Source organism: Tachysurus vachellii, chromosome 16 (assembly GCF_030014155.1).
Source record: "Tachysurus vachellii isolate PV-2020 chromosome 16, HZAU_Pvac_v1, whole genome shotgun sequence".
In the NCBI taxonomy this organism is placed as follows: Eukaryota; Metazoa; Chordata; class Actinopteri; order Siluriformes; family Bagridae; genus Tachysurus; species Tachysurus vachellii.
This window is the reverse complement of record NC_083475.1, coordinates 12,779,193-12,923,371: the sequence shown is the minus strand read 5'-3', so window position 1 is coordinate 12,923,371 and position 144,179 is coordinate 12,779,193. Positions and strand designations below refer to the sequence as shown.

The window sequence follows — 144,179 nt, the reverse complement described above, 5'->3', positions numbered from 1 at the left end:
GTCCTATATGAGAAAGACAGAAATTTTTTTTTTTTTTTTTTTTTAATGTATCAGTCCAAAAAACACTAGAATAAACTTTAGATTTTACATAATTGAGTGTTTTGATTTTGAAATGCCAGCACTTACTACCTTTTATCTTTCGCAGCACTTAGCAGTAACAAAATACAACGTATTTAAGAATATTTCATTTTTTTGTGTCAGCATTGGCATATTATTGGGGAAAAAAGATATAATGTTAATTTCTGACTGTAGGTTTTCCATGGGAAAATAATCCATGTTTAATGGATTGATATAAGAAAAAGACAGAAGTCAGATTAGATTACTTCGTAGTACAATTTTAATTAGGTCATTAGGAAGCAGTAACAGAATACATTTTTTCAATGTAACCTTTCAACCATGTTAGTAATCACTGACTGTAATGGATAACATTGGCAACGGGAAGGAATTGTAATATAATGCCATGATGTCTTGTCGGGTTAAAGAAGCACATATAGTGATACTCTTAAGAGATACTTTGTCTGCATCCTTAAGCAGTGTACCTATTGTGTCCTGCCCCACCTCATTTTGACCACCTTCACCCTTCTTTCTTGCTCATTACATTGTGTCTTGATTTGTACACTTGTGTTTTCCAGAACCTGGTAATGTTCTTAGGTCTGCTCGTGGCCTGGGTGATCCCGGATGTGCCCAAGAACATCAGCGAGCAGATTAAGAGGGAAAAGACCTTGCTTGTAGATGTCTTCATGAAGGAGGAGAAGGAGAAGCTTCAGCTCATCCATAGCCTTTTCTCAAAAGAATCAGGCTCATTGCTGCTGCAGGAGACAAGGAAGCAGGTGCAGACAGTCTGTGAGCCCCAGGCTCCCTTGCCCAACCTCACCCAGGCTGAGGATTCCACCATTGCTTCCCGCCCACGTACTCGTGCACGCGCTGCCAGCTTTAGCCAATTTACCCGCCAGGCCTCCATGTCACCCCAAAATGATGGGGGCTCACAGACAGCAGTGTGAACAGGGAAAGCAAGAGTCGGCAAAAGGGGTTAGCCGGCCATGAGATCTTCAGCGTGCCCATACTCAGGATGGAGGACTAGCAGTTGACAGAGGGTACGGCTAAGCTTTCCACTGAGTTCTTGAGGTGATTTAGAACCCTCTATACAGCGGTTCTTACTGGATCTAATGCAAGAGAGGTCATTATATATCTATCTCTGTACTGTATGTCTGAGCATATGTCCACAGGCGGCGTGTTTTGATTGCTTTTAAAGCTGTGATGTATCCAAACAGTCCGCAGAGGCGATCTCATCCTGGCCTCTATTCCAAGGCTTCATAGGCCCGCTAGCCATACTGTAGGACCTCATCCCATGCACAGCACAACTAGTTGAGAGCATGGACACTGGAATGGAAGACCAAGAATCTCATCCATGGGGCCTCTTGCACATTTTCCCCCATCTGTTCTTAAGCTAAGAGGAAGATATTTTTGACAGGAGTCAAAAGCTAACATTCACATCTGGTCCATGCTTACTGAACAATTTGTGAAACTGCACAAACCCAAGCTGCTTTGCAAATTTTATCAAATGTAGCGTATCACAGCAAATAATTATTCCCTTTCATTTTCTCAGGTAATACCATCACTGTAGGCTTTATTTGTTTATCTGAATAATGTTGCATTTCTTTGTTTATTAGACACCTTGAAACTTGTTTGTTAATAAGGGATAAGGAACATGAACTACATTATTGCACATATTGTATTGTACAAAAAACAATACATAAAACTTGGTGGGTGTCAAACTTGTTACAGAACTCTTTCTTTTAAGATGGACGGCTTCACAAATAAAATTGTTTAATTTTTTCATAATTAAGCTAAATGATAAGGCATTCTCTGAGGTACGTGTTAGCAGGTAAGGTTTTTTGTGCTTAGGGTCAACTAATAAGCCATTTCACTTTTACAACTTATTATTTATGAGTATTGTTTTCTTTTGCTTTTTTTTTTTAAATCAACTTCGGTTTGTCTCACTTGGAAAAGACCAGTCAATAGTGATTATGCACTGAGAAGTCAGATTCATGAGCCAAGATAGTGTCAACCATTGAAAGGCCATTCTATATTAAAGTTTAATTATTTATCGAAGCTCTTCTAAGATATTACACAGCATATGAAATTTCCTTTTGATACAATATTCAAAGCATGCAGTGTAGCACTTCCTCTGTGTTTATGACTATCATAAAGTTTTCTGCTTTTTGGTTAAACCTATAATTCTTCCTCAAGGTTGACCATCATTGGGCAAGGGGCAGATTAGCACATAGTAGGAGGCTGGGAAAGGAAACGCAACATCTGGCTGTCACATGCACTTTTCCTCAAATGACTCATTCTAGGTTGGCAGTGCACTATGTTCTGTTCCTTTATGGCAATGCACAGTGCCTGTGTGATTGTATTACTGAGTGCAGAATTATAACGCCAGGTGCCCATAGTAGGGCAAGACATCATTTTCTGCATTCATAAATTCATTTAAAATTTAAGCTAAATTAATTTTTAAATCACTTCACACAAAGACCTATGTATTTGAGTTCTATTCTATGACTGTTATACAGTAGATTCAAATTTCAATACACCAGTATAGTGGTTGAAGAAACAATCCAATTAAATCCAACATGTATTAATTTTGTACACTTTTATACTAGTTATCTGTGCTATCTAAGCTTATAGTAGCAGTATGTTTGCACGAAAGTAATTATTGTATGGAACATACAACATATAATAGGCTCATATCATACCTGTGGCATTTACGTACCATACCTTCCTGCTAAAAGCCCTGGACTCGTCTCAAGTATATTTTGTTGATGACGCATTTAATCTTTCTGCAAACTCGTGATTATATGAGAATGTGATTTGGTGAAAGGACCGGCTTCACCCTATAATTATAATCTTTTCTCTCTGATAACGGCAGTCTGGTGAGTGAATAATTTAATAAAGCTCCAGTCAATGTATCATTTGGCTGGCAAATGACTTAGACGTCAAGACGGGTGTTGTCTGGGTGTAGATGTACTGTGCAGCTAAGCAGAAACATGATAGATTAATGTTTCATTAATAAATAAATGAAGCCTTTAGATGACCTTGGCCAGTCTAGCTTCTTGTATAACCATAAAAATGAATTCTTCCAAAGATATGATGTAAAGTGTTTTTCTAAAAAAATTTACATTGGCAAAAATGTAAAGTTGTAGCTGTTGGGAGGAGATTAGTGACAGTGCTCTGCCTCTAGCATTTCTTAAACAGGGCTTGACAAGGTGAAGCGAAAGTCAGGAAAATCAAAGAGCATTATTTTGTCACTGTAGCTTTTATTTTTGCCACATATACATTACAACACTGTGAAATTATTTCTTTACATATACCAGCTTTGGAGGTTGGGGTCACTTATGATACAGCACCCCTAGAGCCAAAAAAATTAAGGGCCATTGTGAGGGGCCCAACAGTGGCAGCTTGGTAATGCTGGGGCTTGAATCCCAACCTTCTGAAGAGCAACCCACACCACTTGCCCTACCACTGAATATATCTATGAAAACATTCTGTATATGAACATGCAATTGTGTGCTTGTGTGTATGTGTGTTTGTTTTTTATGATACACATTTTATTACTGCTCTCTTCCTGAATGTGAATGTATAAGTTTTTATACCTCAGAGCTAGAGGCATTTTACAAGCCTACAGCGTAAGGTATACATGTGGACTTTCACAGCGCCGGCACAAAGGGGCAACAATTGTATCCCTTTCCCAGAATTTCCTCTAGGGCAACTCCTCTTTAACTGAAGATGGTTCATTCTTAAGTTTCACATGGTTTCAAGTGTTGCAGACATCTTAGAATTCTTCCATTTTGTGTGTGTACATTTCCCAACTCCTCCATTTTGTATGTGTGGGCACATATTCATAGGTAAGCCCTGCCCATAGCACGTTCTCTAGTTATGTCCACAAGTCTGATTTGTACATTACTTTCATCCTTTGCTAGCTATCCATCTATCAGGAAGCATTTTTCATACACTGGATGGATGATATGGAGTGCTTGTGCAATATTAAAAAAGAAGAAGAGCAGATGGATCATGTGAGGTGGTTTGCGTGATAAAGTAACCTATGCAGGTAGACAAGTACAGCTTGCCAATTATGTTATAATCCTTTTTCCAGCAACACAGCAACAGTAGGCTGTTAGCTACACGCTGATTCAAAATTATTTCATACATGATTTTATATTATTCTAGCATTTTACAAGGCATTAGACTATTTTTATATAGTTGATAAAATAGAATAGAGTAGAATATGGAATAGAATAGAATATCGGCAACATTGTTTAATATGAATTTAGGTGCTCTCTTGCATGTATCACAGAAAAAGAAAGAAAGAGAGAGACACTTGAGTATGGTATTTTCCTGCCCTCAGGGGCCAGACATGCTGCAACATGACTCCCGAGAATCTCCTTTATTTAATGCTAGACCTGCAGTGTTGGGGCCCTCTTTCTGTCTTTCTTTCTTTCTTTTTTCTTTCTTTCACACTAGACATGCATATCAGTCTAAGGTTCCTTTAGTAGACACAAATTTAAATAAACATTTTTGCACGATCAACTTCACACTTAAGCCCACGGCATCATGGGGAAATATGATCAGCTGATACTCTACTAGATGTCACGTGAGAATTCAGCTCTCGATTATCTTAGCAATTTATTGTCACACAACTACTCTCACAATGCAAGCAGCCCTGGTCTATACTATTATTAGTTTTAACAAAAGCATTTACACATTTTAAATTTTCTTTTAGCTACAATGCAAAAATGTCATGATAGCACAATATACAACCTCAGTATTTAACATGCCACTCAAAACTAGTCTTCCAGTGTTCTTTACATTCATATCATAATATTAGTTGTTTTTTTGTTAGTTTTTTTTCTGAGGCTTATAGGTTAATTAACATATAATAACCTTTGTTACAGTCTCATAAGAATATGGGTGAGTTTTTCACTGGGTGTACCAGGTTCCAAGCCCAACTCCTGCATCAACACTCTCTTCTGAAAGTCCTGTAAAGGGGACGTTACATGTTAACTAGTGAATAAAGTGAATAGTGCTATAAAAAGCACCCAGCAGTCAATTACCAATTGTGGTGTTGTTCAGCATTTTAAAATGCTTGGTCTATTCTAATTTCTGAAACAATTTAGTTACTTTTGTGTTTTAGCATGCTGTCTTAATTGTTCTGGATAGTAATATCTGTACATTGGTTTAGCTCCAGTGCAAATAATCTTTCACTCATATATATATATATATATATATATATATATATATATATATATATATATATATATATATATATATATAAAAGCACAGTAAGACTTTCTTTTTATTCTTTAAAAAAAATCATTTATTTATATTTTTTACTTATTATTTGTAATTTAATGGTATTTGATGCATGCTTAAGTTGTTTTTTCATAGGCCATAAAACTGCCATGTGTAATTTCTGTTTTGATTGAGGGCACTGTTTACTTTTAGATGTTGTTTAAGTCAGCATAAGAATTTATTTGTGACCACATGAGCAATGCTACTTTTTTGTGGTTAGTGTTTGTCTAAATCAGTGGCTTGGCACATGTTGTATGTAACATCTGGTATAGTTGGGTCAGCCTTTCCCTGACTCCCACATCTGTGTGGTTAATCAATTTATTGTGTGTGTGAGTGTGTGTGATCAAGGGGATACCTCACCCTGAATTCACGCAGCCTGTGCAATCTGCCTTGGAGAGACTCACGCTCAGATGCTAGGCCTGCCACATGACTTTTCCATTGCTCCTCCTTCTCCTTCAGAGGACATACACAACCCTGTCACACATTACAGTCCCACACTCCAAGATAATATGGCAAGCACATGAGAAATACCCAGTTCATAAAATGATCTCACCAAGCTTTGTATAAGCATGTTGCAAATATGAGACTTACATCAGTTTCACTTGTTGCCTTGACAAACAAGATGGTTTATGCATTAGTAAGCTTTGGCATCTTTGTATGAGTGATAGCTGCTCCCAAGCCTTTGGGCTACCCCTGAATGCTAAAGAGTACCTAATTCTGAAAAATCACTTCCTGTGTGGCTCAGAGACAGGCCTTACTGTTCGTGTTAGCGTGATTTAGGTGATTCAGAGTGATGGGCTGGGTGTGTAACCTCTATTGTTCCATGCTTAAAATATCTCTTATGTGGACTATCCTATTTCCGCTGTGGTAAGTGTATAGCTCCTGGAGGAACAGAGCTATGCATATAGAACCAGTACACTTTTTAGCATATGGAATACATCAAGACATGGCGCCTCTGTTGATTCTGAGTTTTTAAAGCAAATTTCAGCATCTCATTCTTCTCAGTAGATTCACACCCAGGTCTCTGGGGAGAAGGGGGGGAGTATGGGGATATGAGGGGATTTTGTTTGAGGGAAGGAATGGGGGTCTGTAAAATGTATTTATTTGGATGGGCAATGGCAGTGATGGATCGTATTAGGATGGAGTAGAGTACACATTAGAATGTGCAACTGGTTTCTGACATCCATTTGTAATTTTAGGCGCAAATCAAACCTGCTTAACTTGAAATGTGAATAATAGAAGAAGTGCTAAGTTATGTCATGTGATTGGAAATAGTGTCTCACACCTACAAATGAAAACAAGAGTAGAAGGGTATAGCACAGGTTTCACATAAGTGCTGACCAAAAGGAAACAACAACAACAAGCTGTCCTTTGGTGACCTCACACAATCCCATTAGACCGTCACTGTGCTGGCAGACAACAGCGTGCAGCTGGAAAGCGTCTTTCCTTATACACAGATACACATACCATCTCTTCTGAGTCTACTCTCAAGCGTCTTGCTTATTATACAACTCAGCCTTGAGTTTCTGCCAACTAACTCACCATACCCTCACACCATCTGCTGTGTATGGGAAGGGTTGTGTGGTTATATTGTAGCACTTTTCTCTAATTCTCCTCAAAATGATTTGTTTTGCTAAGTTGAGGTCTTTGCATATGCAACTGTATTACACCAATAAAGTAATCAAGCGCAATTAGGTTTGCAAGTTAGTCTGCTGAGGAAGGCTTGTTTCGCTTGGCAAGACAACAGTGTAAGTTATCAGACGTGGATATAAATAGAGGTATCTCAGCAGACAAATATAGCTTTGATGGCCACGCTGGCGCCCAGAGCATCATACCCTCCTCTGCTTCTCCAGCCCACGATTCCTTTCCTGCTCCTTCTGCTCTCGGTCTAACCTCTGGCTGATCTTCAGGACCCACCACACACACATTTAGCAGGCCATATTAATAAAAATCAGAGTCATGGTCAAAAAGTTAGTGAAAATGTTTTTGGGACTGAATGTAGAGGAATATTTACCCTTTCCTCTTGTTTCTGCTGCCACCCGCTCTCACAAAACATGCTCTCCTTTGGAGTCTTGTCTGGAGTCTTGTCTTGTTCCTGGTTGTTTAGGAAAGCATAGTCCTCTTCTCTGCATATGTCTCTCATACACTGTGAAAAGAACAGCCTGTCATAGCTTCATATTATTAGCTCATAACAATCAAAATCTATAAAAAAAATAAAATAAAGGACTATAAGCAGGTTTAATTCTTTCAGAGCTGTATATTTACAGGTTAAACTACCAGAATTATTATAAAGCTTATGTTTGGTGGCTTAGGATATACCTCTACATGATGACATTTTGATAGTTTCTATTTTATGTAGTTTTGGAAACAATAGGCTTTTCCTGGACTAGAATGAAAGTTTTTGTATTCTAAATTCTGATGATTCCATTTCAGTTCTACTGAAACACTTCACACACACACTTCTACATTTACAATCTAATCTGCAAATGGAAAAATATTGCTACCACATTTTAAAGAAGTATAAGTGCACAATAGAAAATTCACAGCACTATATGATATCACTGCAAGTATTGGCATCATCTACAACAGTCTCATCTGAGGTAAAATTCACTAATGGCATTTTAACACATGCAGCAGATTCACCTCTTCACTCTTCCAACCTCCCACTAACATCAAAGCTGAAATAATGACTTATTACTTTAGTAAGTTCTATTCTGTTTACTTAGTTTCGTTTTATTAATGTCTGTATTGAGGAAACTCTGTGTGCAGAGATCTGAGCAGAGTGTGTAAGCATTCTTCTGTACTGTATGTTGATGAGGGTGTACTGTATGTACAGTGTTTAGAAAGTGTCCTCAATACAAACAACATCAATCAAATACATTTAGGTAAAATATATTTATGTTACCTTAAAAAAGAGATGGCAAATTTGGCAAAAATTCTATTTCAATTAATGTTTTTCCATTTTTGTTTGTTTTCCAGAATTTGGTCACAGCAATGTAGTCTGACAGTATCGCCGTGTGCGTAATTAAGAGTCTGAAAATTATGCCACTTACCTTAGACATAGGAATTGCTGCAAACCTCTTCGTGTGAGCCATTCTTCAGAAAATGTGGAGTAAAAGTAAAACTTGTAAAGAAAACTTCCTTTACATATTTTAATTATTCTGTCTCAGTTTAAAGTCTCAGCTTAAATTTAAGTTCTGGTTACATTAAGCATGTAAAACACTCAGCAAACATGCTTTAGAATTGAATACACGAGTAATCCATTCCAGTGTAATTTTCAATTCCTTTAAATTACAGTTCAATTCCATCCTGCATACACAGTGACATGCTAGATAAGGTAAGTAAAGAAAGAAAATAGATAAGCTATTTTTTTAGGAATTATAAAGAGGCATAAGACTCAACACAAAATATAACCAACTACTGTATATAAAATATACACAAAGTATAAAGTCTTGATAGCATTGCATATCAGTCTATCAGCTCACTCACCTTAGAAAGAGGTATCCTGATTATGAGTGCTTGTGAGATCTCCTCTAGGTATCCTGCTGAACTTATGTGGAGGTTAACCTATTTCAATCAGTAATATGTACCCTGACGAAACTGAGCAGACATTACAGCTATTTCAGCACAGGCATGCTAGAACTGCCACTAGTATGCTAATAAAATCCAACATTTCATCAATCTTAATTAATTGTTTCTGTCACAGTTTTCTGTACTCTATGTACAGAATGTGTTGTTTTGCACTGATACAAATCCACACTCTCTATCTAAATACCTGTGACTATGTCATAAACCATTTAAATAATATATATTGAATAATATTTGGTAAGTCTTTAAGAAGTACTTACTTACTTCTGTAAGACCCAAAAAATCTTCTAAAGGAACATCTTTATACATGTACTTAAATATTCTTAAATAAACCCTGTATGTCTGAGGTTTAAATTGCCTCAAAAGCAAAGAAATTTTAATGTTTTAAATGTTTCTGGTGGTCCATAAAGGACGTTTATTGGAATCTGTTGTTTCTAAAAGTTCCTAATAACTTATATCCTATTAACGTATTTATTTCTTATTTCACTCTGATGGAAATCTGTAATGACAACATGTTTGATGACAATTTATCTCAATCCAATTCCCTTAGAGATTTTTGGGCAGTGATAACTGTAAGTTTAATTTTGGCCAAACTATTGATTTAAGAACTGTTACAAATAAACTGCAAGGTTATTACAACCCTTATTTGTGTTACAGAGATGTTTTCTCCCTGCAAGCTTTGCTGCACGGTTTGCTGTATTTCTTTCTGTAATTCCTATATTTCTTTCTGGTTTCAGGAATATCCTGCAGAGCATGTTTAGCTAAAATCTATTATCCCAACCGGAAGACCAACCTGCTATGCTTCCTTTTATTCTTTTTTTTTTACTTTAGTATTTATTCACATGGATTGGCCTTTTTGGCTCATGACCTGAATGTGGTAACCCAAAATAATTTGTAATCCACTGTGGGAAAGTCATCCTCTATTTTGTGGTATCGAAAAAGTCACAAGCTCCACATGGTTGTGTGATTTACTGAATTCGCTCCCATCACATGATCATTGTACTTGTTTGTATTCCTCAGCAAATATAGATCAGATCACATGTCATAAAAACAACTTTATTCATAGAAGGTATTTGTGGAAACGGGTTAATTGGCATTGCATTTAAGTGGTTGGCCTTTTTTTCTCATAATGATACTTCAAGTAGCATAGATCAAGATGAAGCATATTTACCAAAAAACTGAAGAGAGGGGAAAAAAACAGGTCAGTAAGAGTGAATTAAATGGAAACTACTTCACTAAACAAGGAACATCCAACATACAGTACATGTCTGCCTATTGTTAAAATAGAGCTCTGTTATTGGTCACAGTTAAAACACAGAAAGAAATGAACATTTTAGCAGGTGGTCCAGAAATGGAACATTATGGCACATTCTACTTTAGAAAGCTGTACGTATTCATCAATAAAAAGAGAGTACTTGTCCTTGGATTATTGCATTTGCAATGGTTCCATGATCATGGTCATATTAATTAGTTAAATCTGCATGAATTGTATACAGTATGCATTACATCAGCAGGGCCTTTTACATACAGTACAGTACATGTCGGAATGTCGTGCTGAATGACTTAAAAACAATCCAAACAACAGCAAAGTCAAGAGTGTATTTAGCTGCATGCCCTCCAGACTCCAGTTTTAGATTCAACTTAACAAGAAAGAGAATATGTTGAAATAAGTGTGTAGGCTCAGTCTCAGCTTCCAGGGGAAATAAGAGCAAAGTGTGTTCCTATATTTCATGTACTTTCTTCCTATAGTTCCAGATAGAAGTAGGCATCCTGCTGGAATACCGAATGAAGCACTGGATATGTCCTGTTCTGTTTTATATACCTAAAATCTGAATGTTGATGAAATGTCTCATAAACTCATGCCCCGACTTTCACTCAAAGCAGGCAGAGTTTGTCAGTCATAATTTGACAGGCAAAGAGATTTATTTGGTTCGATCTTTTGCCCTCTTAAGATTTCTTTGTATTTTTTAATTCACCATTACCATGTAATTAAGTACAATACAGTAATTGTTATTATTTTATAGCAACTCACATTTTGATATTTAAGTTTTGCACTTTCAGCTGATGAAGACACAGCAAAGCTCCATAAAAACCTTTAAAATATTAAAAGCTCCAAAAAGATTATAGCAGATATATTTTCTGTTGATTTATAGGGTACAGGGTCTTTTCCATGACCCTGTGGCCCTATGGGATGTTTAGGCACTGTTAGTCACCTGAGGTACCAAGATGGATCTATTTAAGCAAAGATGACCCCTGAGCAGTAAAGCACCAGCCAAAATTTTATTATCTTATTCTCTCTCTCTCTCTCTCTCTCTCTCTCTCTCTCTCTCTCTCTCTATATATCTATCTATATAAAGATATATATATATATATATATCTATATATATATATACATATGTATATATATACATATGTATATATAGATATAATAGATCTATTATATATATTATATATATCTATATATATATATGTATATATATACATATATATATATATATATATATATATATATATATATATATATATATATATATATATATATATATATATATAATAGATAATAACCTCTAATAATAGAAAATAATAAAATAATACAAAAACCTATGAGAAACATTGATGTGTGAATAGCTTGACTGGAACACTACCACTATTATCCTGGAATGCACACATGAAACTAGTGGAATTTTTAGGAAGATAACATGGTGGCGACCTGCCTTGCAAAATAGAAAGGGAGAAAGGGGAATATTACACAAAGGTAACATCTGGAAGTCTTAAATTCTAGGAGGTACATTACCTAGATATAGGAACCATTTGTTGTGAAATGGACCTTTTCTTATAAAGCTATTTTATTTATGTGTGACTTTAAAAAAAAAAACATGCCTGGGATTCAAACAGTTTGTTTGATAAATGGTTCCACAGTACACAACTTGTTCACATTGGATCAAGTTTTTACCAGTTCATTAAATAGACATTTGGGATTGTATATGCTTATATGAGGTATACTGAACCTATGAGTGAAAAGTCATAGGTTAGGACAGGGAAGTAATAAGTAATGGAAGCTATACATTACTATACCCAGTTCCAAAGAGAAATGTTTTGCTTACCAGATGTCCTTGCAAAATGAAAGATAGACATGTCTTTAATACATTTTTTATATAACGACTATGTAACAGCACAGCACAGTGTTAACAAGAAACAGCTGTTGGGAATATCAACATTTGCCTTTGAGGTGGTGGCGGTGGTGGTAAGGTACTAAGAACAAAATCCTACTAGTATCAAGAGATTATCTTCCACATATTTAAAAAGTCACATACGAAAAAGGGAGAAAAATCAGCTATATTTCTTTCATATCATTCCTTTCAAGTGCCCCTCGAGATAATCCTTAAAATAATCCCAAGAACGGCAAACCCTCTTAACAGTACTCAGATCCGAGTATGTATACTATCTCAGTACAGCTTTACTCCTCCATAAGAGTACATTTTGTGATTAACAACAGACAGTTAATGGTGAATTGCTGGCTTGCTCCATTTGCTCTGACATAGAGTGTTTGGAAAATAAACCATTGGAAGTAGATCTAATTGAACTTAAGAAGAATCAATTCTACTATTTAGTGAGCTGGGTCAAAGGCTTAGTCTCTGGTAATCTGGACAGGGTCTTTGAGAAGGTAAGTTGTCTATGTATGCCCATTATTCCTCCATTTCGTAAAGAGTTTCATTTCAGAAATTCAGATTCAGCACTCTATAACTTAATGAAATCTCAATACCTCTTTTCCATCCTTCCGTCTTAATGCAGTTAATGCTTAGGCCCAAAAAAGTTTTTTAATATTAAGGAGACTAAGGAAACCCCACCCCAAAAATGAGGAATGTGAAAGTTTGAACAATGATTTGATTATTGCGACTTCATCCTGATATATGAAAAAATATTGGACTCCACTTCTTGAGTTCATTGCTATACTGCGAAGTTCATTGCTGACCATGGGTACAATGTCTCTGATATTTGCTGTTAACTATTTTTTCTGTACATAGGTTTACATGACCAGTATACCGATATGCATTGCATTCTGTGCACAAGAAGAGGAGTTATACAAAAATATATATTTCTTAATTATTCCATGCATTTTCCAAGACATATTTACCTCATATGCACTGTGGTAGATTTCTCCAAAGTAAATAAGATCATCTGAACTATGACTTCTTTTTCCCAGATATACTGAAAACACAGTATCAGTAGTACAGTCTTCAGCAATACTGTTGTTGAGTGATAAGGATGTGATTGGTAAATGATTGTTGTTTTTTTAACTAAAACTACACTACAGTTTAGACTTCAATTGCAGCTGATCCCAGGATTTAGGTCCAAACAAGTGATATGTCCTTTGACTGTTGGTGAAGATGTTAAGCAAGGCACATAGTTTCACCCTGTAATGCTCTTTTAGATTCGTGGTAATGTCTTAAATCATCTTAAGTCCATCCAGGTGTTTTGGGTTTTTTTTTACAATATGCTTAGATAACAACTTAAATAAATAACACAAATATATTTATACATCATATAGACATGTATAGACTACATGCATTTCATATAACTTAAATAATAATTTATATCATATTTACATCCTCCCAGGATAAAACAGAAAGACAGTGGATTAGTTGCACAATACAGGGTTTTCTTTATTATTACGTCCTGCGGTGTTTGCGTGAAAGTGCACAAACACATGAGGTGTTTATCCTTATCCAGCGCCAGTTCATCACGTTGTTGTACTTGGTGAGTGCACGTACATACGTCTGTGAGGTTTTGCACTGTGAGTTCCAGTGCTTGTCATCTATGCCTCGGCAGCCACTCTTAATTGGCTTGCTGTTCTGGCAGGTTGTCTCATAAAAGTATTGCTTCATAGTCGACCGTTTTATCTCAACCTCCGTAAGCACCGAGACCTCATAGCCATGGATGTCCACCGCTGTGGTCTTGTCTGTCACCCAATGGCTCATGCTGTCACAGACAGAGAACTCACCACGATAGCTCTTGTGCTCAGCATAACGCTTCTGCCGTGTCTTATTGCTGCTCTGAGTGTCATGGGCACCCTCAAAGTCATCCATGAGGTACAGTGGTGGAGGCTGCAGAGGTGGCCGCTCACTCAGTAACACTCGTGGTGAGTTGTAGCGCTTGTGTTGCCTGAACAACTCATCAGCCATAGCCCTCTTAGACTGATAAGCAGATGGGCTGACATGCTGGGGGTATTCTGTATCTGTAGGTACATTAAGGGAAGTGTGCAGAGGTGTATCCTGGTTCCCCTCATCGTGCTTCTGCCGGCCGCGGCTTATGTCAGCCTGCAGCAGCTTGACAATGAGCGTGTTGATGGGGTCCTGTGTGGGCCGCTGCTTGTTCATGGCAGTGATAGAGACACAGTAAAGGTACGTGAGAAATATCACGTAAAGAAAGATGGACATCACTAGATTCACCTGTAAGACCTGAGAGAAAGAAAGAAAAGTCTTTAGGAACACAACAATTTAAAAAATTAAAATATAAGATTGTATTTATGAAGTGCCAATAAGTAAATAATAGTTGAATTCATGATGTTTTTAAAGCTAAATCACAGTAAATGAATCAATCAGTCTTGACACATTGTTTGTGTATAAGTCACACCTCCAATGCTTGCAGCACTTGTATAGTGATGCATGAAAATCAGTAATGAAGAATGTAGAAAATTGACATGTAATGACATGTACTAACATTGCATAAGGAGTCTGATTTATTGCAGCATTTTACATACATTTGGCCCTCTGAAAGCTCTACACATAAAAAACTCAAACTAGAGTGAATCTAAAGAAATGCACAAAAATACACCCACTAAAAACAGCATTTACATAAATAAACAAAGAATATGGCAAGCTAGATATTAGGTGGTTTGCCAGCCCCACAGCTCAGGTTTAGAGGTTGACAGTAGGTGGATTGTTTTGGTAAGCCTTTAGGTTTAGGTTTATGCTGATTCTGTGATAGAGTGTGCAATGCTTGGATTCTAATGATGTTCTTTTTGGAGCTTTAAAAGTCAAAAATATAAAACAGCTACAAACAGATTTCAGATTCCACCAGTTCTCACACTGAACCCTAGCTTGCCCTACATGACAAGTATGATGGAACTTGCTCTACATTTTTCAGCTTCCCACTCATAGTGCTCACTGAACTTTAACAAACACACAGTGGCCATCTGCTACAATATCACCAAAATCACCACAGCTCTACTAATACGTAGAATCTTAGAGTAGGCCTTAGTGATCTGGGAACATCAGTGAGAGGAAGTATGTTCTTTGATAATGCACCAGAGAGAAAGCATTGTGGAAAATTGCATTTGTACCTTATGAATATAGTTCACAGGCCCTTTTTTGCCCTCTGTTACAATACCATGGTGACCTTCTGTGGCTGCAACTAATCAGCATCCTATAAGTTTCTGTTCCATTCCGGCCTCCAGGATGATGCACAGAGAGACCTGGATTTCTGAGATTACAATATGGCTTAAGGACTGACTTATCATTAAATCTATCAAGTTGGATATCTTTATCTGCAAAGCCGATTCCCTCCCTCAATTTTGCAAATAGCAAATATCCATGCCTGTGACATTTCATCAATAACCCTGTGTTTCCCAGCTCTCTCAGGCTCATTTCATATTGTTGGAGTTAAATCAACTTGACCTACCACAATCTCATTTCCAGTTATGATTGACAGAACCCTATATCTGCTAAAACACCATGAGAATATGTCTGTATTATTAATAAAATTAGACTCTGATAAAATGGTCCTGGCTGCAAAGACATACTATCATCTATCGCAAAACAAATACATAATCTCTTGGCCCACTTATTGCAGAATGAATGCCTCCAGCTCCACATACTGTCTCTACATCAACAGAAGGTCCCATGTCGCATCCTGAGATTGACATCCCCTGAAGTTGCACAGATCCTAAGGAAGTTTTTAGTAAAAACAAGCTACCAAACCCTCTCAAGTGAACTCAGGACTGAGTTACTAAAGAGTGCAACTCCACAGTGTACTGGATTTAACTTCTTTCAAAGATGTGTAAGGTTATGGATGATTACAGCCAGGAAGCCCTTCAACAAGGCCCCATTTGACAGACCACCCACTTCTGTCAGTCTTTATGAAAAAGTTCTATCGAAATTCACAAATAAGAGATGTCTGAATACCATAGCTTTAAAGTATAAATACTCTGTTTCCTCAGGTTCCATAAGCTTAAGAGTAGGTTAGAGACTTGAAATTATTTGTTAGAGCAGATAAATGTCTCTGATCCAATAAATGGGAAACTGCCTTCTTCACTACTAGGCAGCACTATAAATACAGACTAATTGTGCATGGCTTGGTCAAAGCCCATTTGCTTCTTTAGCACCTTCGTCAGTCATTTTCTGTGACATGTTAAACAAACAGGTAATCATGAAAATTGACATCTTAATACCTGCAGCCTTAGGGCCCCTGTTAAAACATTATGACTCTTCTGTTATCTTTTTTGTTTAGGAAGACCATCTGAAGCAGGATTAGGAGATATCACAACACCAAAATCTTACCACAGAAATTAATTATGATACAGCGGATCAGGATGTGCCTGAAGAATGGAGACACTGGCTGGTGGGAGATCCACACCTGTGTGCTGTAGACAACAACCTAGAAGGTCAAAGTACTGTACCACTTCTCTAGGAGATTGTTAGTATGAACACACAGAGTTGGCTTCAGGGTATCCAGGTACATCAGATATCATGCAAATGTTACAAGAACAATACTGGTGGCCAACCTTAGGAAAAGCTGTTACATTCATGCACGCCATTTATTGTCTGTGTTATATGTCTGTTTTTCTTACACCAATTAGGAGCAGCGCTCCTAATTTCATTGTATGCAGGAAAATACAATGACAATAAAGGCATTCTTCTTCTTCTTCCATTTGTCCATAAACTTTGTAAATGTAAACTTTGTAAAATTCCTTCCAGTGGAATTATTAACCACTATTATGGTGGTCATAGGCTTTACTTCAGGCTTTAACATCACTACCCATGATCTTTCCAGTCATTACATCAGGTTGTTGATGGCTGTTGTTTGTTTGATTTCTTTTTTTTTATCTTCTTTTTTGTAATAATTTACTATAAGGTCCATAAATAAATAATATATTAATACTTAACTAATGCTTTTACAATGAATGTGTAATAAAATAAAATAAAATAAAATATAAAATTAAATATATCCTGTGCTTGGGTTTAGTGTAAATCGGAGGTGTTAAAAAAAAAAGGCTTTAACTTGGCAGAATTTATGGCAATCATTTGGGCTAACCCATACATTTGGAAACACACTCCAAATCATTTTAATGCATCATGGTGTTAAATAATAGAGTGAGTTGTCAAGATGTTAACACTTAGCTTTACCATTATTATTATGAGGCTGATACTGTATACAATTTATTACATACCTGATACTGTAAGAATTATTGGATGGAATAATTCATCATTATGAAAGCATTAGTTATGTATTAATATAAGTCTCAATTTAGTATGACTTCTATTGACATGCTTATTTACATAATTCCACTGTAGTTAAGAGGACTGATTATAAGTTAAGACAGAGGAATCAGTAGGACTGATTTTGACTTAATTTTGCTGCCATTTTCTCATTATTTTTTATACATGCTCACTATTCACATCAACAACTTAAAATTTGTTTTGTTGAGTCTCTAACCTTGTTCAAGCCATTATGAAGGCAGCACAGATTCACACCTAGTTCTATGCTACAGAAGGATTTTTTTACCATAATGACGAACATATGGTCTTTTGAATATAACTTCTGTTAATTGACTGAGGATGATGCTAAACTCAAGACCCAGGTCCAGTGTCTGAGCTCAACTAATGATGATGGTGAGACACTAAGACAGAAATGTTGAAGGAAGGCAGTGGTTGCAGCTGGTACATCAAAGGGTCTTTTGGTATAAACAGGGCTTGGCAGATTGTTGAGTAATAAGACCAAATACACTTGGGTCCCCCAGTCCTTTGAGTACCTTGTGTGTTATGATGTATGATTATCTGACTCACTACCCATACCGTTACTTCTAACTTTACCATGTGAACAATTGAAATGAGGCATATATCAAAGAATGGGTTTTCAGAGATACTACTACCTGTGATGTTTGTTTTGTGTGTTAGATAATAATTTTTCTGGGGCTGTTAAACAGGAAACAAAACCATTTTAAGAGTGTGCATCCTGCATTAATTGGAATGTTTTAGTTTTGAGATATTGAATTCCAACTAAAAGGAGGAGATCAAGTAAAAGTGTTAATTTTAGGTTAGAAGAAAAATTATAGTCTGAATAAGACAAAATGTCCATGCTTGTGTGTTTATGCCAATAAAATATCTCTTTTTGTCAAGGTCACCTTACAATCAATAGATCAAGTAATGCCATGTGAGTTTTTTAGGGTGGTTTCACATTTTCAATGTACTCCAACTGGCTAAATTAGTAAACTATGTCAGTTTAGATTAGAGCACACAGAGTACACAGAGCAAAAGATCTTGCCGAAATAAAACTCAATCACTTTGATCATCCACATCAGTAAAGTCAACCTCACAGTAATCCATCTGTGTGGCCCAAAACAAATAACATTTTTGCAATGCATTTGTTGAGACCATGGACCTATAAAAAGATATTTACAAATTTGCAGTAAAGGGCTAAATGCAGAACGTATTGCAATTAGCAAAAAGAAAACACACACTTTAGCATTCACTATACAATTATAGTTGGTGCAGTAAACCTTAATTTACAGGAGATTTAATAGACACAATACAAGAATATTGTAAAGTTGATTGAGTTTCAGGTTTGCCCTATAGTTTGGCTTAGTTCTACACATATTTTACAAATGGAACATACAGCCAACAGCTGTTTTTGATGTAAAAACAATTACAATTATTTTATTCGGTTCAATAATTTATTCATTTTAACCAGATGTTCATCCACAACAAAACACTAATAAACAGCCTATAGTGAGCATGCACACCCCGAACATTGCTTGAACCAGAACATTTACACCATTTAACTTGAGCTTGTTCTGATGCACACTCAGATGAACAAGTTTGGGTACAAAAAACAGTTTCTAAAGTTAAACCTTGCACAAAAAGTTCCAGTCTTTATATTGTACAAAAAACTGTTTTAAATGGTAAAGGTTTCTATTGTCCTCCATCCATTCCACAAAACTGGACAATATATTTACATGGCCTCTGTAAAAAATCATTTGTGTGATTAGGTTCACAGTCATCTTTAGACGTTTTTTTTTTTGTGGGCTTGTAAGGTTTTAAACCACCAAAGTCACTAACAAAGTCACTAACAAACCACATCGGTCTGTGTTCATTTTCCCCTGGCCCATTTAAAGACAAGCACATTACTTATAATAATCTAATGCAAAATACTTGGATTAAAACCTTATTCTTAGATATGTTGTTATTAATTTCTTGACCAACATTTGCTACCAGAGTAAATTCTATAAATGATAAGTAATGTTTTACTGTTATCAGAATTTAAAGACTGCCACATTATCACAATGCATAGTGATTCTCCCTCTCACCTGTCATCCTGTTGCATACAGTAAGCAGAGCAAATGTAGGCCATGAAAGAGCACAGATCTGCTCAAATGACAGCCTGATTTATACATGTATTAAGTAGGGGGAAGGAACTATTCCAGTAAGACAATGAGGAAGAAGCAGGAAGTTTTGTTTTATTTTAGAACATGAGCAATCAGGTGTGTTTCCTGACCCAGACACTGCTTTTAGTCAAACTAGTCACAAAAATCTTGTGTGTGTACAGTATATAGATAGATACAGTATATAGATAGATACACTAACTGTTGTCTCAGTGAGCTGATGTAAAGTAAATCATCTTTGCAACCAAGTTTTTAGTTTGCTTTCCATATCATACGTAACTGATTTCTGCCTGAGGGTTTCATATCAGCTGTAAAGTGGGCATGACAGTCACACTCAAGACGCACATTTTTAGTTTATAAAGGCCCATAACAAATCCTCTCCTATTTCTAATACAATCAGGTTTGCTTATCCTTTGACAGGTTTAGTACGTTCATAGCCATTAAGAGCTTATAGGTCTGCAAAAGTAGGCCAAAAGCCAGGCTGGGAAATGTTTGCTTTGCTACTCTTCTTCCTTGTCATTAATCATAATGTGCATACTGAATGAGGCACAGGCAATTGGTTGTATTTACCTGGTGCTTCACTGAGTCCATTACTCTAGGCAGTGTACTTGCATGATATCTGTTTGCCAAACCACAACAGAGTGTTATGAGCCTCCTTATCGGAACATGAGTACAGTAATTATCACCAAGGTACTGTTGGGAAAGCTCAAACCCATTCTGTCCTATTTTACATAAGGATGGATTTGAATGTGAAATTCTGCATACATTTTAGAACGATCAACATGGTATAAGCTTCCATGCAACCGTGATTAAATAAAGCAAACAATGATCACCAGGAATAATGTTCCGGTCATAAGATGTTCTGCATTTTAGCTTGCTTGCCTACCAGAAAATCCACATTGAGTTCCATGCCTTTCACCCTGTGTTTGAACTTTGCCTTGATGCTTTTAAATTTTGATGAGCCGTAAGGTATTTCAAAACTGCCAACAATGTTTCTTTGATGAAAGAACTTGGTATTATGCAACAAACTGCATACACCAGACAAATACAGTCGCCCTCGTAGTCACATGTGTCAGGGGTGAATGGCAGCAGGAGTAGCTGCAGGAGTGGACTGATCATCAGTGGATCAAAAGAATGTTGTTCTTAAAGCTGCCTGGCATCTGAACTGGGAGTAGCAAGGGAAAAGTCCAAGCTGCCCAGTCGAATACTCTGTAGTTCTTCAAAAACACAAGGGAACTGTTGTTAAATAGCTCCTAGGCATACTGCTTAATGACACCAAGAAGTGTTCCAGCTCATGTAATATCAATAGCTACAGGGAGTCAAAAAATGTTTAGTCATGCACAATTGCCGCTCACAAAAATGTCCTTGACAATGGATTTGATCCAAGCAAAGAAAACTTACTAATGTTGACTTACATAACACAAATCTTGTGATACTTTATAAAAGCGTGTGCTGCCTGTCTTTTTAGTACAAACCAGCCAAACCTTAAAAGTCATTACATTACATTACATATTACATTTTTGTCATTTTAGATAATCAATCAATGTTTTTGATGTTTTTTTTAAAAATAAATTTAGCATTGCACAAAGAATAATATTAATTAAAGAAATGCAATTGCCTAAGAATATGCACAAATATGCAAATTTAAAACGCTTATATAACTTTCACTACCCTTAATGTATTACATGATTATTAAAAGTCAAGAGGCCAAGTATGAAGAAGAAGCACCAGTTCACCTGCACTGGGAAACTACTATAAACACTATAATACTATAAATACTATAAACTATTAAGATAGCATTTGTCAAATACATTACATATGAAAGTCTTCATCCATGTCATCATATTCTCAGCAATTTAATTAAGAATAGCATATATTATAATAACAAAAGACCCATGATTTTCTTTATGGCAAAATTTGCTCTGTAGATTAAATGTCCTATATACCACATAGTTTTCTAATTTACAATGCAGTTAAGCCTATTTTGTGAAAAACTGTATAAAGCATATATGCATCACTCCAACCCATTTTTTACTGGCTTGTTTTATATAAATTCTGTTTTGAATGAACCTACCTTTAAACATATAACATATAACAAACATCAATTATGAATTTCCATACTATTGTGTGTTGATTGCTTTGGGTTGTGCTTGGGTGTCGTGGCTGCAGAGGCAGTTTTTCTACCAGCGGAAGGTGTTAAGATGTAATGTAATGTACTGACATGGCCTCAAGTCTGCAGAATCGCTGAATTAACACCCAGAGTTCTAACTAAAGTCCAGCTGGACATAAATGGACATAGTAAGGTTTAACTGAGTGCAGAGATTTTGCTGAGTGGGGGGTTTTCACTGCCTACGCACGTCCCCTAAGACTTACCACTTACCACTAAGGCTTACCACTATGTGAGCTTTAAACTCCCAGCGGATTGCATTGGGATTAGCCACGGCCTCTTAAACCACACAGTATTATCTGAGCTCTTCATCTTAGTGCATGCTGTTACTGCACAGTTTAGCACTCTGAATGTGTAGAACAGTTTAGTGTAGTTTCACCCAGGATGGAAACAGAATGGTTGTGTAGAAAACACTCAACACTTTTCAGATAATATGAATCATATCTCTCTCTCTCTCTCTCTCTCTCGCTCCTCTGTCATTCACTCTTTTGGATATATGATGCATAATGTTATACTATGTATACAGTCATCCAAACTCCAACAATCCTTGAGACTACAGTCCAGGTCTGAACTGACGAGTGATTAACTGGGTCCAGGTGCTCAACTACCTTCCTTTATTGTGTGCACCCCTGAGGCAAGTACTTTGCGTGTGCAGATGGTTTTCAAGTATAAGGAATTTTAACAATAGAAGGGAATTTGCTTTATTTCATACAAACAGAGACTAGCAACAACATGTAAACTACAGGTGCCAGACTCCAGTCCTGTCCGTCCATGACAGAACTGAATAGTTTAAGGTTCAACTTCATTTATTACACCAGATACGACTGAGCTCATCACCGAGGCCTTCATTAAAACTATGGTGTGCTATAGAAGGAATCAGAAATCTCCATGACTCCTGCACTTAATTGCACTCTGAATCTAATCTTTAAAGCCCATCTACTAGTTGTAGAGAGTCTAATACTTTCATTGTCCCTAAATGTGGTCAAGTACCATGTATGTTCACAGTAAAAGGGCATGTGACTGACACTGGGAAGATTAACCACAGGTCTTGGCAAACGCATGAGGATATCTTGTGACGATAGCTTACTCCACTCTAACTGCTGTGATGCCATAAGCTTTCTTCAAGTTCCTATATCTTTGTCTCCCTGAAAATCTCATTCTCAGAGGGAAATATTTTACACCCTTTGAAGTCCCATTAAGACATAAGAAGGTCTGTCAGGTCCTCTCTGTGATAACAGAACATGCTGTTAAGGAATTAGCAGAAACTTTGAATTGTGACAGAATACAATGGTCCATGTCAATCTAATATGAACAATCAACTCCAATCTGTCTTGCTGTCTTTCATAAATAACAAAAGAGAATTTTCCACAACATAGTACCATAAATTTTGCCACCAGAAAGCTGGTACTGTGCTTTTCCCATCCACCACCAACTCACAATCCAAAGCATCAGCTCAAAATATCATGATTCCTACTTACACAAGTTTGCCACCAACAAGACCTTATTGTAATTGCCGTGTATCATACATATTTTTAATAGTGAAAAAAGTTAATCTGTGCAATTCTTTCATTTTGGATTTAACAGTGGTGAAGACACACCACACAGCAATGAAGCTTATCATAATTATCACTATGACCACTTCAGTTGGTGAGAACTATGAGCAACAGCTAAAAGCCACTGTCTCCTGTCAGCCCAGTTACTTTTTTATGCGCAATGGAAAAACACCTTAACAGTAATAGATCTGCTGTCTAACCACACAGGATTTACAAAGAAGAGCATCTAAACCATAATGCTTTCCAAATATCCAGATGTTCCCATAAAGCAGGACCCCCCAAATCTGGATCTATAAGTAGTACCATACAACATCTGGAGAAAGGCAAAAGACAGGAAAGAATGCTTTGTGCACACTTCTTGGTTTACACTCAGAAACCTGTGGAATGCTTTCAGCATACAGACTTGACCCCACAGTCTGTGAAATCACATTAGAATCAAATAGATGGAGAAATCTGCCTCTATATACACACAAAATACACATCTACCCCAGAGCAATGTGTTCATTATAGAATTAGAAGTTTGGTACACTAGCTAGAGAGTAAATAATTCCCAGGTATTTCTCAAAAGTGTGATCAACAAAGAATTAGTGACATGCACCTGACAAACTGCATGTCTCATCCTGAAGATTATGGACAACAGGCAGAGGAAAGTTTGCAAGACTCCTGCCTTGAAGCTAATGGACTGTGTGTTTGGAGCACACTTTGAGTGCCTGGTCTTAACAGCAGAGCTCATCACCACCTATTAACGCAGAGCTCAACGCATGTGTGATCGCTGTACACTTCCTGCCTGTGCTTGAAATCTTATATATAATTATTGTCCTTATGAAAATGTCCTTATCTTATATATGAAATAAATCCCTGTTTTTTTATTTCACAATTGCTTTTTTTGAAGCACATATGTTTACTGAACACATGTACAGTTGTCTCATAAACAAGTGGTTTTATTTTTTCATTAAAAACACATTCCATCTTGGTGCCAAAAGGGCAGAACATAGACATAGAGTGCTCAGTCTGAGAGTGATTAGTGTTCATATTTGTTGAGGATACCTTTTAAAGGCAAATGAAGGCTGGGATTAAGCTCAGAGCGCCCTCCATTCTACAGTGCTGATACTGCTCTGCCAACCAAAATAACCAAAATAAAATGAAAAGCGTACAGCAGAAGAAGGCAGGAGCAGCAAAATCAGTGACATATTTTAAAAATGATTTAAAATAATTTCAATTTAATTCTATACAATGTGTGACATTTAGTGTCTTTAAAACACTTTTTATAATAAAATGATTTTTATAATGAGTAAGTATATTTGTCATAACAAATTTGGTATACTCTTTATTTATCTTATATGATTAATAATGTTTATGCCAAATCAAAATTAACCAAAAGAGGGCCTTAGATGTGATAGATGAAACATTTGACGGTTGTGCAAACACACTTTAAGCACCTACAATACATAAATATTTCTGACATGTCTGAAATATTTACTCTTCTGTTTTTATCATTTACGATTAGACAATATTTGTCTAGCAGCCACATGAGAGCAAATATTTATACACTACTGACAACTTTACAGCATTTCTCGTTTGTTGAATTTAGGTTTTACTGTTTTGATTGTCTTGTGACCAGCCATGTAGAGGTCTACAAAAATAGAGGATCCAGTACACTTTCAGTGCAGTACTTTGGTTTTCAGAACAAAAAATGCCTTCGGTAACAGTATATTAATAAAACATTGAACTTTTCTAATATTTATTCATATTTCAAGTCTGTTACCTTTTTTACATACTGTAAGGTGCTGATGATTAGAGTTTATCTGTGCCAGTCATTTACCAACAAGCCAGTCATTTACTTAACCATCAACATTATAGTCAGAAAGTGCATCTGTGAACTGTCTTTGCCTGTGAACCAAAACTGCAGTCACAAATTTATATTTTAATTTAAATTATTGGCATTAAAAATCAAATAAGTTGAGGGTTAAATACGATGCCTAGTTACACCAACTAGAACATACCTGCAGTGGATTTCAGGCAGTCACATGAACTCAAAATGTTCTGGTCACCAGCAGCAAACGTTAACAACTCAGATACTACTAACCCATGATTTAACATAATCTACTATTGGTAAAGCAAGCCCTATCCTTAAACCTAACATTTGATATGAGAATTATGGGGTGTCAGGTTTGTGTGGAATTTCAGAATGAAACAAGTTCAGTGTTTTCACTTGATAATTGATGGGTTGGTACTGGAGGGGAAAAATGTCATTTTAAATTGTTATTATTACTACTCTCCCAAACACGTGTTCATGGTGACACTCACACCTATCTCATTCACTAACATCTATACCAGATTAAGAGTTTTTGTGATTTTTTTTCTTAAATGTTTTTCAATATTTTGTATTCCATCCATGGGACAGTGTTCCTAGCACAGGTCCTGTTCCATATACATATATATATATATATATATATATATATATATATATATATATATATATATATATATATATATATATATATAAGTATAAGTATAAATAGTAAAGTATAATAATGTTTGTGTATTTTAATAAGAAACAAGATATATACAATGATTAAATTTAAACAGTTAAAAACTGTCAAAGATTAACATTGGTCATGCAACAAGGTTAATAATTCAGATACTCTGACAATGTAAGACTCCATTATTAACATTTTCTTGACCAGTTTCTATTGTTATCTTTCTATTGCTCCCTTTTTTATCAACATGTATGTTTTTGTATGTTCATATTCAATGCAGATCCCTTAGTGTGCATCTATATAAGGTTATATTGGCCTCATTTTAAAACAGAACCACGATTCATTTGGATCAGGGCCTTGACCCCAGTTTTTATGACAAACCATGGCTTGATTATGGGTGTAGTGTTCGTATACTCTATACTTCTAAAGTGGAACAAACTAAATAAATAGTTCATTAGATCTGCAAATAAGGTAGGCACAAAAAAGCTGTGATAAAAATTAATTGCAATTTCATTCACGATTATATAAAAGCATTCATTTTGTGTTTTGATTAATTAATCCTGAAGAATTGTGTGCAAAATACTTTGATCATTTGAACATAGGCTAACTTGATTGTTGTTTTGGTCCAGTAGTATGGAATTGTTCTGACTAACCTTGCATATTTTCTAGCATTATCTGATGCTGACTGTCCCTAGTAATCAGATAATGCAGACTAATTTACCTTGTGCACTGTAAATAGCTGTAAGCAGTATTAATACAAAGACAATTTAACATTGTGGTTTATAACCCCAACAACTGCTGCATACATTTTGTTTTGCAAAACAGCTTTTCGAAAATATGACACAAGTCCCAGACACACAAAGGCACACACACACACACACACACAATAGAAAAGACAGTTTAGCCTGAAGCTATTCCAAGGTAAGTTTGTGTTTGTTGCACCGTTTCCTGTGTTATGATATGCTGTACGCTTTATGATGTAAATGAAAAAACATTTGCTTATATCACTGAACTGATCTTATAGTGATGAATTTAAACACAGAAGTCATAGGTGATTATGATCATGTATGTCTGCATGTCTGCTCATGTAGTTTCTGGGTTTCTTTAGACTCTTATGTAAATGTTTTTTTCAACATTAATATGAAAAAAGTTTTTTTTTTTTTTTTTTTTTTTTTTAAGAAAACAAACTTATTCTAGAGATGTCACCTTGTACAAATGCCCAAAATTCCCCAAAGCACTTTAAGTAAAGACTGTCTAGATGGCTTCTCATTTTATTTGATATTCAGTGATCTACAGTAACTGTTCCATATATGGTCAAAGATGTGAATTTCCCACAGTATGAATATGGAGACCAAAAAAGCCTGGGGTCACTACTGGGTATAGCTGTTTCGGTATGGCCATGTTTGAGTATGATTTGACCTTTGATAGTCTACATGCAAGTTTCTGGCCAGATCTCAGTTCACATTCTATAGTGACAGGCCAGCTGTGGCCAAGAACTTTCACTGTGCTCAGATCACGCATCAGTACATAACCAGGTCCCATCAGGTCTGGGAGAGTAAAGTAGCACAGGGCAAATACACAATATATAGACATAAGGCATCATAAATCCTTGGCAGTGGTGGTTGAAAGAGCGCAGAATTATCCTTACGTATGTACTGATGCTTCTTGGAGATTAACATGTTACAAGATTTTGTCATTTGTTACAAATGAGACAGTAGACTTACTTAAAAAATAATTAGACCAGACCAAACAAAATCAGTTGCTTTATTTAATAGTTAAAGGTCAGAATTATAAAGGTCTGTACTTCTGAAAAATCTAAATCAATTTTCTGGGTGCTCAATTCAGATTATTCAAATTGCCTTTTTTTCCTGCCTCTGAGGTCGCCAGGCTTTTCCTGAGTAGAAATCTTTAAGACTGAGCTTTCCAATAGTGTCTATACCTTAAAGATATGTGGACTAAAAAGAAAATATCATTTATTAAACTGCAAATGTATTACACTGTAACAAAAAAACTAGAGAAGATTTCAAAAATAAAAACTTAAAAGGCTTTGAAAATAAAATAACTATGTCGGAATTAGAAGAACTACACATCAAACAAGGGTTATGAATAGTCCTATTGGTATCACTGCTAATTTGGATTGCATATTAATAACAATATGGTTTCTACCATCATTATTCACCAGTTTGCAAAATAGCACTTGATCCAGTGCAAAATATAGTTTTGCTTTAAAAAAATATATCAGGCAGTCACAGTTCATTTGCACACAATTTAACCATGAGATACTACATTATGATCATAAAATCATAATGTGTGCATGGGTTGAAAATATGCCCATACAGGTTGAAGAATCAGCTGAAATAGTCCTCAATCCAATACTGATATTGCTGAAGACTTAACACCTCACTACTTCTGCTTAACTCAATTTTAAATACAGCTTTATCTGATCATTAATCTGCTACTGCATGCAACCTGTATTGCATTTATGATTCATTTGTGTAGATCTTTATTTGAGTCATTTCACAGAACAGAAAATATTAAATCAGATTTATCCAGCCTTGAGTTTATTGTTTAAATCATGATTGGTACTCTGTATGACTGATTGGCTGATATAAAGGACTGGATAAGAAAGAACGTATTGATATACAGTTTGTTGACACATCTGATACAATCTTAACTTATATACTGTAACATATAATCTCCAGCCTTCAACTTCAAACTGGCTGTCTTTCACTTTCTGTCTTCTTCAACTCAGTATAGAAATCATGTTGTCACTGTGATTAAATTCTCACATTATTCATAAAAGCAAGACCTTTTCGCTTTAGTCGAATAAATTATACATACATTTGTCACATCTTGACATCACTAGTGCTCTTTTCACATCTTGACATGCCAGTGTTCTACAGATCTTCTGCTTGAAGGTGGAACATATTGCAATATGTGCATAATTTAGCTGCTAGATTTCTTACCCACATCAGAACCTGGGAACACATAACCCCTATTATACACAAAATGTTTGGTTTGCTACAGACTATAAATTTTGCATAACCTATACAACATTTTATGTCAAGCTAAGTCAAGTCAAGGGTGTTTATTGAAGCATTTCTCCTGCTTTTAAGATTCTTCTTTGTTTAGAACATATGCCCACACTTCTTACACACCATACAGATAACATAACCTAATTCTATCTTTCTAGTTTGAATTTCCTCTCACCAAATTACTTAATCACAAATATTATTATTGTTGTTGTTGCCACTGTTCTTATTATCGCTACAAGTTATATCCTCTAAGCAATAGCTTTTTTAAACATATTTACATACACACAACTCCAAAATTAGAATGTATAAATGGCTTGAATAAGAAAATTATCAAAATCAGCTTACACACACACAGAGAGACAGACACACACATACAAACACACATACACACACTCCTACAAACACAGTGTAGAGGATAGTTAGGAAGGCAAAGATTTTTCTAAACACCATGGTTAAAATTTGCAGTACCAAGTCCCCAAATCTACAATTACATTCTCCATCCAGTCCAACAAACTGTTTGCAAGGTGTGCCAGAAAAATCCTTTCCTTTCATCTAACCACAAACATAAGCACCTGAGGTTTGCTAGACTCTACTGGAATGTGACTAGAACCATTTATATGGTCCAATGAGACAAAAATAGAACTTTCTGGCAACCAATACTTAAGAAGGGTTTGGCATAAAAGATATACAGAAAGTTATACAGAAAAGAACCTAATCTCCACTGTTAAGTATGAAACTCTGGCTGCCTCTCCCTAAGAGATACAGCTGGGATGTTGCTAGACCCAGCTGTAGTAGGCCAGTTATTCAAAACATATGACAAATCCACACAAAAATGGTTCAATGATCACAGAATCTAGCTTTTGACATGTCCACACCAGACCCCTGAGTAAAGGAGTATTTATTAATTAGCAATACATTAATTTTGTTATTTTTACCAAAGTTATTATAATAGTAAACAGAATCTCTTTCTAAAATACTTGTAATTTAAGGAGTATATATTATATATACACACACACACACACACACACACACACACACACACACACACACACATATATATATATATATATATATATATATATATATATATATATATATATATATATATATATATATATATATATATATTCATGTCTATACTGAACAAGATATTCACAAGAACTGCAGGAACATCTTAGCTCACACACGTCTGTGAGTGTTTATAGCCGTGTTAATTTAATGGTATGCGGAAAAACCCTGCTGGTGATGTTTCCTATTTCATTACTGCTCACTGTAGCACCTGCAAACCATCTACAATTCTCTAAGGATCCTGCAGGTACATTCCTAGTAGAAAACACAGATTAATCTTAAAGTACAATAAAAATGTTATACATTCTTACAGAGTTTGATTAACTACTGTATGCATTTGGTTATATGTGTTGTATAAGTACATATAGTATCTAATTAAAGCTATTGTTGAGTCAACATCAAATGAAGAAAACATTTGATTTGAAGTAAACATGTTAGCTTTTCTTGCATGTACACAAAATGTCACTTATTTAGAAAAACTATAGGTATAAGTCGGTAATATTTATCATTTGCTAAACATTTTCCATTAGTCTGAAACTATTGGTTCAATAAATAAAGTATCAATTACAAAGTCTCACCCTGTCCTCTGTGCTGAATTTCTTCAGTTAATTCTAGAGCAGATGCTTTTTGTGTCAGGTATATTACCTCTATTTGACAGATTCCTCAGTATGGCAAGCCTATACAAGACCGCAGAGAGTGAAAGCCATTAACTCTCTTTCAGTGTATGTGTTAGTGTGGGCATGTGTGTGTGCTATATAACTGCACACAAAACACGAAAACAAAAATTCAATAAAAAATTATTGTAAGGAGATTATCCAGACAACACCTATTACATATTTGAGGGAATTATCTTTTTAGGAATGCTCTGCCACTGTTTCAGAATAAAGCAGAGAGAAAAGTCAGCTTAGCTCCTCAGGCAATGACAGATAATTATCCAAGAAAACACACCGTAAAAACTGCAAGTGTGGAATTAACACCTACTGCGCTGAATGAACTCATTTACTGCACGTGCGCTTACATGAAAACTATAGGCGTTCATTCACTCCTGGGGAATGTACTGTACAATATACTGTATATATTGTTTATTTGTTTATTTATTTATTTATTTATCTATTGCACATTTTGTTGTTGTGACTCACTGCTCCGTTAAATTCCAGGGGGACCACATGCTTTGCATAAACATGCCTGAAATGTATTTCCCATGCATGTCAAACCCACATTTTAAATAGTTTGACTAACTGCATTGCGCATGTGGGTATTTCAAAAGTGTATGTCGAGGGTGGAAAACTACATTCAGTACAGCACATACTATTCTGACACACAATGCATAACTAATCTCTTAAATACGACCTACTGATGTTCGCGTACTATTTGCACACTGTATTTACGGTGTTTGGATGCGGTTTGGGGCGCAGCCGTACTTTCGGCCCAGTAACTCTATAGTTTTCCACCCAGATTACTGCATATCAGGGAAGGGAAGAAATGAATTTGCCCGTACTGGTTTTCAGTTACCCCTTAGGCTGTACATTGCATTTCACCTTTTTTTTTCAGCTGCCACATATTAGTAGTATTATTGCAATATACACATACTGCAAACTTTCTCCTCTAAAGACCGGACGCTGCGGTGTTTTACGCAAAGGTCCGTAGAACAATGTAAAAATCTTATTAACGCCAGAATGTACAACAGATTTGTGCGTATCACGATGTTATATATTGAAGGAAATAAGAGTTGTAACTGGCAGTTTTTGTCCTGCGCCAGTCGAGTCAAAGCGCGGTCCATGATCACAGTCTGAACCCTGCTGTCACATAGGCTGTTAAAATGACTAACTTTACAAAAACAAATCTGAATCACACATACCGTAATAAAGGTAACCATAGCATCGGTAGGGTAATATTCAGCAGTCCCGACATTAAGGTGACGTTTATAAAGGATCCTTTTTGGAAACTTCCCAAATTGTTCAGACGCACTGTGTCTACTAACACGCTCAGTGTTCAGTGATATTCCTTTCTCTCTGACTCACTCTATCTCTCACTCACTCTCACTGTGTCTGTCTATCTCTTACTTCCTTTCCCTGCCATCTCTCTCTCTCTCTCTCTCTCTCTCTCTCACACACACACACACACACACACACACACGCACACATTTATCAGACATACACTAGCAGTAGAAACTTTTTGAGCACTTTGTATACATATTTATGGTTATATGTGTGAAAAAATAGGGAGGGGGTTAACTTTAATGACCTAGTAACGAGAAAATAGGCAAAGCAACAGGTAATGTTTGTGACTTTTACTGATTTCTATATTAGTGCATATATATATATATATATATATATATATATATATATATATATATATATATACACACACACACACACACACACACACACACACACACACACACATATATATATATATATTTGCTTTGACTGTTTAGTATCAACTCATTGTTCATTATTCATTCATTTTTACTAACTGCTTTATTCTGGTCATGGATGATCCAGAGCATATCCTGGGAACAGTACAGTAGGTATGAGGTAGGATTACACCCTGCATGGAAGGACAGTCAATCACAGGGCACCATGCACAGACACTTTCATTCACTCATTCACACCTAGAGCAATTTAGAGTGGCTGAGCCAACAACCGGCATGTTTTTTCCCCAGACAAAAAACATAGGGAGAACATCTGAAACTCCTCACAGACAGTAACTGGAGCTCAGGATCGACCCAGAGATCTTGGACTGCAAGACACACTACCTGGTTCCGCAAACAAGTGCACTTGCCTTTCATAAAGCATTCATTTACAGCCCCATGACAGTCTGAATGTGTTGAGTCCCTAACTTCAAAGATCCAGGTACAGTATTTGATGAAACATTTCTTTATTTCAAAGTTAGTTTAGTTTAAAACATTTTGACTGACAGTGTACATACTGACAGGAAGCAGGGTAAGTGGCACATGTAGTGCTAACATTTAGGTTAAGTATGAACCTAAATGGTAAGAAACTGGTACACATGATTTGATCAAGGTGGAGCATACAGTATACAGAGGGGATCAATACTAATCCCTGGACCACTCCTTCAGTAACAGAAGCTAGGGTGTTTTTTATGTAATACAATGCTGTCTACATGAAAGACATGATGTAGAACAACAAAGTCATATATAAATGCATTGAGGGATGATATACAGTATGATGTGTATGCTATATATATATATATATATATATAGATGTAGTTTTAAATGAAAAACTTTTTTTAAAACTACATCTATATATATATATATATATATATATATATATATATATATATATATATATATATATATATATATGTAGTTTTAAAAAAGGTTTTCATTTAATAATCCAGTAGTATAATTAAATGAAAAACTTTTTTTAAAACTACATCCTTCTCTTATTTGTTGACAACTTTAAAGCCTATCATAATAACGCTGAAAAGGAATTTAATAGTCCATAGTAATTTGAGTTGACATCTACCATAAAAGACATGTCAAAAAGAATGTGTTCAAAACAAAAAGCATGACTCACATCAGGCTCCCATAACCTACTCATTATTTTGGTATGTTGGTAAAAATGCTGAAATAAAAAATAATTAAATATTATTAGACTTAGCTTCTGAAGGCATATAATGCTGCTTCTGCTAGCTATTCAAGCATTCTGAACACATGTCCAACTGTCAAATCAAACTTTGACTCTCTGGCATAATACATTCTGTAAAAGTTTTATGCATTATATTTCATTTGTAGATGCGTCACTGTGGTTTTTTTAAAAAAAAGTTATATAGATTCCTTATTTATTTTGATTTAAAGTTCAATTCATTTGCAGCATCCAAACTCCAGCAAGGTAGTGAACATCTGGAAACATGGTTTACTTTTTTATGCTGTTTGCTTTTCAGGAACAATAATAACCCTTCAGAATAATTTTCCTTTTTCCAGTAAAGAGGAAGCAGAATGAAAACTGTCAGAGCTAAATATACAAAAGCACACCACTTGATCTGAATGTGATGAAAAATAAAGAAGGTTTGAGGTATCACTTTGTTGAACTTCTAACCGTGAGTAAAATAAACTCACAGAGGTACTGAAGAGGCTATGATTTCACATGACATACAGTACATATTCCTGCTGAAATAATAGTGGTTTTACTCTTCCAAACAGCAGAGCCAGACCCCACAGGCAGGTATTTTCTCAGCATACACTGAGCACTAATCACTGCAACTCCTCAGTTAATTGCTAATATAATAAGAAGCTTCAAAAACTATTGAAAATACAAATAATGTGAATGAAAAATAAAGGGCTGCAAATAAATCAATTCTGTGTGTATCACAATAAATTAAAATTTTGATTCTGAATCTTAATAAAAGAAATGAAACTAGTCAATGACTCATGAAACACCATAAACCTGTGAGTGCTTTCTGGATGTTCTTGTGCATGTATGCCAAATACATAATCATTACCATGTGCACTGAAAAATTACCACCAATAATAACCACTCAGAAGAGTTTCACTGGCACCCTTAAAAGACAACCTTAAACAAGGAGGTTACATAACAGTAAATTTTATTATTTTAATTTGGCAGCATTATTCATTGAATGAAATAGAGAGGATGTGGTCAGACCACTTGAAAAGCTTCTGGTTAACGAGCAAATAATAATAGACGGCTATTGAAACTGAGTGAGTGCAGCTGTGGATAAATAGTCACACATGCAACAACAGATTTTCTGTCGCAGAATTGATATTTCTATTGAATATATTCTTGTCAAGACCACAGGCAAAGCTATTCTGTCCATGCTGTAATGCTTTGTGTGGAGATTTCTTACATCACCATGTTGAAATATTGAAAAGCCTAATAGCCAGGTCTGCTTCACGGTGGAATGAAACCTGTCTGGCAGTGTTTGTACAAGTTTCCAATACTTCTTTTGCATCTCTGGGAGGTTCCATGTCTGTTTACCTTTGCACTTTTAAAACCTTGATCTTTAAGTGAAAGCTCACAGTAGCTGTTTTCTTTATTCAACCAGTATGTATGTACTTAAATTATTGTTAAAGAGGAATGCTGGACACACCTATGTGACAAGGCTATGCTGGCAGACATTCAGGATTAAGAGCAATTATCCTACAGCAACACAAGAAAAAAAGACATAATTCAAACATAGTACAAACATGTCTAAAAGTTAAAGCTTCTACAATGACATATTTCAAGTAAAAGCATCAAAGAAAGCAGGAAAAAGAAAGGGGAAGGGCTTGTGGTTTTTGTGAATGATAAATTGTGCAATCCAGGAAACAATATCTTAAATCGCATGTGGTCCAAATGTGGTGAGCTACTTGCTGTTGGTTCATGGCCATATTACGTGCCAAGAGAGTTTACACAGGCCAAGATAATGCCATTCATATGCCAGAACGCCCCACCCTTGACTGATGAACTACAGAAAGGGAGACAATTAATTCTAAACAGCAACTTTCTTATCATTTTAATAAACATGTTTAGCTTTCATGATTTCACCTTTACTAATGTTACAAAAAATGTGAAACCCTGGACATGTTGAATGCTATTGCTAAGGACACAGGTAGCAGCATCACAGTCCTGAATTTAGGGATATCTGATCACACACTATTTCCAAGATAAACTATACAGAAGTTATCCATTACCACCAGGATGAAGTGGACAAGGAAGGCTAAGAAATTTGCTCAGGTTCCCTTAGAGAAATCTTGGCACAATGTGTGGACTTTGAAGGATCTAGTCTCTGCTTCACTCTGCAGGTGATCTGAGTTCACTGAGATGCACCCAGTTTCATTTAAAACAACAATTTTCATTACAAAATATGTTATTGATAACAACAACTTGAGTGAAAAGTAGAGTTTTTGATATATTTACGTGCTTGGCATGGACTCTACACATTTGTGCAAAACCTCCTGATCCATTTTAGATCAAATCTATTAGAGTGTCATCTGAACTCAAGCATCATTAGAAGAGATTAGGATTGAGGAAAATCTAAACTTTTATTCAAAGCATTTGTTTATTTCAAATTTTATTTTATTTTGTACTTTTGGACCCAACTGTTTGACTGTTACTGTCTGACTGTAACGGCTGTAGCTATAGACTATAAGAGTAGACAATAAATAATTATTTACATAAAAGATTTATATTTTTAATGGCTTTGTTTATTTTTGTAACAATTTAATGGTGTAACATCTAACTCACTGTACATACAAGGACACTCCACATGTAATGTAATAAAATTTAAAAAAATAAATAAATAAATTCATTAATTGACTAAATCTATAAGAATTACAACAAATTATGAAAACTTGTATAAAATAAAATAAATTTTGAGATGGGGAAAATTATATTTAAGATCCCTGAGCTGAAGTGAGTCACACTGACAATCCTGTAGTAGTATTTCACAGGGAGATTTGTGTTAGGGGTGTTGGCTAGGAATTGCCAGGGAATTTGTAGACATACATCAAGTCAGATAAGTCACCTCAGATAAGCTAAACGCCATTACTCCCCAACTATGGAGTGACAGACAGGAGCCAATCAGCTAATCAAGACAGAAACCACTTGTGTAAACAAGTGGCAGTGACATTCCACCATGTGGAGAACAAAATACACAGAAATCACAGATAGAGTAAAAAAATAAATCACACCAACAACAATCAGATGTAATAGTTGTGCTCTCTATACTATATTTCATCTAAGTAGCTAGGAAATGTGTAGCATTTCTACATGATCACCCATGATCTAGCACAAAACAGCACATTGTGAGAGTACAGCAGGGAAATCCTTTTCCTTTTAGTCATAGCAAATATTTTAGCTAGCTACCAAATGTTAGGTGATTAGCTTATTCTGTTTGATGTGTGCTGTTTATGATCTCACAGAACCAACACCTTTACTGACTCCATTGAATCAGGCAGATTGAATCAGGCAGACTGGCCAGTCCTAGTCAAAATACTCAGCAGCTTTGAAAGTAACAATGATGTGCATAATTTAATGATATTATCCTTGCACTTCTGTAATAGTGAGCAATTCTGTACCACATACCAAACTGAATGCTACCATAATAAACAACATGACATTCTTATATAATTAGCACAATAGAATTTTTTTAACAAACAGGTTGACATTAAAAAAATGAATAAATAAAAACTTTTTTAAAAATCCTGCACCATCTGTGGTGCAACAGATCCTAATGGTACAGTTGTCTCATTGTACTCTTGAATAGCCTTGTGACAGGCAGACTTACCTAATTTACCCAACAACAGTATTTCTGTTTTATTATTTAAAATAAGCATGTTTCAGTTCATCCAGTCTTTCATATTGCTTCTTAGGCTTTTATTTATTTGTAGCTGTAGTGCTCAATCAGGTCAACAATACTTTTTGAGAATTTCATGGCTAGGAGGCTGGATAAAAAAGAATAAATTGCGGCCTAAAAACAGGATATTAAGCTGCACACTATTATACTTTTGTAGTCACTGAAGAATCTTATTCGGTTTCCAAACTGGCAACAGTCAAATAAACAGTCAAATACAATCTACAGTTCCAACAAGAACAGGGAGCAAATAGCAACCCAGATGACTGTAGACCTGGATGTCCTTCTGAATATAAGACAAAGGCATTCATGTAACAAGAAGGCGTTTAAATATGTTCAAGAAAACCTGACAAAACAGCTATTGATATCACTAAAAAGGAAAAATATCACGAGTGCATGCATCAGCAGAGTTGAAATAGAAAATGAAGACAGATAAGGAATATTGCACTGGGTTCTGTGGGTTAGTAATCTGACATTAATATGGATGGAGAGATAGATGTTGTAATTTTTTATTTAGATGATTTTCTATATTTATAAATTAGTCTATAAATTCACCAATTTAGTTCACTGTTCCCCATTTTACCTATAGGCCACTCAGAGAAGTTCCTTTTCTCTGAAGTGTATGTTCTGGACATGATCTGAAAAAGGCTGGCACTATCAAAATTGTGTTCTAACTTCTGGAATACCTTTCTGCAACTGCTTGATAGTTTTGGGTTTTCCTGTTAAGATTGATGTTATAGAGGTCACCACAGGGTTAAAACCCTAAATGATCTGTACCTTTTGGTTCTGTACCTTTTCTATCAACCCAGAAACCTAACAAAGGTCTGGTGAACTTTGCACCTTTTCAGTTTCACTAAGGGATTGTTATCAAAAGCTTCTTGAGAACTGCTTATACTTGATGGACTTTCATTCATTCATTCATCTTCTACCGCTTATCCGAACTACCTCAGGTCACGGGGAGCCTGTGCCTATCTCAGGTGTCATCGGGCATCAAGGCAGGATACACCCTGGACAGAGTGCCAACCCATCGCAGGGCACACACACACTCAACTTGATGGACATATTCCTCAAAATGTTTTCATTGTACATGATGAAACATTGGTTCATAATTACAAAAAATGTCATATTCAAACAGACTAGAAACGGCATTAAATAGGCTTTGTGGCATGACCAAATATTCATAGTCACCAGACATTACAATGAAGGCTGTTTATCAATTCAATTCAATTCAATTTATTTGTATTGCGCTTTTAACAATTCACATTGTCTTAAAGCAGCTTTACAGAAGTATAGAAACAGAATAGAAAAAAGCAATATATAATAATAAGAAAAATAAATAAATACATACATACATACATACATACATACATACATTTAAAGTTTAAAATTAATAAAAAAATATTCATTTCAAATTTAAAATATATATCTAACCTTAATGAGCAAGCCGGAGGAGACGGCAGCAAGGAAGAACTCCCGGAGATGTTATGAGAAAGAAACCTTGAGAGTAACCAAGCACAGAAGGGAACCCATCCTCATCACCTCTGTTGAGGTGGATGAGGTTGTATGTGCTTCTAAGATCCAACTTAGAGAAAATCTGTTCATCTGTCTGTCCAGTCATTCCAATCCTTGATAAGGCTACCATCTTTTTTCCCCCACAAAGAGTTTGGCCACTGCAGCTGAGGGTGGATGGTTGACATCTTGTGCTAGACATTGCACAATTGTGCTAGACATTGTGCTAGAGCCTCTTTAATATAATCCTCCATAACTCTTGTTTAATGGTGAGTGAAAAAATAGTGATCTCTAGAGGCAACCTCCTGATCCAGCCAGGAGGTTGATGACACAGGTGTGTTGTGTAGGCAGTTTCAAAGCTTTTACCTTGCTTAACATATTGGCCAGGTCAAGATGTGGGTCAGGGAGTTGCACTTTTACCTTGGGTCTTTCTATCCGTATGACAGGATAAAGAGAGAAATTTTTATAAACCTGGTAAAATGTGACATGGATGATTCACACAGGTTCATCAGAGTCATTTATGTTACTGTAGCAGTAGGATTGTTTTAAATGTAGAAGAGTAGAAGGTATAGAGTTCGTGCTTTAAAGGGTGTTATCAGTGCAGATGGCTATTTTCAGAAATTTGTTGAGTGTGAATGACTTATCATGGTATGCTAGATCATTTTGAAGAATGTCCTTTAAGTTTTGGTGAAAAATGGTCTTCATTCCATCCAACTTCCTTGTGATTAAAAGTAGTGGTTTCCCAGGTATGCTAAGTAGCTAAGTAGAGCAAGAGCTTGATGGATTTTTTCAACAAACATGCAAACATAACACATTGTGTGAGGAAAAACTAAAAACAATTATTATATTATTCAAAGAACAGGTTCAAAAAGAGTGGCTGATAGAAAGGCAAATGCAGTGATATTGGGAATAAATGACAGTCCATGTGCTTTTTTCCAGACAAGGAAATGGAAAAGACAAACAACAAAAAATTCACAATATAGTGCCCTCTGATGGTGTGGTGGTGAATTGTCCATGTTGTGTATGACAGATTTGTGGGTGTTGTAGATTTGAATATGAATAAAGAGGACATGTGAGGTTTTTGGATTATGTATCAGAAATGGTTGTCATCAGTATTTAAGCATCTTTGGGAATTTGTTTATGTGCATTTTTTGCCCAAGGTCTCAGGTATACCTCAATAGCAAAACCAATTATCATCCAATTCACATCTCCATCCAATAACAAACAATTAATTGTTATAGACAGTGTATATTTGAGCTTGAACAATCTGGAAAAAAAGGTGTGTCACAGGACTGTTAAGGGTAAAAATTCATTTCAACTTAAAGATTATAGTCAATGCTAAACAATGACCTCTGTATTACCATGGGTGACATTTAGCCAACAGATTCCATTGCAATTCACTATAGCACATTCCAGGGATTCCTTCTTGACAGCTGCCATTTCACATAATATATAACCCTAACCTATTGCCTTCACCACTAGCCACTCTAGGTGTTAATAACAGGTCAAAAACAGCTAACTGAATAATTGAAGTCTGTCATGCCTGAAACTTGTAATAGGACATACTCATGATTTTTGGCAAGCAACACCTCATTGTCTCCTGTCTTGTCATGGTGCCACAAGAGGTCCCCATTAGCAGAATACCGTAGTTCAATTCCAGATTCATATGAACTTTCACTTGCTTGTCATAACTACTGTGTTAGCTTACTGCTTTTTCACCTTTGGGTAGTTTTCCATCCTTCAAATTTAATTTCCCAACCTTTGCATTGTATTTGGGTTCACTGGTTACTGTACCTTGAATAGCTTTGTCTTCTATTCTATGTCCACATTATTATTTTACCTTCTTGCCTGGTAATTAACCCCATTTGTACTAGGTTTGTTTATGCATGTGAATTGTCTCTTGTGTTCTGTTTAGTTTGTTATGTAAGAAATTTCTCCTTACACAGATCCAGCATATTACTTCAGGCATCATTTCTTTGTGTCACAGCTTATATATTTGATATATAAATAATATAAATTCACCCTTATATATTTTGCACAGACTGATTCCTAATCTTGTACTTGACAGGGAGAGGTAGGAATATACCACACCCTTATGTGCTGAAAGCAATTCAGAGATATTTACCTCTGAAACATAGTTTCTCAGTTACTTCAAAGCAGTACTTAATCACCCCCCTCAAGGCAGGCATTTAGGGTCACAATTTCATGACAGGACACTCAGTCTGCTATAAAATTACCCCTAGATCCTGGTAGTGGGTGGAGTGAAATGTGGACTATATGTGGAAATGTGGATCTATAATGTGCTGCAAAAACAAAAACAAATATAGCTGCAAGCAGCGATGACGGGCCTTCGCACGTTTTTTTATCGCTATACGGTGCCTTCCAGAAAACAATGCACAGTGGGCAAGTGCATTAAGTGGGTAAATATCAGTAGACTATTTTATGTTGTTACTGACCCATTTGGGGACTGTAGGTAAATGAAACCCCACATTTTAGACAAACGGGGGCGCTAGTGAGCCACTTAAGAGACACACCTTTGTCTGACCTTTTTGTCCACACTTAACAGCCAACAAATGTGATGTATGTGTCAAATTTCAAGTTAATCTAAGCATGCCAAAAGTCTTAAATATGCCTGAAATAAAAGTAAATTTTGACACGATGCCATGGCAACAGTGTTTGAGATATCAAAAATCCGTTCGCAATTTCGCATCTGCAATATCTCTGCGTCATGGTGGCCAAGTCTGGTCTCAATTGCATGAATCTCCTAGGAGGAGTATTTAAAAGTTTACCGCATGAAGCTGACAAAAAATCCACCTTTGTGACTGACCCACTTCCTGGGGCCTGTTGGTGGCGCTATACCTGGGACTCACAATAAGCACATAGATGCGATCGGAATCCTTGGCCGAACATACACACCGCGTGTCATCACAATAAGACATTTTTTGCTTTAGATATTAGACACTTTCTGTTTCTCTGAATTCGCCATAACTTTGTCGCTTCGCCATGGCAGCACCGTTCGAGATATCAAAAATCCCTTCGCAATTTAGCAAGTGCAATGTCTCGGCATCATGTTCACCACGTTTGATGTCAATCGCATGAATTCCCTAGGAGGTGTATTTAAAAGTCCATTGCATGCAACTGTGAAAAAATCCACCTTTGTGACTGACACACTTCCTGGTGCCTGTTGGTGGCGCTATGTCTGAGATTCACAACAGGCACATCGATGCGATCGGAATCCTTGGCCGAACATAAACACCGCGTGTCTTCCCAATAAGACATTTTTTGCTTTAGATATTAGACACTTCCTGTTTCTCTGAATTCGCCATAACTTAGTCGCCTCGCCATGGCAGCACCGTTCGAGATATCAAAAATCCCTTCGCAATTTAGCAAGTGCAATGTCTCGGCATCATGTTGACCACTTTTGGTGTCAATCGCATGAATGTCCTAGGAGGAGTATTTAAAAGTTCACCACATGCAACTGTTGTGACTGACACACTTCCTGGCGCCTGTTGGTGGCGCTATGTCCGAGATTCACAATAGGCACATCGATGTGATCGGAATCCTTGGCCGAACATACACACCGCGTGTCATCCCAATAAGACATTTTTTGCTTTAGATATTAGACACTTCCTGTTTCTCTGAATTCGCCATAACTTTGTCGCCTCGCCATGGCAGCACCGTTCGAGATATCAAAAATCCCTTCGCAATTTAGCAAGTGCAATGTCTCGGCATCATGTTCACAACGTTTGATGTCAATCGCATGAATTCCCTAGGAGGAGTATTTAAAAGTTCACCACATGCACTTATAAAACAGTCCAAAATGGCCGATTTCCTGTTGGGCGGAGCTCATAGTTTAGAGCGCGAAAGTTGTTCGGGTCGATGAGATCTATATGCGTACCAACTCTCGTACATGTGCGTACATAATTGCCCGATCTGTGCACCAATGTTTGTTTTTGCATTACAGGGGGCGCTACAGAGCCCCCCTGCCACGACCGTATTCCAACCTTTGTCCAATCCTAGTGTCGCGCGACTCTGACGTGTGTGCCAAATTTCAAGAGTTTTCGAGCATGTTAAGGGACCCCAATTGGCCAATGTGTGGGAAAAAAAAAAAAAAAAAAACAATAATACTCCCGAGGAAAAACAATAGGGCTTCGCACCATTCGGTGCTCAGGCCCTAAAAAAGTAAGGTCTGTATTATAGGGAATTTCCTAGAATTACACATTCAGCTCTTCTTACCATGTTTGGGTCTAAATCTGATGAGTACAAATTTCAGCATCTTAATTAAACACCACATTTTTGTTTGGTTAAAATATTTACCAAACTTGGACTTCAAAAAGTCCGATTAAAATAAGGGAAGGGGATGGACTGAAGATGGCTATTGTGATCATTAAGAGAAACAATGACTACAGAGTCATACCATATAGGCTAGCCCTTAACAAGCTCATGTAAATGTGGATTTATTAGACATGAGAGATAAAAATTTTAGTTTATGCCACAAGTTTTTAGGAATATTTACAGGATGTGCTACACAATTAAGAACTGATGAGTTATTAGTCATTGGGGAAAGTAGAGAGTGAATTTCACATTTCCTTTTTGCTGTGTATTCTCTCCTCCTAAGTATAGGATAAAGATTAATGCTTTAGTGGGGTGGCTCTACCCCTAATTCCTCAATGGTCTACAAAGATATTTAAGATGTGCCTAATGCCTAACTGTTCATTCATGGTTTGTGTGGTTTTACCCATATGCTTTAAGATAATACCAAATAAATTGGTTCTAAATGGCATTAACTGCATTCAAAACCATAATGAATTGTGTTATTAGTCCATACAATATTGTACAGACATTGCATTGTTATAGTGTTCTAAACTTTTCTCTTTCACATTTGTGACTATATGCTGATAATGTGTCCTTACCTGACTATGACTATTTGAAATCGTATGTCAGCAAATAAATGCTGATAAATGTAAGCAAATCTTCTATTGTTTGCTTCTATTCTTTTTTGTTTGCAGTTTTGATGAGACTGTGACACTGACATTTACCTACACAGTGCAGTTACTGGTTTCACCTGCTTTCACAATGACCCTTTTGTTTAGTGCAATGTTAGGCTCAGTTCGGCTTTCCTAAAGACCTGTGTGTTCCAAATCTGTAACAATGTACTCCCTCCCACCTGTTTTTCCCTGATCGATGTGCAAGAAGTCTCCCACCTGGGCAACTAGGCCTCAGGGTCTGACGAGGCAATGATCCTGGCCCCTTGTCTTGGTGTACTGTGGCTGCAGGGAAAGGTGGGCATCAGGCATCAGAGGAAAAGAAAGAAAGGGGAAGAGGAACAGCAAAAAAAGAGAGAAGAAGGTGGAGGCTTGCTGTCTTTCCTGGCCAGATCAAGTTTCTACCCGTTTACACAGGTCACTGAACAGCTTTTTACTTTTATCTATGCCTAGTAACTCACATAAACACTCTCTCTCTCTATCTCTCTCTCTCTCTCTCTCTCTCTCTCTTTCTCTCTCTCTCTCTCTCTCTCTCTCACACACACACACACAGACACACACACAAATGCATATACGTAATTGACAAATAAACATGTCATAGCCTTGTGCAGCTCTTGTTTACACTGCAAATTAGGCTGTGATAGCTAGCTTGAAATAATAGCCTGGTTGGTTGGCCTGTTTTTATTTGTAATACACATGGGCTGATATTTGTCACATTCATATTTACATAGTATTTATATGCACCACTTAGTAGAAACATACAATAGTGTATAGGCCCTCTTACCACAACTCCTATTCCTGTACATTCTTTCACAGTGGTGGGCCCTGAACTATCCCTATTTGCCCCAATGCTGCTATTTGCTTTTACATTTCACACACTCATCAAAAATTACATCAAAAAATCAATCACTCAATAAATACATCAAAGAGCCAAAGGATCATTATTGTAGATGAAGAGGAGAAAAACACAACTATAAAGCAGAACACAGCTTAATTTGAAGAAACTCTTGCAACTCTCTGTATATTTTATACACATAAAAAAGATTTGAAAAGTAGGCAAATTAACTCTAGTGTTAATGACAAACACTGTTCCCTTAGTTTTTATTTTATTTTTTATTTTATTGCACCATTTTTTAGGTTTGCTTTTTCCAGTGCTACCACCCTTCACATAAGCTCAGCAAGTCAGCCACTGGTGAGGCCAGGGAGTCCACAATAGTATCGTTCACTGTCATGAGTCTGAAGCTCTTTACAGTACCAAAGGCATAAAAGCTAAACCACTTCTCACCTGAGACCCAACCATTCCAAGAGAGGCAGGGATATGAAGTCACAACCTTCTAATCTCTGGTGCAGAAGCTCAACCACTGCTGAAATAGTTTGTTTATTTTCCTCTTTTCCTGTCTGTTTCTCTTTGAATCATTCTGGTTCACTCTGCTCATACCTATCATTCACCCTCTTTCCTTTTTGTGGCAATGCTTGCAGTCATTTAGCTTTACCTACTGTATTCACTTTTAAAGTGCTTGTGTTCAATCTGGCCTGAGTGCTGTGTGTCACACAAACACTGAGGAGCAGTGGGAGCTCCAGCACTGGGTCTGGACTACAGGGGGGCTGTGATGCGCCCACCGTTGCAAACAGGGCTCCTCTTGTGCTCTTTAGGAGTCAGACAGAGCAAAGCACTGACCTGGAAAGCAAGCCTGAGAGTGCAGCGTAACTCAAGGCTCGGGGTTCAGCTTACCTGCCTGGGCACCAGCAACAGTGGAGTGGAGTGCAATCTCCCCCAGGTTAGATTGCCCATTGAGATAAGAGCCAAATACCATATGGGAGTTGTTAAGCAATACTGCTACAACACAAGACAGAGATAACGCACCGTCTAGAGCTTGTGTGGCGGAATCTTAGCTTGGATTGTTATGCTGTACTAAATTTATCTAAAAAGCAGGAAGGGGATTTCTGTAAGCATTTGAATACATGGATAGTAGGACCTTGACTTGGTAAAGAAATACGCCAAATCTCCATATATGGGGAAAAAACTTTCCTTTAAAAATCCTCATATCATGCATGTGGCTCTGTTTGTTGTGAACATGCAATAAGAACAATAAGAATAATTACCCAAATTACAATTTGAAGACCTGTGACCTTTTCTGCTGTGCATGAGCAATATGCCGTGGTAAAAAGTAAAAGCCGAAATACAGAGCTGAGAATGCCAAATTAAGCAAGGCAAGATCTGCATGCGTAATCCCAGTCAAGCTGTACTGTGCCTTTTTTGTTTCAGTTGATGTCACCAAGTCAGTGAATACTTTGTTAGTTTTACTAATGATTGAAAATATGTGGGATGGGATCTTCTCATAATGAGTTAATTGAAGATTACACTAGTTCTCTTTGCATATGAATGACTCAGTGAACATTCTCTGCATAGAAAAATGTGGGTGTAAAGGGTTTACAAACAAAATTGTGCATAAATGATCTGATTTTGGATTACACACTGTATAGCAACTGGTAGAAAGCAGAAAAATCAAATATTAGAAAGATCAGGATCAAGGCATGAGTACATTTAGTTCAGCATAAGTTAACTGATGCTTGTCAGCCTATATCAATTAATGATTGATATAATGATTAAAGTTATTATATGTTAATTAATAACTTAATTTCCAACTACTTGCTTTTTATTAATTTCACATGTTAGAGCTAAGAAACATACCCACCATTAGCCATAAAAGGCAAACAGAGATTTAGCTCTATTCAAGCTTAACTAGGAGTGAGTCACACCTTCCAAGACCCACAAACAGTGACAGTGCACCTGCCCCCTGTTACCTTCCTTAGCAAGTGTTTGTGGTTGTTTGTCTATATACTTGATGTGTGTGTGGGCAGGTACCTGGACACGACAGGAAAGTAAGAGATATGTAATGTGAGTCTAGGATCAAGGTTATCTTATAACCGGCTCTATGGTCAGAGTGATCTTGGAGCTACTCAAACTACTATGCAGAGCCCTTTTTAAGGCTTCAAGTTTCACCCCACATCAAAGTTAAGGATTATTATTCACAATGTCAAATGAGCATTTGGCAAGCATCAGGATTTCAATCCATGTTCTTCTTCTGCCTCACGGCACTGCAATGTCCACTGGGTATCCAACTTAAACTAGTTGTTCCTTAATCAAGACATAATGGTGTTTAACACTGTGCTTTTAAGTTATGTCAGATGTGTTAAAAGCGGTTGGTCTCCTCCTGCATTTGGAAATTTCACTAGACATCAGTTTGTGCCAAGCACTTTATTGTAATCCGATGAAGCAGTATTGACCCAAGGGTGAGCGAGTTATAACCCCAGCCAAGATATATGGGGATGTGATTTGAAAGCAAACCTATTCTGGATTGAAGAGAAAAAAGGATTGTTTTGTCATGTAACAGGTGGAAACAGCTGGATTCAGCCAACTTCACAATATAAAGTAGTTTTGATACAGAAATTTAGAAACTACAGAAAATACAGAAAGAAACTTCATTGCTATTTACTGGTAGCTACATCTTAAAATATGTAAAAATGTATTATCAAAAAATACAGCTGTAGCAGCTGATCAGAAAATAAAGTTAAAAGTTAAACAGAAAGTTTACAAATGTTAACTGTTTAAACTGTTTCTGCCTTGTTTTGTTCGAATATGTGCACATTACTTTTGCGACTTAATTCATATGAAAATATATGTGTTCAAGTAGTTTTATCATAATCAAAAGAGTAGGTTTATCCATGTTCATTCTCAAAATATTCCATGAGATCTAGAATGGCTATAGCTTAATAGATTATATCTATGTATGTTTTTATACATCTAAACATGAAGTCAGACAACGGGCTAAGAATATATAAAAAACAATTCTGTATCTCTTCTATCTCTATCTCTCTGCAAAAACACAGACTGTTTTAGTGATTACATTATGTACCAAATAATCTATCTTTGAGGGGCATTTTCATTTGTTCCTAACACCTTTATATGTAATACTTGGATTAGCTGAGATGTATTGCTTATAATTATCGTTTTCGTCTTCATCAAATGTTAATTTTAAGATGTGTGAAAGTGTGTGTTATGAATTTTACAGGGTTGTTTTTAAGCTGTCTTTTTCCTTTTATAGCAGGTTACAAAAGCCTAAGGATCATTAATAATTCCAGATTTTTCCATTTTTGGTCAGTATGTACTTTCCACCCACAGATATCTGCTAATCCAGGACTAAATGTAACTGTTAAAAAAAGCCTTTGCGCTAAAGAGCTGGCAAGAGGCTCATGAGGACAGATCGGTATTCATAGTTTCCTTTCATCTTTTTATTAAGCACAAATTACAAGTTTGTGGTCAGCAAAATGGAAAACTGCATCATCATCTTTTGTTTTCAGTCCTTTAACCAATTTAAAACGGATACCATTCTGTTCCCTAATAAAAAGTTGCATGTAGCATGGCAATGAGACATATTTTCTTTCTTTCTTTCTTTCTTTCTTTCTTTCTTTCTTTCGTTGTTTTTATTGTATGCTGTGTAGAATTTTGCCTCTGTTTATAATGCTACTTTTGATCAATACACTTACTGAGTACTTTATTAGTATTAATAAATACACTTGAGGCAGATGAGCTACAACAACATGAATGGTTATATCCAGCAGGAAAATACACAATGTTACAAAGCAAAAGTTATCTCATAACCATCCCAGTGAGTTCATTATTCTTCAGTGACCTTCTCAGTCACCAGTTCTAAATCCAATTGAATATCTTTGGGATGTGGTAGAACAGGAGATACCTAAGTAATGTTGTGCAATATAAATATTCTAAATTATATATGAAGTTTAAAATGGTGAATGTCAGCACTCCACACAAATGTCCACAATAATGTCACAAGAAAGTTATTTGAACAGGTTAGGCTTGAGTTTTGCACATTTAGTATGAGTGGTAGTGAATGCCTTCAGGATGTATGAGATGAAGTAAACAAGTGTGATGTATTGCTTGTGTTCTCTGGTGAACATGTTTCAGAAATCTATTAGTCCAAGCCAACCAAATTTGCTGCTGACATTGATTAGTATCTTCATAATAGCCCTGCAGACAGACACACACGCATGCACGCACGCACGCACACGCACACGCACACACACACACACACACATGCACATACACAAGTACATTCAATGTATCAAGTTCAATCTCAGTGTCTCTTCCTTTTTGTTGGCGAACTTCAGTGTTCGGTTCTTCTAAGAAGAGATTCATATAAAATTATGATTATAGACATCATTCATCATCCATTTCTAATTACCTTTGTCTTTCTTCTACTTTCAGCAGAGGTCCTCAGTTTTATACACAAAGAGCTAGTGTAGCTGCAAGCTTTTATTTTAACCAAGGAGGAACCTGATAATGATTGAAAGCAAAGATGAAAATCAAGTGGAATCATGTGTCGCTTCTGATTTGTTGAAATGAAAACCTACAAGTAAACCAGCCCTTTGTGAATAAGATTAAAGACTCTAGACTGCCATAGCCTGTTGATGTACCACATTGCTGACAATTATACATGAGTTACAACATATGTCTGTATATAAAATGTGTAAACACAAAAAGATTGGTGGCACAGCTGTGCACTGGTTAGTGCTGCCACTTCACAGCTCCAAGTTTAATGGTTCAAACCTTAGCTAGTGTTACTGTCTGTCTGCTTCCTGTCAGCTTTTTTCAAGTTTCCTTCCAATGCCCTAAAACATACAGTTAGGAGGGTTAGCTGTGCTAAATTACCTGTAAGTGCGAGTGAATATGTGAAGATAGTGTTCTGCAATAGACTGCCGTCTCATTTGGGGTGAGTTCTCTTTCTTTGTGGCCAGTGTTACCTGAATTGATTTCGGATCAACAGCAACCATGGGCAGGTAAATTTAACTTTCAGAATATGAATGCGTGAATAAATTGTTTACCCATGTTCATACTCAGTGATGTGTTTTGGCCTTCCAGAAATCTAAACATAATTGGTCGATTCTACTGCCAATCTCGGATTATATCACCTCATCAACAGCTAATCTATTTCATCAGACAAGGTGGGGCAGCACAGAAAACCACCCTGAGGGAGAAAACAATCCTGACACCAGGGAACATGAGAGCAGACCTTGATTGGCAGCTTTGGTTCCCAGCCGTGATTATTACAGCTTCTCTCCAGAAGTTGTGTTATGCTCTGTAACATTAAAAACATAGGAAGTCCCATGGGAAGAAGGGGTAGGGGAAGCACATGAGCAAAAGAAACACAAGTACATGAATTTAGCTGTGAAACAATCAAGAAAGAAATCTATCAATGTTATTTTTTATGTGTTTCTAAATTGTAAGCATTTTGGCTATAGCCAAAGTGAATGAGAACATTGTGTTCCAAAACACGCAAACAAACAAACAGATCTACAGTATTTAAATATATTCAAATTATATAAATGTAAATTATATATTGTCTGTACATTTTATATAGCGTAAACTCACATGAGCCAAAGTGTCAAATTGCTTTGTAGATTTGGAAAGCATCAGTTAATTTTACATTAACATTATATTACATTTAATCTGTTATGGAAATTATGTTATGGTAATGACATTAATTACATCAATTAATGAAAGATTTCAATTAGATCACAATTATATAATTCATATATGGCATATATACATAGGTGTGTCCTTAATGGTTAAAGCTGTCCAAGAGCTGACTTCAAATATTGATATTAGGGTTGCATATCCAGGTTAAAGCTGGTTTGATATTGTACAAGAGTATTTGGATTTTGGGAGTGTGCATACATCTACTTTGTCATGATCTTATCAAAACTGGAGCCAACCATGAAGAACAGTCAAAACAGGATTTCAAATAAGATGTTATAATTTGATTTTCCTAATTATGATAATGTTCCAATTAATGTGCAAGTAATTTCCAAATAATGGATGAAGTTAATTACAGTGCTCAAATAGCCTTGCCTATTAACAGATTTTTTTCTTTTTTTAACAGATTTTTTGTTTTCTACCCTGAAACCTCTCAATGGAGTGACCTAGCCTTGACACTGTGCTGGAAATGGGTTTGCCTTTAGAAAACCCAGAGGGTTGGGCTATTATTGACTAGCACCAAAGCATACATAGTGTTATTAATTATTCTTAATGCTCTAGTGCTTTAGTCATACTGTCAAGTCATTCTGGTTTTGATTTATGAACCAAAGCTTTCTTTTTTTGCATTTCAGTTTAAAATGTAAACTTTATTTATGTGATAATGGCATTGATTGGAAATCTTAAATTGTTAACAGCTACTGTATAATTTACCGTAATCCTTTTAAACGTTTGATATGCTATTAATATGCTTTAATATACATGTAGTGTAACTGCAACCATGTTCCTTTAGTTCCTCTACAATTTTATCTACAAATAAAAAGAATTCCAAGTGCTTATTTTAATTATTCACAACATTATTCACAATCATCCATCCATCCATCCATCCATCCATCCATCCATTTTCTACCGCTTATCCGGGGCCGGGTCGCGGGGGCAGCAGTCTAAGCAAGAACGCCCAGACTTCCCTCTCCCCAGACACTTCTTCCAGCTCTTCCGGGGGAATACCGAGGCGTTCCCAGGCCAGCCGAGAGACATAGTCCCTCCAGCGTGTCCTAGGTCTTCCCCGGGGCCTCCTCCCGGTTGGACATGCCCGGAACACCTCCCCAGGGAGGCGTCCAGGAGGCATCCAGAACAGATGCCCGAGCCACCTTAGCTGACTCCTCTCGATGTGGAGGAGCAGCGGCTCTACTCTAAGCTCCTCCCGGGTGACCGAGCTCCTCACCCTGTCTCTAAGGGAGCGCCCAACCACCCTGCGGAGGAAACTCATTTCGGCCGCCTGTATCCGGGATCTTGTCCTTTCGGTCATGACCCAAAGCTCATGACCATAGGTGAGGGTAGGAACGTAGATCGACTGGTAAATAGAGAGCTTCGCCTTGTGGCTCAGCTCTTTCTTCACCACAACAGACCGGTACATCGACCGCATCACTGCAGAAGATGCACCGATCAGCCTGTCGATCTCCCGCTCCATCCTTCCCTCACTCGTGAACAAGACCCCAAGATACTTAAACTCCTCCACTTGAGGCAGGAGCTCTCCACCAACCTGAAGGGGGCAAGCCACCCTTTTCCGGTTGAGAACCATGGCCTCAGACTTGGAGGTGCTGATTCTCATCCCCGCCGCTTCACACTCGGCTGCAAACCGTCCCAGTGCACGCTGAAGGTCCTGATTTGAGGAAGCCAACAGGACAACATCATCTGCAAAAAGCATAGACGAAATCCTGTGGTCCCCAAACCAGACTCCCTCCGGCCCCCGACTGCGCCTAGAAATCCTGTCCATATAGATAATGAACAGGACCGGTGACAAAGGGCAGCCCTGCCGGAGTCCAACATGCACTGGGAACAAGTCTGACTTACTGCCGGCAATGCGAACCAAACTCCTGCTCCGGTCATATAGGGACCGGACAGCCCTTAGCAGAGGGCCCCGGACCCCATACTCCCAGAGCACCCCCCACAGGTCACCACGAGGGACACAGTCGAATGCCTTCTCCAGATCCACAAAGCACATGTGGACTGGTTGGGCAAACTCCCATGAACACTCCAGCAACCTGGCGAGGGTATAGAGATGGTCCAGTGTTCCACGACCGGGACGAAACCCGCATTGTTCCTCCTGAATCCGAGGTTCGACTATCGGCCGAATTCTCCTCTCCAGTACCCTGGCATAGACTTTTCCGGGGAGGCTGAGGAGTGTGATCCCCCTGTAGTTGGAACACACCCTCCGGTCCCCCTTCTTAAACAGAGGGACCACCACCCCAGTCTGCCAGTCCAGAGGCACTGTCCCCAACCTCCATGCGACGTTGCAGAGGCGTGTCAACCAAGACAGCCCCACAACATCCAGAGACTTGAGGTACTCAGGGCGGATCTCATCCACCCCCGGTGCCTTGCCACTGAGGAGCTTCTCAACTACCTCAGTGACCTCAGCTTGGGGGATCGACGAGTCCACAACTGAGCCCTCGGCCTCTGCTTCCTCAATGGAAGACATGTCGGTGGGGTTGAGGAGAACCTCGAAGTACTCCTTCCACCGTCCAAGGATGTCCCCAGTCGAAGTCAGCAGATTCCCCCTCCCACTGTAAACAGTGTGAGCAGGGCACTGCTTCCCCCTCCTGAGGCGCCGGACGGTTTGCCAGAATTTCTTTGAGGCCAACCGATAGTCCTTCTCCATGGCCTCACCGAACTCCTCCCAGACCCGAGTTATTGCCTCCGCAACCACCCGGGCTGAAGCTCGCTTGGCCCTCCGGTATCCGCTATCAGCTGCCTCCGGAGTCCCCCGAGCCAACCAGGCTCGATAGGACTCCTTCTTCAGCTTGACGGCATCCCTTACTTCCGGGGTCCACCACCGGGTTCGGGGATTGCCGCCACGGCAGGCACCGGAGACCTTACGGCCACAGCTCCGAGTGGCTGCATCGACAATGGAGGTGGAGAACATGGTCCACTCGGACTCAATGTCTCCAACCTCCCTCGGGATCTGGTTGAAGCTCTGCCGGAGGTGGGAGTTGAAGTTCTCTCTGACTGGAGACTCTGTCAAACGTTCCCAGCAGACCCTCACAGTACGTTTGGGTCTGCCAAGTCTGTCCAACTTCCTCCCCCGCCATCGGATCCAACTCACCACCAGGTGGTGATCAGTTGACAGCTCCGCCCCTCTCTTCACCCTTATGCTTGAACATGGTGTTCGTTATGGACAAACTGTGACTAGCACAGAAGTCCAATAACAGAACACGACTCGGGTTCAGGTCGGGGGGGCCGTTCCTCCCAATCACGCCCCTCCAGGTGTCACTGTCGCTGCCCACATGAGCGTTGAAGTCCCCCAGTAGAACGATGGAGTCCCCGGTTGGAGCACTTTCCAGCGCCCCTTCCAGAGACGCCAAGAAGGTCGGGTACTCTACACTGCCATTTGGCCCGTAAGCACAAATAACAGTGAGAGACCTATCCCCGACCAGCAGGCGCAGGGAAACGACCCTCTCGTTCACTGGGGTGAACTCCAACACATGGTTGCTGAGCTGGGGGGCTATGAGCAAGCCCACACCAGCCCGCCGCCTCTCACCGCGGGCAACTCCAGAGTAGTAGAGAGTCCAGCCTCTCTCAAGGAGTTGGGTTCCAGAGCCCAAGCCGTGCGTGGAGGAATGCCCAACTATCTCTAGTCGGTATCTCTCAACCTCCCGCACCAGCTCAGGCTCCTTTCCCCCAGCGTGGTGACATTCCATGTCCCTAGAGCCAGATTCATTGTCCGGATCAATAGAATCAATAGAAGCCAAATACTTTCAAGGTTTTGCCATGAACCTCTCAGTCTCCAGATATAAGCTGTAGAAGTCATTATATGATGTGGAAGAGTTACATTTATGCCACAAAGAAAGACCTGAAATGGTTCCATTTAATTAATAAGTACTGTATATAGGCTATTAAATTAAGTATATTTTTTACTTAATTAAATACATACAATATGTACATCAAGCTCAAAAATTAAAATCTTTACAGACATGTTGACAGTTTTTGATTCCTGTGACAATAATGAACTGTGACACATATCAATCTTTTGGTATTAGATACTTAGAGATACTTAGATATTCAATACTTCTTTGTTGTCTTTATTTAGACCTATGAAAACCTTTGCTCGCAAATTTTTAAAGCTTGGGAATAATCATTTTTATTAGATGTGACAGTGTATAATATTTTGCAGATGAAGCTGGAGATATTGTGTATAGTTTGGTGTATAAGATTTATTGAGCTATAGTGTGGTCTCAGATATCAGCATTTTAAAATCCCTGCCTCAGTTGATGATTATAATCTACTGTGAAATCCAGTTTATGTCTAGTTATGTTACATAGATGTATCACATATTTTGCATTAGCTTCTACAATTAATCAGAACATCATCAGAGACGATGACTTAAATCTAGTTATTTTTAAATGTTGTCTTTGCAAGTGAAATATCATTAATATAGTCAAAGTTCAAACATTTTATATTAGAAGATTACAATAAAACTAATATGAAATTATTTAAAAAAATTGTATAGATTTAAAATTTCTTATTCTATTGGCAGAGCATTTTGCGTATTTCTATAAATTAATCATAAAAAATGGCAAAATTATCTGCCAACAGAACAAAATGGAAAATGCTACAGAAATCTGCCATTGTTTGAGGGATTTCTACTTGGTCAGATTTTTTTTAGAATAGAGACTAAGTGTTTGTGTGTATATATGTGTGTGTGTGTGTGTGTGTGTGTGTGTGTGTGTGTGTGTGTGTGTGTGTGTGTGTGTGTGTGTGTGTGTGTGTGTGTGTGTGTGTGTGAAACCCCCACCTCTTTTTGTCTCCTTTGTATTTGTGACCCTGTCCCCCTCGCCCTTTATGAGGACAAATGAGGAAACCTGGAAACCCCAGGAGTATTACTTACATTATTTGCATTTGATTCTCAGAGATTCTCAGCCATTAACGCTTACAGAGTCACTGATGAGTACCTGCATGCAGAAGAGGCTGCATTGTTCTCTATGGGCAAAGGTAGATGCTACTTTCTTTTGTGTGTGTGTGTGTGTGTGTGTGTGTGTGTGTGTGTGTGTGTGTGTGTGTGTGTGTGTGTGTGTGTGTGTGTGTGTGTGTGTGTGTGAATCTTTTTGTGCCTTCTGACTTCCTTGCTTGTTGCTGTAGTTCATCTTTCTCAAGCAGAGATGCCTGGAAGGTACCTGACTTCTTTAGATTCCTCTGAGGACATCTGTAGGTGCATGTGCTGAAATACCAGATGAGAGAATGCTTGTAGATCTGATTATTGATTTGCACTAGATATTCCTAACATTCTTGTTGTTTTAATTTATTTATCATCTAAGAAGTGTTTTTTTTTTTTTTAGTTGAACCTAAAGTTCAGAAACCAGAGTTTTGAGGTCATGTGACAATATTTAGACTTATCACCATGAGAACTGAAGCAACATGACATATGGAGAGAATTAAAGTAGCAATGTCCTTGCTTATGCTCCTGCTGGTTTAAAGGTAACCTGCTGTTGCCCCAACATTTGACCCTTAACAAAGTGAAACTCAACTATTTTGGAAAACAGCTGCCATTACTTAGCCTTAAATGTTACATGTCTCTCTTTCTAAATGTAATTGTTCATTTTACATTTTTTGGACTTGGAGATGAATGACCATATGCACTTGGAACTCTTTTGACAGTATTTGTACATTTCAGTCTTTTTCCATCACATGATTAGGCCTACAATATTTTAGCATGGTCCCTGTGTTATGAGATATGTATACAGCTCACACAAATGGAAGGCAGAGGCTTTTTTTTAGTTGGGGGTTGTATTTGCCATAGCTGATTTGTGATTTAAAGTTAGTTAAACTGTTTAATAGTTGTTTTGTTTTCCATAAAATGTCTAGAAAAGGATTTCTAGAATGATTGTGACAGTTTGTGGTAGACATTATACCATTACAATTGAGTTAAATTATACTTGTGATTTAAATAGGAGTGTTATTAACATAAACCACAGAAGAAACCACCGTGTTAGTGTCTTACGAGATCCATATGTTTGGGTGACATGCATAGGGTTTTATGGCAAAAACCTCTGCTGAGTCAGATAAATAACAATAAATGTTCTGTCCCAAACTACATTCACTTTAACTAATAAAATAATAAAAAAGGGTGTTCATAATAAACAAGATATTAGTAATAACAAAAGGGTGTTAATAAAAAAGGGTGTCAAATGTTGTCCTGCATGAGCAGCCTGTTGTCTAGACTTTCCAGATTCTGTAAATAAACATTTGATGTGTTCATGTTCTGCTTTTTTTTATAGTGCAATACGAACTTGTATGTTTACTGGTCTAAGTGTATTGATATGCCTCTGGCCTTTTCAAGTAATTTATTATCTTATTATTGCCAACACAATAAAAAATATAATGAAAATCCCATATATTCTCCCAATCTTCAATGATAAAAAGGTGGAGTAACTATGCTAACTTGAGAATGAATATTATCATTGATTTTGTATGTTCTCAAATTTCTGTACTTCTAGATAAGCAAACATCTACATTCACCATCAACATCTGTACATCTGCTCATTTATGCAGTTATCCCATCAGCCAATCATGTGGCAGCAGCGCAATGCGTAATATCATGCAGATACAAGTCAAGAGCTTCAGTTAATGTTCAGTTAATCAGCCATCAGAATGTGTGATCTCTAGGCTTTCACCTTTTTTGCATTTTTACTATTTGCATTGTGCTACTGAAACATGATTGACTGATTAGTTAACTTCATGAAGGATCAGGTGTTCCTAATAAAGTGGACGAGCTGAGCTGAGTGTATATGGTAACATTAATAATCTTGTATTCATAATAAACAATTTATAACAGTATGTCCTATCAAATAATACCTTATGATGCCTGTCCAAAGCTCATATAAATTCTGTGATTACAGAGCTGTGAAATTATTTTTTGTCTAAATTTGTGTACATTTTTATCATTTTATAACGGTTAGGTTTTTATTCTGGATTCTATTAGTAGACAGAGGGAGCCTAGCTGGAAAACTGACAACAAAGGTTTGAGCTTCTTTTCTTTCTTTGGATTGTATGGTATCAATTTTGCAATCTTTAGATAATTTTCCAATCTCCCATGGAACCAAATTAAATTAAAGTAAATGAGATTAAGCTGTTTGAGAGCTTTGGTTAATGAGCAGCCTGATTTGGGCCAGACCTCCCCAGTATAAAATATAAATCTAAATGTGTCCCTTACAAACAGAGTTAACTTGATAGCATGCAGCTTGTAAAGTCTGGCACTTAATGCCACAAAGAAAATAGTTATTTAAGACCTCTACAAAAAAGGTCTTAGTCTGGAAAAGATTACAAAAGCCCAAAAAGTTCCACAGAACCACAATCAGAGCCATATTGTCCAAATGTCTCTATCAAGTAGTAAAGCACTCTGGTGGTAGCGTGATAGTTTGAGGATGCTTAGTCTCGGACTCAGGCGTCACACGGTTGAACTGTGGGCTGAACATCTGATGTATACAGCGAACAAAAATGGACACACTACAGAGGTTCCGAAGTCGTTATCTGTTTGGATTCTACAGGATTTGCGTAGCGCGTTTTTTTACAGTCCACCTGCAAACAAAGCTATTATGTCGCTCTTTTCCCCTCATGGAAACAGGAAGCCATCGTCTTTACAACTTTGACAATAAGCACTTATGAGGATCAGCAAAAGGCTGAATTTTCCAAGTTATGTGAAGTTCATGATATAGACTTACTAAATTACATAACCTTCTTAAATTAACTCTCTGTGGTTGCATGCCAGTCTGTCTATATAGAGACATTGACTTTACATTTTCACACCCCTAAACATGAACAAAACTAACTGTTCGGTAGCTCCACATGAGTGGTTGTTTTACTTTGGCCAATTAAAGCTGCTTTTAAGCAATTAAGGTCTGGCAACATGAGACAAGGGGATGCTTTGCTTCAGCAGGACTTGGATGCATTACAATCCTAAAAGTAGCCATGAATTCTGCTTTGTTTCTGCTTAGAAAATGTTCAACCTGTTCATAGAAAGTATTACCTTTTTCAAACTCAATCCTTGTTTACTCTTCACTGGGAGGTTTGTGCCTATCTATCAAGGCTCAGGTATATTGTAGATAGATAACATTTTTATTTGTATCTGTACAATAGTCTGAGGAAAAAACATTACCATCATACACTTTATGTAAAATAATATTTTAATAATATTTTATATTTAAGGATGAGTCATGATTATGATTACAACCCGTGAGTGTGTGCCACATCTATTGTAAACGCTATGTACTGAACTTGTTATGCTTACTACTCTGCTGTTGCTAACAGCTGTGAAAATGGGATTTGTGAAGGGAAATACATGGAGGCCTGAACCAATTTGGACTCTGGAAAACTTTTTACAGCTGTTTTTGAGGTTTATGTGGATTTAGTCTCAAGCCTTGGTAGTTGGCTCACTGGTTATTAGTCAGTACAGTTTGGCTCCTGGTGCTTTTTCTCTACTCCAGTGTACATCTCTGACTATGTGGATTGGGCTTTGGTAGCTGAAGGTAATAATAAATTATAAATGGCCCTATTTTAGCCGTGGTACATTAATGGTCTAAAATATAGCCTTATTCATCAGACCAGACCACCTTCTTCCAATGCAATTGCATTTATGGTCAATTTCTTATGCTTACATTCCCACTATAGGTGCTTTTATTCAGGTCTTCTATGGGATCAAACCAGACAGACTAGCATTCACTCCCCACACATTTCAGTGAGCCTTGGGCACCTATGACCCCTCACCATTTTGCTAGTTAAACTTGCTGGGACAACTTTTGGTAGGTACTAACCACTGCATACAGGAAACACACCACAATACCTGCTGTTTTGGAGATACTCTGGATGACCATCGACTTTCAAGACAACAACTTTGAGAAGTGACTGTTCAGTTACTGCCTAGTATATCCCTCTCCTTGCCAGGTACTTCTGTAACGAGATAATCACTGTTTTTCACTTCACCTCTTAGTGGTTTTAATGTTATGGGTAATCGATTTATTAACATGTATTTAATCATGTTAATATATTATACCCAGAGGTTGCCAAATAATTTAAAACACCCCACAATGATACTTCAATTCAAATATTGAATGATACAACAAACTATCATATTAATACACTGTTGTGAAAAATAGAAAATAAATTCTTTCCCATGGTCTTCATTCTTGGAACATGTTATCTGCATATAATCCATAGTGTTGAGCTTCCTCTGACTCATCAACAATTTGGCACCACAGTTCAGACAGAGAGACTAAACACACTCTAAATGATGTACAGTGAACTGTTTAGTTCTTCTTAGAATGATCCCACCACATATTTATCATATTTTTACCATGACATTAGGTGACGTCAGGTAATAAATCAAAGTCTCTGAAACAAAGGGCCACTAGAATAGAAGGGGCAAATAAGCCTTTGACTTGACTTTGACACACTTCAGTGTTCTGATGATTTTAAGAAACCAATAAAATCTCAATGTCTTCCAAAAAAGTAAAGGCTGTGTAGTTATTTATTTGGAGGAATCCCGCAGCTTATTAACCCGGTAAACTGGTTGTCTGAATTGGATCCCTTGTTTCACTGAACCCTGGTGTTTTTAAAATTAATGGCCAAAAATTAGGCCTATTTATCCTGTTTTTGGTCAGATTTACCAAAGATTTAAACATGTTTGTTAACTTTCAATTCAGGCAATTTAGAAGGATGGTAGATTGTACAATCAGTACAAACTTGTAAGAAGTCATTTTTGTAAAAATTATATTTACTGTATGTTAAATTCCATTGTCACTTGGATAAGATTCAAATGTTCATAAAGATTTAAAAAAGATTAAAAGTAAGAAGTTTTTTAACTGAACTTATGTTGTCTCACACAATAATTTGGAACAGTTATAGCAGTGTCAACAGAGTTATGGGCAGGGTTGCATTTATACCTTTCCATACCACTTCAGTTCTGTGAAAGAAACTCCTTCATCTATACTTCTTTAATATACAGATATTTTCATATTTTCTATTTATATTGATCAAATGAAACTAACGGGCATTATAAGTTATTAGCTACACAATATAAAGCAAATATTAGGATCATGATTTATGTTAAAATTAAAATGAACAAATATTTTTTAAAATATTGTTAAGATCTCAATGAAAAATAAACATTCTTTCGATAAAAAAATATCTAAGTGATGCATAAACATAGTAATCAGGTACATAACTCATTGCAGTAATGCACATAATGAGTGACAGTGTGCTAAAACACTTAGCAGAAAATAATAATAAATAAGAAAGAATCTAGTACAGTCCTGTTATTGTCCATCCTCCTACATGCAGGGTGAGTGAACAAAGCCAGCTGTCCTCAGGGGTATCTTTAAACTCTGAACAGTGAGGCATGCTAACTCCACTAATTTGACATTTCCTTTCTACCCACACATCTCCTATCACATACATAGAGCTACACGCATATGTGTGTTCAAGCACATATGCACACACAGTCCTCACAGCTCATGCAACTCCATGCTACATTGTGCAATACAGGTGAAAATGCAGATAAGGTTTATTCTTGCCCTGTCGTGCACACATGAATTAATGTGTGTGAGATTATGCCAGGGTTGTCTATGATGGGACAGGATGAAAGAATGTGTTTCTGTCTGTGTGTGTGTGTACGGTATGTATGTACATTGTGCACTACCACTGTCCTTGACCATAGCAGAAAGAATTTCTAACAATTTCATGGGTACGTTGAACAACAATTGCAGTGATGAAGGCAAGCTTAATTAATTAGAGGGAACGGAAGAACCTTCTATCCTCTCCACATTATGGATGACCTGGACTTGAGAATGTGAGAAAAGATTGAGTAGCTGAAGGAAATGAAGAATTACTTTTGCATTGCTGCGCATCTGTACAGCTTAATGCCTGTTGTGCTATATGAGTGGGTGAGAAGGTGAAACCTTACCACAGGGTTAATGGGATCTATATGCTTTTTTGAGGCAGATTTTGCATGCTTTGTATATGTTCAGTTCAGAGGTTAGTAAGATTCTGGAGGATGTTCAGAATTCCCTCTGAGCCTCTTTTCATGGAACATTAAGATCATACGGATCATGTTTCACAGGTCACATAATAAAATATATCTATGGCTGTTGTCCTAATTTCCACTAACCACATTTTATGACACCATGTGACTTCTTGTATTTTAGGCCACTGATGAAGATAACCAAGAAAGTACTTATTTAATACTAATATAGGTGAACTAAATAGGAAAGCTATGTAGGAATAGACATTTAGGCTCAGCAACAGTTCCTGGAGTTAAAGAGGTTAACGAGAATCTTGCACTTTCACTGTCATTGTAAACTAAATTATTTTCCATGAGTTTGTTGTTTCAAAGATTTTTCCAGGTCGAATTATTCCTAACATACCATACCAAATCTGACCCTCCAGATCAAATTCTGTTTTTAAAACCCTGTACAAGGTTCCTGTTGAAGTTTAACATGCTGTTAAAACTTTAAAAAAGATCTAAACAAATGTCTAAACAAGGCTCTGTGTGCTGTTCTTGGATAGGTGACATCCAGTATTGCCCTCTGCAATAGGACATAAATTAGTCTCTAGGGTAATCAGTGATGGAGTACACAGAAGCTGCTCGGCCCTCTGCCAGTCCCAGAAGAATCGTCTGCCCAGTCGTTCAGTATAAAGAACGTCCCCCTGATCTCTTGAGAAATCTGAGTCAAACATTTTCTCACAAGCACACAGTGATGCATGTACATACATTGAGAAGAAATGACACTGACAGCCTATTTAGGGTTTTGAGAGAGATGATCCAGCTGAGCCATGGTCCTGAGGTCTTCACTTATGCCTACGTGCTGATCTCCAGCAATCCATCATTAACCATTCTAAGAAAAATATTCCTCTTTAATCATCAGTCATGTCATTGAGTCTCAATGATACTGACAAAGAATGTTCAGTGGTGTATGAAAAGACATGGCAGGAAATATTCCTCATCATTATATACTGTAGTTCGGACATAACCAGTCATTCTTAAGCTTCTATTTTTAAAACGATTAAAATGATTGCATTGACTTAAAATATTGTGTTCCCAAAACTCACTGCTCTGTCCCTTGTACAAGTATAATCAGAAGACTGCAAATTTACATCTGATAAATGAAGAAACGGCAAAATTAAATATTTTTGGAAAAAGGGTTATTTTTACACTATTTTGCATATTTCTTGTTTCTTTTTTTCCTGTATTATAGTTGTTTAGTTTTTCTCTTATGCCATTGGATGTTTTATCCATATTATTTAATAACCTGTAATATCTAAATTGTTCACAATTAAAAGAACACAACCTAGAATGAAGGTGAAAAAGAGCTTCAACCACTGGCTCAAACAGTTAGAAAAATAAAGAGAGATAAAGCTCTAATAAATAAAAACACTGCAATACATAGGAATATTTGTAATGTTTTGTCTTGACAGGGATTTACCTTGATAATCATTACCAGGTTTTGAAATTCACTGGAAGGGTTTGGTTTTACGTGCAATCCTGGAACATAAATATCTTGTTATTATGACAGCAGCGCCCTCCCATGGTGTATTGACCATAGTAATACTTTGCTCTGAGAATAGTGTGTGCCTGTAATTGTGATTCCACAGCAATTCTCGGAAACAAAATGTATTTGTGTAGAATCAGATGGGAGTGTGTGGCTGTTAAAATCTAACAACAGCCTAGGAATAATAAAGACAACACTCATCATGGATTATTCTCTAAACACAAGCACCGCAGTGACACTGGCAGTGTTTACTGTTTGATAATTTGTTGTTGAATCACCATATTTTTCTGTTCAAGTAGCTCTGCATCCTATCCCAGAAAGAACAGGTGTGAGGTGGGAATACACCCCAGATGGGATGCCAGCCAAAACCGAAAGCACTATGCACACACATTCACACACTCATTCACACCTCAAGTGAATTTAGCTCTTGGCATGTTTTAGAGATGTGGGAGGAAACCAGAGAACCCCAGATTAAGCCAATATGCACATGCAACTTTAATTTATTAGCCATACAGGCAGTAACCTGAGCTCAGGATCGAATGGGGACCCTGGAAGTGGCAGTGTTTCCACAGTAACCGTTTTATTATATTCTGACCAGAAACAAAAGGTACAACTGAACTCCCATGTCTTTTATTATACATGTAGATTTTTTATTGGTGCAATCTTGTTTACTGAAATAACTCAAGCATCAAATGTAAATATAACATGAGTCATTCATTTAAATTTATTACATCCAATATATTAACTTTGTTCATTTCAAAATCTTTAAAGTATAAGCTATGAAATAAAGAGTAAAGATACAGCTATTTCTGTTTATGGTTAGGAAATTGAAATGTCCTAAACTTGACAGCACAAACCAACTAATAAAGTGACAGACAAATGATACATAACAGGAGGCAAATTGCATTACACTCTGTGAGGAAATATGGCAGAAAGAATATGATAAGTAAACCAAGCTGTATGTTTGAAATGAGGGAGTGTTATAATGATATACAGTATACAGCATTTGCCAGCCAATAAATAGGATATATTTGTGTGTGTGTGTGTGTGTGTGTGTATATATACAGTATATGTAGCTTTGTGACCAATATATCCATATACTGTACATATCCAATACATTTATGGCAAAAGCCATCGGTAAGACATGCAGCATAAATATGCAAAGGCTTCTTTACATTCTCCAGTAATTCTGACCGCTAGAAAAGACTAACTGTTTGGCTCTTTTTGAGTAGTATAAAAAAATCTTGAAAAAAAATGTTCAACACATTCAAGATAATCTTGACTAGCTTGGAAATTTTCATTTTTATCTATACATCTACTGTGTACAATATCTCAGTGGCTTTTGTGCTGTATACTGCTATACCTTCTATGCATGCTGAAAAAGCAAGCCTTCTGTATATTTGAAAGGCTCCGTTTCAGAGCTCAGGTGAAGAATAAGTAAAGCTGCTAATCATCGCCGTCTGGTGGACACAGCAATGCCAGCAGCCATTTGGTTCAAGGTTTTGCTCATATGTGGGAACTGCACATTGGGGGTTCTGGAGGTGGGGGCATAGAGGCCTAGGTTGCGGGCAGCCATGGATTTGCGGGGTGCTTTGACACAGGGGAAAGGTGAGAAGATCTGCTGTGGTTTGGGAAGACTCTCTGGGGTAGAGGCTACAGAGGAGCTCTGCATGAAAGAGCAAGCTGTGCTTTCTGAGCTGGAAGAGTCATGGCGGGTGGAGCATGCCAGTGATGAGATGTATGGCTGTGCATTTGGTTTGGGTTGTGGCTGTAGATTATTTCCCAACTCTGGCTCTGGGGGAGGAGAAGGGGATTCTGGATCGTTCAACTCTGAAGGAGCTTGTGCTGACGAATCCAGGTCTAGAGTGGATAGTTGCTGTTCCATCTCTTTTATCTCCTCACTGTACCCAGCATTCTGAAGCTGGAGCTTGGAGTCTCCCTGCTCAATAATCCCTTGCACTGGCTCCTGCAATGGCACATCTATTCTCTCCTGGTTTTCACTGCTGTCTTTCCTCTCCTTCCCTTGAGCTTCCTCTTCCTTCATCTTCTCTTTTCCCTCTTCTCTCTTTGTTTTGTGCTCAGGACTGGTCGTATCCTCTATCTCCTCAGAGTCATCAAAGCCCAACTGGGCCCGGGCCCGAGCCAGGTTCCTGCGATGAGCACAAACATGGGCACGCCATGGGGACTGAAGACTGTGATCCTGGGTCGGGGTGGACTGGGCTCTCGGAAATGGCCCTGGCCCATGGGCTATACCATTTCTGCAAGGATGCTGAGCAGCTAAGGCCTTCTTTCCCAATAGAAGATGATTGACCACAGGTGAAGAGTGTATTTGGGAGGCAAAGATGCCAGTGGCTGGACATTTATCTACAACAAATCAAAGTATACCTTAATGACAAACAGTATAACAGTCCCGCTGGCCAAATCAATACAGCTCATTAAAATCCAGAGGTTTCATATAATTGGTTGATTAATAGAAAATAAATTACAGCAAATAAAGCAGTAGCAATTCATTTGTTAAAAGGTAACCTAAGAATGAAATAAGTAAGCACCAAGCCACAAAACACCCAGATTAAGCAAACAGATTGCCCTCATTTTAAAACACCTTTCATCAACCTCAATCCCAGCACTGCATGACATATAAATTACTGTAGCAGCCCTTAACCAGAATAATCCCAATACAAAAGTATGTAGTCAGTACCACTGTCAAGGCTCGCCTCTTTACTAGACTTATGAGGAGTAACAGGTTCAGCTTCCACTGGCAGTCCTGGGAACAACATATGATGAAACGTCCTGTAAAGGAGCTGGTCATTGTGTCTGTCTTTCTCTAGACTAGATGGGCTAGAAACTCAAATACATGGTGTAAAGTAACAATCCTGACTAAAATTTTTATAACAAATCTCACTGAAGTAGTAAAACTGCATATCTATGTGTTTTCAAAACCAGTTTCCTTTTAACTTTGGGTTAGAAGAAGGTGTCCTAGAACCTTTAATTTAACCTTTGATTATAATTTGATTAATGATCTCAAGTTAACAACAGCCTACATATTTTAATCGATTTTGTACTGCTTGTCTTTTCTCTGTGATCATACAATCTGTATCAAAACGGTTGGATTCAAATCCAGATATGAAATTTATACAATGAAAATACATAGATAACATGCAGTCAATATTTATTATATTGTATAAATTATTATTAGTAGTAGTAGTAGTATTATAGGCATGTTCAAACATTACTGTCACTTGACTCCATGCCTAAAATTAAAGCTTGAATGAATCTTACTTCAAGATCCTGTTTGCAGTGTGGTTTATATAGCTACCTGTGTGAATGTAAAGCAGATTCGCTTGCTGCTGCTGCCGTCTCTTGATGCGGTAGTACTGCTTAGTGAGTGCTCTGATGTCTGTGCTCATGCGTTCCATCATCATGCTGTTGATGGTGGCATGGTGCTCTGCCCGGCCAGTACCCACCGCCCCGGGGCTCAGCTCAGCCATACTGCTGCAGGGAGAGCTCTGTTCCCCTCGCTGGTCTGGAAGGAGGACAGAGATGGACACATAAGTTAGTCACATTTTCAGACATCAACAAACACTAAATAATTCTATATATGCTGCAAATGAATAAATCTAAACACAAAAGTCTCCACATAACACTGTATTCGTTTCATATATGATAATTACCCAATTTTATTTGCCTAAAAACTTAGTTTGTCTTCATAATTTTAAGATTTTTTAAAAGATTTTAAGTGTGTATTGACATACACACAGTAAGGAAACAAGTTTCCCAGAACAAAGAAATTATTTCTTTGCTGTCCACAGTGAATGCCCAACAAGTACAAAAAAGTAAAATTCTATATATAAAAATATATATAAAATTTATGTGCAAAACAATGTTGTGTGTAACATATAACAATGACATACTGTATGTGTAAAAATTTAATACCACTGTAGATTTTAATAGCAGCAGTAGTAACATTAACAATGTGCAAATTGAATGCAACTGTGGATAATGAAAGAAATGGCAATTAAAATTAACAGTATGCAGTGAGATGCAGCAAATTAGATCAGCATTAGAGTACAAACTATCCAGCTTCTCTCTCTACCCTGTAATGGCTTTTCTCAGTCCGTACTTAGCGGTTTTGTACTCTGTCTCATTGCCAGAAATAAATGCAAATGATCAAGCACGACTATGGATACAGCAATCTTTTTTTTTTTTTAAATGACACCAATACTTAAACAATCAACCTTTTTTTCACTTAATAATTGCAATAACTGTTTAAAGTTTTGCTGTGTAGTGGGGTCACTGGTCATTTGTTTTCTTCAGCTAGTGATTACAATTACTTACTTTAAGCTAATAACACCTTTGAATTAAGGATCTGAAGAATGTATTCATGTAGCATCATTTTATGAAAAGACTGTCACAGCATATATGGATGAAGCACAAAACCAACCCATTTTCAATTGCATTCCATATTAGTTCAGTAGCAATAACTGGAATACTGCACCCTTTGACATTTCCAGTACTGTAGGAACAGTGTTAGTTATAAATGCAGCAGAGAAGAGTAAAATGCAAAGTGTGGTGAATTGGAAGAAAACAAAAAATGCTCCAACCAGTAATGTTGCTGTTTTACCTTTTAGATGCTTTTGGTATCTCTGAATCTCAGGAGCCAGGAGCCCTCCTAATGGTCCCAGGCATCCCAGAGCAGTAACTATAGAATCCTCATCATCCATCTCACCATCATCATCACTTTCCCATCCATGAAGCCCCTGGCTACAATAAAGTAAATTATAACTCAGTATGAAATTTATTCAGCATGACAGGAATTTACTGGAAGAACAGAATGCTAGGATATTACTGACATATTACTGACACAGTTTGGTCTTGCTGGTTGCCTCTTTTAACCTTCAACAAATTTTATTGCTATGCATATAAACGTATTTATCTATATTCCGCAGGAGGCATATATATGTATGTGCAAGCCAGGTATATCATATACTCACACCATCATTTGAACATGAAAGTGCAAAATACAATCCTCTTACTGAGAACACTAACTCATTTACAGAGCAGCATTGTGTAATCTTAGTAGGCTTTCTAAAGTTACACACCTGCCAACGGACTTGACTGCAGCAGGAAATGGAGTGATATTGTAAGTGTACTTCTCCCTTAGCTCAGCCAGCTGGGGAAAAGGAAAAGTGGCCATGGAGTATACCGTCTGTTTGAGAAAGAGAGACACACACATGTTCTCCCAGACTGCCACATATACCATTATCACCAATAGAGCTGTGACTCAACCAGTTGTTTCTCTCACATATAGCTAAATGCTCCTCTAACAAAGACTGTAATCACACACATTTTTCCTATTTTGCATGTATCAGATTGGCAGATGCTTATACAAAGTGCTAAAATTACATGGTAGTAAGAGGAAGCTCAGCTCCACCAAATTAAGCCTTAGCTCACCTGATAGCAATACAAAAGTGTGAGGGTTCCAAATGTAATAATTTAGCCTTCCATTATTAACAATGCCATCAGTAGGATACTAATGATGAATGAATGGTAGAATATCCCTACTGCCTCGTGGCGTTATTTATTTTAGTTTTCAATGTTTTACTTTGTAAAATACAGTATTACTATAAAAATGGAGCTCATTCTCTGCAAATTGAAAGTAATTTTGCGTCTTTTTGAGGCGTTAATCTGGAATATTGTATACATTCCAGCATATAGTTCATTTTCATTTTTTGTATGTACTATTATAAAATATCAATATGCAAACATGAATTACTGCCAGCTAATCTCACAGCTCACACTCACATTTAGAACTGTTTTCCAGTACAGGTATGTCAACTGTATGTATAAATGTATCTTTCTAATGTACCTGCAAAGTAAATGTCTACGTGTGATTGAGCACTAGTCTTCATGGCACTCTCACCTGCATGAGTTCATTGGAGTCAATTAAGTTGTCCTCCAGCATCTCTTGAGTCAGACAGCCCATAGTGCTGTAGAACTCATCTGCAGTCTGGCACTCTTCAATCCTCCTGAAAGACAGAGAGAGATACATCACACTGTGACAAAGAAAAGACTGTGATGTACACTTGTACTTGGACCATAAGACCCTGACTATTCATGTTTAATCCAGGAGTGTCACAACTCTATGGGGATTTAAAATAATGAAAAACTCCTCTGGTTGACTCACTCTGCCAGTTTAGCCCAAATGGCTATGGCAACACGCAGCAGCACTTCTGATCCCTCAAAGAAAACTGAGTCCCAGATCTTCAGCACGGTGTGGTGAGGAAGGCAGGTGGCAAACATGGTGAGAAACCATTGCATGGTAAACACATTGGTGAGTGGAGGCTCATAGCTTCCTGCAACAACACAGTGTACATGATAAGCATAAGGCAAAGAGAAACCAACTCTGCACAATTCTGCACATACACAGAATTGTACTCTCGGTTTCAGTGCAGTTGTTCCTCAATGCCAGTTCCTGATTATTAACACTTGTTTACAGACAAAGAACTGTTTTTATGTCCTGCTAAAATGATTTATTCCCTCATGGCACCACATTTTTTCACAACTATTTTAAACAACAAAATGATTAACTTATTGTTAGGGATAGTAAATCTACAATACGTGAAGAAGTTTGTTGGTGTTCCTCACCTCCTCCTGTCCGATTGGCTACTTTCTGTAAGTGGTGAAGGTGTTGCGAGAGCTCTGGAAGCTTAAGCCTGAGCAGATCCCTGAATACAGCCATGTCCACAGACAAAGCACGCAAGTTGTTGGCAAAGTAGCTCTCAGGAAGCACCTTATCAATTAAATAAATCATCACCTGAAAGAGCATAGAATGAATATCATTATAATCATGTCAGATTTAGGGCCATGGTTGTCCTTTTTAATACCTAAAATAAAGCACGAGCACCACAAAAATATTAAAAACAAACCGTTTTTGAAGTTTAATGTCCTAAAACGTTTTAAACAGCTTCTACTTTTCAGGTATTTTTAAAGCAATCACACCACAATCAACATTTTACCAAGATTTATTGTATAAGTATTGGCACCCTTACTTTTTGGATCTGATCATAACTATTACTGCAACCAACAAACTCATGCGTTCACATTAAAAAGCAACAGCACCATGACATGAATTCACATTTTAATGTATAATAAACACAAAACTTTCTACTAAGTAAGGCTGAGTAACACCCATTTGGGAATTTGAAGCAATCTTTTAGTAGTCAATAAGTCGGTGTCATAACGAAGACTTCATTTGGTGTATAACAATAAAAAGGAATTATTATGCCAATCACTCAGAGACATTAATGCAAACCTTCAACGCATCGCCTTCGTTGCCCTCTGTGACCTCGAGGATAAGGGCAGCCAGCACGTTGAATCCCTGGCAGTAACCTACAGTCTTGTTCCAGCGGGCATAAGCCAGCAGCACTCGCTTCAGTACCACGCGGTCCTGCTCAGCCTCCTGGCCACAATAAGAACTGCAGCCTGTTCTGTGCAGGTCCTGCAGGAGAGAGTGTAAACACACATTAATTAACACATCCCAGAGCACATGGGAATACTTTTGCACATGCACTGTAGCTGTTAAGACACATGGGTGTATTTACATCACATGCAATAGTGGAAAATATAGCTAAATAAAATAATATATATAAGCAAGTTTAAAAAAAATAAAAAAATTTAAAAAATAAGGCAGAGAAAAAACGAGCATGGATTTTGAACTATTGTTAACTACAAGCATATGATGATTCATTGAATATTTGCAGGCAGAGGTGGGAAGGAGAGCACAAACCGTGCCTTTGTTCCATTATGCACTTAGAGCTGATGGGCTACACAGAGCAAACATACTGCTGGGCATTTGATCACAGAGATTACACTTTCTACAATTCAATATCTCTAACAAAGAACATCTGCCTGCACATTTTAGATGTGTTTGTGTGTCTCTATCTGAATGTCAGACAGTTACCATTGTCTCATTTTACTGCACTCTGGAAGCTAGAAATGACTGCCTTAACAAATGTATCACGTCACATTTAAAACACATTTTCACCTGCAAATAATACCATACAGTACATAAGCATGAGAGCTGAACAGCTGCCTTGCAAATGTAGTCAATGTGAAGAAACAGCAACATAGTCATGAAACAGCACCTGGTGTATATATATATATATATATATACACATCATTACTTTCACTATCTGGATTCCCAGAGAGTCATCGTCTGGATTGCTACGGTCGTTAAATGCAAATCTTATGGTCTTCTCCCAGTCGATGGAAATGCTGTGGATGTACTGATCAGCTAATGTTAGCCATACCTTAAAGAAAAAAAAACAGGACAGATATTTACATCAATGAAAAGTATTATTGATTAAATGGAATGTGTGTCTGTTAAACAGTGCGGTCTGTGGGTGATGTATCTGTGAACATTACTGGTGGCATGGATCTGTAAGTTAAAGTGAAGAAATGCCAGCCTTGAGAGTGAATTGTTCTTATACATGCTTTTAAAGATGTATAATTGGATCAACATATTAATTGCTAAAACTGTTTGTTATTATACACTAGATGGCAGCGAAGACTTACAGTGAGTATTTTCTCTGTTGATTCTAACAGTGCAATGCTGACCATAGAAATACTTTTGTTTCTTCAACCTAATCTGTATCACAAAAACTCATTCATGTTTGTTGTATACATGATATCCTATGCAGGTTTCTGGCAATAAAAAACTAATACATGACAATGCAAATTCAAAACAACTTTTCACTACGGACAGTAATGGGTTCAGGGTGGCATGTATGTTTTAGTTGTATGTTTTTGGTTAATGTCCTGCTACAAAATTACTTTAAATACAGTTAATCTCAAATACAGTCTGCTCATCAGAGGAAAAATGGCCCAGTTTACTGACAAATGCACTGCACATGCAAAGATCAAGAGATGTAGACATACCCTCTTCCTCCAATCTTTGGGTATTCCAGTTGGGAGCCTAGCCACTGCTTTGAGGGCATCATACCACTACCAAACACAGAATACTGAACATTAAGTGTCAAATAATATGCAAAATATTAAATACATTATAAGACAATCTCAAACCTTTGTGTAGTCTCTGTCAAAACAAAATATACAGGGGCAGAAAACAACACAGAAAAGACTTAACTGACTCACCTGTTGAAAGCCATTCTTTCCAAGAGATGGCTCTAGAGTAAATTTCAACCTGGTATCCACCCCTGTAATAAAACAAAAATAACAATAGGGTTAAATTGAAAGTATATTTAAGATAGCAGGGGAAGGGGGAACATCCACAAAAGAACATTTAAGTTGTCTTATGGAGTGACAATAGCCAAGAAACAACAGCACACTACTTTCAATTTGATCCAGTAGACTGAACAGCCATATTCTAGTTAATGAACAAAATACCTCCTGAATGCACTGCAAAGAAATTCATAAAAATCTCTGTACACCTCTTTATAAGAAGAGTTGTTTCTAAAATATTGACCATGTTAATTACTTAGTACAAAGTTTTCGGAGTATTTTCTCTTCCACTCAAAGCGAATTTTCAGATGATACACCGAACGATTTGATCACAGATCATCGGATTTTATACAACACGTAGAGTTTGTGTCAGGTTGAATGCACGCTGTCATTTAAGCAAAAATGGGGCATTAATTATATTAAATAAGAAATTACATTTAATATTTCTAAGATCATTCTACATTTTCATTCAAGTTAATGCTGATAAAACAAAATGTCAAATTTTGACATTTGATGCGATTTTTGATGTCCTTACAATTATCACAATAAGCAACATTTTATTTAAAACTGCAAATTCACTTCACCAATGTAATCTCACAGACAGAATCGAGAGATAGCAAACGGTAATAAGGTTTTGGACAGTGATGTAGGCTTTAGTTTAAAAAAATCACTAATGTACAATAAATCATACAGACACATCACAGCTGCATACATACTAAATAGTATGCAATTACAATATGCAAAAACAAATATCCCTACTTACAATATGCAAAAACAAACATCCCTACTTACAATATGCAAAAACAAACATCCCTACTTACAATATGCAAAAACAAATATCCCTACTTACAATATGCAAAAACAAATATCCCTACTTAAGCAGTAGCTGCAGCTTTAGCGAGACAATTTACAAAACAATGCTAAAGCTACAGGAAACCCGGAAGTGGCGTTAGTAAAAGGTGCTGTCCGGGTCGCTGTGGTGCTAATATTATAATCTACCTTATTTAGATACAAAACCAGTCCCAGGTTCATGATTTAATAAACATATTTCAAGTTACATCCTTTAATTTTTTTTTTACTGATATCGAAGGGCCTCATATGCCCACTAATGAACGTCGTTATCAACACATAAGCAGCCAAGGTATTATAGTAAGGGGGAAAAAACAGCACAAAACTACACTCTACACCTACTGTCCTAATGACAAGAGGATTCTTTGTATTAAAAGCTTTCCATTTGTAGCACAAACCTTCTCCTTTCTCCGCCATGTTCTTCTGTTACGGCATAAACACCACCAAACAGCGACCATTTATTTATATTTCGACCACCTGTCTGTCCTCAGTCCTAGTTACAGAGGGATTACTGTAGCATTATCTTCTCTGAACACTCCCACTTCCCCCGGTGGAAAGAAATCAGCTACAGAGTATACGAGATGTGTTTTACACGTCCAATGTGGACATGTAAAAACATAATACAGGTTAACGGGATACCACGAGTAATGAGCACAACCGCAAACCAATATAAAAGACGTTAACATGAGACCACCAATTCGTCCTGCTTTACAAAGATAATCGATGAACGCACAACATTTCAACAACACAAACTACTTCTGCACCTGTAACAGGAAGTTTGTCGTGCAGACATTTCGCAAGAATAATCACTGGCAACAACGGCTTTAATAAGACGTGTCGTTAATTATTGCAGCTGTTGGCAAATTGCTGTGGTGTAAGAGGAATAAAACATTTTGTGTCAATGTTATTGCATAATATTCAACTTCGGTGTGATAAGGCATGTCAGCTATTGATTTTTCTAACAGCATGAGCCTTCACATTTTATTACCGAGATAAAAACATTTTGTTTTGTGTTTACAACTAATCCATTTTTGTGTGTTGCTTCATTAATGAGGAATCACGATGTTAAGCACAGAAGTAAGGCAAACCGTGGACCAACATCCAGGCCTAGCATCCTAAAAAGTTGCCAGAAATATTTTTAAGCTCAATTAACACTATACTGTGTGTGTGTGTGTGTGTGTGTGTGTGTGTGTGTGTGTGTGTGTGTGTGTGTGTGTGTGTGTGTATGTATGTATATATATATATATATATATATATATAACCCTAACACGGGTAAACAACTACGATAATAATATCACAAGCATGTTAATGAGAGATGAGGGATGCGTGACCTGGCTCGAGCGTGCACAGGAGGCGCGGGGCGCTGCGGGAAATGCCGTTGCGTTTCTTGAGCACATTACTGATGATGCCTCCGACTCCGCTGGCCGAGTTCTGCTGCTGCCGTTTTAAACAAACCCTGGACCTTTTAGAGGCCACCAACCTGTCTTGCTTCATTTGCAGAGGAGACGTTGGTCACTAAGTGAAAACACACCCAACGTTTGGCCCGCGCACTGTTCCGCCCTTTGGATGTCTTTCGTTTCTCATATGAACATGAATATGTTCACGCGGCCACTGTGTAATGGAATATGTCGAGATAATCAATCCATCCGGTGACGTCTCATCCCATGGAGTGCGTCCCTGGGCTGTTCATTCAAACCTTCATCCCTTATCCTCCATCATTAATAACATCCATCTGAATTTAAGGGTCGGGAAATACGCCGAAAATGCAGAATGCGTGGGTTTGGTTTTCTAAAGAAGGCCGCGCGGTGATGATTTGAGAGCAAGGTGCATCGTGTATGTGAACGCGCTTGGGCTGTGGTGCGCGTTCACATACACGACGCATGGGAGGAGGCGGAATGGGGATAAAAATAGCGCAGTGACAAGAGGAGACGATACACAAAAAGGTAGGCATACACAGCAGATATGTACATTAGCAGGAAACAAAGCAAAAACTTACATTTGTATTTAACCAATATCTATAAGTATAGCTGGACAAATATTTTTTGGTGTTGAAATCAACACTGTGCAGTGAAGCAAACCAAAATGTTATTAAAAGCTATTCAGTCAGCTATAACCTTAATTTGGATATAGAACAGAATTTATTATTTATTTATTTTTTACAAATAGAGCATGGGATAATGTAGTCCTAATAATTCCAGTATAAAAATCCTGTATTAGATAAGCAGAAAGGTTAACAAGTGCTTTATCTTTTCCAGAGTCACAAGGATCTGTAGCATATCTCAGGAACACTAGGCACTAACATAGGAATGGGACAAAGGCCAGCACAGGGCACAATGCAAACACATTCACACACTCTTTCACACTTAGGGGAGATTTAGAAACCAAGGAACCCAAAGGAAACACAGATGTACATTGAGATAGCATAGATAGAAAAGTCACATAGAACTTGAAGCTTAAGCCAGGGACCCTGGAGCTGTGAGTAATCAACTCAATTCTCTGCACCAACATACTACTGAAAGTGCAAACACTATAATAAAATAATGCATACACAGAGTTGTCAATGTGTGACGTACATCCTCAACAGTCACACAAATTGCACATTCCAACAAGTCATGCATCACCACATAAACTCTTCTCTTATGATGTGTGGGTCATGCTTTTCTGCCATTATGAAGGACATTCTTTTATTAGATTTGAATTGACTTGGTAGCACACCATAAGGTTTTATTCTTTACACATTTTATATAAACAGGCAAAAAGGATAAATTATTTCAACCTGTTATTTAGACAGAGATAAAAAAGCAAACACATTCATTAATAATGCACAGCTTTACTATACCTTTTTGGTTCTCATGCTGCATGTGAAGAAAAAAAAAAAAACAACAAATCAAGTAAACATCTTAGCATTAACAATTCTCCAAAACTGGACTTTTATATGTCTGAACATGATCAGACCACAGCTCTTTGTAAAGCCATCAAACAATTTACTATTCACTTTATCCGTTCACAAGATTCAAAATTAATTAGAACAAATATTTCATTATTTACATATTTAATGTGATTTTACCTTTCCTTCCTTTAATTTAGCTTTCCTTCAGCCACTTATTGAATCTAAGGTGTGGAGAGTTTACATTGAGTTAGACTGCCTGGCTGCTGGGACACACTCATCTTCTAACTGGGAAAAATCTGAGAACCATTGTTTCACACTGACTGAGAAAATGCCTCCCACCTCAAACCTCAGTTGCCTATTGCATTATTATGCATTTTCATTATACAGTAGCGTAAAGGTGAGGAGACTGTAGAAGTTGCTGCAGAGAGGAACAATTTCCAACTTCCTAGCTAATGTCTATATGAAGAACTAAAAGTGAGCATAAGCATAAACTTCACTCACTTAATTTGAGAAATGTTCATTATAGGTTGTATATATTGAGAACTGTGTGATCAGGACATTGGGACAATTCTTCCTATGGTCCATGGTAAGACATGAAAGGATGTCTCTCTCTTCTTTTTTTGCCACATACTCTCTTTAGGATGATCCTGACCACCACACAGACACTGGGCTCTGGCCATGAGGGTGTCACTTGTTTTAACCCTGACTCCAGTGCTGCAATGTGTCAGTTTCAGCCTCTATGAAGGCATATCCAGTGAAGGTAAATAGAACTCAATCTGTCTCAAATGATATGTACTATATATACACACACACGAAGAAACCATTTTTTAATATTCAATTATCAAACTAAGCTTTGCAAAATGTGGACTCATAAGTCATTGATAGGACACTTGCCTTCAATATTATTAATAATATAGGTGAGCTCACATGTTTAATTATAACCCAGCCCTATTAATTATGAGAAAAGTGTAATTATTAATTAGAGAAAAGTCTAATTCCTCTATTTTAAAATGAGGCTTAGAAGCAAAAATAATTTTTGCCTGCATATCAATGCTGTGGAAAGATTTCCATTTCAGATTAAATCCTTCCATTACAGACTAGAACTGGTGTTCAATTAATAAGTACTCATAGCCTTTACTTACATTATTAATAAACTGGCACACCTGCAATTCAGAGGAACTGTTTCAAGAAAGAAAATGTGGCTAAACTGCAAAGCGTATTTTGCGTTAAAAACATGTCTGGGAACACCTATCATGTGCAGGTCGAGGATACTCCAGGACCAGGACTGAGACACATCATATGAGTAACAGAAAGCAATGTGTACAGTGCTTAGCAGATATTCAACTGGAACATACAACATATTAGCAGAGTAATACTGCTGTGCTTCCTAGATTGCACTGCATGTATATTTTTTATGTTTACATTTACGCATTGGGCCTTTTTTTTTTTTTTTTTAAATGACTTACAATCTGATTTGTGGCTTATCTCTGATCTTGGTTATCCCTATAAAGTAGAATATCCGAGAATAAATATGTAGTATATCTTTTTTGTGCATGCATACAGCTTTGTAACCTTTTTTAAATAAAGGATTATAATCATAATTGCACTGATAAAATGACATCTAAGATCAGTATTAGCATGTTGACTGAGGCTGAAGTGTGTGCTGAAAACTCTGCCTAAATGCAATATGAGGCTCTGCTTAAAGGACAAAACAATTAGTAAATAATGAATATGAATTACTTCTTTTTGGGGAGACAGCTTGCAGGCAGGCTGTGACAATGTCACATTTCTTCTGCTGCTTGTGATGTAGTCGGTCCTTCCTTTTCAGTTGCCGTACCAGTTTAGCTGACTGAATTCCGATACGATAATTCACCTCCTGAATCATCCACTTCAGCTCCTCTGGATCTGAAAAGAGACAGCACACACATTCAGGTCAAATGAGGGTTCAAAACTACAAACAATGGTTCATTCAAGTCCGACATGACAGAGAATATTTTCATTATTGGGTAAATAAAACAAAGATTATACAAAGTAGCTTGTTTACTGTATGTCAAATTAAGACCTATTTGAAACTAAAAATCTTATATACAGTCATGGCCAAAAGTGTTGACACCCCTGAAATGTTTCAAGAAAATGAAGTATTTATCACAGAAAAGTATTGCAATTACACGTTTTACTATACAAATGTTTATTTCCTTTGTGTGTATTAGAACAACACAAAAAAACAGAGGAAAAAGCAAATTTGACATAATTTCAAACAAAACTTTAAGTGGGCCAGACAAAATTGGCACCCTTAACTTAATATTTGGTTGCACACCCTTTGGAAAAAATAACTGAAATCAATCGCTTCCTATAACCATCAATAAGCTTCTTGCACCTCTCACCTGGAATTTTCGACCACTCATCCTTTGCAAACTGCTCCAAGTCTCTCATATTGGAAGGGTGCCTTTTCCCAACAGCAATTTTAATATCTCTCCACAGGTGTTTAATGGGATTTAGATCTTGACTCTTGCTGGCAACTTCAGAACTCTCCAGCACTTTTTTTGCCATCTATTTATGGGTGCTTTCTGAAGTATGTTTGAGGTCATTGTCCTGCTGGAAGACCCATGATCTCAGACCCAAACCCAGCTTTCTGACACTGGGCCCTACATTGCAACCCAAAATCCCATGTAATCCTCAGATTTCATGATGCCTTGCACACAGTCAAGGTGCCCAGTGCCAGAGGCACCAAAACACCCCCAAAACATCTTTGAACCTCCACCATATTTGACTGTAGGTTCTGTGTTCTTTTCATTCTGTTTTTGGTAAACTGTAGAATTATGTGCTTTACCAAAAAGCTCTATCTTGGTGTCTCTGTGTCAGCAATGGGGTCCTCCTGGGTCTCCTGCCATAACATTTCATTTCATTCAAATGTCGACGGAGTGTTCGCACTGACACTGATGCACCTGAGCCTGCAGAACAGGTTGAATTTCTTTCACCATCCGGACTATCCTGTGTTGCATCCTTTCATAATTTTTTCTCTTCTGTCCACGTCTAGGGAGATTAGCTACAGTGCCATGTGTTTCAAACTTCTTGATCATGTTGCACAATGTGGACAAAGGAACATCTAGATCTCTTAACCTTGAGATTGCTGATATTTTTCCACAATTTTGGTTCCCAAGTCCTCAGACAGTTTTATTCTCCTCTTTCTGTTCTCCATGTTTAGTGTGGCACACACAGACACACAATGCAAAGACTGAGTAATATTCTCTCCTTTTTATCTGCTTTCAGGTGTGATTTTTATATTGCCCACACCTGTTACTTGCCTCAGGTGAGTTTAAAGTAGCATCACAAGCTTGAAACAAACTTATTTATCCACAATTTGAAAGGGTGCCAATAATTTTGTCCCACCTATTTTTTGAGTTTTGTGTGAAATTATGTCAAATTTGCTTTTTCCTCTGTTTTTTTGTGTTGTTTCAATACACACAAAGGAAATAAACATTTGTATAGTAAAACATGTGTAATTGCAATACTTTTCTGTGAGAAATACTTTAAATTTGTGCCAGATTTGTGCCATGACTGTATGAGTAAACAAAAAAAAACACATTTAAAAGGTACTTATTTTAAACTTATATCTTGGTAGCACCCCATAATTAAGTAATCTCAATAAAGACTGCAATTCACAATACATGACATTTTAAGTGGGTTTCAAAAGTGCTTAGTTTGAGTAATTATGACTGAATAAATAAAGTGACTAGCTCTAGATCTGCACCTATACATCTGCACCTATAGACTTGTTCCTTAAACAGTAGGACTATACTACAATTTCTGGAAAAGTGTTACCTCAGGAGCTGAATGTTTAACAATCTGTAATTTCTAAAAGGGTTCCTACAGTCCTGATCTCAACCCCACTCAAGATGTTTGATACGAATCAAAACACTGATTGCACCCACTGTTATGCACCAAAATGTTCAATAAGCACACAAATGGGTATGATGGTCAAGTATTCAGATACTTTTGGTCATTTAGTGTACAATATGAATTTCTTTCAAAGTAAGCCATTCTGGTCTGAAGCCGTTTAGAAAAAAAAAAATCCTTGAGGGTTTTTTGATAGTTGAAGGTTCCTAAAAGGCTCTGATTTAGCTCCCTAATGGCCCGTTTGCTTTGTCTCTCTGGGGAAGTTCTGTGTAGAAACCTATATTCTAGAACCTCACTTTCAAAACAGATTTCAAGAAAAATAATTAGAAAACGAGAAAAGTTAGCCTCCCCAAGAACCACAAGGGTATGTGGTTTTCCATTTCAAAACCTGGAAAGTACACATAGCCAGGTGGTAAAATATATCAGTTCAGCTTTGTAGTGGGGTTAGAGGTGTCACTCAAACTGGGTCAATCTTAAAATGAGAGCTCAACAACTAAGTCAATGTTGCATACACTAGCAAACATGGCCAAAAATCCTTGATCTTGAAATAAATATATAGTTTGTATCATAAAACCTTAAGGTTTTGTCCCATTCTGCACTGAAGCCTACAGCACAGGTCCATTTAGCAAACTGACATTAGGCCAAATGTTTGGTTTAAACATGGTTTTATGCCTGTTTGGGTCCAATGGACATAATTACCTATTGCCAATTTTGGCAACCAACCCTGACCAATTGTTAGTTTATGACCTGGGTCTGTAGTAGATACAGTAGAGTCGTTAATAAAAGCAGCCCATTGGGACAATGTTGGCACAAGATGACAAGGTTTTTATGAAAGGTTCTCCTTAGTTAAGGTTGAGCCACCGTGGACACAGCATTACAAACACTGGCTTATAAAGTCACACACAAAAAGGTCAGGTGTCAGTTTGCTACGTGGATTGAAAGGGTTCCAAAACGAACCTTAAAAAAGAACTGAAATGAATATGCTCTCCTGCGTCATTTTCATTTGTGATAGACAAAACACAAAAACAGACCTTTTTGGGAGAGATAATTCCTCTGGTGTCTCTTGGTGTGTTTTTCTTGTAGTTCCTGCAGAAAGCTGGATGCCGTGTTGCTTCTACCCAGAAACGCGTCTGATCCTGAGGCCTCAGTCGAGCTGTCTAAACTGTCCGCACTCCTGAGGCCCTTCCCGCTGCTGTACGTGTCATAAAGCTCCACCAGGAGACAGTCCACGATGGATGACCGACACAAGAACCTACCATCGTCTTCTTCAGACCGTGTCCAGACTTCATTACACAGTGGCTCCAGGCGCACAGCCTTGACTGCTTCGTCAGAAACCAGACCCCCTTTGGGTGACAAAGTCGTTAAGGCTCCGTTAGCGCACTCTGAAGGTTCCTGTAGTAGATGATGTGAACGCACATCATGGAATCCGGCGCTTTCTTCATCAGACTCTAGTTCCCCGTCGCATATGTCCACTTCTCTCAGGCCAAACTCAGGAACTTTAACGCTTGACATTTTTTAGTCAGCGTTCAGAAAGTTTATTTCTCTCCAGTTCAAACGTATGAAATGCAAACACGTGCGTAAACGTTGGTGTTATTGTAATAAACCTGGGAGAAGGAACCGGAGTTCCGGGTGTTACGCCGTTCCCAGAGCTCAAGGCTGTGTGATATCTTTCCAGAGCTCAGGTTTCCTTCCTGAAAAGTGGATTGCCGCACTACTACAAGTCAGTGTAGTGTAGTCCAGCCTATTAACAAACTTTTCTCAGCAGCAGGTGCGCAACACTAAAGTACAAAAACGCACATGGCGACAGACACGTATGAACTTTTCCTATGTTCCCGGAGGTATATATGATAAAAGTAGGGTAGTATCCAAATGTCCAAAAAGAATTTGGATAAATTATTTAGCACCAGGTTTGGACTACAGCTGGTGCAATGAAATGCATTTGATTAGGGTTGGAGAAAAATGGATGCTTTATTTCAAACTCTGTGAAATAAATAAAAGTAAATAATTAAAATAACAGACTAAAGACTAAAATAACCTAGCAAGTATATATAGGAAATAAATGGTTGTTTTAGGTATCTGGTGTCTCATGTCTGATTATTATATACAGATTAAATTTGGGATTCCCAAATTTCTTTTTGTCAACTAGATCCCTTTATTCTCAATGATTTGCCTATGTGCCTTATTTTGACAAATTGTTTGTAAAATACATTAACTCTCTATTTTATTAACTACATCTAAAATCTTCTGGAGTATTTTGTGTTTATTTTTATCATAGCAATCCAATGAATACAATGTTTCCTAGTTTTTTTTTCCAGCAAGTGTGATTTTTGTTTCTATTGCTTTTAACATAGTGACCATTAAATTATAAGAATACTTTGACGGACGTTTGGAACTGACCAATCATAACGTGTCACATTGCGCAACACCGTAAAAGGGGTGGGTTAAAGACAAACACGCAGCACAAATCAGGCACATCAGCTGACCGGAGTTTCCGGTTCTTAAAAGCACGTGACTGTGATACAGGGAAACAGCTGAAGAGCGCGTGAACAGCTTCACCTTGTTTATTTAGTGCAATACAGTAATTATTTATTCTAACATCTAACTAGTGTACTTTATAGGGAATAGGAAGCCAGTTGAGATGCAGTACAAGCTAAAGGGTTTTTAAAGCAGTGGAACAGTTTTCTTAACGCGGTTTTACCTTTTTTTTAATGCAATAAAGTGTTTTTGTGAATAGTTTTGTGTGTTTTTATAAATTGGCAGCAAACATGGCCTCGAATATTCGATTATGTTTCCACACAACATTACATTGGACTTTTATTTGGGTCTGTGTGCTGTGGAGCAGCATGGCAGTGATGACCAAAACCTACCAAAGACCAAACATTGTGTTGATCCTCACAGATGATTTGGACATTTCCATCGGCGGAATGGTAAGTTTTTAGCTGTTATCCTTCACTAATGTCCACCTGAAAAGCTTTTTGGAGCTTCAGACAACCTGTTTTTTCTTTTTATGTTTACAGATTCCATTAAACAAAACAAGGAAGTTAATTGGGGATGCAGGAATAACCTTTACAAACACTGTATGTATGAATGTTGACTGAATGCTTGCAAAAAATCAGTACTATTCATGATTGGTCTCAGCTGTGCAGCCTATAGTCAGATTAATCTGTCCGAATAGTGCATGACTGTTAAAAAAAAAAAAGCACAAAAGCATTGTATTACTGGGGGGGATCAACAGCATATGAAATTTAAACTGCAACATTTTATTCCCTTGCTTATAAAACCACCTCTGATCTGCTTTCATTAGTTTGTTGCCAGTCCCTTGTGCTGTCCCAGCAGAGCCAGCATCCTTACAGGCAAATACCCACACAACCACCGTGTGATCAACAATACTTTGGAAGGAAACTGCAGCAGTCTCGCCTGGCAGAAGAGCCAGGAGCCTTATACTTTCCCTGTCTTACTGCAGAAACATCTCTACTACCAAACGTTCTTCGCTGGGAAGTACATGAACGAGGTGACCTTCCTATTTGTAACTGTTTTCTTTGCCATTGTGTGTCATCCATGAAGTTTTGCTGACACTGAGACCAGCAATCCTATATAAGTATATACAATGAGTTAATGCATAATTAGGTATGTCTGGGCAACTGGTCATTTTCTCTGGTAAATTTAATGGAGCACTTTGTCAGTGTGGAATTACCGACCGGAGCTTGTTTTTATCCATGTTATATGTTAATAAACTTGTCATTGTTGATGTTGCAGGATTCACTTTTTAAGAATACATTTATGTAGCATTTTTAAGAAGCAGTGTCCAACTCTGTGCTTTAGCTAAAGAGGAATAAACCACTTTTAGGATGTGGTGTATAGTGAGTTACTGGCACCAGACCACCCATATATATGCTATAACAACACTCCTTTTGTTCTTAATGTTTTTGTTGTATATTAATATGCACAGTATGTGTATATAATGTATACATTCCATAGAGATACAACAATCTATATACCTCTTTAGAGTTATGAGTAAACTGAGGTAAAGTCACTCTGTAACCCAGTGTCTGTATGTTCTAAAGTATGGAAACAAACAGTCTGGTGGAGTGGAGCATATTCCCCCAGGCTGGGACCACTGGTTTGCACTGGTAAGTAAATGCAAATGTTCCCACAATGCATCATACATGTTTTATACCAAAACACACAAAATTTGTCTTCACAACTTTGAGTATAGCTCAAATACTAATCTGCTAAAATGTTACACTCTCAGCAGGATTGATCTCTGCTTGCAAATCTCTCATCTATGAGCTTTGAATACCAAAGTTTACTTTTAGTAAAAGCAGAACTAGCTGTTAGGTTAGCTGTTTAATGTTTGTTTTTAGCCCTGAGAAATGATTGTTATTGTAGAAAGAAATGTCGTACGTTACTGAAACTGTCTGTTTTGTGTGTAAACAGATTTAAGAGAGATGTAGTGTTTCTGTTGTCTGGATGATTAGCCTCTCATGGTTTCAGCTTCCTATATCTGTGAAAATTTTTGTCTGTGAATCCGCCCAATATTGACAAGATGTGAAATCTGTGTTCAGCTATTTTGTAACTAGTGTGGAATCTCAATCTTGTGCTTTACATTAAGACTTGTCTTTACATCTAAGGCGATTTAACTCTGCTGATTTTTCACAGGAGAGAAACTCAAAATATTACAATTATACATTATCAGTAAATGGTAAAGCACAGAGGCATGGACAGAATTATACTGAGGACTATCTTACTGACGTTCTGGTAAGTGTTACTTTACCATAAACACATCCTTGTTTCATTAATAAATAAATGTGCGGTTGCTTACGTGATGCTTGCCTGTATGTTTGGTGTCAATTCACCTTAATAATGGAGTTCTAACCCCTTTCACTATCTTAGGCCAACATATCACTAGACTTTCTTCAGTACAAGTCTAACTACAGGCCATTTTTCATGATGGTGTCTACACCAGCTCCTCATTCTCCCTGGACAGCTGCTCCACAATATGAGAGCCACTTTTCCGAGGTCAAAGCCCCAAGAGATCCCAGTTTTAATACCCACAGCAAGGTAAATTGTATGGTACTGTATATATGTAGAATCTGCATCTGCTATAGTAATGTTTATAATACAATGAGCGTATATACTGAAGTAAGACTACAAATGAAAAACAGAAAGTAATTCAGAAATGAAGAAATTCAGTCATTAACCTCTTGTTCTCCAGACTAGATTTGAAGTTTAGTGTATGACATCTGGTAGGGTTATAACATGAATGTCCGGGGCAAAAAATGTTAGTAGTTATAAAGGTAAACGTGCATGTTATTTAATGGTCTTGTCTTAATGGTATATAAATACAAATACATTTATTGACATTATTATTATAAAAAGTGAGGTTCAAATTGCAGTTCCCAATTTAGCTACAGACATACATTCAAGTATGCAAACCTGATGATAAATGCTTTGCTTGGAGGTTTTTTCTTCTTATGAATATGTTTAACATTCTTTTTTTTTTTCTCCCTTCTTCTTCTAGGATAAACACTGGCTAATTCGACAGGCAAAGACTCCAATGTCAAACACCTCTGTGGAATTCCTGGACAATGCTTACAAAAAACGGTATTTATTGGATATTGTATTTAATCTTTATCTAAGTGTGTCTCTCTTTTTGGATTTTTAAATACTTTCTTATGGTGCATGCCACTAGGTGGCGCACTCTTTTGTCTGTAGATGACCTGGTGGAGAAGGTGGTGAAGAAACTGGAAGCTCAAGGAGAGCTGGAGAACACGTACATCTTTTTCACTTCTGACAATGGCTATCACACTGGTACATCCAAATTAAAATCTTGAATATCTTTGACTCTGTTATTCATATTTGTTCTTCTTCTGTAATGTTGAGTTTTTTTCTCTCTCTCTCAGGCCAGTTTTCTCTTCCCATGGACAAGCGTCAGCTTTATGAGTTTGACATCAGAGTTCCTCTGCTAGTACGAGGACCAGACATCAAGCCCAACCAGACCAGCCCGGTAAGCCACACAGTGTATAGGAAGCACAGCAAATTATTTCACTCAAGTGAACATGTACTTTCATGTCATGCCTTTTTTCCTTTTTTTTTTTTTTTTTTTTTTTTTTACACGCTAGTTACTTGTAGCTAATATAGATTTGGGCCCAACGATCCTGGACATGGCAGGGTATGAGGTAAATAAGACCCAGATGGATGGGATGTCCTTTCTACATGTTATGGTAAGTGGCAGCAAGGTTTTACCACTTCCATGGTCTTACATTTTGTCAAACCGTGAGGGGAAAAAACTCTTTTTTTTTTTTGAATGTGTATCAGATTGGTAAGGAGAACAGCACAACATGGAGGTCTGACTTTCTGGTGGAGTATGAGGGAGAAGGACACAATGTCTCAGATCCAGCCTGTCCCAGCCTGGGCCCAGGTGTCTCAGTAAGGAAGTCTGTCTGTGTGTGTCTGTCTGTATGTCAGAAAAAAGTCACAAAATGTACACAAGTTTGAACAAATAACAGATTTAAGAGTTATCGCTTGACAAGACCTAAAACCTTTTAGCTTGCCTGTTTGATGCTTTCAGTCCAATAATCAGACTGTGTGTCTGTGTGTGTCTGTGTGTGTCTGTGTGTGTCTGTGTGTGTCTGTGTGTGTCTGTGTGTGTCTGTGTGTGTCTGTGTGTGTCTGTGTGTGTCTGTGTGTGTGTCTGTGTGTGTCTGTGTGTGTCTGTGTGTGTCTGTGTGTGTCTGTGTGTGTCTGTGTGTGTCTGTGTGTGTCTGTGTGCGTGTCTCTGCCTGTCTGTGTGCGTGTCTCTGCCTGTCTGTGTGCGTGTCTCTGCCTGTCTGTGTGCGTGTCTCTGCCTGTCTGTGTGCGTGTCTCTGCCTGTCTGTGTGCGTGTCTCTGCCTGTCTGTGTGCGTGTCTCTGCCTGTCTGTGTGCGTGTCTCTGCCTGTCTGTGTGCGTGTCTCTGCCTGTCTGTGTGCGTGTCTCTGCCTGTCTGTGTGCGTGTCTCTGCCTGTCTGTGTGCGTGTCTCTGCCTGTCTGTGTGCGTGTCTCTGCCTGTCTGTGTGCGTGTCTCTGCCTGTCTGTGTGCGTGTCTCTGCCTGTCTGTGTGCCTGTCTCTGCCTGTCTGTGTGCCTGTCTCTGCCTGTCTGTCTGCCTGTCTCTGCCTGTCTGTCTGCCTGTCTCTGCCTGTCTGTCTGCCTGTCTGTGTGCGTGTCTGTCTGTCTGCCTGTCTCTGTCTGTCTGCCTGTCTGTCTGTCTCTGTCTGTCTGCCTGTCTGTCTGTCTGCCTGTCTGTGTGCGTGTCTCTGTCTGTCTGTCTGCCTGTCTGTGTGTCTCTGTCTGTCTGTGTGCGTGTCTCTGTCTGTCTGTCTGCCTGTCTGTCTGTGTGTCTCTGTCTGTCTGTCTGCCTGCCTGTCTGTGCGTCTCTGTCTGTCTGTGTGCGTGTCTCTGCCTGTCTGCCTGTCTGTGTGTCAATTACAATACTGTATCTTCTTTCTTTAGGAATGTTTTCCTGACTGTGTTTGTGAAGATGCTTACAACAACACATACGCTTGCGTTCGTACCGTCTCCCAGACTAGCAACCTGCAGTACTGTGAGTTTGATGATAATGAGGTAAACTAAAACGAAAATAAATAAACAGACTTCAAATGAAAGAAAAAAATATTCACAATATTACTATGTTACAGATTCTGGTTACTTTTATTTTATAACCCAGAAATTAATATAAACATGATTTATGTGTATTAACAAACATTTTTTATAACAGAATTTCAGAAATCCCTTATAAAAAACTATTTCTGTTACAGAAAAGATCTTAATTCATTGTTATATTCTATTTATTTGTATTATATGTATATACGCACACACACACAGTCTCTAAATATAATTTAGTCTCCTAAATACAGCTAAATCTTTGTCTATTTCTGTAAATGTTGTTAATATTGGTAATAACTGCAGTGATGTGTTATGTGCTTAAAGTACATTTTACAGGAGTGTACAATTTTAAAAATTGTCTTCATTTTTGACGTCTTTTTTTGAAATTGTCTGTCTTTCTGACATGTAGGTTTTTGTAGAAGTGTATAACCTGACAGCAGACCCCTTCCAACTTAAGAACATTGCCAAAAGCATCGATCAGGAGGTTCTGGAGAAAATGAATCATCGACTGATGATGCTGCAGTCATGTTCAGGACAGTCGTGCAGAACACCTGGGGTCTACGATTCACGGTTTGTGTTAAACCTCATTCAACCTTCATTGTTTTTTCTCAGTGGTGACAAATTAACAAAATTAATGTGTGTGAGATTCACACTCCTGATGTCATGAAACCAGTTAAGATCATATGACAACCACTGAAGTTATTATTCATTACTAATTAAAGTATTAATTAGGAAAGTCAGGACAGTCTCAGATACTCAGTTGCTTTTAAACCAATGGCCTTTCAGAAAGATTAACAAAAAGTGACAAGATTTATAAGTTGGTTCATTTGGCTCTTTTAAAATAATTGTTGGTTCAAGTTTATGCATTCTTCTCAATAGCCAGCTCTGTATGCCTGATTATAAACATAAGGTGAGGGCAAATAGAGAAAATATAATTTATATATTATAATTAAATATTAATATAAATATTAAAGATTACATCTCTAGTCATGAAATTGATCGCTTTCAAATCTACCTGGTTTGTAGGGTTGTGCTATTATATTGGAGATGCATAATTGATTGACTTCCTTCTGTCATGAAAGAATCACGCCTAAAGGGCTTCTTTATACTGAACTGATTAAACTGAATTGTGAGCTTGAAAAATAGGCTTCAACCTGTTCTATCTTACATATGATGCCAATAACATGACATCTAAAAATGAGTGACATTTTAAAGTGAAAACCAAGATAAAGTGTCTTTGTAATGACCAGAACAGCTTCATTACACCTTGGCATAGATTTTACAAGTCTCGGGTACTGACTGTTCTTCTAAAAGATGATATTCTTTAGACAGTGGTGGACCGTCTAACAGGTCGGTGCAAATTCTTCCTGCAAAAACCCTGTGATGGTACAGATTACATCAATTTCATACTCCTTATAAACCATTCAATAAACTTGCATGGCCTGTAGATGAGGGACAGTTCTGTCCTGTGTTTTTGTTTCGTATTTTGTATGTAATTGTCTCTGCCTTATGTAGTGAAATTGTGCCTCATTGTTAATCTTTTCTAGGTTTAAATTTGATCCTCAGATGATAATCAACAGTCTACGGCCTCATGGAAGCCGACTCCGGCAGGTGCTAAAGTAAAGAAAGAAAGCAAGTATTTGAAAACCCTGCTGAAATCCTGCTGCCTTTTTCTCCCCTGAGATTCCCTTTGAGAATCGTGGCTTTCTCTTCCACACTTGGTGTAAAGAATAAGGTCATGAGGTTTTCTAGGAACAGGGATGCTACCCTGTTACAGTCACCCTTTTCTGTAGTTTTTAATAGGATGCCTACGTTCAGTATTAAGCATTGTTCAGATTACATATTTATATCATTTTTGCATCTTGAGATTAACAACCTAACCCTAAGTGGTTTAGATTAGACTAGTATAGCAGGGATGACACATTGGCTGTGGGTTTTTTTGTCTGTACATAAAATACATAGTTTATTTTTGTTTTGTTTTTTTTCTCTTTGGCACCAGAGATCTTATGTTCTATATCTTAAAAAATATACAAGTTGTAGGCCTTAAATTCTGCCACAATAACATGTTTTGATAACCTTGTTTGGACGTTTTAGTGCTGTAGGTGGTCAAAACCAAAGTTTGAATAAATGAATGTATTCTGTTTCACACAGCAATGTGCCTAATTCTCACCAGTGACTACTGATTTTTTATTAAAATATACAAAATCATCAATTTTCACAATTACTGCTCATGGGTGTGTCGGAGCTCAAATTCACAAGATTCACAGCCAAAGGGTTTACTGTACTCCAGTTACGTCATTAACTATTTAATGTGAATTGTCCTTTTTAGTGCAAGAAATAGTATTTTACTATATGAGGGTGTATAAATGGATACAAGGCACCGTGTCACACTGTCTGCTAGCTCAGCTTCACTAATAAGGGAACAGTTTCCTCTTTGTACTGCTACATGTTAGATTATCAAATATGTTTATATAGAAATTTTACACCAACATCCTGACCTGGTTTCAGATATTACTAACAATTTGGTGTTTTGTTGCTGTATATGATCTATAAAATAACTGCTCTTCACTTAAGTCAGTATGTGACTTTATTTTACTGAGGCACTTTCTGATCTGTGATATACTGTAGTTTGTTTATTTTGCACATCATTTCTTTGTGTAATTTTCCTGTAGTTGGTGTATGTTGTTTTTTTTCTGAGTTTGATCAATAAACTATTATGACATTGTTCTGTTTGTTTTCCTTCTTTTAATGCTCTTTTTCCCGGCTTTGTTGACCTTTTATGTGGTTTATATGACTCGATGTTTGTTTAGAGAACACGCAGATGAATAGTGTGAGAAGGTCAGAAGGCTCTGAAAGTCGGTAGAATCACATCTGTGTCAAAAAAATGAGTTTTATACAAAATACAAAGAAAATCCGGCCCCGGATAAGCGGTAGAAGATGGATGGATGGATGGACAAAGAAAATCCTTAGTTCAGCAAATGAAGAATACAAATTTATTATTGATGAATTTTTTATAGCTGTATTGGAGGACACGATCATTTCAGCCACTCATTCAGTCCTCAGGACATACATCTGCAACTTAGTTGTAAACTGTAAGGGAACATTGAACTATTAACATGAAGAGAATGTGCAGGCTTTGTTCTTACCAAAGGCAAGGCTGAGACTAACATGCTGTGGGAAATACACAGGTGACAGTGCTGTCGATGTGAGATGATCCTAGGGAGGGCTGCATCCTCTTGCCTTATCTGATCTCATTCTATACTCTGTTAAAAAAAAAGCTGCTTCTGACTAGGAATAACATTAAGGGCATTTTCAGACATGTAGCTCAGTGCTATGATCTGAAACAGGAGACTTAAACTTGTGCTTCCTCCTTGGCTCTGTTTTGCTTTCACTTGGCAAAATTGTACCAAACGTGTTTATGCAAATCATAATGTGAGTCAACTTTGCTCTTATTGTTTATGTTCCAGGGTCCTGCTCACAGCAGACATCCATCATCGGCTTTTGGAATGTTTGAGCAATTTGTTGAATGTTATTTAAACTCTGTCACTGAATAACATTGCCATTTGGTTTCATTACAATTTATTGTGGTTAGAATATTTATTATCCTTGTTACTGGGAAATTCAGTGAAAATTTGATATAATGTAAAATTATTTTTAAGCTTTAGATGTTAACGTGACTGTACAACTGTCATATTTATCAAACAATTTCAGTATTAAGATTTTTGGCTATATAAAGATGATTCTGTTACTATATAAATATTGTTCCTTATTAGAAGCAACTACTAAGTACTAAAAAAAAATAAGCCATACAACAAACTCCACATCACAAATACATCTTTATTATAGCATTATGCATTTGGCACAGTCCACTTCAAAGCACTGAGCTTTCTCTCATCCATTTTCATTAGACTTGCAAATCTTTATATATCTTTGGATAGACTGGATGTGTTCATTTAAAGGTGTGATCAGGTTTAGCTTCTAAGCTGAATAAAATCCTGAAATGACCAGAAGGAAATGTAAGGTTTTAGGATTTAGTTTCAACCAACATTTCATTGAAAGTGAAAAGCAGAATATCTGACAATATTTCACAAGGCAGACTTACAAAAAAAATGGTACTGAGATTTTTGTATCATAAATCTTGGATTAGCAAACAAAAAGTTTCAAAGTCAAGAGCTTTCTCTATAATCAAGTCATGTGCTGTAACACCAGCCGTGATGTTGTTCACAGCCAGACCCGATATGCATGGATTAATATAATGCATGCATTTATACAGAAAACTCCTTTAGTAGTACTACACATACTCATAGCATTTAGTGGAGATTTTAAAAGACAGGTTAATAAAAATGTGATGAGTTGGACAGCTGAAACATTCACAGTATGGCTCTACAAAATTACAGAACTACTGAAGCTGGATTGCTCTTTAAAAATCAAGTTTAAAACAAAATCTCCATTGGACATACTTTCATGGAATAAAATATAGAGTTATTGTTGTATATTAAATGAAGATTTAAAAAAATGAAAATAAAAAAAGCAACAAAAATAAAAGCTCATCCCTGAATCAATGTAAAGTGCCCAAAAATGTTTTAATATCTACTACTAACATTACAGGAGCCCTGGATAACCGTCAGTCTTAATCAAATCACAGTAGAGTAACAGCATTACTGCGCTGCTAATCAACATCTCACTAATCAAAACCTCCTGCAATGATGAAACATCTGATTCTAAAATATATTTAACCCAGTGTTTGTTTAGGTGCGAGTGTTGCCATGGGGACAAGAACTCACAGGCTATATATAGAGTAATAATCACTCTCTTTGAGTGCAGCAGGCACTAAATTTAAAGTCTAAGTTTAAATTAAATATGCAGATTTACACTGTGTCTTTGGTTATTAAAAAAAAAAATTCATTTCAAAAAATAAAGAAAAAACAACAACATATGATCATAAGGACTGTGAAGTAAAGGTGCTATTACAGCAGAGGACCACAAGATGTCCCCAGATCACCACTAATTCAATGCATGAACAGACAAAATATAATGCAGTACCCTTCAGAAATCCATCATGAAGTACTAGCACATATGAATAAAATATGTATAGGTGTGTATATATATATATATATATATAAAAAAAACACTGATACACAAGTATCATTTAAAACTTTAACATGGTGTACATGTTCATGGAGAAAAGCAGCACAGCCTGCTGAGAGATACAGATTGTCTGCTCTTTAAGACACATTTCTGCTGATTTCTGCATAGAATGAACTACAGTACGATTAACAGTGTCCAAAAGAGAGAGATATGTATAAAATGCAAGCTCTCTTCAGATTGTCTATTCTGTTATATATCTTATCAAAATATCTATTCAGTGGTAATATTTGTGATTATAATTCTCTCTCAAATACAGCTTTACAGTATCTGAGAGAGATCTGGAACAGCTGCAGCTGAAACACGATACAGACGCTGAGCCCAATGCTTAGCCTACAGCCTGGCTGAGCGAGAGCATCTTCCAGCATGCATCTTTAACCTTCATGCAGTTCAATGCCTTTTAAGAGCCGGACCAATGGAGCGATACATCCCTCCCCCTAAGATCACTGCCAAACAGCCCACACCTTGTTCTTTCTTCTGTTGCTTATCTCTGTTTAAGGATCAGATAACGAGAGGATATTATACATAATGACCAGCAGCTTTAAACTGACGTCTGGCACTAACAAAGACAAGACAAGCCCTTAAGGTTAGTGCGAGCACAAGATCTGCATTCAGTAAGTTTGTTCCCAGACCAGAGCATGACAATTCCTCTAAATGCATTTCAACTTCCTCTAACTCTGTATGTCAACTTCCTGCAATTGCTTCTCTTGTGTGACAACATGCCCTACTTCTCTGTCTTTTCCTCAGGCTCTGAATGAACAAACTTAGCATAAACCTAAAATATTGATCAGAGGTTCATTCATTTATTCGCATGCCTTTTATTCCCACGTTTCCTACTTCCTGTCTTCCTTCTTAATCTTACATTTCTGGCATTTTGCAGAAACCCTTATCCAAAGTGACTTACAATTTATTTCAATTTATACAACTGAGCAATTGAGTGTTAAGGGCCTTGCTCAGGGGCCCAGCAGTGACAGCTTGGTAGACCTGGGATTCAAACTCATGACCTTCCGGTCAGTACTTCAACACCTTAACCACCAGGCTACCTGCATCTTGCCATAAAGTTTATGATCACGTTTCTACATACCGTGCATTTTGTCTGGTTTCCCAACATTAAAATCCTTCTTTAATTGCAAATGTCTTGTCAGTTTGGTCTCCTGTCATGAGAAGTCATGGTAATACTAACTTTTGCCTCTGATTATCACAGTGCTGGTGTGGAACTAACTAAAAGTAAAATAGAGCCATTTTATTCAGGCTTTCAGCTAAATCTGTCTCAGGTCTATGTCCATCTGACCAAGATTAACTTTACTAATTCTTTGGTAAATTAAACATGCAGGTCAGCAGTACTTAGTATTACTGCCATTCTCTCCATTCATTAATATTGGATTGTTGCTATGACTCTTAAAAAATAAAATAAGACTCTTACAATATAGATAAAAAAAGAACAAAGCTTCCCCACATAAATTAAAAACAAAAATATGTACAAACCATCAACAGTAACTATCAATTAAATAAACTAATCAAACAGAACAGATTCTCAAGCTTGCATTATTCACAAGTTCAAAGTAACTGGACGAGAAAAAAAAGGTGTGAGAGATGGTAGTTTGGCACTCTGGGAAAGTGTGGCACACATAATCAAGCAATCACACATCATCTCTGGAGGTCAGAGTTCTTGTTTGAGAGAGATGTGTGTCACCTTATAGTTTGTTTTGTAAATCCCCCGAGGCATCAGTCCTCTGTGTGTGTGTGTGTGTGTGTGTGTGTGTGTGTGTGTGTGTGTGTGTGTGTGTGTGTGTGTGTGTAAAGCACTGTTAATTATGGCTGCTAGTTGCTCTGAGTGCCTCTTCCAGCTTCTCTCTGTAGATGTTGTAGCGTGCGGTTATCACCCGGACCTGGTCCTGTTCCTCCTTTTCCAAGATACGCAGGAAGTTGCACAGCTCTGGAATGGAGAAAGCGTCCCACTGCAGAAAGAGAGACGGATGTGCAGATCAATAGACATGTTCAAACGAGCAGCTCCTTAACCTACTGTCCTGCTCCAGGGCAGGAAACCGGTATGACTGCTCACCATGACTTCTCCTGTCTGCTGCTCTCTGAGGACAAAGCTGAGTGTGTCTAGGTTTGGCCCAGCCAGCAGACGCAGGAGCAGAGGGTGTTCAGTCTCTGACAGCTTACAAACACACACTAAGGGGGAAAAAATACACAACCAACCAATCATTATCTATCATCAAATAATAATATTTGAATATTATAATATTTGAATGAATGTGTTGCTCAACAATAAAATAATAAATCATCAGAACTGAAGACTTGAAGAAGTTTGTACCCTTTTCTTCCATCAAGAAGGCGAATCTTTTTTTTTTTTTTATATATACCATTAAGATTGCTAGGTTTCTCACACACACCTTTAAGACCAAACATTTGGGGGAAAAAATGACTTATTGAAGCTTATCCCTAATATCTCAAAACTCACAACTATTACTGTCACTTATGTTTAACTAAGGAAGCCAACATTTGTAATGCTCAGAAAGACAAGTCATTTACTCCCAAACACTAATGTATATGTAACACTGGTTAGCAAATAAAAGTTCAAACTTGATTGTGAGTGCCTCGGTACAAACATACAAGTGACACGTAATAAAGAAGTGCAATGACATTGTTCGTCTGAAATTCCAAGGAACGAGCTGCTGAATAGTGGTGTTGTAAATCTCTGGACTTGTGTTATACAACACTGGCTTTAAACAGTGTTATTTAACAGTTAATCTGGATAAGATAAGAAAATGAGGTGGGTCAGTGCTTAGGATGGCTGTGGAATAGATCATGAAAGGTTCCACTGAGAGTTGGCCAGACACCAGTTTAAAAAAAAAAAAAAAAACACTAACCTATCAGAAAGTGACCCAAATCAGTACCAGACCAACTCCAGTGCGGATATCTAAAGGCTGCTACGTTACTTTCTAAGCTGTAAACAGCCGCTCCCTTTTCCTCTAAAGTGAAAAACATGGAAACAGTGACAAGTTTTGTTCCTTTCGGTTTTATTTTTCAATCAGTTAGTGCTATTAATCTGTGTTTATCAACTGGGATTTAATTTTTAAAGAACTGGCATGACATAATGATATTCAGGTGAACTACAGGAGCCTCTTTGGCCTTGTGATAACAGATGGAGCTTTCACTGGTTTCATTGATGTAATGGATCTAATCACCTTAATATCAGGAAATAACTGGCAAAGCATTTCATTAAGACAGACGTCCTCAAACCTCCACCATAGCGCATTTATGCACACAGTCCAAAATAATAGGCTCATTATTTAAATGTGAACAACAGGTTTATACATTTATTGTATCCATATAGCTTTTTTATTACTAAACTTCTCAAAACATTGATTTTGAGGCTCTAGTCAAACAAACACAAACAAAAACAACAACTTCTAATCATTTAATAACTAACACTGTTATCTATTTCTCTAATTACATATTATATAAATCTAATAATATAATAAATCTTGTTAAACAATTTCCCCCACTGTAAAAAAAATTGTCTTTGTACAAACTGAAAACTCCTTAATTACAGTAAGGTAGATTTCAGCTGCATGCTGACTACACACAGAGCTGCTATTGTGTCAGAATTTTCATTTTGTACTCAGCATTTTGTCGCTGTGATGCGGGCAGAAATAAGTGGCGCTCTGTTCTCTGTAATAACCTCTGAAGCAGAACTTTCTGACCAAGTTCAAATTTATCACTCTTCACAAAGCTGTTTAGTTTGTCTAGACAGAGCATTACTGCATGACCGTGTGTGTGCGCGTGTGTGTGTGTGTTCCCTACATACTACAGCCCACATTTTTATCACTTTGATTGCAGCTAGAGGGGATTTCAGAGAGAGGAGAAAGAAATAGAGAGGAGTTCCAAGACATTCCTGTCTCCACAGGCAAGGCAGGTTGAAGACAACCAGACAACAGCGTCAGCACATTTTCCCTCTTCTGGCAAACCCTCATACGATCTCCCTCTTTGCTCGTTCCGTTTAATAGTTGACCTTCCTTTAATAGTCTCCCACTGTACTGAGGCAATAAGAGTAAGTGTTCATCCTGTGCACATGTGGACTCAAACCTAGTCATATATCGTGCTATGTGGGAGTGGACCACCACTACAGGACTGCATGCTGTCTGAGCAGAACTCACAGGTACTTTATCACATGAGCTATGTGTGCAGTGTGTTTGACGTCAGAGGAGGCATTTAGCAGCAGTACGGTTAAGCCTTGATTACAGACAAGACAGCTGGAACGGTTTCTGATGGAAGAGGAGTTTGAACACAGATTTCCAGGGAACTCGTTCTGCCTGAAATCAGGGGGATTTTGCAAAACTAGGCAGCGTTTGTCTAGAAAAGAGAACTGAAGATCTGTGTATGTGGGGAAAGAGGCCAGCAACACGTGTACCAGCTGTCAGCAATCTAATGTGGACAACTGGTGTGTGTGTTTGTGTGTGTGTGTGTGTGGGTGTGTGTGTGTGTACGTGCTATTCTAATATTCTTGGCACAAGAAGCAGAAATCATATACTTGGGGTAACAACACTATCCAAAGGCACTAGGAGTCCAAAAATACACACACTTCAAAACACATGCTTTTTTACTGTACTGGTCATGCTGTGGAATGCTTGTCATCCTGTCACCACACATGCAAAAACACACATACACACACGCACATACTACATCAGGATGATCACTGTACATACACAAAAGCATGTACATATACACACACAAGGCTCACCATGGTCCTCGCGGCGGAAACGTTTGTACAGGGCAAACTTGGCTGGGTTGTCAGCTACCGTGAACTTGCGCAGCAGAGCCTCGATCACCTGCTGTACCGTGTTGGAGCTGCTGATGTGCAGCGTGTTTACAGAGCCGCGTGGTAAATAAAACGCCTCTGCTGCCTTCGTCCCTGGTACTCCACCTGTCACAGTGATGGGCCGCCGCAGCTCCAGCTGCACTTTTATAAAGCCCGTGTACAAGCCATCAGGATTCTGACACCAGATAGAGAGAGAAAGTAAAAAACATGTACAATGTAGCATAATAAATGAAGATATAGCATAATAAATAATCACAAGGAAACATACACTGTAAGAAACTCTTTATACAGGAACTTTCATTGCAAGAATAGATACGGCAAATATTAGCGCCAAAGGGAAGACATAAAGGGGGCAATTATAGGTCAGGAAGCAGGCCCAGTGCTGCACTCACTTGTGTACTGTAAAATAAATATAAGCCTGGAACGCAGGAGCTGTGCTCAACTAGCCAAAACATAGGGGCCTGACATCAACTTCACAACACACTCACACACATATACACACACACACACACACACACACACACACACAGGTAATATCTTTAAGTAGCACTCGTACAGGCAAGTGACTTCTTATATAGGATAAGTGAAAATGTATGACCGCCTCAAGCTAAAAGAAACAAAAAAGAGGATCCAGGAAGATACTTAAAACAATCTGAGAAATCCACGTTTTAAACATTCTGTGAAATAACACATTGTTCTCCCGTGTAGTTCCTTAGTGACTGAGCTCCAAAGCTAAGGAGTGCTTTTTCACCGGCTCGGGCAAGGCAGCCGATGTGGCCGACCGGGAAGCAGTTCAGGTCACCCACTACTTTTCCCGTGAAAACAAGAGACTCGAGCAAAGGTAAATGGTGTAATTTGTCTCAAGCAGAAACTACACATAAAGCAGAATGTCTATGTACAGCTTAATCAGAGGCAGGATATCCCACAATGAACAACTATTTTAACAACACAACAGTCATCTGTATGCGAATCATCAGGCAGGTAACCCAAACAAACGCAGATCCTCTGACATCACACTGGCCTTATCATTATTACACAAAGAGTCAAGGCTGAATAAAGAAACACAAGGATCAAAAGCATGAGTAATGTCTCGGTTAGAGGTGAGACAGAGACACTTTTGAGGTGTTGCGTCATGGGAGGACAAATCAGTAAAAAAAAAAAAACCCTACACATTACTGACCTTCTCAAAACAAATGTTTTCATTTGTCATGTATGCTTAATGTTTATACACTTAAAGGTAATGTGACACAAGATGACCAGAGAAAAGACAGCAAAAAGAGGCAGAAACTACTCACCAGTGTCATTTTAAAGTGGTCTCGTGTGGCTGCGTTATACAATTCAATATTGTGCTTAATCTCCTCATAACTGAGATGAGTCCGGAGGTCTTTCTCCTTCTCAACATCCTAGACAACAGAGAAAAAACAAGAAAAAGCAAGCTTAATACATTAGAGATAATATATGACTTCAAAACACCACACAACCATGCAGACACAACCACATCACACCTGCCATCCACGTGCTGTACATGATGTTAGTGGCAGTGAGTGATAAGACAACAATGCTCAGAATGAATCGCCAGATACAGTGTTACTAAAACATTTCCAGTAAAATAATAGTGTTGCGGTTTCCTATTTATACTGATATTTAATGCCTACAGCAAATTATATATCACTGAAAAGTTGAAAATATACTAAGCCCTAGTTGCTTGGTTCTAGAGTCTATGAACTTATAAAAATCAGCCTGACCCAGTAAAGAGTCATTACAAAAATATTTATACACCCTTGTGTTTGTATTGTGTAACTTCTACAGGAAATGACTAACTAAATAACTGAGTTCTGATACACTGCACTAAATTATGCTCATGATTAAATGAGTTAGAATAATACAATACAGTGATGCCTCGAGATACGAGTTTAATTCTTGCCTTGCTCGTATCTCAGATTTCTCGTATCTCAAAACAATTTTCCCTGTTTAAATGAATTGAAATCCCATTAATCCGTTCCAGCTCGCAAAATTCCACTCCAGTTGTTTTGTTTATGTTTTGAATATGAAAAATGTACAGTACCTGTAATTATAAATGACAAATATTGTATAAAAACATACAGTAATAAAAGAGAATGTTAAAAAAATAAACTGGTTTTACTTTACGGAAGATGCGCACGGAGGTTGAGGGAGGAGCAAACAGGAGGAATTTCGTACGTACACTTTCGCTTTCGAAAGTGTACGTTTCACTTACTCGCTACTGTACACTCTTAATGCTACTTTACACTTAAATGGAACTTAACTAAACTTCACTAAAATTAACAAACTTAAAATCAAGCATCGCGTTAGTTCTGGCAGTGCCACGTCATCAGCTGTTAATCAGCTGTCCACGACGCGCACCAATCCGGTTACGACATCCATATTACCCAACAATTTAAATTCATAGAGCCGCTTTCTAGCGCTTCGCTGCTGCTGCGATTTAAACTCCAACCCCAACTCCACCATACCGGAACCTGTGTTCGCTGTACCAGTTTACGTCATAAATCTCCACATATTTTTCTCTCTCTCTCCCTCTCTCTAATTATTTATTTATTTATTTGTCCATTCATTCATTTATTACTTTCCAAAAACGCGTAAGCGAGCTTATCTAATACTATGCATGATTAGTGGTTCTGTTATACGTTTATTCTATTTTCTAGTCGCTGCTCTCCGTGCTCTGACCACGCATGCGCACGGACGGGCACGTGGCTCAGAACAGAACCATACCGCCAACACTAACTGTATGCATATCATCTAATAAATTCTCTTTTGACAAAGTGGTCCTGACAGAACTGAAATTCTCTTAACTTAACTGAACTTAATTGCTACAATTTCTGTTTTCTTTACATTAATTTTGCTTAATTTTCTCCATCACTTTTCTCTTCACTTGTTTTTGCCTTTTTTGTCACTCTTTCCTCACTAACATCTGCCGGTCGTTTTAATAAAAACCTGTCCGGTCGGCATATCAGATGCGGTGTGTAGTCGCACAAGTTCAAATTTTTTAACGGATCCAATGCTTAAAACGGATCTGAAAATTACGGATCCGCAGATGGTCGGCACCTCACGCAGCCCCTTTGCGACTCTCCATAGGAAATGAATGACTTCCGGTTTATCAGCCGTCGTTTGTCGTGTGCAGTGGAAAGGCGGCTTTAACCGAGTGAGATGCGGGAAGCTGAGGCGGGGGAAACAGAGCACAGGTGCTTGTTGGGGATGTTTGTTTCTGCGGCGGCGGCTCGGATGCTCGTATCTCAAAAATGTACTCGTATCTCAAGCCGAAAAATATGGTCGAATCACAGCTCGTATCTCAAAAAATTCGGATGTCAAAGCACTCGTATCTCGAGGCATCACTGTAATATTTACACCTATGCATTTCTGGAAAGTGCCTAAGCCAACATTACATGCATGCTTAAAATTCTACAAATTTCATAAAAGCCAATTACAGTCCAAATAATTGTTGACAATAACTTGCATGGCTTGGAACCTACTCTATGAAACAGGGCACTATCCACTGCTCCTCAAGTCCTACTACTCAAACTAAACATGAGGCTGGAATATTGAGTAAAATAGCACGGCTGGATTGTCGTTCTATGGGCTGTTATTGTTAGTAGCCTCAAGAGCACTCTGGTCTTACATGGTCATAAGACAGAAGATAGGAGCAGGTCTGCATTCACGAGCTGGCCTGCTCAAAACAAAGCTTAAAGCCTGCAACACTGCTTAACACTGAAGGCTCGAAGCCCCTTATAAGGGAAGGATTTTCTCTCAGTCAATAATGCCAACACATCGCCACACAAGGACCTTCATGCTGTAGAGTACAGTTTAAATACTGTAGCAGTCGCAGAGCTAGATACTGTTACAAATACTACACACTTCCCTCTGCTGTAAGGGTAAAAATTCCCTCCAAGTCCCAGAGGCAATAATAAAAGTTTGTTTTTTGTTTTTTTTATTGTAGCTATATTACTGGTATGGAACGTGAGTAAAAAGCTGTGATCTAAGTACATGTGCTATCCTCAGACATGAATACATAAAAAAAGTAAAAATAAATAAATTGTAGTTTGGAAATGTATGCATAGTTAGCACTGGTGCGCTCTCACTGTTCGGGGATGTGAAGCTTGGAACGGATTCAGCTGGACCTCACTGGTTAACTGAGTGATTCATAGCAGGATTAGCCTAATGACAGGTGCTATTCTGGTGCACCCCTATGGTGTTATATGACCGAGGGTATTATGGGCCTTAGGGACATTGTGCCAGAGGGGGAAATCCGTCTCTATCACCCGTGCCTTTAGTCGTAAGTTTCAACATTGCATGTGATCGAATTTAAATCACAGCTGTCTACATGTGACGTGATCGTAGGCATCATATTAGTCACCGTCTTAGTAATACCAATGTTGATGTTCAGGACTAGAAATATATACCAGTACCTCAACTAAAGAGCTCTTCTCACACATGTAATCCAGCTTTAAATCTTTTATCTCACCCACACTACCTTGGTTTCCATGCAAGCAATGGCAAACAAGAGGGAAAAGACACATTTATAACCCACAGGCTTTCATAACGAAGCGATTCCAAAACCACCCAAGCTCAGCAGGGTAATTAACTACACCACACACTTTCTGTTGAGGTTAAAATGATCAGTAAAATGCCCCTTAAAGCCTTGTCAAGTTAAACAAAAGATGGTAAGAGCTACATAAACCATGTGCTATATCATGCAATGTGAACAATCCCACTACTGACACAGACAACATCATTGTCTTGATGTGGTGGGCTTTATGATGTGGGTCACGTTAGCTCTCGTATGGTGGCACATTGTTTGGGCTGGACTGGAAAACTCTGTGTAAACTGTCTGGCGTCACATTAACTCAGTCTAGCTGAGTTCAGACCTCCAAGTTAGTTACAACATTTCTATAAAATATTTTAATATAACAAACAGTACTGTGGTCATACCCAGCCAAAAGGGCGCTTCTCTGATTCTCTGGGTCTTCGTGAAGCATTCGCCTGTCTTTATTTGTCTTTTATAATGCTCAAACAAACTGAGTTGACACATACTGAGTACAAGAAGTATGATGAAAGTGTAGATAAAAAGCAAAGGGATAAATTGGGCTGGATTGCACGGCCAAAACGAAATGAATAAAGAAAAACTAACACTGTCAGTGAGGTATTGGGACAAAAAAAAAAGCAGGCCTGCCTCCCACACTGCGAATTGCAGAATCCTCCTTCACTTAAACACTGAGGTCAGCCTAAGGAAGTAGGACAGGAAGATTACAGAAACAGAGGTTAAGCAACATCTGTCAATTAAAATGTATATATTTACCTCCAAAAAAGCTCATTACGTTAAAGAGAAAAGCATAAACTGCAAGCTGCTTTCAGCTATCAGCGAAAAGTTGCAATGTGGTATCCATGTACTAATCAGGGAAGAAGGGATATATGCTGAGCCAATATATGTTGGCAGATAGCTGAGCTGTCTTGGTGAACAGATGAACCTTAGAGTCACAGTTTTGTACGTCCTTCCCATTGTAGTTAGCCTTCAGTGGAACATGATCTGTGGTCAGACAGGTTTGTTAAAACACTCCACTCCAACAAAACGTCTGATCTGACGTCATCTTTCCTACTTATACAAATATGTGTATCAGCAAAACCAAAAGTTACAGGCCAAAACAGGTTGAGTATAACTGTCTATGTAGCTTTGGATTAGGTATGACATTTTGCCGAAGAACTACTCTTATTTTAAAAGAGGACTGGAGAATCTCATGGACCTGCCAAGAAAACCAGGAGTGAACAAGGCACTCTCACAAAATAAAAGTGGTCTTCTTCACACTCCTTCCTCTCTCGCTAGCACAGGAAGGCTATGGTCACCACACCTTTCCGTCCAAACACATTCTTTACATAATAACCTTTCTACCTAAATCAACCAATCCCTAAATACTTAAAAAGTGCACGTAAAGCAGACTGTTTCTTTGGATCCAGGCTGTGTTAAGCTGAACGTGGCAGCTAACTGTGCCAGAATCGAAGAGCCTCTCTTTATAATCTCTAATCATTCTTACTTAGCTGAGCAGTCAGTGTAGATGTTGCTCGGCTTTAAGTGTGCTATATAGGTTTGGCTATATATTCATGGCTTGATCAGACAACAGTAAATGATTTCAATGACTAACATGAAGATTTCCCCAGGGTTTGGAACTGAGATTTTCTGTGTATAAAGTGTTAGAGAAAAGGTTCTGAAATCAGAAAAGGCAAAACGGACCATATTTGAACACTATAGCCAAGATCACCAAGTTATTAGTGATTATTATTTTCTCAAGACTGTTGGGTATGTAACTGGAAATTCCCTAGAAAATCTTCTAAATTCATTCAACCGTATTTTGTAAATCCCCTAACATGCAGATTTGTTTTTCAGTCTGACGGTTACATTATGACCTACAGGGAACTTTAAAAGACACAAAACTACAGATGTCTGATCATATGCCTGGCTTTTGTTGTTGTGTATTATAAGTGCAGATCAGACATTCACTATACTCCCATCATTTGCTTGTAGCCTGTTCTCCAACCCTTCTTTATGCTCAAAAACCTCAAAATTTTGCTAAGTGAAACAACAGGCTATGTACTGTAGACCACATAAAAAAGTTATAAAGGCCAGGACTCCCTGTACCCTGTACACTCCTGGGTGTGTGAGATAAGCGAGTCATTGAAAGAGAACAATTCAGAGCTCCTGAAGTGTGTACATAACAGACCAACAACAATACACTTCCTCTTTACATCTCTAAAGACGTATATTGGAAACCATTACCAAGCACCTCGCAGACGTTTCCTTTATGCGTTAGGTTTCTGTTCAGGGTACTTTATCAGGAGAAATTATGTTTGTGATTAAGTGTATGAAGACTTATGAGGTAATCTTATATTATCTTACACTGGCAACACAGAACACACAAAATGGACACTGGCAAACATAGCACATAAAATGGCCTTCAGGCCCTGACAGTAATAGACTTCAAAAAGATAAATGAAATGAAACAATAGCTGAAACTGATGAAAAGAAAGTGTACTTTCCTTTTGACTCATTAATAAGACTCTGTCATTTCTCCATTTGGAGACTAGACTGAAGAAGGAACTTTTGTCGAATGATCTTCCTTTGTCTGAGCAATCCAGTCCATCCTCAGGTTCTCACAGATATAAAGCACAGATAAAATAAACAAATGACATAGAAGCCTATTTGGGACACACCCAACAGGGTTAAATGTTAACAAATGGTCAAAGTCCCTAAATAACCACATAATCAACAGAAGTTCACAACATTTTTTTTAACATATCTGTGTACATCAAGGTGAAGCCTGATCATTTTTACAGGACAGTTAAAGAAAAGAACTTTTGGAATAAACAAGCTTGTATGTCGGGTCAGTGAATACAGGGTTAACATTAAAGTAAATGGTTCTTCATTAAATGCTAGGCTGGGGTTAGAGCTGAACGCTGACTCCAGTCAAGCACAAGTGCAGCATGGGATTAACAACAGGGTCATTCATGTATCATTAACAGGATGTCCTCTCTGCACACCATTAACCATGGAAATGATTAACCAAGTTGTGAAGCCTGTTAATCATAATGGACTGGTAAAAGTCGGCACCATTCGTTTCCCCTCAAAACATTAAATAAAAAAACAGCACTAAATAAACAGTCACTGCTAGTCAAAATGATAAGCCATTTCCTACAGTTGAGCCAGATTAGTTTGTACACGGCATCTGGAGGAGATATAGCTGGCGTGATATGATGAATGAGAGAGACCTTTGTTTGGATGGATATACAAGCTACCTGGCTACACACATCTACTGCAGTGCAAAGCTATGAGGTCATTCTCTGAGGCTGAATGAGCAAGCCTGCTATCTCACACACACACACACACACACACAGACACACACACAGACACACACACAGACACACACACAGACACACACACAGACACACACACACACACCAGGTGTTGCAACAGAATCCACACACTCCTAACGGGCAGATATCCTATTTCAAGGCCATGTACAACACCAAACTGTCTACACTTTTCTTGCATAGCCGTCTGGGAATACAGAAGTAAGAGTAAATGGAAACTTCAAAAACGAACGTGTACACAATACCTGAAGGCAGCTACATTTATATTTTCAGGGGTTCGTTATCTTCAGTGGTACCAGGAGCAATGGCAACTGTGCATCAGATTACAGGGGCCGTACAAAGCTTTGTGTATGTAATTCAGGGATCCAAATCTTTTTTGGATTTTGAGCTTTCAAAAAAGGAAATGATAAGATTAACAAAACAGTATTCAAAGCTTGTTGGTGCCACATATTCAACCAGCACAATGACGCACCATCAAAGAGACTTTAAGCCATCGTGTCATGAGGGAGGAGTTGTTTTGAACAGTTTTATTTCTATGGCAGTACTGAGTCATGAGTTAAGACAGGTCAGGAGGTCACATGATACTGGTTGGGTTAAGTGAAATACTGAACTGATATTTCTTCAGTTCTCAAACCAAGTTCCAGCACATTTTAATTTTTTTTCATAGGTTTCATTTTATCCTCACATGTATAAAACAATTATGTAATGTGTATAGGAGACAATATGAAGGAAACTAACAAGGGAGGAAAATTGTTTGTGCTGATAGTGAGTGTATGTAGCTTGTACAGTTAGCTTGCTATGCCAACAAAGCTAGTGCAAAACCTAATAAGTAACATTAATGAACTATTTTCCTTTTGTGCTAGCTACTTTTGAAAGCATTTATATTTACCTGTTTTTTGTCTAAACTAAAACCATGGTGTATAATGAAAGCCCAGAAGCAACTATGGTATAGGTCTCTACACACTTATATGAAATGATGCTTAGGATGTGTGTGTGTCTGTGTGTGATCATTTTGCATGCTAAAACTTCATCTGGTCTCACTTCTGTAGCGATCATCTCTTGTCTCCATCTGCAACTTAAAAGGCCTGTAGAGACACGGACTACAGGCAACACTTCACCCGTGGAGGTTCCACCTGATGGCGGTAATTACATCCCTGCTTCTAAAAACTGTGTCCAGATGCTACATTACGCTCTGGAGCTCAGTATGTTTACTTGAGAATGCAGCATGAAAGCACTAGTACGCTGCATGTCCACACAGTTTAAATATCAGTCCTGGTGATCATCAAAACCTTCAAAATCACACGGTTTTAAAACAGATGATATTTGGTGCTAAATAGTTCTGAGGCGTGACCTATCAAAAGAGATATACGTGTTAGCCCCTTGTTGATTTATAGATGTAACGTAACACGCATGCACACAACTGACCCGTCATCACACAGCTCATCTGCTCCATGACGCATACGGCTGTTCGGAAAGCAAATTGTGTTCACCTGCAAGCCACATCCAACATCGCAGCCAAACTCAAGTGTTAAAAAAATCTAAATAATAGAATAATTAAAAATAGAATTACTGGTAATGCGGGATTTCCAGTTCCCCCAAAACTTTCTTCGAGATCACTTTCAGCTAGACTGCTCCAATTAATCGAATGCAAATTAGCTTTTAGCAATAAAAAAACCCATGTAAGTGAAAGTACTTTCTATTCTGTAACAGAACTGTAAAACAGAACTAATAAATAGGATGTGGATTCATACGGCATGGATGACAAACCACCAGCTGAGTTTAGTGGGCTCCACCCAAAGATTTCTGTAAATGTCAACATATGTTCTGCTTTAAACATCATGATTTACGTGGCTGGCAGTTCCCTGTCCTTATATTACAATGTTACAGACAAATTAAACAAAATAATTTACAAGCTTTGCTATAATTTTTACGTGGCTCTTATTAAGGTGACTATTAAAAATAACTCAGATTTGAACTTTTTAATGAAGATTTCAAAGAGTAAATAGTCCTGCTGTAGTCTCCTCATAAGTTTCACAAGGGTGTGTCGTTACATCTTTGAGCCTTCTGTCCTGTTTAGTCTGACTGACATTTGCATGTTTCCAACAATCTTTCGCTGGAAGAAAACCAGGGAGCAAATCCCACAGATACTCATTTCTGTCTAGAAGACATTTTCACATTTCACAGTTTCCTAACCACCAGTAATTTAACACATATTCAGCTACATGTCACTGTGAGGAACAAATGGGGTCAGTGTTATAAAAGTACAGATGATTGCTGTGATCGATCACAATAGTGTAGTTTTGTGATAATAATAACAGCTCCATACTGTCACCCTTATGATTCACCCTTGCTGTTACACTTATGCATTTAGAGCACTTTTATGAAATGAAATAATTATGAAATAAGCCAAAATTCTATGACAGACTGTGTGGTAACATGTTCTTTATGTTTTATGGAGTGATGTGACAAAGATTGGTCTGTTTCCATCAACCAGAATGGTCTGGGGTCACAGAAACAGAAACATTGTTCAAATTGAACTATTGTTTGTGTCCATTAGCGTTGTTTTTGTTTCACCATTGCAATCACTGTATTGTTTCTGTCCATTAGCGTTGTTTTTGTTTCACCATTGCAATCACTGTATCAAGTTGTCGCAGCAGCCTATGTCATCCTTCTCTGGTGGCTTTTATGTGGTAGCTTTTATTATCAGAGAGTTTGCGACAATGTTTAGAGGTTCCGACAATGACTGAAGTTTGTTGTTGGCTGTATTTGGTTGCCAGGGCACCAAATGAGCATTACTAATCTCAGGTCATGGTCAAGGAATTATTTTAAAATGTCATTTTTGTAAGAAAAAATCATACAATACAAAGCAGGTTTAATCAAAACAAATGAATCTTTACTGTCTCCTCACAGTACATTCAAAGACAGAAAGAATCCTGACCTGATTTTATTTAATTTGTGGGTTAGTTACACTATAAGCTATTAGCCTAAGACCAGGCCTGCAGCAGCTGATGTGTTTTGGCTGCTGTGCCTCAGCGTTAGAGTACAGGATAAACCTGGAAAACAGTCCGGATCTGCTACACAATGGATCAGAAGCCCTTACGCAGGAGCGGTTCTGAAGCCAGGAGTCAAAGGGCAGTGTTTGTCCAACGCCTTGGGCAGAGGTGCTATTTTGTGCACTGATTGGTTAACCTCATGCTGGCTGAAGGACGGTGATGTAATGCAGAAAGCAGCAGGAGTTGCCTTGTGACTGCTTGTACAGACACACAAAGAGACTGGAGGAGATAAGAGCAAAGTCTGCAACTGAGTGAATCCACCCCAGTGACAGTTGGTCTAAAAGCGGTGGCGAGATACGAGATGATCATAATGTGATTACAGCTGCTGCCCACAGCTGTTCGAACAGGCCACTGTATTTAATCCTGCAACTCTGAACAGTTACTGATTCAGTTTCACCGCAGTCAATACATTGTGTATGGCCATAACATGAAGTGTGAGGTTTTATTTAGGAACATTGGGTCAAGAAAACTGGATTTGTAAGTTTTAAGAAATGCTGCCTCTCTAGATGATAAAAATAGACTAAACAGGCAGAATGAATGAACTTCATAATATAGAGATCTTTCTTCTCTCATGCTGGTGCCACAATATCCAGCAACAACAAAATCTCCTTCAAAACCAGGAAGTGTATGTTCTCTTTGTGGTGTGTAGAGCACAATTAACATTTCTGCTGGGAATATAAAAATAAAATCTGCCACAGGAAGACTCAGTGCTGACTCAGCATCAACGCAATCTCACAGGCTGTTAGTGGAAAGCAGCTGCAGCTGTTCAATTTGGAGAGCTCTGATAATAAAAACATAGAAAACACAACCTTTGGAGCGCAGAGACAGATACGTTCACAGAGAGAACTAGTGCAGACTTGAATTCAAAATAGCTTTCTAATATAACTGGGCAATATGAGGTTATGCTTTAATATCTAGATTGTGATATTCGGCACAACAACATGGAATCTCATCCTCATAAGGAATAAACATGACAGGGCATGCAATTACAGGAAAAATAATCAACAACTGCATAGTGTTACGCAACCAGGGTTACTGTTTCCATTCAATAACAACCCAAGGTCACCACCTAAACATCCAGAATTGATTTTTATCTGTTTAAATTTACATTTAATGTTGTGGAAAGTCCATGATACAAGTTAATTCCTGTTAACACTTACATTATAGCAGCTGCAGTCATCCCTTAAACAGCATCTCTTTTTTTTATGACATTAATTAAAAAATGCAGCCAGTTATATCATAAATTATATTAGATATTATTACTAATTATATTAGAAATTATCCCCGTGACCCGAGGTAGTTTGGATAAGCGGTAGAAGATGAATGAATGAATGAATATTAGAAATTAGAAGGTGCAACAGAAAATGTACAGGAACAGCTTAACCTCTGACTACACTACAAACCCACTGGAGAAATGTTAAATGTTAATCATCTTAGAGAAACATGACCAGAATCAACAATTACACACATTTTTTGTATATATGGATTTGGGTATATATACAGAGTCCCTGTGTAAATTGTTACTATAGAAACAATATCACAATAAAAAAAAAGTAAATGTAAACCTGTAATATGAAATTTAGCCAGCATGACTGGGAATAAAATTGTTGCTGTTCTAGAAAATAAATCAACAATTCAATACTTCAACAATTTAAATCCAGTGTCGTGGTACAAACGTCTAGTACAGTAATAAACGACATGTCGGACATTAAAAACTACTTGTCATGACCAGCTCTTACTATAGTAAACAGATGCTCCTTGCTCATGGCTTTTTAAACACTCGCCTCTGCTATTTGCCAGATCATCGCTTCTTTAGCCCCCATTTAAACTGACACCACTGTGGTGACAAAACTGGTGAAGCACAGAGAGCATATCTGTCAGATCTAAATACAGACTCCATACAGGACACACTAACCACAAAACACCTACTTCCAACTTTTCAACAATGGTAAACATGATTAAGTAAGGAAAAACCAACACTATGTTAACACTCGTGTGTGGAAATGTGTTGTGATTCGAGAGGTGATGAAACTGTGGTTTCTGTTGCTGGATGAGGATAGAATGAAATAACAGGAAGTGAGCTATGATCATTCTTATGTAGGAGTTGGCGGTCAACAATCCTTATGACAGAACACCACAAAAAATAAATTAAATTAAAAAAAAAAAAAAAACACTTCTGCCCATACCTGTTTTCAAACACAGTGAATATAGAGAAGCAGAGAAAGATGTGAATATGACTCGAGGTCTGGATGAACTTCTCCACTCTGTGACATTTCTAAGTGTGTGGGTGCCATTATGCACGGCCACTAAGCTGCAACAGTCTCACAACTCTCTTTTCACACACACTCACGCCTGTGGAAAAGCCTGTGCAGAGGGCATATTCAAATTACACAAGGACGCACTCTACAGAGTCTTACTAGAAACAAGGACACAGATTGAATCTGTCTGATGAATGCAGCACAGTTGCTGATGAGGGAATGCTGATGTCAGCCAAACTGAATCAGAAGTGTAACAAAAAACAGTTTAAAGAGCCGTAAAGAAAATTAAATCGCGTTAACAACTTGAACACTTTTAAATGTTTGTTGTAACACTTTCACAACACGAGTGGTGAAGCATTAAATGTTAGTAATTTTAAAACTTTTTTACAAAATGTCTCTTGCTTGATGTGGCTTTTCTATATTCAGTAGTACATATTAAAAAAGATGTTCTCTGGAGGTTAAGAAGTGACCAGAGATAATACCACAAATTTATTTTTAGGCAAAATTATAAACAGACGTGGTTTATTTTTGTTTAAAAATGAGATGTGATGAGACTGAACCCAAATAGGTGTGTCCTAATGGCCCAAACAAAGCCAAGGCTGCCAATACTTTAATGATAGTGAAAATAATGAGGAGTTGGAGTATAACCAAATCACAATGAGTCAGTTCTTTTCTGTGTCTGAAACACAAATGACTTTGTTCTGAGAATAATATGCATGTAAATTCTACTTAATCTACATAAATTCTACTGGTCCATTATTTTCTACTCAATGTAGTCAGCAAACACAGTGAATAATAAGTGTTCTGGGATTCTGGATTATTTCCAAATGAAAAGGCACAGAATCATGAATCTATTACTGAAGATTGTTGCACAGTGCTACCTTTTACCCAAGGACACAATCAGGACGATTCTGTGACAGCTCTGTTCGACCAATCAACAGTGTGAACCTTTTCTAGCTCCACCCATAAGCCATCTCTCTCTTTATGTAACCAAGAAACTAGAAACTCTTGAAGACCTATTTATAAGATTTATGGTCTACTTGTGATGAATATGATAAATAAACATCTCACCAATTATTCATTATTTTGGTACATTATTATCTGTTTTAGATTGTATTGCAAATCTGCAATCCAAGTCACTTGAACGAGTAATTACTACAGAAAATACGGATGGCACAATACCATTTCATCTTGACCGATACCAATACCGAAACCTTGAGTTTCGGTCGATCCAGTACTGCTTGTTTTAAACTTTGACACTTGGGGGATGTGATGACATCAGACCAGTGCTGTCTCTATTACAAAACGTAATAGGTCACTAATAGGTTACAAAAAAAAGGTCACTCAACACCTCAGAGTCTGAGCATTCAATGGCACGGTATAAAGAAAAAAAATCAAATAAAACTATTTAAAGATGCATTAGAACATACAGGATGTGTTCAGCACACATTGTTGAGATTCTTTAAGATGCTGATGTCATGTAATGATGACCTGTTTTACTTGTTTTGTTGGGTAAAGCAATCATGCTTGGATTGGCTTCTGCTTTAGTTCCAAGCTTCTTTAGCTAAAAGCATCTGCTAAATGAATAAATGTACCTTCGTTACCTTATTCCTTGAAGCAGTGTCAAAGCTGCTTTAAGTCTGAATGCATCACATCACCCTGTTGTTGATTATTTAACAATAACTCACACCATCCTGTTTTATTCCTCTTTCACACCAGCAATTTTCAATGAATAGCTAAGAACAGGCACGTAATAAATTTTATCCTCTTTAAGTAACATTTCATGGTGTGAAACATCAAATCCTGTTATCATTTACACACTTTCTTTTTGTCTTTCTTAACATTAATAAGATAAGTGTAGCATATCAAGTTATAAAGAAAGCACAAATCCCTCTCGTTTACTGAACACCAGCTTCTAAGAGCTTATTTTTTCTTATTCTAAGAACTTCTAAGAACAAACATATTTGTGTTTGTTTCCTACAAAGTCCATGTGAATTATCTACCACTATAGAAACGGTAACACATTAAAGTGAGCGCAATCGTACAAACCGGTATTATTATATCGGCTGCTGGTATAGAAAATTAACCAATACCATCTGACCAATCAGATTAAAATATTTAACATCATTGTGGTATAAAATTCAATTCAATTCAAATTTATTTGTATAGCACTTTTTACAATTGACATCGACTCAAAGCAGCTTTACAGATCATAAACATAGAACAAAAGGTTATTATAAAGAATAATATAATCAATTTAACTCTTGGTTAAGAGATTAGTACATTTTATTAAACAAGCTTAAATTGTCTAAAATGATGTTAAAGTAAAAATTAAACAAACATCACAAACTGTTGGTACAAACTGAACCTTTTAGATTTCCTTACGTTACACCGTAAGACCTGTATATCGTTAGACTGGTATATGACCGGTATATCGTTACAGCCCTGACACAGATGATCCATCTGAATCATAATAGATACATCAATATATCAACGCGAGAAAGGTTTTAAACCACATATAGATGTGCTATAACAGTTTTAACACCGTGTTTTTCTAAAGATCCATAAACAATAAAACAAACAGAGAGCGTTAGTCACAGCTAACTTTTAACCGTTACTGTAACTCATTAGCTAACATGCTAACATGCTAACAACACCGTGTATGATGTAAATAAATAAAAAAAAGTTAGCAGCTAAGTTCCCTAACAAAAACAAAGCAGGCCAGCAGGTTGTGCAGCTTTACTACATGTATGTTAGTTTGTTAAAACAAATAAAACCCTGTTATTAACCTTACCTTAGGATCTGTGAGTTTCCCTGAAGGCTTCTTAAAGAAGGAAGTTCTGGCGGTGAAAAAATACTCCTCACAATCTTCTTCTAAACTGCTGTAACCACTGCTCATCGTGCTAGTCCACGTCATTTGTAAAGAAAAGTCCAACTGTCAGTTTTTTGCCTCATTAAACAAACAGACCGCGTATTTAAGGTGAAAAATAAACAGTGTCCATGTTGTAATCCAGCAACTCGGATGAATTCAATAGCAATAAGTAACAGAGAACCAATACAATAAACTGTTTATTTAAAGCTGTATATGTGTCTCTAACTACATTTCCGAGCGACTTTATTTCCAGGACTTGTCTAACCAGCTGCTCTCTGTCTCTCTGTCCACAGTCATGCTTCTACAGGGCGGTACAGTAGACACGCCCACCGGCTCGCGCTATACACGCCCCCTACTGGACACGTAGCGCACTACACAGCATATTAATTAAGAACATACTGTAAGATATTTAGTTAGTATTTAGTTAGTAATGAGTGGGAACAGCAATCTTCTGGTTTTGTTTATTTATTTGTTTGTGTGTTAACTACAGAGAGTTTGGTGACCAAAATAATTTTGCTAGTTTTAGCATTAAATCATCTTTTCTGACAAAATTGCATGTTACAATAAAGTATTTCAACTACTTACTAAATTACTACTAATAATGCTAATAATAATGCAAATAATAATGCTAATAATAATGCTAATAATAATAATAATAATAATAATAATAATAATAATAATAATAATAATAAAATGCTGACTTCTCTGCATTAAGAAACCATAAATATACTTTTACAAAAAGAATGCTGAAATATTTTGATTAGGCTGCCTTAACTGTTAAGATCACACTGTATCCGGTGTATAAACACAGCAGTAAACACACTGTGTCTATATAACAATGTCATATTAAGGACACTTGCCTAGTAAAATATTTAGACAGAGTGTAACACCTCAAAAAAGGTCAATTCTGAGACATACTGTTGATCAGGCAAGGAAACTCTGTAGCTTTTAGAACTATAGTAGATTTACTACAAAATGTAAAATTTGACATGTGCCTGAAAGTAGCAGAATAAAAGCCTATATGAAAATACCTGCATGTTTTGTAGGATGAACTATAATTTAAATAATCTATGATGAAAAGCACCTCATAAATCACCAGTGAGTGGTAAATAGCATGCCTGGACCAGGCTTTGTAGTCATGGTGGCATTAATGAATGGGCACGCTCAACCAGGTTTATTAGCCTTCTGCCCTTTTCAGGTCCAAAGAACAAAGCTAGAGCTGACCGCTGGGCGTTTCTTCCTGGGGTGATACCTAGAGAAGGTTTCATATGCATGCTGGCTCTCCTTCAGCACAAATTACAAATTACAAACCGTGTTTATCCCTGTGGTTCTCAGGATGATTTTAGGTCTGGTTTGGAATGAGATTCATGAGTAAACCGCTCATTTATTTTGGGTTAGCTGCTGATGGCAGACTCCTCAGAAACAGTTGGAACCTCCTTGTTTTTGATTCATATTAGGGGAAAGTTGTTGTAATGTTAATGTATGATTGTATCTTTCAGAATTAATGGGGTGACATGCTCTGCAGAAAATACCATCATATTCAGACCGAGCACTTCTGTCTGTCTCATGTTTGTTTAATAAAAAACACTGTGCAAAAGAAGCCAGAGAACTCACCCTGGACTCACTCCAGTCCATCACAACAGAGGTTATGATCTAAATGGCATTCAGGCTTTCTTTTGTGTGCTTCTGCAGAATAGCTTTTCCTTCACTTTTTATTTAAAATGCACATTTTGTAATTGCTAGCATGAGTGGCTTGAGTTAACTGCAACACCAAAACACATTACAAACACTTTATAAATTAGAGTGACAATATAAAAGAAATGTAGCGGTCAATATGAGCAATATGAGCAAAAAGAGCAATATGCAGGATGAAACTGATTTTTCTGTCTAAGTTCCTTTGCTTATTGTTCAATAAATGCACTGATTTCAATATTTCAGGCTTTAGAAAAGAATGAGAAAAAAAGCTTTGGAGAACTGCAAAACACTCTATGTTTGACTCAATGCTTCTTTGTTTGTGTTTAGAACAGAGTTGAATTTGTGACATTGTCCATTGTTAGAATTGAATTTTGTTAGTATTTGCAAAGGTCTATGGTTAATACTTTAGAGTCCTATTCAAAGTCAGTGACATGTGTGGGTATTTATAAAGAGCAATTATAAAGTTGCATGTGTTCAGAGGCGGTTTTGAGGTTTGAGAGTCTGGCAATTTTTTATTTATGTGAGGGTAAATTGGATGAGTTTTTTAATTGCATCTAGAAAACAGCCTTTAAACAATTTTTTTAAATAAAAAATTTAAAACCAAAAGAATCAAGGTAGAGTTTCAAGTTTGAATATCATATCATATTATAGCAGATCATATTTTTTCTTAGTTTTCAAATGTAACGTAACATAAAAGCAGGATACACTTTTCACACAATTCATGCATTAATAAAAAGATTTCATTATTAACTCCTCACTATGCACATATTCATATAAATTCAACAATGAAAATGCAGCCTGGTTAGAAATGAGGTTCTTCACCTCCTGCTCATATGACAATCTGTCACTGTTCTGTATAGTAACCCACAGTATAATAGCCCACCAGCATACAGAAGCTGGTTACTCATGCTGCTAGATACGCAGCAAAACTACAGGTCAAATACAGGCAACATCTGTAATGGATAAGGGCCAAAACTAACCATAACCCACAAATAGCAGCTTTCAAGAGTTTTGTGAAAGGACAGAGTTTTTTAAAACCCATGAGCATGAAGAAGGCTTAAAAATAACAGCACAAAAAGAACAGCCAAACCAAAAGCGGCCCCCAGCTCTTTCATGGTTATTCATACTGTCCACTTGGACATTTATATCATTATATCATATGCATATCATTAACATTCCTTCCATTTTTAAATATATTCTGAGGATGGTATGTACATTACATATACTGTATTACATTTATATCAAAATGGAAACAAATGTAAGATGTTCTAAAATGTGCCTTAATCTGCTTTAAATAAAAATAAGTTAAAGACAAGTGAAAAGAAAAGCAGAAGCTCAAATATCAAGCAGACAGAGTACGTGTGAATAGGATGTCTCACTCAGCGTCCAACAATTTCCCGGCTGCTAAAACAATAGGATCTGGGAAAGTGTGTGTGTGTGTGTGAGAGAGAGAGAAAGAAAGAGGGGAGGAGAGACAGATGAGTGTCCTGTGGCCACTAGACTTTTTGGCCAGAAGCCATGGCCTTCGTTACACATTACCAACATTCCTTTGCTGGGAAGAGTGAATAATGGTATATAACATTTCAGCCACTGAGTGCTTACACACATTTTAAAGGATAAGTCATTTTGCCAAATCAGTTTCCTCAGTACTCTGCAAAAAAGAAACACCCATTTACACAGAGCTTTCAAGCACAGTTTCACTCTTGGGTGGGATTGAGATGCACTACATAAATTCTCTATTGTCTAAGAGAGAAAATTTGATGTACAGGAATCAAAGGTAATTAAACCCAATCATATTTTGAGACAGTTCTATCAAGGCCAATATTATATTGGCCACAAGAACAGAGCTTCCAGTGCAATGGAAAATAATATCTTCAAGTAATCCACCTCAGATGAGTAATATCCTTTCTTTGTTATTTTCCCCAGAGTTATACAATAACCATGAGGTTTCAGTAATTCAAGAATGCACAACAGAAAGGATTACAGTTTTATTCTCCATCAAAATAGAATCATAGCATATTGTAACTTGCAACCACAATCCTTATTACTACCCTGAAATTTTGTTTCCAGCTCACAATTTCATGATTCAAGTAACTGATTATATTTCCAAAGCAAATAATTATGATTGCTCATTAGATTTAAGGCTAACGGTTACGGTTACGGTTAAAAGGTTGAATAGTCTGTGTCATAAGATAAAAAGATTCAACCTTTATATAGGAAAAAAATTAAATAATAATATCTGTGCTGTGCCTGTGAAATCTCCCTGCATGTGACGCTCATTCATTTTAAAAGCATTCACATCTATCAGCCAAAGGAAGCCATCAAAGTTTCTCCAAACACAAAATCACAGCTTCAAACTCTGAAGTTTCTGAAGACTAAATATACCCAGACAGTCCCTAAAGACTAAATAGCAGGTAACTACACCACACAAAAGAAATGAAGTCTGGGACACGTTCCATCTTGCTTTTTGGTGGATCCACGGAGGATCAGTGGGTTTTAACAGTCTTTAAATCTACCTGTCTGTCACTGCTCTGTAATCAAAAGCCTGTGTGATGTTCTGAAGGTCACACTGTCTGTACATAGAGGAAGCAAAAGCATAGCTCAGTTTGGATCTTGGTTTTTAAGGGGAAAAAAAAGGTGAAGTGAGACATTTAAGGCATTTGACAAATGAGGTATTTTTCCAGTGCAGGTGCACTTTATAAACACGTGAATTTGTATGAAACTTTACAGATTAACCACATAATCTCAGCCATGATTTGCCTTTGCATGGAAGGGAAGGATGAAGATTTATTACAATAATGGATTGTGCTTGCAAATGTGACAAAAGAGAAGTTAGTTCCATATCCTGAAACTACTTATGGTACTTTTATTTTGTAAAAGTGAATTCTCTGCAAACATCTAGAGACACATGGACAGTTTGGCCACCATTTTCAACTAGAAATACAGGACACCCAAAGACATCTCTAGGGTTTTAATACACTAAATTAAAGCACTGTCTGCTCTACTGTATGCAGATCATGTATAATCATTTTAAATATTTTTGTTTTATTGTTAGCTCAGTTTTACAGACTATTTATTGTCCTATAGAAAACATGAACTATCTATATTTTTATAACACAATTATCAAAAGCAAGTTAAATAATGTATTAATAAGCATTAATATGCATATTAAATATAATGAAAAATCATTATAATTAAAATAAAATAAAATATTTCATTTTTAAAAACTCAACTCAGTAGTTTTCAGTCCCGAGTTCCCTGAACTTTGGGTCAGCTTTGAATATTAAACATTATATTGGTATAATAAATACTGGTGTGTAATTTGCTTTATGGTAGCTTCTTATGCATGTTCACTGTTACAATTCACATCTTCTAACAATAAAAGATTCACAGATTTTCCAGTAGTAAAAATCCATTTTAAATGCTGTAAAATTGAATTGCACATCTTTACAATCATTTTAATGAAACCTGATGAAGCAGTATGCAGAGTGCAAAACAACAAAACAGCCCTGTGGTTTATTACATGAATACCTAAAAAACCCACATTCTCTGAAGAGGGAGGTCTGTGGTTCCCTCCATTGGGATATGTTCTATTGATGATCACGTTAATACTTTCCTTAAGTATTAAAGTGAGGAGGTAAATGAAAGGTGAGCAATCTTAAATTCCACCACTTAGCATTTCTTAGGTTAACAGAGCTGTTTGTAAAAAAACGAAGAGGTACAGGATAACATGCCCAAAGCCAAACCTACTGCTGAGCTTTTCTCCTTTTGGAGCTGAAACATTCAGAGTGTGGTCAAAGCTGGAAGCAATTAACCGCGTTCCCTTCTTCACACGGTGTGAGTGAAGTTAAATTTCCATGGAAAAGTAGTTTATTATTGTGTGATCTATGAGTAGCTACATCAACATTCAACTGCCTTGACTCAGTTGTTTCACTTCTTTTGAGTTTGTACTAGGACTTTGTACTTACAGTACCATTGTGTGTACATTACACTTGATGCAAAATCAATACATGGAGCTAAAACAAAGAAAACCTGTGCTGGAGAACGGTGGCAGCGTGCCGCACCTCTGTGGCTTATTGTGACAAAAAACAAAAAGGCAGGATTAATCCTGAGGACATTCAGACACTCTGTGACCTAAAAACTAAATCTTCCTGCTTATGCTTCTAAATAAATGAGCACTGCAAAAATCATGTGGGTTCAGTGTGAGTTATGGACAAGTCCCTGACCTCTGGTGATGTGGAAAGATAAATATATCTAGGCATGCCAGAGTGGTCATTTAAAGCTGAATAACTAGGTTTCCTTGTTAAAGAATGTGATGGGCAACTTTCCCATCCCTGAACAAACCAAAAAAACATAAAGCATCAGAAGGCCTAGAAAATGAATAGAGAAGTGAGACATGCTCATCATGTTTTATATTTAAACTAATCTGTAAATTGATTTTACTATCAAGGGAGCAATCGTACTTTTTTTTTTAAATCTTATCGTATCTTTTATATCCAGATTCACAGATCTACTGTATGTTTATTGATTTATCCTTCTCATTGTACCTACAATTTTTTGTATTTTTACGTCTCACTACAAGGAACAGTCGTAAAACACATTTCACTACATGTCATCATGTATGTTTATGTATGTGACAAATAAAATTAGAATTTGAATTTTGTTCCTTCTGCTGCCTGTGAGCTGGATTGCAGTTGCCGCTCAGATAGTGACAATTTGACATTTTCTTCTTTTATAGTCTCTAAAGCTACAGACTCTGTTGAACTAAATACATAAACTGTGCTTTTCCTATGTGTGTATTCCAATCACAAATAGAGTCCAAATCATATCTAACCAAGCATATGATCAGAAGAAACACTCAGTTTTGGTCAAGACCAGATTTTTTGCAGTTCTCATGCAAATGTAGCTCTAGCAAACTCAAACAGGTTTTTCTGCACAGCCATGCATATTTACAAGCTTTTTCATCTTAACACATCCTACACCCTCAATAGATGCCACTTATCCCAGGTGTTCTATGTTTTAAGCTAAAGTTGCAGGTTTCAACGGGGGGAGGAGCGAAGCTGGTTTTCTGGGTCTGAAAAAATGCAAGCCGAGAGAAAGAGAGAGAGAGAGAGAGAGAGAGAGAGAGAGAGAGAGAGAGAGAGAGAGAGAGAGAGAGAGAGAGAGAGAGAGAGAGAGAGAGAGAGAGAGAGAGAGAAGAAACTTCTATTTCATGGCAATATATTTAAGATATCTTTAAAATGATGGCCTAGAAACACTTAAATTGTGCAAATGCCACCTTTATGCACCGAAACTTATCCATCGTTCACAGCTGTGCCTAGACAACAGGGATCTGTCTTATCTGTCTTACCAAGGATCATTATCAAGCTCCATCAACAGACTAGGTGTTACAGAACTATCCTAAGGGAAGAAAGACAGAACCAGATTAAATAAGAGCTCCAGTCAGAACATAGCCATAACACCAAGGCCAATTATATTTTACATCTCTCAGTATTACAAAAAAATATATATATAAAAAAAAAAAAAATACACTGACGTCCGTTTAACACATTATCGGTCATGAAAGAGGTGAAAGCGAGGACAAGCTGGGGACAATTTACTGCCAACTTCCAGATCTAATAATGACCAAAGCCTAACAATATTAGTCTAATCAAATCAGTCTGACTCACATAAACCTAGTTACAGTGAACAAAAGCTAAATCAAATACAGCCTCTACCCACACAAATAAACATGCAAAAGCAAATCACGCACAAATTGATAAAACATATGCACACAGAAACACACACACACACACACACACACACACACACACACACACACACACACACACACACATAGACTTTAAAATACCTCAGTAAACTGACTGACACTTAACCGATGCAGACTACAATAATCCTACACAGATTCCACACAAACAAATTTTAAAACAAGCTTTTCATGGCATGAATTCACTCCACTTATATTATGCAGTGCCACATTAGGAGTATTTGCATAAACATTTCAACCACAAAATAATTTTATTTTGTTAAAAAAATCAATTGTTCTGTTTACAAAATCATGTTTGTGTGTTTGTTTGTTGTTCTGTGCATGAAAACATTCATTACACATGGATCTCACACCTCAATCGCTTGTCATCAGTTTAGAGTTTCTCCAGCATTATCCAACAACATGTACATTGTTTGTGTACTGAACGTTGTAAGATTAATGTAAACTAATTTCTCTAAAGACACAAACACACACAGAGAGCTACACAATATGAAAACTATTACTTCTCTGTTCAGCTCAGTTACATAACAGTGTGGTTCTGGTAGGCACAGTTATGCAGCCAGGCTCCAAACAGCCTTCCAGAAAATTGCATTTTTAAAAAAGGATGAAATTCTCACCAAGATCAAACTCATATCCTCCTGCAAATTGTGTCCTAAGCTGGGACTAGGAGGAACGTTCCATTCTTTCAGAACACCAAGCCACAGAAAAGCTTTTCAAGCTCATGCCAGTGTGGCAAACCCTCTTTATTTCCTAAGTGTGTAATTTCAAGCTTGCTTGGATTTTCACTCTTTTTTGAATGTTAAGCAGTTATGTAATGCACTTTATACAAATATACGGCATACAGTATGTACAGGCCAAAACATTTTACCCTGATGAGGGATGTTAGCCGAGCTTGTCTGTTGGGGATAGAAAGAATACTCGCTTGTGTGTGTGTGTGTGTGTGTGTGTGTATATATACATGTGTGTACCTGTACACATGGTTTGCCAGGCCCAGACTCCATTCTGCATCCTGTGCTTGTTTCCTGATGGGAAACTCTCTCTTTCCTTCATCTGTCTGTGTTCTTATCCTCTGGATCAGTCTCATTTCAGACTTTCTGGGGCCTTTCAGAAACATAGCCACCACTGGCACAGAGAAAATCTGGTTCTCACAAACTTTGAGTTTGAACCCCCTGAAATATTTGTTTACAGTTCCAGTGCATCTTATTAATCATGAATTATGCATCCATGGTTAACTTTACACACATACAGACAAGTAAATATATAACTTTCTAATAACTATATACGTTTGACAGCGTATGTGCAATGTTAAAAAATGTCAATGAAATCTTCTGTATTTTACTTCAGATTTCAAATGTACACCTCGCTTAATTTGTTTAATTACCTTTGATTAGTTACCAGCTACTATGGCGGAAAACAGAATTAACCAATCAGGATCATGCATTTTCCCATCATCTTTTAAAAGCTATTAGCCAGCTAACTAGACTCCGGGTTCAGTGATATTGATGTGACAGCTGATGAAATAGTAGAGGACTGGAACAGGTGTCAGCGGTGCGGGGATAAATACAGACCCAAATGCAGGATAGCGTAAAAATAAACAGGTTTATTAAAAAAGACAATTAACACATCAGGAACAGGTGTGCAGAGGTGGGAGGAATAAACAAGGGCGGGGCAGACATGTGACACGGAACATAAACAAACGCACATGGCCAGAGTCCAGACTGGATCCTGACAACAGGAGTATTTTATCTCCTATGCATATAAGGGTTATTAATTATGGCAAGATTTATAGGTGGTAGATTGTCAAATGACAAATTCTGTACATCATCACCAATTCCACTACTGTTTGGCATCCACCTAAAACCATTTTCTCATCCCTACCTGATACATTAATTCCTTGCTTATTCACTGCATTACTATTTATGAAGTTTTTTGGGTTCTCCAAGATTAGAGAAGGGTGTTGTTGGTTGAGGTTAGGTTACAGGTTCAGAATGAGTTGTGCACCAATGCTACGTTAAAAACATTGTCAGAAACCTATATGTTTTAATGTTTGGAATTTTTTACAGTCTCAAGTTTCATATGTAAAAGAAATGAGTCAAAATAAAACAAATGTGAATTTTGTTGAAATTCGTTCAATAACCACTATACTGTGTACTGTACGCACTGCCAGTAAGTCACAACTAGAAGTGTTAGAAATCCTCTGCCTCTGTTTCATTGTCCATAATTACAAGGACACAGACAGCTGAATCCTCACCCTGTCCTGATGGAAATGTCCCAAAGCAAGCACCACACCCATACACAATCCCAATTTACAAACTAACTCACTGTACTTAGACACCCGAAATAAACTGACATATACATTACCAGATACTACAAATATACATTAATATTATAATCTGTATCCAAGATTATTTTACAGTCAACCAATTATAAAAAAAAAAGTCTGGTCACAACAAACATATATAAATTTCATGTGCATTAGTACAATATATTTTGCACACAAAGATCCCTTTCATCAGAACTGGTTTACGGGCCTGCAACACCCCCAAACGTACACTGGTTTAGCGTAAATATTACACATACCACACTTCACGCTTATTTACAGACAGAGAGACTGGGATACTTTTTACAAACTGGCAGCTGACATTCACCAAGCACTCACTTAGCCACAATCACTACAAGTCTGTATCACATGAGCGTGCATGGCATGGTTAGAGGGCGTTTTAAACACTGCAGGTCTTTCATCTAGTTTATTTGAGCCAGAACAAGATGGGCTGCTGTTTTTCTGCCTCTTCCTGCAATTTCCTGCTCCTTAAAAATAACTATTGCTTTGGTAGTTTAATCAGGTGAAATATCTACTGAAGCGTTGCATGTGTGTGTGTGTGTGTGTGTGTGTGTGTGTGTGTGAGTTTGTGTGTGTGTGTGTTTGCAACACAAAACAACAGATAAACACAATACACAATACAGAGGATAATTGTATGCTCAAAATGGTTGGGGATTAATCACGGCTTCTACACATCCTCATAATAAAAAGCATGCTTTAATAATATAGATAGTGACATAGATTACATATTAATGGTTTTCTGTAGCATCAATTCATTTTTACTAATTAGAGTTCAAATAATAGCTACAATACACTACAGTACTCTAAGAATGTCAATTGTAATATAATGAAACATTATGAAGAAAATACAGAAACTCTATGAGCTGATGTACATAGAGAAGTCAGTAAAATGAATTCATTGTGCTTTGGCTCCCTCTTGTGCTTGTTACAACAACCAGTTTTGACCCTATATGCTTTCTACCACTCACTCTCTCTCTACCGCATTCACTCACGCAATCACACACTACAGACAATTTTTCCAGAGATGCCAATCAACCTACCATGCATGTCTTTGGACCGGGGGAGCAAACCGGAGTACCCGGAGGAAACCCTCGAGGCACGGGGAGAACATGCAAACTCCACACACACAATTCAGAGGCAGGAATCGAACCCCCAACCCTGGAGGTGTGAGGCGAACGTGCTAACCACTAAGCCACCGTGCCCCCTGCTTTCTACCAGTACAGATTTATTGTTTTAAACTGTTTATTTATTTGGTTATCCCCAGTGACTGTGATGTTAAGCAGTGATGAACGTTATAGTTATTATTGCATTATTATCAGTGTCAATTGGTCATGATATTGAATGGGAGAAAAATGTATGTTCCTTATTTTATCTTAATAAGTCTCATCCAAATAACAAGCAGGGTAAACAGAAAACAGTGTTTGCTGCTAGTCATCTTTTTCTTTCAAACCATTTGTCCCTGGATTCATGCATATACTATTATGCAATACATGCATAATCACTGTATTTTATTCTCATGACCGATAAAGTTTTATGGATGTATCAGTGAAAAGGACTCATCAATAATTGGCTCTATTAATGGAAATATTATGCTATAGACAAAATGGACAGGAATATTGGAGCCTTGGAAGGTTTATCAAAATAATCTAATAATCTAATCTAATCATGGCCTGATTCTAAACCTTTGCCATTTATTTTTTAGAATTAAATTAGGTTCAGAAATAGAGATATGTGCTGCATTTAATAGTTTATCTGTGCTTTTATACTGGAAGGCATCCTCTGACATGAAAAAAAAACAACTAACCATTCTTTGGAGCACGAGTTACATAACACAAACAGAGAACTTACATTGTGGGAGACCTGGTTGTTGTTGAGATGGTCTTGGCTGACAGGACTCAGTGGAACGTCACTAGAAGATCCATTCTGATGGCAGTCGAGTGTCACATGATCACGACACTCTGCATGACAGGTGTACTTACAACCTGCAGAAAAAAATGAGGAGCGGTGAAAAAAACATTTTATAGACTTTATACAAGAAAGTTGGTTAGTTAGATGAATTATACAGTCAAGACAAAGGCTTTTAAATGAATCTTCTAGGATACAAATGCTTATCTGTTTCACCTGATTTTTTCAGGCTTAAAGGCAAGTGTTTACATTTAAGGCACTGGCACTGAGAAACCATATCTTGGATGCTTCTACTAAAGAAAAAATCTGACAACCTTGAAATTGTGAACTATATATACATGTGGTACATCATTAACTTAACATAACACAAACAACATAAACAACTCTTTTTTCAGTTTTAAAATGGCTTGCTTTTTTTCTGATAGACAACTCTCTGATCTTCATGTCGACTCATCACTTTTACCAACAAATGTAAAAACAAAGGCTAAAACCAAGAGTAGATGTTCAGAGCTACTTATTGTTTATTCAATCTACAAGAACAAACCTGGTTAGCAAGAAACCTTTTTCAGTCACATGTTCCAAAATGTTTGCTTATGTGGTTGAAACAAATATTATGCTATGTTCTCTCATTAAATGCAGAGATGTAATATGAGGAAATGAAAGCAAAAATTCTAATCTTCTAATCTCAAACCCAAATGTCTTCAGTCTAAACAGAAATAAAATAAACTGGCCTTACTGTTCCACTAGTTTCAGAGGGGACTGCGTATGGACACAGCCGGTAATGACTAAATAACAAATATAACAAAGATCCAAAAACCTAGAGGACGAACTCTACCTTTACAACTCATATTGTACCCTGCTGCTTTACAGGGAACACTTCTATTATAGCTCATAAGCTATATGCAGTATAATATACAAGTCTGCATGTATGACACAGTTGATATAAATACATAAGGTGTTCTTTGTGCACTTACAGCTCAGGTAGTTGAGATAAATAACCCAAAGTGAGTGATGGTTTGCATAATATGCAAACGGTGCAAAAAAAGCAATGCTTACATTCCGGCTGAGTCCTATTTGCCAAACAAAAAGAACAAAGACGAACTATATATCCTCAGTAAAGTTCATGAACTTCTCAGGAAAAGAAAGAAGAGTAACCTGTACAAACTGGTGGATATTATATTTATGTTTTGCAATGTTATCTGACAAGAATGATGTCTTTATAGTTATCAAGCTTTGGAAATTTGACAGTAGAAAAATGAAATGTATTTTAGGCACTAGAGAGAGAGAGAGAGAGAGAGAAAGAGAGAGATAATAATAATATCTGAGTTTAGAATTTTGTGACCGATTTTCTGCAACTCTACATAGCACAGTTTATGACAATTATGCTGTCATCAAGGTAAAATGATAAAAAGTGAAACTAGAGGTAAGAGCATGTTCTGAGAAAAGAGATGTTTGGCAGCTTTCACATGCATCATCGTATTGACGGCACTCACTGCAACACAGCAATGCAACACGACAAACAGAGAGCAGTCACACAGTATATACACATATCACTCACCCCGTTATGACAACCTACCCGGGAATTCATGGTGTGGTTTTGCTAGAAAGTTTGCACACTACTGCTCTCATTCATGGCAAGGCTCATGTGGATGAGACCTCTCGTTTCTCTCTTTCCCAACTTCCTTCCCTCTCTCTCTATCCATTTAGCTCTGAAACTGCTTGCTGTTGTTCATCAAGCAAAGCCTTGACAAAAGCATCAACATGCTGTTAACCCTGCACAATAAAATAAGTTTAATAACTGACCATTATTTTATGGAGTGGTAGAGAGGTGTGCTGAATCAGTAACAGTGGTGCTCTCAAACAGACTCAAACTCTCAATCACACACAAATCTCATGTATTATTGAACTGATAAGGAGGAGAGAGTGTGAGCTGTTTTTTTTATTTATTTATTTTTTTTATCCAGACTTTAAAATAACGTAAATATACAATTCATATGTGCTCTCTCTTTTCTCTCTCTCAAACACACTCTCACACACAGTTTTGCTTTCTGGCGCATTTGGAAAGCACCGCTTACTGCTTGTCCTGGAAATAACTGCACTTCCCAAAATGTGGACAATATGGTATTATTGATCAAGTCCACTCTGTGAAAACTCCACACTTAGCACTCACTCAGCATGCTTTAAATGGTCCTGTGTAGGTGTCTGAGCAAGGCACGCAAACCTTTTAACTCTCAAAAACCTTTTAACCTTTTAAAAATCAAGAGCATTACAGATTCTTTTAAAACACTAGCTGCAATTATGAAAAAGTAACTTGCTTCAGATAAGTGTGCTGTATTGGTGAAAGCATTTTCTTCAAGCACAACATGTTCTTGTCTTAACACTTAATTTAACCAGTCACTGAGATCTGATCTAATTAGTAAGGGTTTCATCTTCCACATCAGCACCTTTCACTTCTGAAACAGGTTTAAGTTTATTTTGTTTATTGGCTCTGCTTCGTAGTTTATAAAATGAAGCAAAAACCAATTATAACAAATGAATTCAATCTGTGTATCTATGCTTTATGTATGAATGTACTACTTTAAAAATGTTCAACTTTGTGTAAAAACAATAATTGTGCAATTTCTCTTGATCTTTATATGTTAAAGCTCTATTTTATTTGTCAATGGTTTTCATTACACTCCTTTCAACCAAATAGATCCATCCCTATCCCAAAGCTGTGAAAGCTCTTGTGCAAATGACTATGTAAAGAAGGAAACTATGTTAAAAAACATGGCCTAACTTCCAGTGTTAGACAAATAGCACATTATTAACATAGGAGGCTACTGGACTATTTCCTGTGTACGCATTTACCATCTTCCCCTCGTACGTTTGGAATAAATATTTTATTCTAATCATGTTAATACTAATTATTTTGGGAAAGAGAACCAACTTAATTAACTTAAAAAAACATGAACAGCTACAATAACTTGCAAGAATAACAATGGGAGGTTTTGAGCCTTCCTGTGAAGATAATATATTAATAATATTTTAGAATATGTTTTGAATATTTTCACATGATGTCAATCTGCACCAATAGAAAAATAACATATATACTAACATGCTGAGAATAGCTTAGCAAGGAATTTAAAGCAGCTCAATCACAGAGAGCATGAGGAACAAACTGCTGAGTTTGTTCAGATTGCAGCGACTGGGTGAAAGGAATGTTGATGCAGGAAGAAAGAAGTTAAACATCTTTAGATCTCAACCTCTCCTTCCTTAAACGTGTGTGTGTGCGCGTGTGTGTGTGTGCGTGTTTGTGCGTGTGTGTGTGTGTGTGTGTGTTTGTGCGTATGTCTGTGTGTGTGTGGTGTAAACCTTCCACTGGTGCACCTGTTACTTCTCCATCAAGCACTGTTTTTCTCTTCTATTGTTATACCAGACTCACTTATCTGTCATGGTGAACCTCTAGAGAAAAGGCATTCAACTAAAATTTGTAAAGGTTCATTTACATAAAATTCCTATCTTGTAAAGATCCAGATAAGCAACAAAAATGACAGAATGGCTTCATCATTAAGGTTTAGTTTATGACAAATGAGACAATCTGATGCTGTGACATTTGAATAATATCATAGACTCTGACACAAGAAGATTTATGTGTTCTTCTAATTAACTTTCTTTTTTAGAATAATGCAGTTGTGTCCATATTTACACATCCAGACAGAAATAGAGATTGCTATATGACCATCTACTGTAGCAATCTCCTTCCAGTTCAGCCTGAGTGAGGAATTCCACATGCTCCAGACGTCATTCCTCTTGGCTCCTGACAGACTGGACTCCTAATAGGCTGCTGAAACAACACCAAACTGCTAAACAAAGTGCAGGTCACTCAGCTGTCTGTCAACTCTTCACTGATCTCATATCACTCTTCAGTCACAGATCATCCATTGAGGATGTTCTTAGGGTCAGGAACCGTATTTGGCAGGTTACTGTGAGCCCACTCACACACGGAAGTCAAACACATCCCACTATTTAATCTTTACCTTTAACCTCACTCTCTGAGAAGCTGTTGTTCCCTAAAAGCTTGGACTAGTATAAATCGGCTGAGAATTATGTTACATTCATGTAATATAATTCATATTGTACCAAAGAAAAATGAGATGTTATAAAAAGCTAGGAACTTGAGGAAATTACACTGACATTTATATTACTCTTCTAACAGTGTTAGTTCCCCGATTCATGTCACTGAACACGATGCAACAAAGAGACTTGAAATCTCTTGTGTTCAATTGAATGTTCAATATTGTGTTCAATTGAAGTTGAACACAATAACTACTCATAACATCCTCATAACATTATCTTCATCAACAACATTTTCAGTAGCTGCTCTATCCTGGACTCAATGGCATTGAAAGAAACAAATATGAGTTTGACTTTTTTCACTTTAAGTGCCATCACCAAAAAGAGGAGCGATACTCAATGATGTACCTCTTTTGTAATTTTGATACATACTGTACTGAAAAGGTGAATCAGGTATACTTTTACAATGTGGTAATTATAATATTAAATTCAGAGTGATAGAATTAGACCATAAGGTCAATTGCTGTACCTTAAATTAGTTACTACTTATTTCTTGGATACATTTTACAATTTTTCCAAAGTATGTAATACAACATAGTTTTAAAAAATATATAAAGCTAAAATAATGTTGTTAAGTTAACTTTAAGGTGTTAAAGTCAACTAATTTTTTATGTCAGTAAACACCTTTGAGCCTGGTGCAAGTTTTTAAAACGTGGTCACCAAATAAAGTCTTTTTTTTATTTTAAATATATAAAAATACAACAAATAAAAGGATATTAGGAGAAATCACTTACAGATTCCTTCTAGAATCATCAATTACAATCTGCAAAAGAGTATTTTGTATTATGTATATGTACTGTTGATGAAAGTCAAGGTTAGAGTTACACAAAGCTGTTCATAGCAACAGGCTGCAATTTCTCCTAGTAAATAAATACGATATGAACCATGTGAAATATTCTGCACTATTTAAACAGACCACATTCTCTAAGCCATAAAGCTTAAATTAGTCAATGTTATATTCTAAAAAGAGATCTCTGAATAAACTTCATGTAGAGGAGAACATAACAATCAAAATCCAAAATCCTCCAACCAATCATCACCACCAGTCAAAACATGTATACTGCAAAGGACACCAGCTCATTAGTCTCATGTAGAGATCATCATGGTATTGGACTCACCGGAAAGCTTCCACAAAAGGCTGAGCTCCATGCGTCCCGAGCGGCGCATTACTTTGGTGAAACAGTAGCAGAACACGGTTATTTTTCTTAGAGTTCTGCTGAAGCCTCTCCTCAGCGCCATGACTTTACAAAGCAGCCCTCTAAGAGCTCACACAGGAATCCAAACTCATCGGTATCTCCCAAGCATATGATAAGCAAGAGCTTCGGCCATAGTGAACTTCTGTCATTCCTTTTCTGTTTTCTCTCCTTCTCTTTCTACAGCCTCCCTTCATAGAGTCCCTGCTTGTGTGTGTGTGTGTGTGTGTGTGTGTGTGTGTGTGTGTGTCTGGGACCCCATGATTTTCTACTGCACTCAGTCAGCTGGTCAGGAGGCGGTCTATTGTGGTTCAATCATTATGCTGTCACAGAGCAATGTGTCTTCTCTAGACACACAGTCACTGCTGTTAGACAAACAAGCAGATGGATATTAGGGAAGCTAACAGGTGGGTGTCAAATAGCAAGACAGAAAGCAGACGAGCCAGAAAAAAATGTTTATTTATGCTATTCTTGATCTAATATTTCTGCTGCCATCCTCATGTCATTCCTAACATTTAAATATAAGTGGCATAATAAACAAAACCTTGTGAAGTAAATTTTATTGTATGGTTAGCTGTAACTCAAACTGTACGTTTTCGTAAAAGGAAAATATAGATAGGTTTAAGTACAGATGGTTTTCAAAGTTTCTTAGTAACATGATCAGCTGCATTTTCTTTGTTTTAGGAGAATAGTAGAATGTCTCGTCCAGTTTTATTCCCATGTATGAAACATTTTTCTATAATTTACAGAAAGGCTGCTGAACAATACATGCTCCATATCAAAAATGTAAATTGAATAAAATAAGGAGAACAAAAAAATTATTGGGCAGCAGTTCTGTGGGGGGAAATGCGTTCCTGATGAGAGAGGACAGAGGAGAAAGACAAGCCTGATCACACTAACTCAGATAACCACTGCTTATAACTGCAGTGAGCAGAAAGTCACACAACACACCAAACCATGCAGCTACAACACCAGAAAACTTCATTGGGTTCTACTTTTGTTAGCCATGAACAGGAATAAGAAACTGTGATAGACAGGGAATCTGAACAGAACTGCCACTGAATTAATGTACGTCATACGTCTGAGGAAGCACTAGAGCGGGTTGTCCAAACTTATCTGCACAGGCCCAGTGTGGGTGCAGGAGCCACACCTTTTAGTCAGTTTAATTAGTTGACCCTGGCTTTCAATAGATTCAGGTGTGGTTTCTGCTTTCAATGAAAACCTGCACCCACGTCAGCAATTTGTGGATAAGACGGGACATCTCTGCCCTAGAGACTCTGAAAAAATTCTCAAATCATCCCGATCTGGTATCAACAACTGGTACAGTCACAAAAATCACAATTTCCTCCCTTCTAATGTCTGATGTGAACATTAACTGAAGCTTCTGACTTGAATCTGTTTGAATTTCTGGATTGGGCTTTTGCAACATACAGTAACTGGCAGATTGAATAATTGCATGAATGTGCAGGTGTACCGGAGTAACTAATAATGTTGACAGTGAGTGTATACAGTACGTGTCAGTTAAAGTCTGTCTTTCATCTTTCTTTTTACTATTTCTTTCTTTTTTCTCTACTATGGCAATAACCTTGTTATTAACAAGTAAACTAAAGCTGTTGAGTGATATAATGTGTGATTCTTGCAACTAATAATAATATAGTAGAAAATCATGTTCATGGGCTGAATTTTATATTGTAACATGACATTATATATTTTCTGACCGAATGACTCCATTTTTCTTTGAGATTTTCTTTGATATGTTGCAAAACTGCTGCAGGGGCAATTTTCTATGTCCTGAAATTCGAACTCATCCTACTGTCAATCATTTGTAATTTCTGAATACGGACAATCCTCTAATATACAGCACTAGAATCAGTATTTTGCACATATTTTATTATACTTATTATTTATGTATTTACAAAGTATAATGCCATTTTTTATCTATCTTGACATACATTATATTCTTGCTATGATTTTTACTTATCTTAAAAGGACAGATCGTTCTTAAATAATGTGTGAATGATGCAGATATTCTGCAACATTAGCAGAAAATTAGTTCTTTCTTCTATTACATACCATTACCCTGCATTGTAGGTGTTACCTTTCTGGGTACAGATGTACATGTTGAACATATTTTTCTAAAACCAACAGAATGTCACCAAACAAGTAGAGGCATCAGCAAGTCAGTGTAAAATGCACTCTGTCACGACCACATTTAATTCTTCCTACAGTACCTAGTCAGAGTAAGTTCCAGGTGCATATGAAAACAAGAGGGTGTGTGACAGTGTGAGAAAACCCATCTGACATCTTCTTCTGTATAGGGTTCTGAAATCTGCAGAATGTCTTGTCATGTCATGTCTTTTGTATGTCTTTTAACTACATATACAGTTTATGGCACTTTCAAATATTGTGGCCCCCAAACATTGACAAGAGGGAAAATTCTGATTACATCTGATTACAAACTTAACTGATTTTGAATGTGTCCTCTTAGCTACAGTATGTAGCTCTCGAACAAGTTAGCATGCTTGTAATGCTTGTAGCATCAGGGAGGCTGCTTTTGATCCTAGTTAAGTTTAAAAACATTAATAAAAGCACTTCCACATTGTTTTTTTTTTGGTTTTTTTTTTTTGTTTTTTTGTTTTATGGTTTAAAATAAAAAACGTTTATAGGCAGAAAAACTACAGTTTGTCCAAAACCCAATTTTTCTGTTTTTATTTTTTTGGTTGCCAGAGTTCAGCAACATCAAGATATACAACAGCTTACCCCAGATTGCCAAAGCTTATTTACACTTTTAAATGCATTCTGTATTTGCTATTAGATCAGAAAGTAGCTTCTGAAATGTCATACAGCCACAATTACATGGTGGCATGTGTCTGTGAGTACATGATAAAAAATAGATGGCCAGTGCAGAGCAGGGCTATTATCTTAAGCACTTGATCCAGTGATTACTTCAGTCTTTCGCTTGCTTATTCGATCTCTTGAGTCAGGTGTCAAATTAAGAAAAAGTCACCTTTGTCCGAGTGTTACATTTGAGTGAACGCATTGTACACAACTTGTGAATGAACAACTACTTAAAGGAATACAAAATAAGGACAGAGTCTATAGATGGCATTTTTGGGGACAGAGAGTGAACCTAGTGAGCTACTTACATAAACAAGAATGCAAAAGGACAGATGTTTATCCAAAAAGGAATAAAGTGGTACAAATCTTACAATCCACATGATATGAATTTGTACAAACATGACACTTCAATTGATCTACCTGCCTGACAGAAGAAGTTAGACAAAACAACAAACAGCCTTAGATTCCTATTGCAATTTCTTGTAAATTTCAAACACTAAACTAATCAAATTACTCAAGGCTTAAATACTATAGAGTACAATGGTAAATGAATGGAGCTCATATAGTGTTTACAACATGGTCTTGTATAATACGAGACAAAAATATAACAAAACAAAGCCTTTTGGTCTTGGTGTTTGTTTTAACACCACCAGAAACACATAGTACTCAGACATTGTATGAAACCCAGGCCAAGCTATGCTTGACTCCATCAGAACAGCATTACTGCGATTAGTGTCATGAGATTATTAATTAATAAAAATCTGAGGTCCAAGTCTCAGAAAATCGAAACCAGATACTGTATACAGTATTCCTATAAAGATACACACTCTTCAGATTGTAGGTTGATAGTGACAAAATATAGAGTTTTACTGAAAACCAGTCTGTCAACATACCGGTAGGTGTGTGTCCGTGTGTGTGAGTGTATTTTGTGTACGCCTGTCACCTACCATTTGTTTTTGGATACGGAACACACGTTATAATATTGCAAAACATGTTGCTTAAACGTATTCTCAGCCGTTCTCAAATATTAGTAGAACATCTATTCAAACACCCATGATCTCTACAACCAGGAATTATTCAGTAAAACAATACAATTTTTCTCCATCTAAGATTTTCTGTAGGAAATAGAAGAAATCAATGGCCTTGAATTTAACCTCACTTACCTCATATTTTATTTTATTATACCTATAATTCACAGACACATAGTTTTACGGTTTGTTACAGTTTCTTTAATCCAAGCACACTTAATCCAGACCTTGATGAGGTCCTTCATTAGGGCCTGACTAACTTGATCAAGTGATTTAAAGGTCAGAGGGTCTCCTGGGTTGTAGATACTAAAGGATAAATGAATAATGGATATAAATGGTAGCCTCAAGCTCCCCCTCACCTGTGCACATCAGGCCTCCCTGGAAGATGATGGCACAGCACACATCGCACCATCCTTCTGATGCCTCCTCTGTGAACTCGTGTCCCTCTCCTATTCTTCCCTGCGCCCCGAAAATGCTCCTCACATCCGGGGGCTTGTAGCCCTTCTTCCTGGCTCGTGGAGCCGCTCCTCCGTCGTCGGGGCATTTGAGCAGGTCGTTGGTGGCTTCTCCGAGCTTCTTATCGGAGATCGGTTCCCGCGGGGACGGAGTTTTCTTCGCGCCTCTCGCCTTGCGCATTTCGGCTGTCCTCGTTCTGTGGAGCCGCACCGAGGTTGCGCCACTCACACCGAGCGCGCGCCACAGCCACGCCCTCAAACACCTCAACAGCCAAATTCAAGACTATTCAAACTATTCCAGAAACCACACCTGTGCACTTGCTCATGTATGTACTTATTCAATCAGCCAGTCGTGTGTATAATGCTGGAATGTAACGGTTATACAACACGCAGATGCAGTACAGGTCAAGAGCTGGAGTTAATGTTCACATCCCACAACAGAATGAGGGGAAATGTGGGACTGGCTATGGCATCGTCGTTGGTGCCAGACGAGCTGGTTTGAATATTTTCAGGAACTGTTTATCTCGGATTTTCACACACAACAGTCTCTAGCTTTTACTCAGAACTGTGGAAAACAAAGAGAACAGCAATTCTACAGGCTGAAACACTTTTGATGAAAAAAGTCAGGTTAAAATCAGGCCAGACTGGTTCAAATTGACACGTTTTAAAGCCATAGTGAGCAGAAAACCATCTCTGAAAACACACCACACCACCAAAACTTCAGAGCTACTGTATACAATAGCAAATGACTACATTGGATTCTATTCGTACACCAAAACTGGACAGTTGAACCTATAGTTTCTGCTTCATTCACATTTATGGCATTTAGCAGACACACTTATCCAGAGTGACTTACATTTTTATTTCAATTTATACAGCTGAGCAAATGAGGGTTGAGGGCCTTGGCCTTGCTCAGGGGCCCAGCAATGACAGCTTGATAGACCTGGGGTTCAAACTCATGACCTTCAAACCCATAACCTTCCGAACACCTTTACCACTGAGCTACCACATCCCTAATTTTTTTATTATATCTGTTTATCTATATTCCTGTTCTTGGCTCACAAGACTGGAATCCAGTACTCTGCTTTTGTTCCTGTTGTAGCCCAGAATCCACCTATTGAGTTCCAAATAAACTGGACAGAATGTGTATTCAGAAGGTCTAAATCACTAACTACAGTCATAGTTAGTGATTTAGACCAGTTGTGTGTTCCAATTAATCAGTGCTAAGTAGTTACAGGTATTCAAATCAACAAAATGGCAGGGGTGCCCAAAAGTATGCAGCTGTCTAATTTTGTTTTGATGCATATTGCGCATTTTCTGTTAATTCAATAAACCTCATTTCATTACTGAAATATTACTGTGTCCTTCACTTATTTGATAGATCAAAATGAAACTGCTGATCCAAACACCCAAATATTTATAAATGAAAATCATGGAAATTGTCAGGGGTTCCTAAACTTTTGCATACGACTGTATATTAGAGGTGCAACAGAAAAGAACACTCACAAAAAATAGTAGACAACTAAACTGTAAATGTTGCTTGGGTGTTACTTACAATAATACATCTTTAGATAATACTTGTGCCTTAAGATGTCTTAAGTACATAAATGATCTTTCATTTTTTTATTTTAATTGTATTATTTTATAATTTTTTTTATCCTTTTTATGAAAGAAACAATAGTTCTTTAATATGGCTATATTCATTTATTATTACTTACTTACTGCAAAAACTCTTTAACTCAGAAAACACACCACACCACCAGAACTTCAGAGCTACTGTATACAATAGCAAATGACTACATTGGATTCTATTCGTACACCAAAACTGGACAGTTGAACCTATAGTTTCTGCTTCATTCACATTTATGGCATTTAGCAGACACACTTATCCAGAGTGACTTACATTTTTATTTCAATTTATACAGCTGAGCAAATGAGGGTTGAGGGCCTTGGCCTTGCTCAGGGGCCCAGCAATGACAGCTTGATAGACCTGGGGTTCAAACTCATGACCTTCAAACCCATAACCTTCCGAACACCTTTACCACTGAGCTACCACATCCCTCATTTTTTTATTATATCTGTTTATCTATATTCCTGTTCTTGGCTCACAAGACTGGAATCCAGTACTCTGCTTTTGTTCCTGTTGTAGCCCAGAATCCACCTATTGAGTTCCAAATAAACTGGACAGAATGTGTATTCAGAAGGTCTAAATCACTAACTACAGTCATAGTTAGTGATTTAGACCAGTTGTGTGTTCCAATTAATCAGTGCTAAGTAGTTACAGGTATTCAAATCAACAAAATGGCAGGGGTGCCCAAAAGTATGCAGCTGTCTAATTTTGTTTTGATGCATATTGCGCATTTTCTGTTAATTCAATAAACCTCATTTCATTACTGAAATATTACTGTGTCCTTCACTTATTTGATAGATCAAAATGAAACTGCTGATCCAAACACCCAAATATTTATAAATGAAAATCATGGAAATTGTCAGGGGTTCCTAAACTTTTGCATACGACTGTATATTAGAGGTGCAACAGAAAAGAACACTCACAAAAAATAGTAGACAACTAAACTGTAAATGTTGCTTGGGTGTTACTTACAATAATACATCTTTAGATAATACTTGTGCCTTAAGATGTCTTAAGTACATAAATGATCTTTCATTTTTTTATTTTAATTGTATTATTTTATAATTTTTTTTATCCTTTTTATGAAAGAAACAATAGTTCTTTAATATGGCTATATTCATTTATTATTACTTACTTACTGCAAAAACTCTTTAACTCAGAAAACACACCACACCACCAGAACTTCAGAGCTACTGTATACAATAGCAAATGACTACATTGGATTCTATTCGTACACCAAAACTGGCATTGAATTAATTAGTTATAAAAATTAACAAAAAACATTGATAAACCATATACCTACACCTTTTTCACAGAGTGTTTGGTATCATGGATAAGTAAACATTCTACTTTTTTTTAATAAAATACTTTTCTTATTCAAGTGACTTGGATCCTGAGAATAATTTAATCTAATGAAGTTCGAGGGGAGTGGGGTGGGCGGCGAATGTGGGGTGGATCAAAATCTTCTAGGTTTATTCGACTTCCTCTTTAGTATCACTGTCTGTGCTGAAAACTTTTTCCTGAAAAGAGAAAACAAAAGATACAAAAAAAATTAATTCATAAATAATGGCAAGAATATGTATCTAAATCAAACAAATCAAAAGACGCAGAATATGAGTAGGCATGGCTTAGTTGCAACTGTATTGTATTTACATAGCCGCCTTGTTGGTTGACCCAGGGGGTAAAGTAGTCCTGCAGGTATGTAGCCCCAAAGCCCAGCACTCGGTTCATAGGATGGGAGTCCATGGCATTTAGGCGGCTGGTCAGCTCAAAGGTGATTGCGATCTCAGCCTGCTTTCGGCTCTGTGTAGTAGGAAGCTCTTCCGGACTTAGTCTGTGTATGAAGTTCCGGGCCAATTTTTTAAAGAAACCGTATGACAGAGAGTCCTGCAGCTGTTTCATAAGCACGTGGTCCTTTTCTATCTATGGACAGAAATTAAGCAATTACTTCAAAATGTACAATTTCACAGGGATCTTTTTTCCACCTTGATAAATAAATATAAAATAAAGAAAATATTTTCTCCTCGATAATGCAGAATATGAAATATCAACACTTAGGAGTGTTTTTTGTTTATGGGGCCACCTTATTGACTATGAACAAAGATGAAAAATACTCAATTCGTTCATTGAAAACTGTCACCTGTCACTCTATTAACTATCCTATTTTATTCATATATAACATTTTATCCAGATATTGTTACTCTTAAACTAGTGATTTATTTTTTCAACCCCCAAGTACATCATTAAATTGAAAGGAATGAATGTGACTTACTTTCTCGTTAAGTTTATCTCCATGTTCCCGAAGCAGTTCCACTATTTGCTCCACAAGATCTGCAGATACAGAATAAGAATTAGAAACCCTGCTAAGTCATATAGCTACTTTTACACGAGCTCTGTATGCATCACTAGCACAGGGTATGTGAAAAAATAAGGAAGTAAAAAACCAATCTAGCAAAGAAACACTCACCGTCACTATCAGTTTCTATATCCGTAGATTTAAAATTAACTTTATCTGTGAGTTTAGTCAACTTGTTGACGATTTGTTCAACTTCTTCCTGGTTTGAATCAGCTGCGGTAATGAACACAATGAAATTAATTAGTGAGCCATGTTTATAAGGAAAATACCTCATGACCTACCAATATAAAGCTGCAGCCTCTGTATATTTGTAATTGTAATCCCGGAAACAGCCAGAAATTGTTAGTTTTTCAATTAACAATACAAGTCATAGCATTAATAAGTGATCTCAGGGTTGCATTCTGATACTCACATCTGCAGTTGTCTGCAGTTGCCTGATGTCTGTGAGGTCTAGTCACACAATCCTCATCTTCCCTCTCTGGCCGAATGCAGCTTATGATCTTCAGAAATTTACGCTTCTTATTTTTCTGTGTTTTATGGTGTTTCTGAGGATGTGTAGGAGTCTTCACCTCGCCCACACTGTTGCTTTGTGTGGAATGACTGTCTATTTTCTTCTGTACGTACCTCAAAAGGAGTTTGTACTCCAGACTTTCTGTGGGAAACATCTGTGCAAGCAGTTCTGCCTGGTTCCTGGTTGTAGAAAAAGACAAATAAAAAACCAAACAGTGTTTATACAAAGGTTTTGTGCTTTCTTCAACATTCTACACTGAATTTTGAGAAAATGACTGAAAGGCTGTACAAAGGTAAAAACTGCTTGTATAAGCTTCTTAGCCATTTTATTTGACCTTAAACTTAAAGTCTGTCAACTGTTTACATGAAGCAAATGATTTCATACCTTATCTCAAGAGTTAAAGTTTAATGTGTTTTAAAAATGTAAATAAGCTCCCAAGCTAGAAGATTCCTAAGAATAAGACAATTTAAAAACTGAAACCATGACTCAGAGCAAGGAGTGGCTTCATCAACAACATCTAAAACATGGCAGCTGTGTGTGTAAAGTTCCCAAATTTATACCACATTCCTGCCAAATGACACACTAAATAAGGATGGGAAAGTTACCTTTTGCATTACTAAGGTATTCCATTTATACAGATGCATCATTTCAAGTCATAATTCTTCACATATAATTAAGTGAGTAACAATCATGTGAGGCTAAAAACATGACAGTACATTTAACCATGTTATTTCCTTAAATTCCATATGTGAAAAACACCGAATGAGAACAATATAAGCTCACATGAGAAATACGGTCTGAAAATGTTAACTTTGTGTGACCCAGAATGAAAAAATATATAATAAAATAAATAAATGTCAAAAACAAAAATCTGGTGGGTTTTTTTAATAACAATTTTTGTCTAGTTTGTGGAAAAGCACTTGGGAATCTAATTTTTTTCTTCTTTTATAGATTATTTTTCACATATAGTACGTCTGGTACAAATATGGTACTAATATGTAACTCCTGTACACTGAACTGAGACATGTTGTGCTGAGAGAACTGTGAGCGCGAGCTGTTGATACTGCGCATGAATCACTGAACCGATACAGCGAATCATAGGTACAGAACTGAGAACTGTTTCTTTCAGACGCGTCCGAGAACCGATGAGCTGTTGATACTGCGCATGCTTGAATCAATGAACTGATACAGCGAATCATCAGTACACTGAACTGAGAACTGTTTCTTTCGGACGCGTCCGACATACCGAGAACCGATGAGCTGTTGTTACTGCGCATGCGTAAATCACTGAACTGATACAGCTTCTTCTGATACAGCAACAAATGTAAATGGTTATGATTTAATGTCTTATCAACGTATGATTGTTTAACTCAGTTGCATTTTTTTTTTAAGAAACGCATTCAACTAAAGTTAAGATTACAAAGAACTTTTCAAACGTGTTAAAGTGACTGTATTAATATCTGCCGGCAGCGGCGGAATAAAGGAATTTACGTCCGAAAGAACCGTCCGCGGAAAAGAATCGAACTTCCCATCCCTAATTTGTATGGCAGTTTTCTAAGAAGCAGTCACAGTGATGTGTCCGGGCAAGTCCAACAGTCATTAAAGCAGACTGAAGTGAAACACACACACACACACACACGCTCTCACACACACAGACACACGCACACAGACACATACACACAGACACAGACACACAGACACACAATTAAGACGTTTCGAGTTATCCAATAAATCTATACATTATTATTATACGCACGCATACAGGCACACGCATACACACACGTACACAGACACACACGCATACACACACAGACACACACATACATACACACACATACACAGACACACACGCATACACACACACACACACATACAGTACACACACACACACGCACACAGACACACGCACACAGACACATACACACAGACACACGCACACACACACAGACACACGCACACAGACACATACACACAGACATACACACAGACACATACACACAGACACACACAATTAAGACGTTTCGAGTTATCCAATAAATCTATACATTATCTATACGTTTAAACAAACAAACAAACAAATACATAAATACGCGACATTTCACTTCCGTGATTAAAAGAGTCACCCAAACAAGAGTCAGGTCTGTAATATTTACATATACAGTATATATAAATAACACCAAGCTGTGTTCTTACACATGAATAAATAACAATACTTTGTAAACTGTTTACAGTCTCTCATAACAACCAGGTCTGGTGACAAGTGCTCTGTTTCCTTCTACCGGTTTACACACTCACTGTTAAAACGTTAAGATGGTAAATGTAATGTGTATATAATATATAAGAATAATATACATTATATAAAAGTAAGTATGAGACGCTTACAGAGGTTGTTCCTGTACTTCGTTTGCCATGTCGCTCCTGTATCACTGCAGTCCAAAGTTAATCTCTGTAGTGTGTCTCTCATAGTTAAATAGGCGGATCTTCAAGGGTGAACCAGCTGATTGGAAGAGCTGTGATTGTGTGAGGAAATAACATCACAAACTGTGTAGAACTTTGTAGAAGCCAACATTCTGTTTTCCTATTTAAGCTTAGACAAAAATTTATCAAGAGTAACTCCTCCTAGAGCTTTCAAGCCACATGCACCAAATTCGGATATGTTGTAGAACCTGGTCTGAAGTTTGTTTCTATTACTTTTCTAAGTGACTTCCGGTACCGGGTCTCAAACTGGCCTTTTTCCCCATAGACTCCCGTTATAAAATTTGGAGGTTTATAACTAGGCAAGCATTCGACCTATCTACACCAAACTCGGCCAGCTCCTTTAGGGAGATACCCTGAACAAAGGTTTAAATTGGTGTACCGACTGGCCTTCCGGTTGTGCCGCAGCCCCCCCCAAAAAAAATATGCAAAATCAAAAAACTTTTTACAACATGGACATGTGACATATCAAAACACTCAGAACAATGAGGGGAACTTCCTCACAGCTATTCTGATGACGTCACGTGACAAAAAGTATCACTGATCCTTATGACCACTCGCCTCCAAGACGCACCGCCCTTTACGAATACTTGTGTTGTGTCTGCAGTCAGATAAATAATAACACGACACCATCGCTTGCGGTGCAACTCAGTTATTTTCTATTTACTGAACCGGAACTGAATGCAAAATAATACATCATTATATAGATCACCACTAGGGGGCAGGCTTATCACAAAACTATGACTCGCGTTATATAGTACATACATTACACTTTCCTCCCCCACTAGATTAATTATACTGAGAAACATGAAACACAAAACCAAAACGTACTGCATTACATCAACAGGTACTCTAACAAAATGTTTCTAATTTAACATAGCTACAAATCAAGCCTTTGAGGAGGTTTTCTACATCTCTCAGGATAACGTCTCTGTAAGCCTAGGTGAGATTCAGGTGCAGGTGCAGGCGCAACCGGCATTGTGACATCTGGTTCATCTTCATGCGACTCAGATTCATTCACGTTAACTGATGTAGGAGGGACAGTGTCGACAGCATTGTTGTCCTTGGCATGCGAATCAGGGGCAGGTAAAGGTGAGGATTTTGTCTGGCGATCCACCAACTGATCTACATGGCGTCTCCAAGTATTTTCTCCAACCTTCACTGTGTACGTCAAGGGTCCCGTTCTGGTGGTGATAGTACCTGGTTGCCACTTTTCCAGTCTGTAGTCGCGTGCTAAGACCTCTTGTCCAACTCGGAAATTTCTTGTAGGTCTGTCCTTTATCTGCTCAAATTGTTTATTTTCCACGTCACGTCGAACATTTGGTCTGATGAGATCCAAGCGAGATCTTAAGTTTCTTTTAAGGAACATCATCGCTGGTGTTTGGCCTGTCGTGGCGTGTGCTGCATTCCTGTACATGAAAAGAAAGTTGTCTATTTTGTGTTGTAGCGAAATGCTGTCATTGTCCATTGCTTTTATTGCTTTCTTGAAAGTCTGCACAAACCTTTCCGCCAAGCCATTAGTGGCAGGATGGTATGGCGCAGAAGTGATGTGTTTGACTCCATTCAGCTTCATGAATTTCCGAAACTCGTCTGAGACGAACTGTCGTCCATTATCTGTGCATATCTGCTCTGGCAACCCATTCCTGGAGAATATTGTTCTCAATACCGAAACAGTGTTTTCAGATGTGGTTGTCTTCATCGGAACAACTTCAGGCCATTTAGAATGTGCGTCCACGGCGATCAAGAACATGGAGTCCCTAAATGGACCAGCAAAGTCAACGTGCACTCGTTGCCATGGTGTTGACGGCCATTCCCAGGGATGCAAAGGAGCTAATGGTGGAGAGTTCTGGGTCCGTTGACATCCAGGACAAGCCTTTGCCAGATCCTCAATCTGCTTGTCGATTCCCGGCCACCACATATAACTACGTGCAAGATTCTTCATTTTTACTGTGCCCAAATGCCCTTCATGTAACGTGTCCAACATCTTACTACGCAATTTGGAGGGAACGACAACTCTTAATCCACACATCAGCGTTCCTTGACACACAGAAAGCTGTTCTCTTCTCGCTGAGAATGCTGGATACAGTGAGTTGCCGTGTGCTGGCCACCCGAGAACTGTGATGTCATAGACTTTGGACAATGTGGGGTCATTACGGGTTTCTTTCTGAATAGTGGCATTTGTTACAGGTAACTGACTCACAATTGTGGTGTGAAACACGTCAGCTGGATCCACACTATGTGACTCGTCTGTTGACTTCAGAGGCAGACGTGACAAGCCATCCGCGTTACCATGTAGTTTGGTGCCTTTGTACTCAATATCATATTGGTGAGCACCCAAGAAGAGTGACCAACGCTGCAGCCTAGCTGAGGCCATCGCTGAGACACCCCTCCGCACATTAAAGATCGAGACCAAGGGCTGATGGTCCGTGATCAGGGTGAATCTTTGACCATACAGGTAATGGTGGAACTTTTTTACACCCCACACAAGGCTAAGTGCTTCTC

At 37.5% G+C, this 144,179-nt stretch overlaps 8 protein-coding genes across 12 annotated transcripts in view; 2 read left to right on the top strand and 6 right to left on the bottom strand.

Moving 5' to 3' along the window:
- ano2b (anoctamin 2b) overlaps nt 1-1,629 on the top strand; it is a 34,980-nt gene extending 33,351 nt beyond the window's left edge. For both annotated transcript variants that reach the window (XM_060889286.1, XM_060889287.1), the window contains one exon: nt 633-1,629. In XM_060889286.1, the coding sequence (XP_060745269.1) occupies nt 633-1,001 (369 nt within the window). In that variant the 3' untranslated portion in view covers nt 1,002-1,629. The remainder of the gene's footprint in view (nt 1-632) is intronic.
- Nucleotides 1,630-4,946: 3,317 nt separating this feature from the next.
- On the bottom strand, nt 4,947-8,444 carry LOC132858763 (trichohyalin). Its single transcript, XM_060889222.1, has 5 exons — nt 8,403-8,444; nt 7,364-7,495; nt 7,185-7,253; nt 5,710-5,802; nt 4,947-5,036 (listed from the first exon to the last, which is right to left on the bottom strand). The coding sequence occupies exons 1-5, from the start codon at nt 8,442-8,444 to the stop codon at nt 4,947-4,949; spliced, it is 426 nt and encodes a 141-aa protein (XP_060745205.1).
- A 3,099-nt stretch (nt 8,445-11,543) lies between these two features.
- Nucleotides 11,544-31,961, bottom strand: ntf3 (neurotrophin 3). Its single transcript, XM_060890094.1, has 2 exons — nt 31,759-31,961; nt 11,544-14,396 (listed from the first exon to the last, which is right to left on the bottom strand). Exons 1-2 carry the CDS (start codon nt 31,774-31,776, stop codon nt 13,608-13,610), a joined length of 807 nt encoding a protein of 268 aa, XP_060746077.1. The 5' UTR covers nt 31,777-31,961; the 3' UTR covers nt 11,544-13,607.
- A 31,467-nt stretch (nt 31,962-63,428) lies between these two features.
- On the bottom strand, nt 63,429-81,487 carry tbc1d30 (TBC1 domain family, member 30). 4 transcript variants are annotated; one of them, XM_060889626.1, is made up of 14 exons: nt 80,708-81,486; nt 77,520-77,684; nt 71,954-72,015; nt 71,738-71,803; nt 70,984-71,109; nt 70,113-70,298; nt 69,446-69,614; nt 68,985-69,153; nt 68,721-68,826; nt 67,900-68,006; nt 67,422-67,561; nt 66,117-66,323; nt 65,499-65,564; nt 63,429-65,164 (listed from the first exon to the last, which is right to left on the bottom strand). In XM_060889626.1, the coding sequence occupies exons 1-14, from the start codon at nt 81,186-81,188 to the stop codon at nt 64,251-64,253; spliced, it is 2,964 nt and encodes a 987-aa protein (XP_060745609.1). In that variant the 5' UTR covers nt 81,189-81,486; the 3' UTR covers nt 63,429-64,250. The 4 variants fall into 4 exon arrangements, with proteins under 4 accessions (XP_060745609.1, XP_060745610.1, XP_060745611.1 ...); XM_060889627.1 differs by lacking the exon at nt 65,499-65,564 and having other exon boundaries at nt 80,708-81,487; XM_060889628.1 differs by lacking the exons at nt 77,520-77,684; nt 80,708-81,486 and adding an exon at nt 74,221-74,673.
- Nucleotides 81,488-82,187: 700 nt separating this feature from the next.
- gnsa (glucosamine (N-acetyl)-6-sulfatase a) lies at nt 82,188-90,046 on the top strand. The gene is made up of 14 exons (XM_060889791.1): nt 82,188-82,603; nt 82,694-82,753; nt 82,981-83,187; nt 83,741-83,806; nt 84,336-84,434; nt 84,570-84,737; nt 85,198-85,280; nt 85,369-85,487; nt 85,580-85,683; nt 85,799-85,900; nt 85,995-86,105; nt 87,169-87,279; nt 87,731-87,891; nt 88,869-90,046. Exons 1-14 carry the CDS (start codon nt 82,442-82,444, stop codon nt 88,942-88,944), a joined length of 1,629 nt encoding a protein of 542 aa, XP_060745774.1. The 5' UTR covers nt 82,188-82,441; the 3' UTR covers nt 88,945-90,046.
- A 1,092-nt stretch (nt 90,047-91,138) lies between these two features.
- LOC132859367 (ras association domain-containing protein 3-like) lies at nt 91,139-113,663 on the bottom strand. The gene is made up of 5 exons (XM_060890098.1): nt 113,290-113,663; nt 98,590-98,697; nt 97,217-97,469; nt 94,529-94,644; nt 91,139-94,424 (listed from the first exon to the last, which is right to left on the bottom strand). Exons 1-5 carry the CDS (start codon nt 113,410-113,412, stop codon nt 94,275-94,277), a joined length of 750 nt encoding a protein of 249 aa, XP_060746081.1. The 5' UTR covers nt 113,413-113,663; the 3' UTR covers nt 91,139-94,274.
- A 7,611-nt stretch (nt 113,664-121,274) lies between these two features.
- LOC132858762 (ras association domain-containing protein 5-like) lies at nt 121,275-137,262 on the bottom strand. Its single transcript, XM_060889221.1, has 3 exons — nt 134,610-137,262; nt 125,019-125,152; nt 121,275-121,283 (listed from the first exon to the last, which is right to left on the bottom strand). Exons 1-3 carry the CDS (start codon nt 134,884-134,886, stop codon nt 121,275-121,277), a joined length of 420 nt encoding a protein of 139 aa, XP_060745204.1. The 5' UTR covers nt 134,887-137,262.
- A 171-nt stretch (nt 137,263-137,433) lies between these two features.
- Nucleotides 137,434-141,740, bottom strand: LOC132859366 (apoptosis facilitator Bcl-2-like protein 14). Its single transcript, XM_060890097.1, has 6 exons — nt 141,585-141,740; nt 139,104-139,381; nt 138,803-138,904; nt 138,608-138,666; nt 137,989-138,258; nt 137,434-137,855 (listed from the first exon to the last, which is right to left on the bottom strand). Exons 1-6 carry the CDS (start codon nt 141,611-141,613, stop codon nt 137,808-137,810), a joined length of 786 nt encoding a protein of 261 aa, XP_060746080.1. The 5' UTR covers nt 141,614-141,740; the 3' UTR covers nt 137,434-137,807.
- Between the last annotated feature and the right edge of the window lie 2,439 nt (nt 141,741-144,179).

Excerpts from the sequence above, each read along its gene's own strand:
- LOC132858763 (XM_060889222.1), bottom strand. The coding sequence starts at position 8,444 with ATGGCTCACACGAAGAGGTTTGCAGCAATTCCTATGTCTAAG. Across the intron at positions 7,496-8,402 it reads CAGCAATTCCTATGTCTAAG|TGTATGAGAGACATATGCAG; the intron begins GTAAGTGGCATA and ends TTCTTTTCACAG. Across the intron at positions 5,803-7,184 it reads GGCTGGAGAAGCAGAGGAGG|GAGAAGGAGGAGCAATGGAA; the intron begins GTATGATGCTCT and ends TGTCCTCTGAAG.
- tbc1d30 (XM_060889626.1), bottom strand. The coding sequence starts at position 81,188 with ATGTCAAGCGTTAAAGTTCCTGAGTTTGGCCTGAGAGAAGTGGACATA. Across the intron at positions 72,016-77,519 it reads AGCTGTCTCCCCAAAAAGAA|GGGTGGATACCAGGTTGAAA; the intron begins GTAATTCATATT and ends GTTTTATTACAG. Across the intron at positions 67,562-67,899 it reads GCAGTCAAGTCCGTTGGCAG|CCAGGGGCTTCATGGATGGG; the intron begins GTGTGTAACTTT and ends ACTTTATTGTAG.
- gnsa (XM_060889791.1), top strand. The coding sequence starts at position 82,442 with ATGGCCTCGAATATTCGATTATGTTTCCACACAACATTACATTGGACT. Across the intron at positions 86,106-87,168 it reads GCCTGGGCCCAGGTGTCTCA|GAATGTTTTCCTGACTGTGT; the intron begins GTAAGGAAGTCT and ends TTCTTTCTTTAG. Across the intron at positions 87,280-87,730 it reads GTGAGTTTGATGATAATGAG|GTTTTTGTAGAAGTGTATAA; the intron begins GTAAACTAAAAC and ends TCTGACATGTAG.
- LOC132859367 (XM_060890098.1), bottom strand. The coding sequence starts at position 113,412 with ATGACGTGGACTAGCACGATGAGCAGTGGTTACAGCAGTTTAGAAGAA. Across the intron at positions 97,470-98,589 it reads ACCACTTTAAAATGACACTG|AATCCTGATGGCTTGTACAC; the intron begins GTGAGTAGTTTC and ends ATCTGGTGTCAG. Across the intron at positions 94,425-94,528 it reads AGCAGACAGGAGAAGTCATG|TGGGACGCTTTCTCCATTCC; the intron begins GTGAGCAGTCAT and ends CTCTTTCTGCAG.
- LOC132858762 (XM_060889221.1), bottom strand. The coding sequence starts at position 134,886 with ATGCGCAAGGCGAGAGGCGCGAAGAAAACTCCGTCCCCGCGGGAACCG. Across the intron at positions 125,153-134,609 it reads GGGAGGCCTGATGTGCACAG|GTTGTAAGTACACCTGTCAT; the intron begins GTGAGGGGGAGC and ends TTTTTTCTGCAG.
- LOC132859366 (XM_060890097.1), bottom strand. The coding sequence starts at position 141,613 with ATGGCAAACGAAGTACAGGAACAACCTCT. Across the intron at positions 138,667-138,802 it reads TATAGAAACTGATAGTGACG|ATCTTGTGGAGCAAATAGTG; the intron begins GTGAGTGTTTCT and ends CTGTATCTGCAG. Across the intron at positions 137,856-137,988 it reads TCAACCAACAAGGCGGCTAT|GAAAAAGTTTTCAGCACAGA; the intron begins GTAAATACAATA and ends TTCTCTTTTCAG.